Raw genomic sequence first — 130,518 nt, 5'->3', positions numbered from 1 at the left:
ATTGGTCACACTAGTAAATTACTATTCTCTCTTTTAAGACTATTAAAAGTAAGCGGTAGTTTATTAAGGTTTTGGGTCTGTATGTTCTAGTAAAGACACTTAAATGGGTTTAGCTAAGCAGGTCCTCCTAATTCTAAACCAGCCATCTGTACAGGCCTTTTATAGGAAGTTCAGCTGCCCCTGGCCACTTCCTTCCTTCTACCTCTCTGTCTCTGTCTCTGCCTCCTTTCCTCCTTCACCCTGTCTCTGTCCCCATTCCCTCCTTTCCCCCATCTCTGTCCCCTTCCCTCCTTCACCTCTCTGTCTCTGCCTCCTTTCCTCCTTCACCCTGTCTCTGTCCCCATTCCCTCCTTTACCTCTCTGTCTCTGCCTCCTTCCCCCCTCACCCTGTCTCTGTCCCCATTCCCTCCTTTACCCCATCTCTGTCCGCTTCCCTCCTTCACCTCTCTGTCCCTTTCCCTCCTTAATGTCTCTATCCCCTTCCCTCCTTTACCCCTCTGTCTCTGTCGTCTTTCCTCCTTCACCTCTGGCCCTTTCGTTCTCTGCTACTCCATCCTATCCATCTCCTTCCTGCTCCTGTCCGCTTCACTTGTTTTATTCTGTCCCCTCATCCTTCCCCTCTGTACCCCTTCTCTCATTCCTCTCCTCCACCTTGTCTCCTTCCCTTCCGTCCCCTCTCTGTCACTTCCACCTTGTCCCCTTCCCATTTTTGTCCCCTCTCTGTCTCCACCTTGTCTCTTTCTCTCCATCCTGCACATGCTTTTCCAGGAAGCTCAGCTCCTAGATGTTTATCCTCTCTCTGGCTTGTCTCTCATCATGCCTTTGTTTTGTCTCTACAGTAAGTGTAAACATACACTACCAGTCAAAGGTTTGGTCACCACTACTCATTCAAGGGTTTTTCTTTATTGTTAATATTTCCTACATTGTAGAATAATAGTGAAGACATCAAAACTATGAAATAACGCATATGGAATCATGTAATAACCAAAAAAGTGTTAAACATATCAAAATATATCTTAGATTTTAGATTCTTCGAAGTAGCCACACTTTCCATTCTCTCAACCAGCTACACCTGAAATGCTTTTCCAACAGTATTGAAGGAGTTCCCACATATGCTGAGCACTTGTTGGCTGCTTTTCCTTCACTCTGCGGTCCAACTCATCCCAAACCATCTCAATTGGGTTGAGGTCGGGTGATTGTGGCAGCCAGGTCATCTGATGTAGGACCCCATGACTCTCCTTATTGGTCAAATATCCCTTACACAGCCTGGAGGTGTGTTGGATCATTGTCCTTTGAAAAACAAATGATAGTCCCACTAAGCGCAAACCAGATGTAAATGCATATCGCTGAAGAATGCTGTGGTAGCCATGCTGGTTAAGTATGCCTTGAATTCTAAATAAATCACTGGCAGTGTCACCAGCAAAGCACCCCCACACCATCACACCTCCTCCTCCATGCTTCACGGTGGGAATCACACATGCAGAGATCATCCTTTCAACTACTCTGCGTCTCACATAGACACGGCAGTTGGAACCAAAAATCACAAATTTGGACTCATCAGACCAAAGGACAGATTTCCATCGGTCTAATGTCCATTAGTTGTGGCTTCTTTGCAGCAATTTGACCATGAAGGCCTGATTCACGCAGTCTCCTCTGAACAGTTCATGTTGAGATGTGTCTGTCACTTGAACTCTGTGAAGCATTTATTTGGGCTGCAATTTCTGAGGCTGGTAAATCTAATGAACTTATCCTCTGCAGCAGAGGTAACTCTGGGTCTTCCTTTCCTGTGGCGGTCCTCATGAGAGCCAGTTTCATCATAGCGCTTGATGTTTTTTTCGACTGCACCTGAAATTTTCCGGATTGACTGACATTCATGTCTTAAAGTAATGATAGACTGTCATTTCTCTTTGCTTATTTGAGCTGTTCTTGAGATAATATGGACTTGGTCTTTTATCTTCTGTATACCACCCCTACCTTGTCACAACACAACTGATTGGCTCCAACGCATTAAGAAGGAAAGAAATTCCACAAATTAACTTTCAACAAGGCACACCTGTTAATTGAAATGCATTCCAGGTGACTACTTCATGAAGCTGGTTCAGAGAATGCCAAGAGTGTGCAAAGCTGTCATCAAGGCAAAGGGTGGCTACTTTGAATAATCTCAAATATAAAATATATTTTAATTTGTTTACCACTTTTTTTGGTTACTACATTATTCGATATGTGTTATTTCATAGTTTTTGATGTCTTCACTATTATTCTAGAAAACTATTATTAAAGAAAAACCCTGGAATAAGTAGGTATGTCCAAACGTTTGACTGCTACTGTAAATCTCTTAAAATGCCCTTCCCTTCTCCCTCTTTAAGTGTTTGTTTTGACAGAAGTATTGCTGTAACACCCTGTAAGTCCCTTATGGTGCTTTTCCATTGAGACTTACCCTCACACCAGTGGACCATCAGTGTTTTATGTTAATGTCAGCTCTAGTGTTGTTGTGTTTCCATCAGAGCCCTATACTACAAATCAGGTTTGAGGAGTTATCGAGGTAACTTTGGTCAACTCTGAGTTCAACTCGGGATAACCGGTACCACGAAAGTGGCTCACCTTTTAGCCAGTTATATTTCTATGGCAACAAATCCTTCAAAACGAACCTGCTCAGGGACAGGTTAACTCCATTTCTCCTGAATGATGTGTCTGAGCTGCGAGTTGAGGACCAATTAAATCAGATTCCCTCCCACTCCCAAAGATTGCGTCATCCTCCCCTTCATTTGAGGAAGATGACTGATTAATAAAATATTTAATCCAAAGTTTTTTGTGCAAAAAAATTGTAATGTTAAAATACCTATCAAATTACACATTTAATAATGAGAGAATGCATTTGAAACTTCATGCACAGTAAAGCTTTGGTATGACAATAAAATTATTTAATCGATAGGAGTGGGGAAAAAGGTTATTGTGCATTGATGAGCACACCAAAGATGGCATTAACGATAAAATAAAGACGGCACTTCAACACGTCCATTTCACACCATAGCCTGCTGAGGTGTGGCTAAAGATAGTGGCAAGGGGACAAGACATATTCACCGTCGTAGTACGGATAAAGCCTGAGCTGGAATGTGAAGCTAACTGAGGCTGGCTAGCTTTAGAAAACCCTAGATCTACCTTGCTTCGTAGGATACCACTCAGGAGTGTGACACTTAAGACTATAATTAACAAACCCTGCATCATTCAAGACAGTTGCTTTGTGAGAAGGTGTTAAAGTTCACAGTTAGCCATTGTTATGTAAATGCAGCCAAATTTAAAGTACCCAAGGCCTTGCCTCCAAATTAGAGCAAATCCGCTGGAGCCATGGCCACAGGTGTCCCGAGCTGTGTAAGTGGAAAAATCTCAGCCTTTTAAGTAAAACACTGGGGGAAATCCTTGTTTGAAATGCGCCATTACTGTCTCTTTTCCCACTCTGGCTGTCTTTGTTTTGTCTGTGATAGGAACATGTATCCCTCTTTACTACCTCCTACCCACCTGGACCCCCCATCTACGTCTCTAAGTCTCAATTTTTCTTGTGGTAGTGTAGTTTGTCCTTCTCCTACCCCCTTTCCTCCTCACACATGTATTTGTGCCTGTACTATAAGTAATAAGGTAAGGAATTGTCAAAAAAAAATTCAAATGAACCCACACAGCCACTATGTAACAAATAGGTAATAACACAAGTCCAAATGTAGTGTTGCAAACATCATGCTCCTTCTAACCATATTCTATGCAACTTCGCCATTGGTTTACATGTCCTACCCTGACGCTTTCACAGGGTTGACAGTTTTTTTCTTAAAACAGCCATAACTCCGCTTGTGACGGGGGAATGAAAGCTTGTTTTGTGCAATAGTGAGGGGCAATTGAATGCAAGCTTCACCAAAAAAATCTATCTTATCTATGGGTAAGAGGGTTCATGTGTTATGCTCGACTCGCTTAGTTTTCCACCACAAAACACCAGAAAATGGCCAAACAGAGTAGAACCAGCTCACCTGCTTTTACACGATTTTACTATATCATGCTCAATGATTCTTTGAATAAAAAAGGAATAGTTTCACCATATTAAAACAAGTGTTACTCATTAATCACATTAAATAGATAATAATCTTCAGAAATTACTTTGTCAAATAATCAAAATAACCAGGACTTTACAACGATGGTGAAAACTTGGGGAAATGTTGGGGTTAATTGGGTTAAACTCTTCCTAGAAGTCAGGTGGGACATGCCAAAATTGGGATTTTCATTACTATTGAAATTTTTACCATAGTTTAGTTTAGTTTCAGCAGTATGTAACCCAACTGTTGAGTGTTTTATCAAAATGTACACACAATGTCACAAGAACATAAAATGCATTTGTAGAACAACCTTTTACATATTTGGGTCGGGACGACCCCGAACTGCTTCAATAATCACAAAGGTTGGTAAAATAACAGGAGATAACTTTTGTTATTTTGAGGTGGATGTGTGAGTTGACAGTGTTTGTTCCTCCTATGCCTATACTGTAGGCCATCTATAACCATCCCTCTTTCTCCTGTCCTAATTAACCCTTACATCTGATTCTTACCTGTTCCTATCTAACTCTGTCAAAAGAGGATTTTCTCTTCCCTATAAATATACCCAGTGAGCTTGTTTATTGGATTACCGTTGCCCCGCCCTGTTCCAGTCTGAGCCAATTACCATCACCCCCATCACTCAGAGAATTACTACCCCTCCCCTCCTCACAAAAACAATCCCTGGCCTCTGAGCTGTATTCTCCGAGCTTCTCCAGATAGAAGTTGCCCACAGGCCCAGTGTTAGATTCCTGACCTGGACATACCCACAGGCCCAGTGTTAGATTCCTGACCTGGACATACCCACAGGCCCAGTGTTAGATTCCTGACCTGGACATACCCACAGGCCCAGTGTTAGATTCCTGACCTGGACATACCCACAGGCCCAGTGTTAGATTCCTGACCTGGACATACCCACAGGCCCAGTGTTAGATTCCTGACCTGGACATAACCACAGGCCTAGTATTAGATTCCTGACCTGGACATACCCACAGGCCCAGTGTTAGATTCCTGACCTGGACATACCCACAGGCCCAGTGTTAGATTCCTGACCTGGACATACCCACAGGCCCAGTGTTAGATTCCTGACCTGGACATACCCACAGGCCCAGTGTTAGATTCCTGACCTGGACATACCCACAGGCCCAGTGTTAGATTCCTGACCTGGACATACCCACAGGCCCAGTGTTAGATTCCTGACCTGGACATACCCACAGGCCCAGTGTTAGATTCCTGACCTGGACATACCCACAGGCCCAGTGTTAGATTCCTGACCTGGACATACCCACAGGCCCAGTGTTAGATTCCTGACCTGGACATACCCACAGGCCCAGTGTTAGATTCCTGACCTGGACATACCCACAGGCCCAGTGTTAGATTCCTGACCTGGACATACCCACAGGCCCAGTGTTAGATTCCTGACCTGGACATACCCACAGGCCCAGTGTTAGATTCCTGACCTGGACATACCCACAGGCCCAGTGTTAGATTCCTGACCTGGACATAACCACAGGCCTAGTATTAGATTCCTGACCTGGACATACCCACAGGCCCAGTGTTAGATTCCTGACCTGGACATACCCACAGGCCCAGTGTTAGATTCCTGACCTGGACATACCCACAGGCCCAGTGTTAGATTCCTGACCTGGACATACCCACAGGCCCAGTGTTAGATTCCTGACCTGGACATACCCACAGGCCCAGTGTTAGATTCCTGACCTGGACATACCCCCAGGCCCAGTGTTAGATTCCTGACCTGGACATACCCACAGGCCCAGTGTTAGATTCCTGACCTGGACATACCCACAGGCCCAGTGTTAGATTCCTGACCTGGACATACCCACAGGCCCAGTGTGAGATTCCTGACCTGGACATACCCACAGGCCTAGTGTTAGATTCCTGACCTGGACATACCCACAGGCCCAGTGTTAGATTCCTGACCTGGACATACCCACAGGCCTAGTGTTAGATTCCTGACCTGGACATACCCACAGGCCCAGTGTTAGATTCCTGACCTGGACATACCCACAGGCCCAGTGTTAGATTCCTGACCTGGACATACCCACAGGCCCAGTGTTAGATTCCTGACCTGGACATACCCACAGGCCCAGTGTTAGATTCCTGACCTGGACATACCCACAGGCCCAGTGTTAGATTCCTGACCTGGACATACCCACAGGCCCAGTGTTAGATTCCTGACAATAACTCCAAGTTGTTCCATGTTGTTAGGCTCCTCAAAATGTAGGGCGGGGGGGGGGAAAGTCACGACGAAAAGTAAAAAAAAAAAATCTATTTACGTTCGTTCAAACATGTCAAATGTTGTTTAGCATCAATCTTTAGGGCCATTTTTAACGTGAAACATCAGTAATATTTCAACCCGACCTCTCCTGTGTCTTGAAAACCGTTTTTGAAAAATGTCTCGCCTCACATGCACGCGCAGGTGTGCACAATAATGAAGTGACGACATCCCAGGGACGTCAACTTCCCTGCATTCTAATTCGGTCTCTGTTCATCATAGACGCTTCAAACAACTTTATAAAGATCGTTGACATCTAGTGGAAGCCGTAGGAAGTGCAAAATGAATCCTTTGTCACTGTGTGATCTATTAGCAATGACTCGAAAATAGTACAGCCACAAAATTCTCATTTCCTGGTTGTATTTTTCTCAGGTTTTTGCCTGCCATATGAGTTTTGTTATACTTACAGACACCATTCAAACTGTTTTAGAAAATTCAGAGTGTTTTCTATCCAAATCTGTTAATAATATGCATATCCTAGCTTCTGAGTTGGTGTAGGAGGCAGTTAAAAATGGGCACATATTTTTTTCAAAATTCTCAATACTGCCCCCTAGCCCGTAGAGGTTAAGGCTGAAAAGTATCAGTGGCCAGGCCTTGGCCCCAACTCAGAGCAGGACCGTCGATGCCATGGACCAGTGAGACACAGGTGCCGGTCCGTGGAGATAGAATCATACAAGTCTGAGCCCTTTGGGTAAAACACTGGGGGAAATCTCAGGTGGAAACATGGCATTATTATATGTGCTTCATGGCTTCAGATCAACATTGGCACATTTCTGGGAATGTCAGAGTTTGTTCGTAAACAGTCGTACTAGCTACCGTGCCAGGAAACCCCTCTGTTACACAAGCAGTTAACTGAGTCAACGTGTGAGTACGTCTGTCTGTCTGTGGTAGGGATGTCTTCTGGTCTTCAGACAGACGGGAGCCTCATTCTGTGGCCTGGCAAGAGGATCATCCTGGGTTCTTACTGACACATATATAGGTAATACGGCTGAACCTCCGTGACCTCTCCATCTGTGTCACAGGTCTGCATTGGCCAATAATAACATTCAGGCCATTTATTTTTCCTGACCGTAGCAAACCGCAAGAAGCAGTACACTGAAAAGCATATTCCATACAGTTAAAAACAGTACTACTGTACTTATAAAGTCTCATTGACTCAGGGTCAAAATAAGCAGCTATAAACCTAAAAATATGGTGGAAAAAAGGGGTGGAAAAAAGAGTTCTGAGGCTTTTTATGAACATACTGAAATTCACCGTTGCTAATGTGATTTCTTTTCACTAGTGTAGTGCAGACAACCCCCCCCTACCAGGAGGGGTTGTCTCCGTGGCAGGCATCACCATGATAACCGGGGGCGCTGAACGTTCTTGTGGCTCCTGCATGCTAGCCTTTGGTGTTTGGGGCACTCTGATTCGCCTAAGTGTGGTTGCCGTGGGAATCTGGGACCAATCAATGCAGATCGGGGGCCAGACCTCGCACCTCCTGGGGCTGGGATTGGTGGTTCTGGCTATCAGTTTTGGGGTTGTGGGCAGTGTTGTGGGCTTTCGCTTCCTGACGAAGAGGAGGAGAGAGATAACGAGGGAGGAGAGGGAGGATGGGAAGGTGGTGCTCATAGGGGAGAGAGGGAGGAGTGTTATAAAAACTGTGACTGTGTAAAAATGAAAAAAAGAGATAGGAATATGTTTTCAAGCCATGATTATTGCACAAAGTTACACTTTAGTATTTAGTGGAAGAACAGTCATGTTTTATATGTATGTTATGAATTTGTTCCACACCATAAAAATTTACTTTGGTTGAGTAATTTTAAGATAAAATATTTGACAATCTCTGGCTCCATGTGTAAACGCCAATTCTTTCCCCTCTTGTCACATAAATAGACCTTTATCTCTCTCTCTCTTTTCCCTCTTCATCTTTCTCAATCTCTCTCTTCAGTCTGGGTGGAATGCAAGAGGAAAGGGTGACGATGAGAGATTTCCTGTGGAAAACAAAACACCATTTTCTATGTGATGCAAGTAGTTTAGAAGATTAATTTTCACATGGTCATTGCATGTCACTCTTCACTCTTTCTTGAGTCAGACAGGCCCACTGTTTGTAAAACATTGCATAACATTTCCATTATCAAATAAAATCAAAGTTTATTGGTCGCTGACACAGATTTGCAGATGTTATCGCATGTGCAGCAAAATGCTTGTGTTTCTAATTCCAACAGTGTAGTAATACCTAGCAATAATAATCCAGAATAAAAATATATATACTCTACATGATTAGAATACAGTATATACAGTACCAGTCAAAGGTTTGGACACACCTACTCATTCCAGAGTTTTACTTTATTTTTACATTGTAGACTAATAGTGAAGACATCAAAACTATGAAATAACACATATGGACTCATGTAGTAACCAAACAAGTGTTAAACAAATCAAAATATATTTTATATTTCATATTCTTCAAAGTTGCCATCTTTTGCCTTGATGACAGCTTTGCACACGATTGGCATTCTCTCAACCAGCTTCACCTGGAATGCTTTTCCAACAGTCTTGAAGAAGTTCCCACATATGCTGAGCACTTGTTAGCTGCATTTCCTTTAATCTGAGGTCCAACTCATCCCAAACAATCTCAATTGGGATGTGGTTGGGTGATTGTGGAGGCCAGGTCATCTGATGCAGCACTCCATCACTCTCCTTCTTGGTCAAATAGCCCTTACACAGCCTGGAGGTGTGTTGGGTCATTGTCCTGTTGAAAATGAAATGATAGTCCCTCTAAGCGCAAACCAGATGTGATGGCGTATCGCTGCAGAATGCTGTGGTAGCCATGCTGGTTAATTGTTCTTTGAATTCTAAATAAATCATTGACAGTGTCACCAGCAACGCACCCCCACACCATCACACCTCTATGCTTCACGGTGGGAACCACACATGCGGAGATCATCCGTTCACCTACTCTGCGTCTCACAATGACACAGCGTTTGGAACCAAAAATCTCTCATTTCCACCGGTCTAATATCCATTGCTTGTGTTTCAAGCAAGTCTCTTCTTCTTATTGGTATCCTTTACTAGTGGTTTCTTTGCAGGAATTCAACCATGAAGGCCTGATTCATGCAGTCTCCTCTGAACAGTTGTTGTTGAGATGTGTCAGTTACCTGAACTCTGTGAAGCATTTACTTGGGCTACAATATCTGAGTCTGGTAACTCTAATGAACTTATCCTCCGCAGCAGAGGTAACTCTGTGTCTTCCTTTCCTGTGGTGGTCCTCGTGAGAGCCACTTTCATCATAGCGCTTGAAGGTTTTTGCAACTGCACTTGAAGAAGTTCTCGAAATTTTCCGGATTGACCTTCATGTCTTAAAAGTAATGATTGACTGTCATTTCCCTTTGCTTATTTTAACTGTTGTTGCCATGATATGGACTTGGTATTTTACCAAATAGGGCTATCTTCTGTATACCGCCCCTACCTTGTCACAACACAACTGATTGGCTCAAACGCATTAAGGTAAGAAATTCCACAAATTAACTTTTAACAATGCACACGTTAATTGAAATGCCTTCCAGGTGACTACTTCATCAAGCTGGTTGAGAAAATGCCAATAGTGTGCAAAGCTATCATCATGGCAAAGGGTGGCAACTTTGAAGAATCTGAAATATAAAAATAATTCTCACACTTCTTTGGTTACTACATGATTCCATATGTGTTATTTCATAGTTTTGATGTCTTCCCTATTATTCTAGAATGTAGAAAACAGTAAAAATAAAGAAAAACCCTTGAATGAGTAGGTGTGTCCAAACCTTTGGCTGGTACTATATATATAAAGTGGGTAAAAGAGTATGTTAACATTATTAAAGTGACTACTGTCCAATGACTCTATGTACATAGGGCAGCAGCCTCTAAGGTGCAGGGTAGAGTACCGGGTGGTAGCCGGCTAGAACAGTGACTAAGGTTCAGGGCAGGGTGCTTGGCGGAGGCCGGCTAGTGGAGGCCGGCTAGATTATTTAACAGTGATGGCCTGGAGATAGAAGCAGTTTCTCAGTCTCTCGGTCCCAGCTTTGTGGACGGTGCAATTGCAGTACCAGGCGGTGATACAGCATGCTCCGACAGCATGCTCTCAATGGTGCATCTGTAGTTCGTGAGGGTCTAATAGGCCAAGACAAATTTCTTCAGCCTCCTGACGTTGAAGAGGCGTTGTTGCGCCTTCTTCATTACGTTGTCTGTCTGAAGGAACCATTTCAGGTTGTCTGTGATGTGCACGCCGAGGAACTTTTGACCCTATCTACTGCGGCCCCGTCGATGTGAATGGGGGCGTGCTTTCGCTGCTGTCTCCTGTAGTCTACGATCAGCTCCTTCGTTTTGTTGACGTTGAGGTTATTTTCCTGGCATAACTCCGCCAGGGCTCTCACGTCCTCCCTGTAGGCTGTCTCACTGTTGGTGGTAGTCAGGCCTACCACTGTTGTGTCATCAGAAAAATGGATGATTCATTTGGAGACGTGCGTGGCCATGCAGTCATGGGTGAACAGGCAGTACAGGTGTGGGCTGAGCACAATTTTTTTTGGTCACATACACGTGTTTAGCAGATGTTATTGCGGGTGTAGCGAAATGCTTGTGTTTCTAACTCCGAAAGCACAGTAATATCTAACAAGAATTATCTAAACATTTCACAACATATTTCCAACACACACAAATCTAAGTGAAGGAATGGGATTAAGAATATATAAATATATTGATGAGTAATGTCAGAGTGGCATTGACTAAGATACAGTAGAATAATATAGAATACAGTATATACACATGAGATGAGTAATGCAAAATCTGTAAACATTATTAAAGTGACTAGTGTTACATTTATTAAAGTGGAAAGTGATTTCAAGTCTATATATATAGGCAGCAGCCTCTAATGTGCTAGTGATGGCTATTTAACAGTCTGATGGCCTTGAGATAGAAGTTGTTTTTCAGTATCTCGGTCCCAGCTTTGATGCACCTGTACTGACCTCGCCTTCTGGATGATTGCGGGTGAACAGTTAGTGGCTCGGGTGGTTGTTGTCCTTGAAGATCTTTTTGGCCTTCCTGTGACATCAGGTGCTGTAGGTGTCCTGGAGGGCAGGTAGTTTGCCCTGGGTGATGCGTTGGGCACAACGCACCACCCTCTGGAGAGCCCTGCGGTTGCAGGCAGTGCAGTTGCCGTACCAGGTGTCACACCCTGATCTATTTCACCTGTCCTTGTGATTGTCTCCACCCCTTCCAGGTGTCGCTTATTTACCCTGTGTTCCCTGTCTCTCTGTGCCAGTTCGTCTTGTATGTTTCCAAGTCAAACAGCGTTTAACCCGTTCTCCTGCTTTTTGCATTTCTCCTTTTTCTAGTCCTTCCGGTTTTGACCTTTGCCTGTTTCTGGACTTTGTACCCACCTGCCTGACCATTCTGCCTGCCTTGACCACGAGCCTGTCTGCCACTCTGTATCTCGTGGACTCCGATCTGGTTTTGAACTTTTGTCTGTCCACGACCATTCTCTTGCCTACTCCTTTTGGATTAATAAACATTGTAAGACTCCAACCATCTGCCTACTGTGTCTGCATCTGTGTCTCGCCTTGTGGCATGATACCAGGCGGCGATACAGCCCGACAGGATGCTCTCAATTGTGCATCTGTAAAAGTTTGTGAGGGTTTTAGGTGCCAAGCCAAAAAAGGTTAAAGAGGTGCTGTTGCGCCTTCTTCACCACACTGTCTGTGTGGGTGGACCATTTCAGTTTGTCAGTGATGTGTAGGAACTTGAAGCTTTCCACCTTCTCCACTGCGGTCACGTCGATGTGGATAGAGGGGTGCTCCTTCTGCTGTTTCCTGAAGTCCACGATCATCTCCTTTGTTTTGTTGACATTGAGTGAGAGGTTATTTCTCTCCGGGAAGAAGGGCAGAGGTGTATGTTTCATGATTAACGACTCATGGTGTGATTGTGATAATATACAGGAACTCAAGTCCTTTTGTTCACCCAACCTAGTATACCTCACAATCAAATGCCGACCGTATTGTCTCCTTAGAGAATTCTCTTCGGTTATAGTCACAGCCATCTATATCCCCCCTCAAGCCGATACCACGACGGCCCTCAAAGAACTTCACTGGACTTTATGCAAACAACATATCCTGAGATAGGGCAGTGTGCAGTGCAATGGTGATTGCATCGTCCGTGGATTTGTTTGGGCGATATGCAAATTGTAGTGGGTCTAAGGTGTCAGGTAAGGTGGAGGTGATATGGTCCTTAACTAGACTATCAAAGAGCAAGAACAAGTATGTGAACCCTTTGGAATTACCTGGATTTCTACATAAATTGGTCCAAAAATGTGATCTGATCTTCCTCTAAGTCACAACAATATACAAACACAGTGTGCTTAAACTAATAACACACAAATGATTGTGTTTTTCTTGTCTATATTGAACACATCATTTAAACATTCACAGTGTAGGTTGGAAAAAGTATGCGAACCTCTAGGCTAGACTTCTCCAAAAGCTAATTGGAGTCAGGACTCAGCTAACCTGGAGTCCAATCAATGAGACGAGATTGGAGATGTTGGTTAGAGCAACCCTGCAATATAAAAAACAATCACAAGATGTGAGTTTGCTATTCACATGAAGCATTGCCTGATGTGAACAATGCCTTGAACAAAAGAGATCTCAGATTAAGAATCTTTGACTTGCATAAATCTGGAAAGGGTTACAAAAGTATCTCTAAAAGCCTTGATCTTCATCTGTCCACGGTAAGACAAATTGTCTATAAATGGAGAAAGCTCAGCACTGTTGCTACTCTCCCTAGTAGTGGCCATCCTGCAAATACGACTGCAAGAGCACAGCGCAGAATGCTCAATGAGGTTAAGAAGAATCCTAGAGAGTCAGCTAAAGACTTACAGAAATCTCTGGAACATGCTAACATCTCTTTTGACAAGTCTACGATACGTAAAACACTAAACAAGAATGGTGTTCATGGGAGGATACCACGGAAGAAGTCACTCATGTCCAAAAACATTGCTGCACGTCTGAAATTCGCAAAAGAGCACCTGGATGTTCCACAGCACTACTGGCAAAATATTCTGTGGAGAGATGAAACTAAAGTTGAGTTGTTTGGAAGGAACACACAACACTATGTGTGGAGAAAAAAAGGCACAGCACACCAACATCAAAACCTCATCCCAACTGTAAAATATGGTAGAGGGAGCATCATGGTTTGGGGCTGCTTTGCTGGCTCAGGGCCTGGACAGCTTGCTATCATCGACAGAAAAATGAATTCCCATGTTTATCAAGACATTTTGCAGGAGAATGTAAGGCTATCTGTCCGCCAATTAAAGCTCAACAGAAGTTGGGTGATACAACAGGACAATGACCCAAAACACAGAAGTAAATCAACAACAGAATGGCTTCAACAGAAGAAAATACACCTTCTGGAGTGGCCCAGTCAGAGTCCTGACCTCAACCCGATTGAGATGCTGTGGCATGACCTCGAGCGGTTCACACCAGACATCCCGAGAATATTGCTGAACTGAAACAGTTTTGTAAAGAGGAATGGTCCAAAATTCCTCCTGACCATTGTGCAGGTCTGATACACAACTACAGAAAACGTTTGGTTGAGGTTATTGCTGCCAAAGAAGGGTCAACCAGTTATCAATTCACATACATTCACATAGTTCACATACTTTTCCACCCTGCTTGTGTATTGTTGTGACTTAGATGAAGATCAGATCAAATTCTATGACCAATTTATACAGAAATCCAGGTAATTCCAAAGGGTTCACATACTTTTTCTTGCCACTGAGTGTACAAAACACTGAGTGTGCTCTTTCAGGACATAGACTGACCAGGTGAATCCAGGTGAAACCTATGACCCCTTATTGATATCACCTGTTAAATCCATTTAATGTCTCAATTGTCTCAAGGCTTAAAAATCCTTCTATAACCTGTCTCCTCCCCTTCATCTAGACTGACTGGATTGTGCATGTGTGCCATTCAGAGGGTAAACGGGCAAGACAAAAGATTGAAGTGCCTTTGAATGGGGTATGGTAGTAGGTGACACGCGCACCGGTTTAAGTGTGTCAAGAATTGCAATGCTCAACCGTTTCCTGTGTGTATCAAGAATGGTCCACCACCCAAGGGACATCCAGCCAATTTAACACAAATGTGGGAAGCATTGGAGTCAACATGGGCCAGCATCCCTGTGGAATGCTTTCAACACTTTAGAGTCCATGCCCTGATGAATTGAGGCTGTTCTGAGGGCAAAAGGGGGGCAACTCAATAGTAGGAAGATGTTCCTAATGTTTTGTACAGTCAGTGTACATACAGATAGACAGACAGGAGACAAAGACAGATGTGTTTGCCTCCATCTGCTGGAGAATGTACTGTACTCATTCTTCATGCCCTTGCTAGCAATACTCAAAACTAGTTTCATTTTCTATAGTTCATGCGAAGGCTTATGAATTGCCTAAGACTAAGACTACTGTTTCACTGACACATTTCCTTCACTTCCCCAAACCATTTGTTATTACAGTAGTCACTCATGTTATGCAAAAAGGAAAATTTTCCTGCAATTTCAGCGCATAGTCAGCAGGATTTTCTGTAAAAAACACAACTGGATCTGGTTAATATACAGAAGCCTATGGAATGACTGCGTAGAGGAAATTGGATACCTGGCCACGTTTTTGCAAACATCTGCTGGTATTCTGCATTGTTCAATTGTTCACATAGTTATACTGTACTTGATTAACCGCAGGGAAAAACAGTAAGTGAAAAAAGGGTGAAAGGTCATATTATGTGAAACGTTTAGACAGGTATTAAAGCAGGTCACCTGACAACCCTTCAACGTTCCCCTCATCACGTGTCATTGTTCAAGTTAGGAACTTTTTTTACTCACAAGACCAGCCATGTCCCGCCTCTTTTACACGGCGGTTGGACACTGAGAACAGCCTATCACTCCGATAGGCCAGAACTGGAATTCTGTCAACTGGGTCAAAATTAAACCACACCCCCTTCTTCAAACTCGCTGTAGGAGTAATTGATATCTTCTTCAAAGTAAACGACTGGAATATTACCCGTTTCAACAAATTATATACAAGTTTTGGGAACTAAAGAGACTCAAAGGTGAGTTAACATATAAAAAGACATAGTGAACGTTTTGGTTCAGTTCTCCGAACTACAGTAGGCTAAACAGTTGGTGAAATGAAATGAAGGTGATCTCGTAAAATCTATAAGGTGACTGTTGTCAGTCAATGCTTTATTTATACCGCAGACGTCATCATGTCATTGCACTTCAGGCCGGCTAGATCGAGTTGGTGTTTATTGCTTAGGCTGCATCGTCGATTATTCTTTGAACGTCCGTGTGTTCCTGTCAGTCAATATCGTGTGTGTGTGTGTGTGTGTGTGTGCGCGCGAGCGCGCGTATTTGTAGTACTACAGTACCCAGCAATACGAACGACCTATTCAGCAACAGGTGGTAAATGTTTGTACAGTCTGAATCGTTTTGGAGGACAGACTGCCTAATAATCTGACAGTTACTTTATTTTTGTTTTTATTTTATTTCACCTTTATTTAACCAGGTAGGTTAGTTGAGAACAAGTTCTAATTTACAACTGCGACCTGGCCAAGATGAAGCAAAGCAGTGCGACACAAACAACAACACAGGAGTTACACATGGAATAAACAAACATACAGTCAATAATAACAATAGAAAAAGTATATATACAATGTGTGCAAATGAGGTAGGATAAGGGAGGTAAGGCAATAAATAGACCATAGTGGCTAAATAATTACAATACAACAATTAAACACTGGAGTGATAGATGTGCACAAGATGAGTGTGCAAGTAGAGATAATAGGTTGCAAAAATAAATAACAGTATGGGTAGTTGGATGGGCTATTTACAGATGAGCTATGTACAGGTGCAGTGATCTGTGAGCTGCTCTGACAGCTGGTGCTTAAAGCTAGTGAGGGAGATATGAGACTCCAGCTTCAGTGATTTTTGCAGTTCGTTCCAGTCATTGGCAGCAGAGAACTGGAAGGAAAGGTGGCCAAATGAGGAATTCGCTTTGGGGGTGACCAGTGAAATATACCTGCTGGAGCGCATGCTACGAGTGGGTGCTGCTATGGTGACCAGTGAGCTGAGATAAGGCGGGGCTTTACCTAGCAATGACTTATAGATGACCTGGAGTCAGTGGGTTTGGCGACGAATATGAAGCGAGGGCAAGCCAACGAGAGCATACAGGTCGCAGTGGTGGGTAGTATATGGGGCTTTGGTGACAAAACGGATGGCACTGTGATAGACTGCATACAATTTGCTGAGTAGAGTGTTGGAGGCTATTTTGTTAATGACATCACCGAAGTTGAGGATCGGTAGGATAGTCAGTTTTACGAGGATATGTTTGGCAGCATGAGTAAAGGAGGCTTTGTGCCGAAATAGGAAGCCGATTCTAGATTTAATTTTGGATTGGAGATGCTTAATGTGAGTCTGGAAGGAGAGTTTACAGTCTAACCAGACACCTAGGTATTTGTAGTTGTCCACATATTCTAAGTCAGAACCGTCCAGAGTAGTGATGCTAGACAGGCGGGCAGGTGTGGGCAGCGATCGGTTGAAGAGCATGCATTTAGTTTTACTTGCATTTAAGAGCAGTTGGAGGCCACGGAAGGAGAGTTGTATGGCATTGAAGCTCATCTGAAGGTTAGTTAACACAGTGTCCAAAGAAGGGCCAGAAGTATACAGAATGGTGTCGTCTGCGTAGAGGTGGATCAGAGAATCACCACTTTAAAATAACAATGAACAAGAAATAAACCTCATCAATGATCTACATATCCAGGGACAAGGCTTGCCAGACATTGGTCTAGGTTACTTGGGATCCACTGCCTGTAGGTGTGAGGCCTAGACCAGGGTAGTGGGTACTCTCATGTGTTTTGATCCCCAGTTAAGAGCCTGGTGGTGGCAGGAGGAGGGATCTGTGAGGAGGACAGGTACGCCTGCTAGGGCAAATCAGGTTGGGAAACACGCAAAGTCGTGTGTGAGAATTAAAGGCAGTAGGCTTACTAACCGTGCATGGAGTCATTTTGCTTAGTAATGCTAAATGTTAAGTCATTCCAATTCTGTATACTGCCAGGTCACTTGTCTAAAGGCATAACCTGTTATTGGAGAGAGCAACAGACATATGTAAAAGTAGACAAGACTCGTAGTGTGAATAAAGTAACTAACTCGATACACACTGTAGCACTTCTATGTTTAGAGTTCACATTCTAGACCTCACAGTGAGAGACAGGAAACAGAACAGAAAGAGAAACAGATGATGGTGGTTTGATTGTTGTGAAGGGGTTTTTACTTCTAAAAATAGTCATGTAGTATGTACCTGCAAGCCTATATTTCCTCAAATGAAGAAAAAAACAACCTAACATTTCCACTGACATTGTAGAAATTATTCTGTTTTTTTCTCTCTCTTTCAGAATGGGCACCAACCCCCCCCCCTGCTATCAGCTACATCTACGGCTAGAGCAGAGGAAGAGGCATTAAGGGGAATAGGGGGTAATTTACTGTAGAAATGGAGGAAGGACCATGTACAGTAGAGAGCTGGAGGAAATTGGAGTAGACATGAGTGTGAGAGGTCTAGATAAACTAGGTGGGTAGGTATTTATATATGAGGTAGAAGTGTATTGACAGACACACAGTTCACATACTCATATCAGCTGAGACCCATTCGCTTATAGACAGAGAGAGAGAGAGAGATAGAGAGGGATGGAGTGTGGAGAGAGTATCCTGTGTGGGTCTGGGGAGCTGGATCTGGACCCTGACATTGTGAGTGAAGAGGCCGGGAAACTGTACTCAGAACTACAGGTAAACACACATCACATCCACCACTCAACTGCTTTCTGTTCTATCGCCCCTTTCCTGCCTCTCTTTCTCCTAGCTGGCTTTTCATTCCTCTGTCTCTTCTCCATCACCACCCACACTCATCTGATGCTACCCCCCATCCCTCCTTCCCTGCTACAGACAGTGATTGAGACCCATGGCGTAGGGGTTGTGGAGTCCCTGGTGCCCATCCTTGTATGGGTCCTGGAGGGCCTGGCCAGCTGCAGAGCCCAGCTCCGAGAGAGGGAGGAGGAGGCTGAGAGAGAGAAAGGAGAGAGAGATGAGCTGTTGGAGAGATACCAGAGTGAGAAACTACTGAGGAGAGAGAGCCAGGAGGTGAGAGGGGATGGAAGTGTTTATGGTTTATCATTTTTTTATGCTAATGTGATATGGAGTCAGGGTTTGGGGTCGATTTCTTTTCAACTCAGTCAATTCAGGATGTTGATTAAAAAGTTTCATATAGTTTAATTCATTTTAATAAATGTTTGTTTTTTGCCTTTAGCGGTATCTGGAGTTGGATGACCAGATTGAGCAGGAGCGGAGGACGATGAGGGGAAGAGAGAAAGAGAGAGAGAGGAGGGAAAAAGAACTGGAGAAAAAGGCCAGAGAGCAGGCTGACCAATGTGAGTGTCTGACTGGGTCTAGGTGTCCATTGCTTCCTCCCTCTCTCTCAATTTCAATTCAAAGGGCTTTATTGACATGGGAAACATATGTTTACATTGCCAAAGCAAGTGAAATAAATAATAAACAAAAGTGAAGTAAACAATCAGAAATGAACAGTAAACAGTACACTCACAGAAGTTTCAAAAGAATAAAGACATTTCAAATGTTCTATTATCACTGTGTACAGTGTTGTAACAATCTATCTATTTCTCTCTCTCTCTCTTTATGCTTACCCTCTTCATGTCTGTGTAGATGATTTTATATTCACTTCCTTCATTCACATCCTTTGTGTTACAAACTGAGGATGTTTGGTAAGACCATGGCAAGTAGGCTACGGCAGAATCAGACTGGGACCCTGGTCATTGAGACGTACTGTATGTGATGCTAATTGCTACTGTGTGTTGTTTCTGTGACAGTGGTGGCCTTGGAGGAACAGAGGGCTGGACTGGGCAGAGAGTTGAACACACTGAAGCACACTCACAACAAGGTCAGACGACAGCATGTTTAGACTGACGAGGTTGTTTGGGACTCAACGTCTGTGTACTCTTCTATCAGTAACAGCTGCTGTCCATCATTGGAAATGTATTTTATTATCCCCGCTGTCCTTCCCTTTTGTCCCTCTTTTTCTCTCCATTTTCACATTCTCTCACTCTCTCTCAGTTGGTGCTCAGTTATAAGGATTTGCTGGAGAGGAAAAGGGATCTAGAGAGAGAGGGATCTCCACTAAGGTTAGCCACCACTCAATTCAGTTAGTATGACTACAACAACATGGAACTGTATGCAGTCTTTACATTCTAAAGAAATCTTTCACTGTGGTACATTCATTTGATGGTTTCTGATTTTCACTGCATTATGATGTCACAACGGGCCCTGTCTGTCTTTAGTAACCATGTGCGCTCCAAGAATTCACAATCTACCCAGGGCCAGTCAGAATCCTGTGTTAGCGGGCAGGAGGTACGTTCTCTAGATTTGATAACCTCTGTTCTGTCTTGTAGCAGTAGTATTTTTCTACGGAAGTTGTCCTTACTGACTCCTCCCCTTTTCCAGCTAACTGATCAAAGGCCAGAAACACCTCCTAATTCTGTCCTGTTGGAAGAACCGGTAACCAAGGACGATAGAGGGATTGACATTGTTGTAAAGCCAGACAGAGATGCGTCCTTCATCAATGACATCATAAGCTCCACCCCTGAGCTGACAAAGTTTCATGGCCTTATGAAGGCCAGGTATGTACATTTACATTTACGTCATTTAGCAGACGCTCTTATCCAGAGCGACTTACAAATTCCTGTATGTGTGCGATTACAGTGCAAGATGAACTGCACTGACTTTATTGCATTACCATGAAAGCTTCTCTTTTACACATTCATAACCATAAACCAACTCAGCCACAACTAGTTAACTGTAAATCAGACTACTTCCCTTCACAGGACTGTCATGGTTCAGAAAGACTCTTGATGGGACATCTCCCCAACACACACTTTACAAACTGACACTCACTGCCCCCTCCCGACCTTTTCTCTATTACCCATGTTCCCTAGCACCCCGGTCCGAGCAGACGCCAAAGAGCCAATCAGAGACGAGACCAAGACCAGCATGGGGGAAGAAATTAAGGAGGTGGAGGAGAAGGAAGGAGAGGAGGAGGAGGAGAAAAAAGAGGAAGGAGCAAAGCAGGAGAAGGAGGATGATGAGGAGGAGGATATGGATAGTCTGGAATGGGAGCTAAGGAACACGGAGTCTGTGTTCTCAGAGCTGTCAGAGCTGAGTCGGGAATACATAGAGAGTGTGGACCAGGGGGCCAGTGTCAGAGGTACGGCCATTATGCAAGGGCACACCTACGCCCCCTGATTGCAGTGAAACACTGCACTGGTTGTTCACATAAGATGAAACGTATGCCCTTTGCTCTCTTAACACATACAACCTCATTTTACAGCCAGAGGAAGGCTAGGGGGAAAGAGCTGAGGCAGATGGAGGGGGTATCATAGGCAGTGCTGGGCAGTAGGCACTAGTTAGACTGGACTGAAGTGTCAATGTCATGAGAACTGGCGTGAGCAATTACAAGCTAGTTGTTCTGAAAAGGGTTGACTTAGGGTTAAGGTATGGGTTAATGCTATTTGTGGTGAGATCTGTTTGTTTTTTCTTGTCTGTGCAGGCAGCACCGACCAGTTTGAGGAGATTCTTTCTCAGTATGAGGAACTGAAACACACCCAGTAAGTCCCCGCGTTTATCCCACCGTTATTATTACCCTACTATGACTAGTCCTGTGTGACTAACTCTGTGTGTAGGGGGCTTACCATTCACTATGCCTCTGTTTCATTTAGATACGTTGACAGACTGCACATTGGGCCTGAAGTAAAACTGGGCACAATGGATCCTTTGTTTACTGTATTTACTCACTTTTCTCTCTCACTCACTCTTACATCATCTCCCTCTACCTCTTCCAGTGAGTTAGTGAATGCGGCCCGGAAAGCACTGATCTCTCGTGTGGAGGAGCTGACCAATGAGAGGTCAGCTCTTAAAGTGGAGGTGACTTCCTGCCTGGAGACTGTCACCCGATTGGAGGGAAGGATGAAGGAGATGGAGGAGGAAACCAAGAGGTACACAACTCTAGTGTCAGGTCGTTGATGGTTGGCAGAATGAGACAACAAAGGTATACAAACAATATTTGTTAATGTGGTGTGATTCATTGATGGCGTGTGTTTCTGCTTTTATGTAGACTTCGGAAAGAACTGGAAGCAAATCAATCAGATGATGATGTAAGAGGGCTTTCTTTGTGTTGTCTCTTTTATATTCTGCTAATAGATGTGTTGTAACTTTTTTTTGTTTCTCTAATGGACTTGATGTACTCTAACTAGAATGTTAATCTGTTACCCATAGTCCTCCCTGCCCATATCGCTGCGTCGGTTCTCTCGTTCGGAGATGTCCCGTGTTGTCATGGAGAAGAACCAGTATAAGGAGCGTTTGTTTGAGCTGCAGGAGGCTGTAAGACGCAGTCAGGCCATTCGGTAACCATACCTGCCTGTCTCCCCCATGGAAGTAGACTGACAGGAGGTTTCATAGTCCTGTGGAGAAGGGAATAACTCATTTCTCTCCATCTCACATCAGTCATCCCTTCTTTTCAGGGCCACCCAAGAAGAGAGGATCACGGAGAGAGAGAGGACTAGTGTGTGGAGAAGGTGAGAGCGAGGGAGTGAAGAATCAGGAAGGAAAAGACAACTTTTTAATTTGGCAATTATTCCAGTAAAGTAGTCCACAGATGCTGTTAACCACTTTCTCCACTTTAAACCTTGAACTGCTAACAGGCACACAACCACACATATTTGTCCTGGGCCTGGCTCTGACCCCTGACTTCACAACATTTAACTCAATAGCTGTTCATATTTACCTGTGGCTACACAGTCTATAGCCCAAGCACATGACCAGAGTGCCTATGGGAAAGTTATGTGTAAGAGTTATTGTATTCCTGTGAGGTGGGCAGAGTTTTTGGTCCATTGCAGTCAAATTAACCATTAACTGTCTCTCTGTCCGTTCAAGATTCAACCGTTTGTTTGGCCTGAACAAGAACCCCTTGGTTCCGTCTGCTGCTCTAGCGCTGGCCCTGCCGACGTCCCCGTCCCTCACTCACTCACCAATGGGGTCTCCACGGCAACTGGCTGTCAGTACGACTCAGACAGAGTACGTTGATATGATGATAATGGGATTACATGTCTTTGGAGCTCTTTCCAACTGCTCAGAGTGCTTTACATTGTAAGGTTTGAAGTGAACTCACCTCATCTACTACCATAGGTTACATTAGTAACTATCATAAAACAGTACATCTTTTTAAACCACTCTCTCACCCACTGACCCCTCTTCCCCTCTGTTCTTCCTCTTCCCACTTCCTTCCAGTGGTGCCTCCCCTGTTACAGCCCTGTCTCCGCGGGTCAGGAGGAGGGAGCTGTACAGAGACATCCGCTCCCATGTCTGGGGAACCCTGGGAAAACGCCAGGTTCACGGCTGGAGCATGCCGCTGTCACACACACAGGTGAACATGCATACACACACATACAGTGCCTTCAGAAAGTATTCACACCCCTTTTCCACATTTTGTTGAGTTACAAAGTGAGATTAAAATAGATTTAACTGTCATTTTTTGTCAACAATCTACAAACAATAATCTGTAATGTCAAAGTGGGAGAAAAATTATAAATAAAACACTAATCTATCTTGATTACGTAAGTATTCAACCCCTGAGTCAATAGATGTTAGAATTACCTTGGGCAGCGATTGCAGCGAGATTATAAATAGTATTTTTGGCTAAGTCTAAGAGCTTTGCACACCTGGATTGTACAATATTTGCCCATTTATTATTCTTTTAAAACTTCTTCAAGCTCTGTCAAGTTGGTTGTTGATCATTCCTAGACAGACATTTTAAAGCTTTGGCTTATTTAAGTCAAATCTGTAACTAGGCCACCCAGGAACATTCAATGTCATCTTGGTAAGCAACTCCAGTGTATATTTGGCCTTGTGTTTTAGGTTATTGTCCTGCTGAAAGGTTAATTTGTCTCCCAATGTCTGTTGGAAAGCAGACTGAACCAGGTTTTCCTCTAGGATTTTGCCTGTGCTTAGCTCTATTACATAAATGTTTTTATCCTAAAAAACTCCCTCGTCCTTGCAGATGACAATCATACCCATAACATGATGCAGCCACCACCATGCTTGAAAATATGAAGAGTGGTACTCAGTTATGTGTTGTTTTGGATTTGCCCCAAAACATAATGCTTCGTATTCAGAACAAAAAATGAATTTCTTTGCCGCATGTTTTCCAGTATTACTTTAGTGCCTTATAGCAAACAGGATGTATGTTTTACAATATTAGTTTAGTGCCTTAAAGCAAATGGGATGCATGTTTTACAGTATTACTTTAGTGCCTTATAGCAAACAGGATGCATGTTTTGGATCATTTTTATTCTGTACAGGCTTCCTCATTTCTCTCTGTCATTTAGGTTAGTATTGTGGAGTAACTACAATGTTGTTAATCCATCCTCAGTTTTCTCCTATCACAGCCAGTAAAATCACCATTGGCCTCGTGGTGAAATCCCTGAGTGGTTTCCTTCTTCTCCGGCGACTGTGTTAGGAAGGACACCTGTATCTTTGTAGTTACTGGGTGTATTGATTCACCATCCAAAGTGTAATTAATAACTTCTCCATGCTCAGAGGGATGCTCAATGCCCGCTTTTTTGTTGTTGTTGCTCCCTGGTCTTTGTGGTTGAATCGGTGCTTAAAATTCACTACTCTACTGAGGGACCTTACAGATAACTGTATGTGTGGGGTATAGAGATGGAGTAGTCATTCAAAACAGAATGCACACAGAGGGAATCCATGCAAGTTATGTGACTTGTTAAGCAACACTTTTACTCCTTAACTTATTTAGGCTTGCCATACCAAAGGGCTTGAATACATATTAACTCAAGACATTTCAGCTTTAAATGTTTTTATTTATTTGTATAATTCCACTGTGACATGGGAAATTATGTGTAGATCAGTGACACACAATCTCAACTGAATCCATTTTAAATTCAGGCAGTAACACAACTAAATGTGGAAAAAGTCAAGGGGTGTGAATACTTTCTGAAGACACTATAAGTAAACACAATATTTACTTCACAGGTGAAAATACTCACACAGACTGTGGAAGTAGACACAACCCTTAATCTGGTACATACAGTATATTGTGTGGGATTATTGCAGGATTCCTCAGATCGGACCCCTGAGCCCAAAGATGTGCCTGTCCTAGTGCAGCTCAGACTGCTGGACCAGAGAGATTCTACAGCCAAGGTAGGACATACTATTCACAAACATGTCTATACAATCAGTGCTATGGTTTTTAACCCAGACAGTCTTTTCCCAGAAGACAGTCCCTAACTTGTGTTTTCTCTCTGTAGCTAAACTGTGCTGTTGCTGTCACACCTGAGATCTCAGGCGAGACAACGGTAAGGTGGTCGTTACCGTCAAATTACTAGTTCTAGTCACAGTAACTACCACTTGCAGTACCATCTAACCACCATTTTCAGACCATGTCATGCCAATGGTTTTCTCAATGCCAAATCAACCCCTAGCTCTTACCGGCACTTCTTGTAGATCTGAGAGGTTTGATAGGTAGAATCAATATGGTAGTAGCTCCATGTCCACTGACAGGCTAGATGGAACCATGTTGTTTAGAATACTGTTTACACCCATCCTTTTAGGTCTACACAGAAATGCCTAGTGGGTAGGGGCTAGGGCAGTGTTTCCCCAGTTCGGTCCTGGGGACCCCAAGGGGTTTTGGTTTTTGCCCTAGCACCACACAGCTGATTCAAATGATCAACTCATCACTAAGCTATGATTATATGAATCCGCTGTGCAGTGCTAGGGCAAAAACCAAAACGTGCACCCCTTGGAGTCTCCAAGACCGAGTTTGGGAAACACTGGGCTAGGGGTTGAGCTGTCATTTTTCAGTAGTAGGCATCACTCCTCTCTCTTCCATCCACTCTGTCAGTGTGCTGTGTGGGTGGTCTCTGGTCCCGCCTCCAGTAGTGATGTCACAGTGATCAACCCTGCACGGTCCAATACGGTGCTGGATCAGTTCAGCCTCCCGCCCACCTCGCCCGCCCTATGCATTTGTGCTGTGCCCCCTACTGGTCAGTGCTATCTATTACTCTCTGGGTAAAAGTTACCCTTGGGCACAGATCTAGGATCAGCTTACCAATTTTAGATTTCTGTAGACTTGTTAACCATAGCCACCATCATTTCCAAATCATCACTCAACTAGTTAGTTCCATTAACAATGCTTTAAACACTGGCAATGCTATCAGCTTACCGTCTCTGTTCTGTTTCTGTGTCATCAGGTGAGACCTCAGGAACTGTGTGGATTGGAACTCAGGAAGGAAGGTGAGGTGTGGAAATCAGAACCATGCTGTTCCATGATATGTTAAACAATTGACAGTTGCTCATTCTCCCTCTCCTCTCTTTTTCTCTTTCTTCCTCCATTCCCAGTGTATTGGTCCACTCCGCGTCCACAGCTAGGAGGCGCTGTCTGCAGTCTATCTCTCTGTCTGAGGGTGTGCACTCTCTCACGTGAGTACATCTGTACCCAGTCCGATATAGACCGCGAGCCCCTACAGTTGGACACTTGGATGACTGGATCTGAAAGGATAATTGTGTACCAGTTTGAATATTGCATGTTTTGTCTTTGTTTACTTTCAACTCTAAACCTTTCAGGTATTCACAGGGTCAAGTCATTGCTGGATTTGCCAATGGGACGCTTGCATTCTTCTCACACAACCCAGGTAATTCCCCCTCTCAGGTTACTGTCAGGATCAGGTCAGGTTACTGTCAGGATCAGGTCAGGTTACTGTCAGGATCAGGTCAGGCTACTGTCAGGATCAGGTCAGGCTACTGTCAGGATCAGGTCAGGCTACTGTCAGGATCAGGTCAGGCTACTGTCAGGATCAGGTCAGGATCAGGTCAGGCTACTGTCAGGATCAGGTCAGGTTACTGTCAGGATCAGGTCAGGCTACTGTCAGGATCAGGTCAGGCTACTGTCAGGATCAGGTCAGGCTACTGTCAGGATCAGGTCAGGATCAGGTCAGGCTACTGTCAGGATCAGGTCAGGTTACTGTCAGGATCAGATTCCTGTCAGGCTACTGTCAGGATCAGGTCAGGCTACTGTCAGGATCAGGTCAGGCTACTGTCAGGATCAGGCCAGGATCAGGTCAGGTTACTGTCAGGATCAGGTCAGGTTACTGTCAGGGTCAGGTTACTGTCAGGGTCAGGTTACTGTCAGGGTCAGGTTACTGTCAGGATCAGGTCAGGTTACTGTCAGGATCAGGTCAGGTTACTGTCAGGATCAGGTCAGGTTACTGTCAGGATCAGGTCAGGTTACTGTCAGGATCAGGTCAGGTTACTGTCAGGATCAGGTTACTGTCAGGATCAGGTCAGGCTACTGTCAGGATCAGGTCAGGATCAGGTCAGGCTACTGTCAGGATCAGGTCAGGCTACTGTCAGGATCAGGTCAGGCTACTGTCAGGATCAGGTCAGGATCAGGTCAGGATCAGGTCAGGCTACTGTCAGGATCAGGTCAGGTTACTGTCAGGATCAGATTCCTGTCAGGCTACTGTCAGGATCAGGTCAGGCTACTGTCATGATCAGGCCAGGATCAGGTCAGGTTACTGTCAGGATCAGGTCAGGTTACTGTCAGGTCAGGCTACTGTCAGGATCAGGTCAGGTTACTGTCAGGTCAGGTTACTGTCAGGATCAGGTCAGGTTACTGTCAGGATCAGGTCAGGTTACTGTCAGGATCAGGTCAGGTTACTGTCAGGTCAGGTTACTGTTAGGATCAGGTCAGGTTCTTGTCAGGATCAGGTCAGGTTCTTGTCAGGATCAGGTCAGATTCTTGTCAGGATCAGGTCAGATTCTTGTCAGGCTCCTGTCAGGATCAGGTCAGGCTTCTGTCAGGATCAGGTCAGGCTACTGTCAGGCTACTGTCAGGTTCAGGTCAGGCTACTGTCAGGATCAGGTCAGGCTCCTGTCAGGATCAGGTCAGGTTCCTGTCAGGATCAGGTCAGGTTACTGTCAGGTTCCTGTCAGGATCAGGTCAGGCTACTGTCAGGATCAGGTCAGGTTACTGTCAGGTTCCTGTCAGGATCAGGTCAGGCTACTGTCAGGATCAGATCAGGATCAGATCAGGCTACTGTCAGGATCAGATCAGGTTCCTGTCCGGATCAGATCACTTTACTGTCAGGATCAGGTTACTGTCAGGATGAGGTCAGGATCAGATCAGGCTACTCTCAGGATCAGGCTACTCTCAGGATCAGGCTACTGTCAGGATCAGGTCAGGCTACTGTCAGGATCAGGTCAGGTTCCTGTCCGGATCAGATCACTTTACTGTCAGGATCAGGTTACTGTCAGGATGAGGTCAGGATCAGATCAGGCTACTCTCAGGATCAGGCTACTCTCAGGATCAGGTCAGGCTACTGTCAGGATCAGGTCAGGCTACTGTCAGGATCAGGTCAGGTTCCTGTCAGGTCAGGTTACTGTCAGGTTCAGGTCAGGTTCCTGTCAGGTCAGGCTACTGTCAGGATCAGATCGTGTTACTGTCAGGCTACTGTCAGGATCAGGCTACTCTCAGGATCAGGTCAGGCTACTGTCAGGATCAGGTCAGGCTACTGTCAGGGTCAGGTCAGGTTCCTGTCAGGTCAGGTTACTGTCAGGTTCAGGTCAGGTTCCTGTCAGGTCAGGTTACTGTCAGGATCAGGTCAGGTTACTGTCAGGATCAGGTCAGGTTCCTGTCAGGTCAGGTTACTGTCAGGTTCAGGTCAGGTTCCTGTCAGGTCAGGTTACTGTCAGGTTCAGGTCAGGTTCCTGTCAGGTCAGGTTACTGTCAGGATCAGGTCAGGTTCCTGTCAGGTCAGGTTACTGTCAGGATCAGGTCAGGTTCCTGTCAGGTCAGGTTACTGTCAGGTTCAAGTCAGGTTCCTGTCAGGTCAGGTTACTGTCAGGATCAGGTCAGGTTCAGGTCAGGTTCAGGCCAGGTTCCTGTCAGGTCAGGTTACTGTCAGGATCAGGTCAGGTTACTGTCAGGCTACTGTCAGGATCAGGTCAGGTTCCTGTCAGGTCAGGTTACTGTCAGGATCAGGTCAGGTTGCTGTCAGGTCAGGTTACTGTCAGGATCAGGTCAGGTTACTGTCAGGTTCAGGTCAGGTTCCTGTCAGGTCAGGTTACTGTCAGGTTCAGGTCAGGTTACTGTCAGGTTCAGGTCAGGTTCCTGTCAGGTCAGGTTACTGTCAGGTTCAGGTCAGGTTACTGTCAGGTTCAGGTCAGGTTCCTGTCAGGTCAGGTTACTGTCAGGTTCAGGTCAGGTTCCTGTCAGGTCAGGTTACTGTCAGGTTCAGGTCAGGTTCCTGTCAGGTTCAGGTCAGGTTCCTGTCAGGTCAGGTTACTGTCAGGTTCAGGTCAGGTTACTGTCAGGTTCAGGTCAGGTCAGGTTACTGTCAGGTTCAGGTCAGGTTCCTGTCAGGTCAGGTTACTGTCAGGTTCAGGTCAGGTTCCTGTCAGGTTCAGGTCAGGTTCCTGTCAGGTCAGGTTCCTGTCAGGTTCAGGCCAGGTTCCTGTCAGGTCAGGTTACTCTCAGGATCAGATCGTGTTACTGTCAGGCTACTGTCAGGATCAGATCAGTGCATATGAAGGAAAGGAGGGAAGAAGTGGTACCATTTAAGTTTGAGATAAACTGTATCCCTTCTAGCCAGAACCATTGTATGTCAGAATTGACTTTTCGTAGCCGGTTAGGAGAACTTACGCAGCAGGTTAAGAGAATTAGCGTTAGGATAATTAAGTTCAGTTTAAGAATAGGGTTAGCAGAATTGCAAAGAAATGACGTTAATTTGACATAAACTGTATTCCATCTATCCATGACCACATACAACCTGTGGCTCAGTTGGTAGAGCATGGTGTGTGCAACGCCAGGGTTGTGGGTTCGATTCCCACGGGGGGCCAGTACAAAAAAATAAATAATGCATGAAATGAAATGTATGCACTCACTACTCTGTCGCTCTGGATAAGAGCGTCTGCTAAATGACTAAAATGTAATTGTAAGAGACTGACGATGACTAATCACCACTATATTTGACAGGTGGATGGGATCTCCAATCACATGAGGTTTTGCCTCTGGGATCAACTCCACTGCAGCCCATTCGCTGTTGCCTAGCGAAGGGGGCGTGCTTATGGGTAGGATATTGGAATCGGGTTCATGTGGTCGATGTCGAGAATAGAAAAGTGGAGGTAAGAGTTTGACGAACCTGAAAATATTGTGTGTGAATTCAGAATGGTTTGTACTTTGTATTATTTTGTCCATATTTCCCACCTCTCTCTTTCAGCAAACTTTAACCGTCTCGGAGCGCAGTGAGCAGCAGGTGCGTTTCCTGTGTGCGGCAGGAAGTGGTGTGTGGACGTCCTGCCGGCTCGACCCTACACTCAGGCTTTTCGATTGGTCCACTGGCCGGCTCCTGCAGGATGTGGATCTGACCCCTCTGGTCACCAAAACACTGGGTAGGAGCAGGAACAGGATTCTCAGTTCATGAATCTGTTCATGTTTATATTGCTGATGTGAGCATGTAATGGCCCACATAGAAGTTAATGTTCAACTTTGAATACATTTTCTTCAATTTTGCTTCAATCCTTACCTCCTCAACCCAAAAACTGAACCTACTCTGCTTGAATGGATAAGCTCCTGACTGTTGGTCTCTCTTCTCCAGGCCCTGCCTTCTTGTCTCTCTCCCCGCTGCAGATCTCCTCCCTCACCGTCATCTCTGGCCGGCTGTGGGTGGGAACAGGAAGTGGCGCCATCTTCTCCATCCCTGTGTCTCTCAGTGAGTACTAACCTCTGGCCCCCAGAGGTCAACAACAGAATCACCTGAGAGATAATGCCCTTACACTGGTCATATGTCAGCTGTCTTCTTCTCTGCGTTCCATAGGTTCAGAGTCTGCCTCTATACCATACTGCTCTTTGGCGGCAGCACAACTGTGTTATCATGGACACCGCCAGGCTGTCAAGTTCATCATTGCTGCACCTGGTGAAAATCTTCTATCGTTGTTCATTCATTCACTGTTGTGTAACAATGCAGTTATTCTACAGCAGGGCTATTCAACTGGCGGCCCCTGGTTCTTTGATCAATTCTGAACATTAATCAAAGATCTATAAAAAAATCCCCTCCAAAATCCGACGTTCAACGTCAAAATGACAAGCACTATGGTGGTTGTCTATAATGTGGTTTCTAGTGGTTTTTTTGTGGTTTCTAGCGCCTATGTGGCATGTTGATAATTTTTTCTTCATATGAATTTGGCTCTAGTGTTTCAACAGTTTAAGCTACATGTTATGACCCCATTCGTGAAAGCTACGACTCTCAGGAACACTACATGCCTTCTGTTTCCCTCTCTGATGCGCACAAGGACTTGTTAGAAGGGAGTGGGACAAATAAATGCTCCTAATGACTGTGGGAAATTAATTCAAAGCTTCCGTCCCTCAGACTGGAATTTGGCATCACCTGATTTTACATATCTTTGTGTTCTTTATTAAGATGCTTAGTTTTCAGATTTTAAAATTACCTAATTACGTGTAAGAAGCTTTTACTAGTTAAAATGATGAGCGAGTGTTGTGACTTCCTTTTCAATGATGAGCATTTTTGGGCTGCACCTCGACTCACGTTGGTTGAGCGCCCTCCACTTCTTTCCTAATTACTTTTAGCAACATTTACTTTGAAGAAAATTGCTTTATTGGTGATGTGCGTTGCTTTTTTTATACAGTTCTTCCGAAGATTAATTGCATGTGGAAAATGTCCGTCCCCCCTAAAATTAACCAGTAGGAATGTAGTTGAATAGCCCTGTTCTACAGTATTAAATACTATGTAGTTATTACATAATTAATAGACATTGTGCTACTATGCAGTTATTGCATAGTTATTCGACAGTATTATATTGTGATACTATGCAGTTTTTACATGGTTATTAGTATTCTATATCTGTGTTCCCCAGCCTGTGGGACCAGCTCCTCTACAATAGGAGGCGGTGCTGTGACTCTAGTCTCTACCTCTCAGCTCATCCTCAGTGGAGGAGAGGGCTACATCAACTTCCGCATCGGTGAGTTGAGGATATCACGTGGTTGTCATTAGAGTGGTTGTCTGACTGACTCTGTCTCCCTCTTACCTTTCCCAGGCGACGACGCGAATGACGGCGCACCCGAAGCTGCCCCGCTGCGATCAGACCGCAGTCACATGATCATCTGGCAGAGCCCCACCCCCTCCCTGCCCAGCTCCGCCCTTTGACCACATGCAGTCTAGAATTAGACAAGGAAGGATTAGACAGAGATGTCATACAAGAGACCAGGAAGTACAAATGGGAGCCATGTTTTAATGGGCTTCATTCACTAGGAGTTCCATTTGGATATTTGTTCTAGAATCTTGGGATTAAATTAAGACATCACAGCTTAATCCTTCTTGTCTCACTCTGTTATCCAGTTGCTACCCTCATCCCCTTGACTAAACCTTTCACCTGGTTAACCCAGTCTCCTCTATGTGTGCCTTAATGTGATTTGACAATCGTTGCTGTGAGATTGGTCATTGTACAATGTTTTTTGTGAAACATGTTTCCTCATCATGGTAATCATATATGGGCAGCAGGTAGCCTAGCGGTTAAGAGCGTTGGGCCAGTAACCCAAAGATCGCTGGTTTGAAAACCTGAGCCGACTAGGTCAAAAATTGGTCTGTGCACATGAGCAAGGCGCTTAACCCTAATTGCTCCTGTAAATCGCTCTGGATAAGAGCGTGTGCTAAATGACTCAAATGTAAATATCATCATCACTGTAGCAAAGTATTTTACAGTAAGAGTCATCATCTCTGACTTTTGGTTGGTCAGTTAAGAATGGTTTGGGTTTGTTTTAACCACAAAACATGCACACTCAGTAGCATATCATTCCATGACGTTGGCACAAGGTCATTATAACCTTGTTCAAACTCGTTTACATTGATACTGAGATGTAGTGTGGAAGCTGCTGGGTTCCTAATAACTATTCTTGCATAAGACCCTGGCCTTCAGTTCCCATTGCATGCTGGGTAAATCTGCAGTGTAATTGCACTTTATTATCGTGTGTGTGTGTGTGTCTCTTTAATCTTTTGAAATTAATGGATTAATCCTATTAAAGATCCCAGAGAAATTATCTTATGTCTGCTCGTCATGACTTTGTGAAACACACATGGTTTGTTAAAACAAAAAAATTTAAGTTTTCATTTGCAGAGCGATAAGGGAGTGGAAGTCTCAAAAGATACTCAAAGTATTTTATGCAGTATTTGAAAGTGTGTTTATGTGTGTGATTCATGTCTGAAAATGTTAATCATAACTGGACTCTATGCAAGAATCTATGTATCTACTTAAATCTATGAAAAATAAACTTTGGGAAATACTTTCATAAAAGATCTGTTTTCAAATCAATATAATGTAATACTTTACACCCCAAATTTTCACAAATGCCCTATGGTAGGTTATTTTATAGTTTTAATACAATTTTATAATTTAATACAAAAACCCTATTACGATTCAAAGAAAACCACAACACATGGATTATTATGAATATAAAGACCAATTCTGTACAGATTCAAGCCTAAACAAACCAACCAAGTGAACTATGAATAGCCTCCATGCTTGATCGTTTAAAATCCTATTCAGACAGTCTGTACAATTCTGTTATCTACCAGAGGTGTTTCAGCAAAGGTCAAGTCACAATAAAAAGCAATGACCAACCGTTTTTCCATCTTGCATTTGACACTAGTGAACTAGCAGTATGTAAGTCTCTTCCACCGTGGAGGCGGTGGAACTTGGGTTAAAGAATGAGGGAGTTCTATAAAAAATGTCTCTTAAAAACTGAATCTTATTCCTGCCCCAGGTGAAGCGGGTTAGCGTTGATTACATTCGTTTTGGAATCGGGCTCCCTCCCGGTCGTGAGCCCAGTGCCCCGTTTTGGCCGACGGCGAAGTCCGCTCCAAAAAAAAGTGACAGGTTAATCACGTGGAGCAATGAGTAGGATTCTGGATTTTTACATACAAAAATGATTGCTTTTGATAAAAAGGCTTTACCTAATGAAAACTAGTTTGAAAATGTGAACATATGCTGCCTTGATGACAACATGGCCGAGCGGCGCAGATTACTGTGATTTGAGAAGGGCGCTCCTCTCAACCCCGCTTTTCCCCATTCACATCACGGGCCCTAGCCTGGTTCATTTAATAGCACTCCCCCAATGCCAACAATACCACTCCCAGACCCCCAGGCAGTTTGACTGCCAATAGTCTAATGGAGACAGTGAGGACCCTCCCTTACAACCACACCCTTCTACGCCTGACCATGAAGCATCATGAGGGGCTGCTGTGGCTCCTGGGGAGTCGTATCCTGCGGCTGAGGGAGCGGGCTAGCCGGTCCATGGCACCCATGGTTCCCCCTAGCTCCTTCCTGGAGGTCAGGCCCTCAAGGTTCCCACTGTACCACATGACCCATCCTCCCAGGGACATGAGCATTAGTAGAGCCCCAGAGTACACCAGCAGGTCCCCAAAGTCCTGTCCCTTAATCTCTAATGGGGCGAAAACCCCCACCAGCAGAGCAGACACGCCTAGCAGGTCCATTAATATGGCAAATGCCAGGGCCAGCTTACAGTGGGACAGACCATCATAGTGGTGCGCCATGGTCACTCACCTGGGGGACAGAGAGGTGGGGGAGGTGAGGTGTGTGGCACATTGACAGACATAAATCTTGTGCATTGACATTGCTCAGAGTAAAATCACAATAGAGTCACCTCTGGCAATGTTAGGGGGTTCCCTCTAGGCCTACTGGTCGAGTGGGAGGATATTGTATGAACATAAACATGACGTGTATGTTCTGTAGCTATTAAAGTACAGGTATGTATGAAATAATGTAACCATGGTCAAATAACTACAGTATGTTATTTAAATATTTACTGTGTCTGTGTATTTAGGCCTACACTTTTTTTTTTAACCTTTTCATGTAACATTGTAGGTTACTACAATACTCTTCAATGTATCTTTATTCATAGGAAAAACAGGTGCCACACCTGAGCGCTATGATTCTCCCAGCACAACCGAGACACTTTTGTGTTTCAATGCCGGTTAAAAAACAGATTTAAACACAGAAAAACATAACAGATTAATACTCACCTCATCACAGGTGCAAATGTGTTTTGATTAGTATATTTCCAATTTTTATCTCTTAAAAATGTAAGTAGAATCCACTCAAACTGTATCCTTCCGGTTCTTCACTGGCAGGTAAAAACAGTGACTCATGAGTGAATAATGTTACCTGACACCTCTCCACTCCCCCCTCACCTGAGCTTTTCTGCACTGAAGAATATCATTGGTCCCGTATCCTTTGGTCAGAGCAGCACTAAACGAAAGCAAGAAAAACCTGTCAAACAATATTTTACTTTTCAATTCTTTTCACACTGACATTTATTTTGGAACATGAAATATAATGTATATACTAAACAAAAATACAAATACAACATTCACAAATGTCAACGATTTTACTGAGTTACAGTTCATATAAGGAAATCAGTCAATTGAAATAATTGAATTAGGCTCTAATCATCTGAGACCAGCCACCCACTGGGGAGCCAGGCCCAGCCGATCAGAAATCGTTTCCCCCACATCAGCTGTCCGGGTGGCTGGTCTCAGATGATCCTGCAGGTGAAGAAGCCAGATGTGGAGTTCCTGGGCTGGCGTGGTTACATGTGGTGTGCGGTTGTGAAGAAAGTTGGACGTACTGCCAAATTCTCTAAATACGAAGTTGGAGTCAGATTATGGTAGAGATGACAATTCAATTCTCTGGCAACATCTCTGGTGGACATTCATGCAGTCAGCATGCCAATTGCACGCTTGCTCAAAACGTGAAACATCTGTTGCATTGTGTTACATGACAAAACTGCACATTTAGAGTGGCCTGCACCTGTGTAATGATCATGCTGTTTAATCAGTTTCCTGATATGCCACACCTGTCAAGTATATGGATTATCTTGGCAAAGGAGACATGCTCACCAACAGGGATGTAAACAAATTTGTCCACAACATTTTTGAGAAATAAGATTTTTGTGCTTATGGAACATTTCTGGGATGTTTTATTTCAGCTCATGAAACATGGGAGCAAAACTTTACATGTTATATTTTTGTTCAGTATATAATGTGTATTTTTATTTAATAATTAACAATTAATACAATACACAAGCGCTTTCCATTGATAAAGATATGTACTTACAGTGCGACAGGTGGGACGGGATCCTGACTACAGCAGCGCCTTTTCCTTACAAACTACATTTCGGTAAATTATAGACTCTCCCTTAGGTAACCGGAAATGACGGCAAAGGACGTAAACAAGACTTGTAAAATAAACGCTAAATTGTTATTGTTCTAGCTAGGTACGAAAGTGGACAGAATGAACGGGATTTACATATGAAATACGGTGTTATAACGACTGAATAACGGTTCGTATATCATTGATTTGTAGAGAACTCCACCAGAAAATAGTTTGTGCGTAAAAGAAGCAGCTAGCTTGCTACTAGTAAAATAGCTAGCTTCTGATTATCTAGCTAGCCTGTGTAAGATTAGCAGAGTCCTTATGGCAATGTGATGTGTAGCTAGCTAACGTGTCCATTTTTTATTATAACGCTACATTTTGCAAACTAGCATATGTCAGCGACGAACATCGTGTATAATGTGCTAATATAACTTGCTAGTACGCTGGCAAGTTTAACGTTAGACAAAGGGGAATAAAGCGATCTGTGCGAAATAAGTATGTAACTTATTCTGCATCTCAGCTGAGAACTGCCATACAGTAACTACTAGTAATTACATTTCTAGTGGCATAATTGCATCCACGAATGCTTAGTTAGCAAGCTGAAGGCAACACTTCGAAGTTATTACTAAACTGACTGCATACTGTTACATTTGCAACGAAACATCGTCAATGGGAGTTGTTTTCCGTCATTGGATGTTGTGTGCCAAATGTAATAAATGAATAAACCTGTATTGTTTCTGTACAATGAAGGGTGCACGAGATGCAGGAGGGAAATATTAATGACGCTTTGCCTACCTCCAAGAGCCACACAGGCTCCCACCCCATGCAGAGTAAGATTGTTAAACCTTCTAAAATCTGCATCATTGATATAGCTGTGTATTAACCTCTTCATGACAAAGTGATAACAGTTATTTATCCATAATAATGCCTACTGTATATTTCTCCCTCTGTAGCTCCGAAGAACGAGGATGCCTATGAAATCTCCATTCCCTTTGAGGAGAACAACTTTGAGCAGCAAGGCTTCTTCAACCAGAATGAACAGAGTTTTGACGGTTCATATCAAAGCTTTTATTTTCTACTAGATCAGAACCCATACCATAGATTAATGTAGTTGAATGACCATCTGGAAGGACAGTCCAGTGAGTCCACTCACCTGGTTTCTTCGGTGTGAATCGGTTAGGGATTAAGATTAATCCTAATATTCATTCCCTGACCCTTAACTTCCTGTGTGTGTTTCTCAGAGTCGCCCCTTCCCTCGGGCGCCCCCCCCACCAGGCAGCTCGTACCTGCTGATCACCAACCTGCGGACGCAGCTGCAGATCTCCCTGGAGAAGAACTCGTGGCTGCACAAACGCATCGAGGACCTAGAGGAGGAGAGGGACTTCCTACGTTGCCAGCTGGACCGCTTCATCTTCTCTACCAAGACCCAAGGCCATCAGAACCAGGGCCCCAGCGAGAGCCAGTACAGCAACGGTGAGCGAGGGGCATGGAGAGGTTTTGGGAAGGAGGATGGACACAACCATGATGGAGAAAGATGTTTTGTGATTAGAGAAGTTCTACCATGCTAACCACACCAGCCAGGTTGCGTGCACGAGCGTTGCTAAATAAATGTACACACGTTATTCAATAATTTCATCCCAACTGCTTGTGCACCTCAACCAGCGTCTGCTTAGCCAGGCGCTAAAATAGAACTTGGTTCTATTTTAGACGCTTGATTTGCTGCAAAACCCGCCTCTCCCATCTCATCATTGGTTTTTAGGAGCATATACCCACGTGGGTGATTGAAAGATGGAGGTCCACACCACCATTTGGTGGTGGTAATGTACCTTAAATATGGTTGCCAACCGCCATATAAAACTCCACAAAAGAAGAAGAATGAACAAACGTCCCCTTTTTGTCTGTGGATTAATTATCAGAGTAGAGAACACACGATTTTGTTTGACTCAACATGGGTAAAAAAAATTATAAAAAGAACCAGCAAAAAAAGGACCATATGCATTTCAGGTAAAATAACAACCCAATGTTTATTTTCTAGGACAAATTAGCTAGCAACAGCAAGCTAGCTAAATGTCCATGAAAGTTTCATGTGTGTTTCGACCTGTCCCCAAATTAATATAGTTGGTCCACAGTTGGTTTTGGTATTTTAACCTGCATGTCAAGACAACATACTTTTTACAGGCATAGATTTATTCTCGGGAACCGTTGTTATTCCTCCTGCAGGCTATGACTCTAGACGTTTTGAATGGAAGCCGAGGAGAGAGGGGGAGCGGCCAGCTGGTAAGGACTGCTTTATGACCTCACTAGTCCCTTGTTGTTCATGATACATGTATCTAGATCCAGAGCATATTCTATACATTCTCATCACCTCTCAGCACTACTGGCCTCAGTTCACTGATTACCCTCATTGATCTTCTCCTTTTCCGTTCGTTAACCCTTTCAGAGCAGAAGTCTGAGCCACAGCGTTTCACATCTCGTCAGATATTACAGCGAAGACCATCCCCCACTGCCATGGCCCCACCCAAAAACCACACTTCCAGCACGATAGCCAATCAGATGGCCGCGATGAGCTCCATGTTCAGCTCCGGGGCCTCCCAGACCCTCTTGCAGGGGCACAGCAGTGGCAGTAGCGGCACTAACAGAGCCACCATGAGTGACATGAATGCACACGGGAGCGTAGGGCCAGGTAATGCGATCCAGACTAGAGGTTGACATATGAACAGGACTCTTGCAGGTGCCAAAGGATTCTGGCAGGAATGGGAGAGCCCTCCCGAGTAGTGCAGTGGTCTAAGGCCCTGCATCGCTGTGCCACTAGAGATTCTGGGTTCGAGTCCAGGCTCTGGCGCAGCCGGCCGCGACCGAGAGACCCATGGTTTGGCGCACAATTGGCCCAGCGTTGTCCGGGTTAGGGGAGGGTTTCGCCAGCAGGGATGTCCTTGCTTATGTATATTTGAGCAATTCCATTTACTTTTGATTCTTAAGTATATTTAAACCAAATACTTTTAGACTTTTACTCAAGTAGTATTTTACTGGGTGACTTTTACTTGAGTCATTTTCTAATAAGGTATCTTTACTTTTACACAAGTATGACAATTGGGTACTTTTTCCACCACTAATAGTCTAGCACCTCTAGTCTATCACCTCTATCAGCTCTAGTCTATCACCTCTATCACCTCTAGTTTAGCACCTCTATCACCTCTAGTCTATCACCTCTAGTCTAGCACTTCTATCACCTCTAGTCTAGCACCTCTAGTCTAGCACCTCTATCACCTCTAGTCTATCAGCTCTAGTCTATCACCTCTATCACCTCTAGTTTAGCACCTCTATCACCTCTAGTCTAGCACTTCTATCACCTCTAGTCTAGCACCTCTTGTCTAGCACCTCTAGCACCTCTAGTCTAGCACCTCTTATCACCTCTAGTCTATCAGCTCTAGTCTATCACCTCTATCACCTCTAGTTTAGCACCTCTATCACCTCTAGTCTATCACCTCTAGTCTAGCACCTCTAGTCTAGCACCTCTAACACCTCTAGTCTAGCACCTCTAGCACCTCTAGTCTAGCACCTATAACACCTCTAGTCTAGCACCTGTAGCACCTCTAGTCTAGCACCTCTAGCACCTTTAGTCTAGCACGTCTATCACCTCTAGTCTATCACCTCTATCACCTCTAGTCTATCACCTCTAGTCTATCACCTCTAGTCTAGCACCTCCAGTTTAGCACCTCTATCACCTCTAGTCTAGCACGTCTATCACCTCTAGTCTATCACCTCTATCACCTCTAGTCTAGCACCTCTAGTCTAACACCTCTAGTCTAGCACCTATAGCACCTCTAGTCTAGCACCTCTAGTCTAGCACGTCTATCACCTCTAGTCTATCACCTCTATCACCTCTAGTCTATCACCTCTAGTCTAGCACCTCTAGCACCTCTAGTTTAGCACCTCTATCACCTCTAGTCTATCACCTCTAGTCTAGCACCTCTATCACCTCTAGTTTAGCACCTCTATCACCTCTAGTCTATCACCTCTAGTCTAACACCTCTAGTCTAGCACCTCTAGCACCTCTAGTCTAGCACCTATAACACCTCTAGTCTAGCACCTGTAGCACCTCTAGTCTAGCACCTCTAGCACCTCTAGTCTAGCACGTCTATCACCTCTAGTCTATCACCTCTATCACCTCTAGTCTATCACCTCTAGTCTATCACCTCTAGTCTAGCACCTCCAGTTTAGCACCTCTATCACCTCTAGTCTATCACCTCTAGTCTAGCACCTCTAGTCTAACACCTCTAGTCTAGCACCTCTAGCACCTCTAGTCTAGCACCTCTAGTCTAGCACGTCTATCACCTCTAGTCTATCACCTCTATCACCTCTAGTCTATCACCTCTAGTCTAGCACCTCTAGCACCTCTAGTTTAGCACCTCTATCACCTCTAGTCTATCACCTCTAGTCTAGCACCTCTAGTCTAACACCTCTAGTCTATCACCTCTAGCACCTCTAGTCTAGCACCTCTAGCACCTCTAGTCTAGCACCTCTAGCACCTCTAGTCTAGCACGTCTATCACCTCTAGTCTATCACCTCTATCACCTCTAGTCTATCAGCTCTAGTCTATCACCTCTAGTCTAGCACTTCTATCACCTGTAGTCTAGCACCTCTTGTCTAGCACCTCTAGCACCTCTAGTCTAGCACCTCTATCACCTTTAGTCTATCAGCTCTAGTCTATCAACTCTATCACCTCTATTTTAGCACCTCTATCACCTCTAGTCTATCACTTCTAGTCTAGCACCTCTAACACTCTAGTCTAGCACCTCTATCACCTCTAGTCTATCACCTCTATCACCTCTAGTCTATCACCTCTATCATCTCTAGTCTAGCACCTCTAGTCTAGCACCTCTATCACCTCTAGTCTATCACCTCTAGTCTATCACCTCTATCACCTCTATCACCTCTAGTCTATCACCTCTAGTCTAGCACCTCTAGTCTAGCACCTCTATCACCTCTAGTCTATCACCTCTATCATCTCTAGTCTAGCACCTCTAGTCTAGCACCTCTAGTCTATCAGCTCTAGTCTAGTACCTCTATCACCTCTAGTCTAGCACCTCTATCACCTCTAGTCTAGCACCTCTAGTCTAGCACCTCTAGTCTAGCAGCTCTAGTCTAGCACCTCTAGTCTAGCATCTCTATCACCTCTAGTCTAGCACCTATATCACCTCTAGTCTAGCACCCCTATCAGCTCTAGTCTAGCACCTCAAGTCTAGCACCTCTAGTCTAGCACCCCTATCAGCTCTAGTCTAGCATCTCTATCAGCTCTAGTCTAGCACCTCTATCACCTCTAGTCTATCACCTCTAGTCTAGCACCTCTAGTCTAGCACCTCTAACACCTCTAGTCTAGCACCTCTAGCACCTCTAGTCTAGCACCTATAACACCTCTAGTCTAGCACCTGTAGCACCTCTAGTCTAGCACCTCTAGCATCTCTAGTCTAGCACGTCTATCACCTCTAGTCTATCACCTCTATCACCTGTAGTCTATCACCTCTAGTCTAGCACCTCTAGTCTAGCACCTCTAACACCTCTAGTCTAGCACCTCTAGCACCTCAAGTCTAGCACCTCTAACACCTCTAGTCTAGCACCTCTAGTTTAGCACCTCTATCACCTCTAGTCTATCATCTCTAGTCTAGCACCTCTAGTCTAGCACCTCTAACAGCTTTAGTCTAGCACCTCTTGCACCTCTAGTCTAGCACCTCTAGCACCACTAGTCTAGCACGTCTATCGCCTCTAGTCTATCACCTCTATCACCTCTAGTCTATTAGCTCTAGTCTATCACCTCAAGTCTAGCACTTCTATCACCTGTAGGCACCTCTTGTCTAGCACCTCTAGTCTAGCACCTCTATCACCTTTAGTCTATCAGCTCTAGTCTATCACCTCTATCACCTCTAGTTTGCACCTCTATCACCTCTAGTCTATCACCTCTAGTCTAGCACCTCTAGTCTAGCACCTCTAACACTCTAGTCTAGCACATCTAGCACCTCTAGTCTAGCACGTCTATCATCTCTAGTCTATCACCTCTATCACCTCTAGTCTATCACCTCTATCATCTCTAGTCTACCACCTCTAACACCTCTAGTCTAGCACCTCTAGTCTAGCACCTCTATCACCTCTAGTCTATCACCTCTATCATCTCTAGTCTAGCACCTCTAGTCTAGCACCTCTATCACCTCTAGTCTATCACCTCTATCATCTCTAGTCTAGCACCTCTAGTCTAGCACCTCTAGTCTATCAGCTCTAGTCTAGTACCTCTATCACCTCTAGTCTAGCACCTCTATCACCTCTAGTCTAGCACCTCTAGTCTAGCACCTCTAGTCTAGCAGCTCTAGTCTAGCACCTCTAGTCTAGCATCTCTATCACCTCTAGTCTAGCACCTATATCACCTCTAGTCTAGCACCCCTATCAGCTCTAGTCTAGCACCTCAAGTCTAGCACCTCTAGTCTAGCACCCCTATCAGCTCTAGTCTAGCATCTCTATCACCTCTAGTCTAGCACCTCTATCATCTCTAGTCTAGCACCTCTATCATCTCTAGTCTAGCATCTCTATCAGCTCTAGTCTAGCACCTCTATCACCTCTAGTCTATCACCTCTAGTCTAGCACCTCTAGTCTAGCACCTCTAGCACCTCTAGTCTAGCACCCTATAACACCTCTAGTCTAGCACCTGTAGCACCTCTAGTCTAGCACCTCTAGCACCTCTAGCACCTCTAGTCTAGCACGTCTATCACCTCTAGTCTATCACCTCTATCACCTCTAGTCTAGCACCTCTAGTCTAGCACCTCTAACACCTCTAGTCTAGCACCTCTAGCACCTCTAGTCTAGCACCTCTAGTTTAGCACCTCTATCACCTCTAGTCTATCACCTCTAGTCTAGCACCTCTAGTCTAACACCTCTAGTCTAGCACCTCTAGCACCTCTAGTCTAGCACCTCTAGTCTAGCACGTCTATCACCTCTAGTCTATCACCTCTAGTTTAGCACCTCTATCACCTCTAGTCTATCACCTCTAGTCTAGCACCTCTAGTCTAGCACCTCTAACACTCTAGTCTAGCACCTCTATCACCTCTAGTCTAGCACGTCTATCACCTCTAGTCTATCACCTCTATCACCTCTAGTCTATCACCTCTATCATCTCTAGTCTAGCACCTCTAACACCTCTAGTCTAGCACCTCTATCACCTCTAGTCTATCACCTCTATCACCTCTAGTCTAGCACCTCTAGTCTAGCACCTCTATCACCTCTAGTCTAGCACCTCTAGTCTATCACCTCTATCATCTCTAGTCTAGCACCTCTAGTCTAGCACCTCTAGTCTAGCACCTCTCGTCTATCAGCTCTAGTCTAGCACCTCTATCACCTCTAGTCTAGCACCTCTAGTCTAGCACCTCTAGTCTAGCAGCTCTAGTCTAGCACCTCTAGTCTAGCACCTATATCACCTCTAGTCTAGCACCCCTATCAGCTCTAGTCTAGCACCTCAAGTCTAGCACCTCTAGTCTAGCACCCCTATCAGCTCTAGTCTAGCATCTCTATCACCTCTAGTCTAGCACCTCTATCACCTCTAGTCTAGCATCTATATCAGCTCTAGTCTAGCACCTCTATCACCTCTAGTCTATCACCCCTATCAGCTCTAGTCTAGCACCTCTATCAGTTCTAGTCTAGCACCTCTATCACCTCTAGTCTAGCACCTCTATCATCTCTAGTCTAGCACCTCTAGTCTAGCACCTCTATCACCTCTAGTCTATCACCTCTATCATCTCTAGTCTACCACCTCTAACACCTCTAGTCTAGCATCTCTAGTCTAGCACCTCTATCACCTCTAGTCTATCACCTCTATCATCTCTAGTCTAGCACCTCTAGTCTAGCACCTCTATCACCTCTAGTCTATCACCTCTATCATCTCTAGTCTAGCACCTCTAGTCTAGCACCTCTAGTCTATCAGCTCTAGTCTAGTACCTCTATCACCTCTAGTCTAGCACCTCTATCACCTCTAGTCTAGCACCTCTAGTCTAGCACCTCTAGTCTAGCAGCTCTAGTCTAGCACCTCTAGTCTAGCATCTCTATCACCTCTAGTCTAGCACCTATATCACCTCTAGTCTAGCACCCCTATCAGCTCTAGTCTAGCACCTCAAGTCTAGCACCTCTAGTCTAGCACCCCTATCAGCTCTAGTCTAGCATCTCTATCACCTCTAGTCTAGCACCTCTATCATCTCTAGTCTAGCATCTCTATCAGCTCTAGTCTAGCACCTCTATCACCTCTAGTCTATCACCTCTAGTCTATCACCTCTAGTCTATCACCTCTAGTCTAGCACCTCTAACACCTCTAGTCTAGCACCTCTAGCACCTCTAGTCTAGCACCCTATAACACCTCTAGTCTAGCACCTGTAGCACCTCTAGTCTAGCACCTCTAGTCTAGCACGTCTATCACCTCTAGTCTATCACCTCTATCACCTCTAGTCTAGCACCTCTAGTCTAGCACCTCTAACACCTCTAGTCTAGCACCTCTAGCACCTCTAGTCTAGCAACTCTAACACCTCTAGTCTTGCACCTCTAGTTTAGCACCTCTATCACCTCTAGTCTATCACCTCTAGTCTAGCACCTCTAGTCTAACACCTCTAGTCTAGCACCTCTAGTCTAGCACCTCTAGTCTAGCACGTCTATCACCTCTAGTCTATCACCTCTAGTCTATCACCTCTAGTCTAGCACCTCTAGTCTAACACCTCTAGTCTAGCACCTCTAGCACCTCTAGTCTAGCACCTCTAGTCTAGCACGTCTATCACCTCTAGTCTATCACCTCTAGTTTAGCACCTCTATCACCTCTAGTCTATCACCTCTAGTCTAGCACCTCTAGTCTAGCACCTCTAACACTCTAGTCTAGCACCTCTATCACCTCTAGTCTAGCACGTCTATCACCTCTAGTCTATCACCTCTATCACCTCTAGTCTATCACCTCTATCATCTCTAGTCTAGCACCTCTAACACCTCTAGTTTAGCACCTCTAGTCTAGCACCTCTATCACCTCTAGTCTATCACCTCTATCACCTCTAGTCTAGCACCTCTAGTCTAGCACCTCTATCACCTCTAGTCTAGCACCTCTAGTCTATCACCTCTATCATCTCTAGTCTAGCACCTCTAGTCTAGCACCTCTAGTCTAGCACCTCTCGTCTATCAGCTCTAGTCTAGCACCTCTATCACCTCTAGTCTAGCACCTCTAGTCTAGCACCTCTAGTCTAGCAGCTCTAGTCTAGCACCTCTAGTCTAGCACCTATATCACCTCTAGTCTAGCACCCCTATCAGCTCTAGTCTAGCACCTCAAGTCTAGCACCTCTAGTCTAGCACCCCTATCAGCTCTAGTCTAGCATCTCTATCACCTCTAGTCTAGCACCTCTATCACCTCTAGTCTAGCATCTCTATCAGCTCTAGTCTAGCACCTCTATCACCTCTAGTCTATCACCCCTATCAGCTCTAGTCTAGCACCTCTATCAGTTCTAGTCTAGCACCTCTATCACCTCTAGTCTATCACCTCTATCATCTCTAGTCTAGCACCTCTAGTCTAGCACCTCTATCACCTCTAGTCTATCACCTCTATCATCTCTAGTCTACCACCTCTAACACCTCTAGTCTAGCACCTCTAGTCTAGCACCTCTATCACCTCTAGTCTATCACCTCTATCATCTCTAGTCTAGCACCTCTAGTCTAGCACCTCTATCACCTCTAGTCTATCACCTCTATCATCTCTAGTCTAGCACCTCTAGTCTAGCACCTCTAGTCTATCAGCTCTAGTCTAGTACCTCTATCACCTCTAGTCTAGTACCTCTATCACCTCTAGTCTAGCACCTCTAGTCTAGCACCTCTAGTCTAGCAGCTCTAGTCTAGCACCTCTAGTCTAGCATCTCTATCACCTCTAGTCTAGCACCTATATCACCTCTAGTCTAGCACCCCTATCAGCTCTAGTCTAGCACCTCAAGTCTAGCACCTCTAGTCTAGCACCCCTATCAGCTCTAGTCTAGCATCTCTATCACCTCTAGTCTAGCACCTCTATCATCTCTAGTCTAGCATCTCTATCAGCTCTAGTCTAGCACCTCTATCACCTCTAGTCTATCACCTCTAGTCTATCACCTCTAGTCTAGCACCTCTAGTCTAGCACCTCTAACACCTCTAGTCTAGCACCTCTAGCACCTCTAGTCTAGCACCCTATAACACCTCTAGTCTAGCACCTGTAGCACCTCTAGTCTAGCACCTCTAGCACCTCTAGTCTAGCACGTCTATCACCTCTAGTCTATCACCTCTATCACCTCTAGTCTAGCACCTCTAGTCTAGCACCTCTAACACCTCTAGTCTAGCACCTCTAGCACCTCTAGTCTAGCAACTCTAACACCTCTAGTCTAGCACCTCTAGTCTAGCAGCTCTAGTCTAGCACCTCTAGTCTAGCACCTATATCACCTCTAGTCTAGCACCCCTATCAGCTCTAGTCTAGCACCTCAAGTCTAGCACCTCTAGTCTAGCACCCCTATCAGCTCTAGTCTAGCATCTCTATCACCTCTAGTCTAGCACCTCTATCACCTCTAGTCTAGCATCTATATCAGCTCTAGTCTAGCACCTCTATCACCTCTAGTCTATCACCCCTATCAGCTCTAGTCTAGCACCTCTATCAGTTCTAGTCTAGCACCTCTATCACCTCTAGTCTATCACCTCTATCATCTCTAGTCTAGCACCTCTAGTCTAGCACCTCTATCACCTCTAGTCTATCACCTCTATCATCTCTAGTCTACCACCTCTAACACCTCTAGTCTAGCATCTCTAGTCTAGCACCTCTATCACCTCTAGTCTATCACCTCTATCATCTCTAGTCTAGCACCTCTAGTCTAGCACCTCTATCACCTCTAGTCTATCACCTCTATCATCTCTAGTCTAGCACCTCTAGTCTAGCACCTCTAGTCTATCAGCTCTAGTCTAGTACCTCTATCACCTCTAGTCTAGCACCTCTATCACCTCTAGTCTAGCACCTCTAGTCTAGCACCTCTAGTCTAGCAGCTCTAGTCTAGCACCTCTAGTCTAGCATCTCTATCACCTCTAGTCTAGCACCTCTATCACCTCTAGTCTAGCACCCCTATCAGCTCTAGTCTAGCACCTCAAGTCTAGCACCTCTAGTCTAGCACCCCTATCAGCTCTAGTCTAGCATCTCTATCACCTCTAGTCTAGCACCTCTATCATCTCTAGTCTAGCATCTCTATCAGCTCTAGTCTAGCACCTCTATCACCTCTAGTCTATCACCTCTAGTCTATCACCTCTAGTCTAGCACCTCTAGTCTAGCACCTCTAACACCTCTAGTCTAGCACCTCTAGCACCTCTAGTCTAGCACCCTATAACACCTCTAGTCTAGCACCTGTAGCACCTCTAGTCTAGCACCTCTAGTCTAGCACGTCTATCACCTCTAGTCTATCACCTCTATCACCTCTAGTCTAGCACCTCTAGTCTAGCACCTCTAACACCTCTAGTCTAGCACCTCTAGCACCTCTAGTCTAGCAACTCTAACACCTCTAGTCTTGCACCTCTAGTTTAGCACCTCTATCACCTCTAGTCTATCACCTCTAGTCTAGCACCTCTAGTCTAACACCTCTAGTCTAGCACCTCTAGTCTAGCACCTCTAGTCTAGCACGTCTATCACCTCTAGTCTATCACCTCTAGTCTATCACCTCTAGTCTAGCACCTCTAGTCTAACACCTCTAGTCTAGCACCTCTAGCACCTCTAGTCTAGCACCTCTAGTCTAGCACGTCTATCACCTCTAGTCTATCACCTCTAGTTTAGCACCTCTATCACCTCTAGTCTATCACCTCTAGTCTAGCACCTCTAGTCTAGCACCTCTAACACTCTAGTCTAGCACCTCTATCACCTCTAGTCTAGCACGTCTATCACCTCTAGTCTATCACCTCTATCACCTCTAGTCTATCACCTCTATCATCTCTAGTCTAGCACCTCTAACACCTCTAGTTTAGCACCTCTAGTCTAGCACCTCTATCACCTCTAGTCTATCACCTCTATCACCTCTAGTCTAGCACCTCTAGTCTAGCACCTCTATCACCTCTAGTCTAGCACCTCTAGTCTATCACCTCTATCATCTCTAGTCTAGCACCTCTAGTCTAGCACCTCTAGTCTAGCACCTCTCGTCTATCAGCTCTAGTCTAGCACCTCTATCACCTCTAGTCTAGCACCTCTAGTCTAGCACCTCTAGTCTAGCAGCTCTAGTCTAGCACCTCTAGTCTAGCACCTATATCACCTCTAGTCTAGCACCCCTATCAGCTCTAGTCTAGCACCTCAAGTCTAGCACCTCTAGTCTAGCACCCCTATCAGCTCTAGTCTAGCATCTCTATCACCTCTAGTCTAGCACCTCTATCACCTCTAGTCTAGCATCTATATCAGCTCTAGTCTAGCACCTCTATCACCTCTAGTCTATCACCCCTATCAGCTCTAGTCTAGCACCTCTATCAGTTCTAGTCTAGCACCTCTATCACCTCTAGTCTATCACCTCTATCATCTCTAGTCTAGCACCTCTAGTCTAGCACCTCTATCACCTCTAGTCTATCACCTCTATCATCTCTAGTCTACCACCTCTAACACCTCTAGTCTAGCACCTCTAGTCTAGCACCTCTATCACCTCTAGTCTATCACCTCTATCATCTCTAGTCTAGCACCTCTAGTCTAGCACCTCTATCACCTCTAGTCTATCACCTCTATCATCTCTAGTCTAGCACCTCTAGTCTAGCACCTCTAGTCTATCAGCTCTAGTCTAGTACCTCTATCACCTCTAGTCTAGCACCTCTATCACCTCTAGTCTAGCACCTCTAGTCTAGCACCTCTAGTCTAGCAGCTCTAGTCTAGCACCTCTAGTCTAGCATCTCTATCACCTCTAGTCTAGCACCTATATCACCTCTAGTCTAGCACCCCTATCAGCTCTAGTCTAGCACCTCAAGTCTAGCACCTCTAGTCTAGCACCCCTATCAGCTCTAGTCTAGCATCTCTATCACCTCTAGTCTAGCACCTCTATCATCTCTAGTCTAGCATCTCTATCAGCTCTAGTCTAGCACCTCTATCACCTCTAGTCTATCACCTCTAGTCTATCACCTCTAGTCTAGCACCTCTAGTCTAGCACCTCTAACACCTCTAGTCTAGCACCTCTAGCACCTCTAGTCTAGCACCCTATAACACCTCTAGTCTAGCACCTGTAGCACCTCTAGTCTAGCACCTCTAGCACCTCTAGTCTAGCACGTCTATCACCTCTAGTCTATCACCTCTATCACCTCTAGTCTAGCACCTCTAGTCTAGCACCTCTAACACCTCTAGTCTAGCACCTCTAGCACCTCTAGTCTAGCAACTCTAACACCTCTAGTCTAGCACCTCTAGTTTAGCACCTCTATCACCTCTAGTCTATCACCTCTAGTCTAGCACCTCTAGTCTAACACCTCTAGTCTAGCACCTCTAGTCTAGCACCTCTAGTCTAGCACGTCTATCACCTCTAGTCTATCACCTCTAGTTTAGCACCTCTATCACCTCTAGTCTATCACCTCTAGTCTAGCACCTCTAGTCTAGCACATCTAACACTCTAGTCTAGCACCTCTATCACCTCTAGTCTAGCACGTCTATCACCTCTAGTCTATCACCTCTATCACCTCTAGTCTATCACCTCTATCATCTCTAGTCTAGCACCTCTAACACCTCTAGTTTAGCACCTCTAGTCTAGCACCTCTATCACCTCTAGTCTATCACCTCTATCACCTCTAGTCTAGCACCTCTAGTCTAGCACCTCTATCACCTCTAGTCTAGCACCTCTAGTCTATCACCTCTATCATCTCTAGTCTAGCACCTCTAGTCTAGCACCTCTAGTCTAGCACCTCTCGTCTATCAGCTCTAGTCTAGCACCTCTATCACCTCTAGTCTAGCACCTCTAGTCTAGCACCTCTAGTCTAGCAGCTCTAGTCTAGCACCTCTAGTCTAGCACCTATATCACCTCTAGTCTAGCACCCCTATCAGCTCTAGTCTAGCACCTCAAGTCTAGCACCTCTAGTCTAGCACCCCTATCAGCTCTAGTCTAGCATCTCTATCACCTCTAGTCTAGCACCTCTATCACCTCTAGTCTAGCATCTATATCAGCTCTAGTCTAGCACCTCTATCACCTCTAGTCTATCACCCCTATCAGCTCTAGTCTAGCACCTCTATCAGTTCTAGTCTAGCACCTCTATCACCTCTAGTCTATCACCTCTATCATCTCTAGTCTAGCACCTCTAGTCTAGCACCTCTATCACCTCTAGTCTATCACCTCTATCATCTCTAGTCTAGCACCTCTAGTCTAGCACCTCTAGTCTATCAGCTCTAGTCTAGTACCTCTATCACCTCTAGTCTAGCACCTCTATCACCTCTAGTCTATCACCTCTATCATCTCTAGTCTAGCACCTCTAGTCTAGCACCTCTAGTCTAGCAGCTCTAGTCTAGCACCTCTAGTCTAGCATCTCTATCACCTCTAGTCTAGCACCTATATCACCTCTAGTCTAGCACCCCTATCAGCTCTAGTCTAGCACCTCAAGTCTAGCACCTCTAGTCTAGCACCCCTATCAGCTCTAGTCTAGCATCTCTATCACCTCTAGTCTAGCACCTCTATCATCTCTAGTCTAGCATCTCTATCAGCTCTAGTCTAGCACCTCTATCACCTCTAGTCTATCACCTCTAGTCTAGCACCTCTAGTCTAGCACCTCTAACACCTCTAGTCTAGCACCTCTAGCACCTCTAGTCTAGCACCCTATAACACCTCTAGTCTAGCACCTGTAGCACCTCTAGTCTAGCACCTCTAGCACCTCTAGTCTAGCACGTCTATCACCTCTAGTCTATCACCTCTATCACCTCTAGTCTAGCACCTCTATCACCTCTAGTCTAGCACCTCTAGCACCTCTAGTCTAGCACCCTATAACACCTCTAGTCTAGCACCTGTAGCACCTCTAGTCTAGCACCTCTAGCACCTCTAGTCTAGCACGTCTATCACCTCTAGTCTATCACCTCTATCACCTCTAGTCTAGCACCTCTAGTCTAGCACCTCTAACACCTCTAGTCTAGCACCTCTAGCACCTCTAGTCTAGCAACTCTAACACCTCTAGTCTAGCACCTCTAGTTTAGCACCTCTATCACCTCTAGTCTATCACCTCTAGTCTAGCACCTCTAGTCTAACACCTCTAGTCTAGCACCTCTAGCACCTCTAGTCTAGCACCTCTAGTCTTGCACGTCTATAAACTCTAGTCTATCACCTCTAGTTTAGGCTCTCTATCACCTCTAGTCTATCACCTCTAGTCTAGCACCTCTAGTCTAGCACCTCTATCACCTCTAGTCTAGCACGTCTATCACCTCTAGTCTATCACCTCTATCACCTCTAGTCTATCACCTCTATCATCTCTAGTCTAGCACCTCTAACACCTCTAGTTTAGCACCTCTAGTCTAGCACCTCTATCACCTCTAGTCTATCACCTCTATCACCTCTAGTCTAGCACCTCTAGTCTAGCACCTCTATCACCTCTAGTCTAGCACCTCTAGTCTATCACCTCTATCATCTCTAGTCTAGCACCTCTAGTCTAGCACCTCTAGTCTAGCACCTCTCGTCTATCACCTCTAGTCTAGCACCTCTAGTCTAGCAGCTCTAGTCTAGCAGCTCTAGTCTAGCACCTCTAGTCTAGCACCTATATCACCTCTAGTCTAGCACCCCTATCAGCTCTAGTCTAGCACCTCAAGTCTAGCACCTCTAGTCTAGCACCCCTATCAGCTCTAGTCTAGCATCTCTATCACCTCTAGTCTAGCACCTCTATCACCTCTAGTCTAGCATCTATATCAGCTCTAGTCTAGCACCTCTATCACCTCTAGTCTATCACCCCTATCAGCTCTAGTCTAGCACCTCTATCAGTTCTAGTCTAGCACCTCTATCACCTCTAGTCTATCACCTCTATCATCTCTAGTCTAGTACCTCTAGTCTAGCACCTCTATCACCTCTAGTCTATCACCTCTATCATCTCTAGTCTAGCACCTCTAGTCTAGCACCTCTAGTCTATCAGCTCTAGTCTAGTACCTCTATCACCTCTAGTCTAGCACCTCTATCACCTCTAGTCTATCACCTCTATCATCTCTAGTCTAGCATCTCTAGTCTAGCACCTCTAGTCTAGCACCTCTAGTCTATCAGCTCTAGTCTAGTACCTCTATCACCTCTAGTCTAGCACCTCTATCACCTCTAGTCTATCACCTCTATCATCTCTAGGCTAGCACCTCTAGTCTAGCACCTCTAGTTTAGCAGCTCTAGTCTAGCACCTCTAGTCTAGCATCTCTATCACCTCTAGTCTAGCACCTATATCACCTCTAGTCTAGCACCCCTATCAGCTCTAGTCTAGCACCTCAAGTCTAGCACCTCTAGTCTAGCACCCCTATCAGCTCTAGTCTAGCACCTCTATCATCTCTAGTCTAGCATCTCTATCAGCTCTAGTCTAGCACCTCTATCACCTCTAGTCTATCACCTCTAGTCTAGCACCTCTAGTCTAGCACCTCTAACACCTCTAGTCTAGCACCTCTAGCACCTCTAGTCTAGCACCCTATAACACCTCTAGTCTAGCACCTGTAGCACCTCTAGTCTAGCACCTCTAGCACCTCTAGTCTAGCACGTCTATCACCTCTAGTCTATCACCTCTATCACCTCTAGTCTAGCACCTCTAGTCTAGCACCTCTAACACCTCTAGTCTAGCACCTCTAGCACCTCTAGTCTAGCACCTCTAACACCTCTAGTCTAGCACCTCTAGTTTAGCACCTCTATCACCTCTAGTCTATCACCTCTAGTCTAGCACTTCTAGTCTAACACCTCTAGTCTAGCACCTCTAGCACCTCTAGTCTAGCACCTCTAGTCTAGCACGTCTATCACCTCTAGTCTATCACCTCTATCACCTCTAGTCTATCAGCTCTAGTCTATCACCTCTAGTCTAGCACTTCTATCACCTGTAGTCTAGCACCTCTTGTCTAGCACCTCTATCACCTTTAGTCTATCAGCTCTAGTCTATCACCTCTATCACCTCTAGTTTAGCACCTCTATCACCTCTAGTCTATCACCTCTAGTCTAGCACCTTTAGTCTAGCACCTCTAACACTCTAGTCTAGCACCTCTATCACCTCTAGTCTAGCACGTCTATCACCTCTAGTCTATCACCTCTATCACCTCTAGTCTATCACCTCTATCATCTCTAGTCTAGCACCTCTAACACCTCTAGTTTAGAACCTCTAGTCTAGCACCTCTATCACCTCTAGTCTATCACCCCTATCAACTCTAGTCTAGCACCTCTATCAGTTCTAGTCTAGCACCTCTATCAGCTCTAGTCTATCACCTCTAGTCCATCACCTCTATCAGCTCTAGTCTAGCACCTCTATCAGCTCTAGTCTAGCATCTCTATCAGCTCTAGTCTAGCACCTCTATCACCTCTAGTCTAGCACCTCTATCAGCTCTAGTTTAGCACCTCTGGTCTAACACCTCTGTCATCTCTAGTCTATCACCTCTAGTCTAGCACCTCTAGTCTAGCACCTCTAGTCTAGCACCTCTGTCATCTCTAGTCTATCACCTCTATCACCTCTAGTCTAGCACCTCTAGTCTAGCACCTCTAGCACCTCTCATCTCTATTCTATCACCTCTATCACCTCTAGTCTAGCACCTCTAGTCTAGCACCTATAGTCTAGCACTTCTAGTCTAGTACCTCTATCATCTCTAGTTTATCACCTCTAGTCTATTACCTCTAGTCTAGCACCTTTAGCACCTCTAGTCTAGCACGTCTAGTCTAGCACCTCTATCACCTGTAGTCTATCACCTCTATCATCTCTAGTCTAGCACCTCTAGTCTAGCATCTCTAGCACCCCTATCAGCTCTAGTCTAGCACCTCAAGTCTAGCACCTCTAGTCTAGCACCTCTTTCAGCTCTAGTGTAGCACCTTTATCACCTCTAGTCTATCACCCCTATCAGCTCTAGTCTAGCACCTCTATCACCTCTAGTCTAGCACCTCTATAACCTCTAGTCTAGCATCTCTATCAGCTCTAGTCTAGCACCTCTATCAGCTCTAGTCTATCACCCCTATCAGCTCTAGTCTAGCACCTCTATCACCTCTAGTCTAGCACCTCTATCACCTCTAGTCCATCACCTCTATCAGCTCTAGTCTAGCACCTCTATCAGCTCTAGTCTAGCACCTCTATCACCTGTAGTCTATCACCTGTAGTCTATCACCTCTAGTTTAGCACCTCTATCAGCTCTAGTTTAGCACCTCTGGTCTAGCACCTCTGTCATCTCTAGTCTATCACCTCTAGTCTAGCACCTCTATCACCTCTAGTCTAGCATCTCTAGTCTAGCACCTCTATCAGCTCTAGTCTAGCACCTCTATCACCTCTAGTCTAGCACCTGTAGTCTAGCACCTCTATCACCTGTAGTCTATCACCTGTAGTCTATTACCTCTAGTCTAGCACCTCTATCAGCTCTAGTTTAGCACCTCTGGTCTAGCATCTCTGTCATCTCTAGTCTATCACCTCTAGTCTAGCACCTATAGTCTAGCACCTATAGTCTAGCACTTCTAGTCTAGTACCTCTATCACCTCTAGTCTATCACCTCTAGCACCTCTAGTCTAGCACCTCTATCACCTGTAGTCTATCACCTCTATCACCTCTAGTCTTGCACCTATAGTCTAGTACCTCTAGTTTATCACCTCTAGTCTAGCACCTCTAGTCTAGCACCTCTATCACCTCTAGTCTATCACCTCTAGTCTATCACCTCTAGTCTAGCACCTCTAGTCTAGCACCTCAAGTCTAGCATCTCTAGTCTATCACCTCTATCACCTCTAGTCTATCACCTCTAGTCTAGCACCTCTATCATCTCTAGTCTATCACCTCTAGTCTATCACCTCTAGTCTAGCACCTCTAGTCTATCATCTCTAGTCTAGCATCTCTAGTTTATCACCTCTAGTCTAGCACCTCTAGTCTAGCACCTCTAGTCTATCACCTCTAGTCTATCACCTCTAGTCTAGCACCTCTAGTCTAGCACCTCAAGTCTAGCATCTCTAGTCTATCACCTCTATCACCTCTAGTCTATCACCTCTAGTCTAGCACCTCTATCATCTCTAGTCTATCACCTCTAGTCTATCACCTCTAGTCTAGCACCTCTAGTCTATCATCTCTAGTCTAGCATCTCTAGTTTATCACCTCTAGTCTAGCACCTCTAGTCTAGCACCTCTAGTCTATCACCTCTAGTCTATCACCTCTAGTCTAGCACCTCTAGTCTAGCACCTCAAGTCTAGCATCTCTAGTCTATCACCTCTAGTCTATCACCTCTAGTCTATCACCTCTATCACCTCTAGTCTATCACCTCTAGTCTAGCACCTCTAGTCTATCATCTCTAGTCTAGCATCTCTAGTTTATCACCTCTATCACCTCTAGTCTAGCATCTCTAGTCTAGCACCTCTAGTCTATCACCTCTAGCACCTCTAGTCTAGCACCTCTAGTCTAGCACCTCTATCACCTCTAGTCTATCACCTCTAGTCTTATCACCTGTAGTCTAGCACATCAGTCTAGCACCTCTAGTCTAAAGTAGTTTTTTATGAGGTCTTGTTTGTCTGTTTAGATTCCCTTTCCCTCCTGGGGGAGTCTGAGGAGTTCCTGGAGCAGGATGGCTACATGAACGAGGAGGAAATGATTTCAGGAGAGGACGGGATGTCAGAGGGCATGAGCAGCGGTGGGCACCCAGGGATGAAGAGGAGGCGGGTCTTCCGATTCACCAGGGAGAGGCAGAGAGGTGAGGGACAATGGCAGCCATGTTACTCATGCCATGTTCCAATGCTTTGGAAATGCTTCTTTCCTTCCTTCCTCGATGTAGGCCTAATCAATCCCCACCTCCCTCCATCTGCTCCCCCTCTAGTCAAAGACGCTGCAGGGGTTCTGTTTCGCTACAAGAAGATCCTGCTGACCTACCAGCGGCTGAAGAACATGTCTAAGGCCTTCCAGATCCACGGTGTAGACCGCAACACGGTGGCCTCCACCACGCCCATCGCTGAGATGCTGCTGGTGGCCCCGGAGAAGGTGGCGGAGGTGGGCGAGTTTGACCCGTCCAAGGAGAAGCTGCTGGATTACGCACGGCGCTGCTACGTCGCCCTGGACGAGGAGACGCTCAGCAGGGTGCAGGCCCTGAAGAAGAACAACCTGCTACTACCCATCTCCTACAGGTTCAGACACTGAAGGGGGGAGGGACGCTGGGGCCAAGGGGATGGGGGGGTGCTCTGGGGGGAGGAGGGCTTCATTTAGTCATGAAGAAGAGCAGGGTGGGACTTTTGGGGAAGGTCATCACTCAACCATCTCCCTAAGATTCAGACATTTATGGAAAGTTAAGATTTGTGTATGGGAGTGCTGGATATGTAGGGGAGGTTGTTGCCCATCCCATACACAGAATCTGTTTTCTATTCTTAACTATTTGTTCAGAATCCTTTTGAAGACGAGGTAATGAACTATAGCATTCCTTATTTCTGACCAGAGTACTATTGAACTTTGTAGTACTTTATTTCAGTGCAATTTTGACACGTAGGGCCCCATTTTGCTAATGCCAAAAGTGGTGCTATTGTCTGAAGAGGCCGTGCTACTCCCAAATACTTACAGTAGCAGCATGAAGGTACAGTGACCAAATCGTAGATTTGTAGCATTCCAAACTGGGTCTTTATTTTCATCATACTTGAAATAAGTGCCATGCTGACTATTTGAGGTAATACGGTCTTTTTTGACGATCATCTATTTTGCGCTGTCAGAATTTCACCTTTTAGTGTCTTCATGTAAAAGTGGTGTCATATTCTGCACACTCACAAAATAAATGCCAATACTATACATCTTTATTTACAGATAAATGTTTGTTGTTTGGATAACATTCCCTCGTTTTTTTCCTAGCACTTCAAAAACAAATGTATTATTTGTGCACTTAAATTATGACCTTATTTAGATATTAAAAAAGCCCACACCTAGTGATTTTGGATCTGTCTCTCATTTCTCCAGGTTGAAAGGAGGAGAGGATTCTCTTAAAGAGAAGGAAACTCACGCGACCACAAACTGAACAAAGCAAAGAGTAGTTGCACACTCTATTGCTCAGATTCAATCCTTTAGTAGAATCATTCCAGTGTTCTGTCAGAAAGCTTCCAGGTTCTGAAACAAAGGAAGTTAGCTAGCTGACTGACCACTGGTGTTGTGTCTGCACCAGAACAACAGAATAAGCAAATACTCTTTGCTTTGGAAGGAGGATGGGGCCAGTTTTGGGAACAGTGCTACTGTGAGGCTAAGCTGTTGTACCACAAATACATCACTTTTTTTGTTGCACCAGAATATATTCTGTCACTGTAAAGTGCCGCTGTAGCATACAGTTGTGAGATGTGTAATTTGACTGAAGTGTGGTGTAGTGTAACATCACGTACCCTTTGTACTGTGCTACGAAGATTTATTTTTTGCTATAATAGTCGTATGATTTACTGTGCTATTTCACCATCAGTTGAGCTTTGTGCTTTATTTTTTCAGTCCTCTACTGCAATACTTTGTTTGCTTGGGAATAATGTATTACAATTAGATTGCATACTATTAGGTTTCTCTTTCTTTGTGTTCCAATAAGCTCAGTGATTTCCACAAAAGGGACAAAATACAAAATGTTGATTTTTATTTGAACATGTCTATGTAAATCAATATCAATCACCAGGTCCCCATTACAATTGCATGTGAAATGAACTCATGTTGGTCAGTTGTTTAGACAGAGCTGTTGTTGAACCTAATAATGATGTTAAAAAAAACAATAGCAGTAGTATTGGCGATGGTGTAATATAGTGGTATATTGTGTGTTTAGTATACTGAAACTGGTACAAGGAATTGCTGAGACCCCAGGTTGTCTGAGTGTGTGAAAGGGTACTCACTTTAAACTTCATGTCTTACTTATTCACAACACAAACTCTCCCAGGGACAGGTATCAGTGTGTACAACTGCTGAAATCATGTTATGTTCCAACACCTTTTATACGGGTCAGAGATGTCATTTTCACTTTAATAAGGAACCAATCATTTACTGAAAGGTACAGTACAATCTGTATCATTTAAGATACTGGTATCTGTGTGCAGCATTTCAAAAATGTTTAATATTATATTTCTCTTCAAGAATAATGAGGAGTAGCCTGTAATTCAAAAACTGATAATGTTTGGTTGATTATACAAATTGTATGGACTGTAAAAATAGAAATGCCATTAAAGCATTTGATTTCTTAAAAAATGTGACTTATGCTTCTCTCTGAGTGTGTAGAAAGGGAGATGCTAGAGGAAAAACATACGCATCGACCCTGGGTCAAACTCCTTTCTGTTGTAATCACATATTTGAGAGGTTGTTTCTGAAATCAATAAAGGGAAATCGAGCTTTCACGTATCCAATGCATAATATAATGTCCAATGGAATAATTTGTTTGGTGCTAGGGCAAAGAGAATATACTGTATTTACATTTTTTGCAGGTTGAATAACAGGCCCAAAGGGGGCGCTAAAAGTAAAAGGTGTATATCAACTTCCGGTGTCACTGGGTGCCTGGGAGACGAAACGCAAAAAGCGGGCATACCGAACATATCCCGTATTTTCTCCTTGTATACATTTCATTGCAAAACATATATATTGGGACGATTTCAAATACCGTTACAACATCAACAGGACAGACGGCATAACATTGGATGTGCAATTGTACCAGCATATCCGTATTCACTCGATTTGCTAACTAATTAGCATTAGCTCGCTACCACGACTCCTTCAAGAACAGGCCCCAGCCTGGACTTTGCTTTAGCTATCTAACTAGCTAGCACAATATAACGCGTTTTCTTCGTCAATGTTATTGTCTGTTCTTAGTGTAAACTAGAACCACATCTTTATAAATCACTTGGAGTTGTTCATGTTGATGTGTGGTTGATTTTGATATTTCTAAACCGTTGTATTGGTGTTGTGTAGCTAGTTAGCATTTACTAAGTGTGTTGTGCACTTTTTTCGCAAGCTAGCGACCGCGCCGCATTCCCGTCCATTTTACAGTCACAACTAACTAGCTAGCTAGGGCTAGCAAATAAGAAACGGCGATGTCGGATTTCGACGAATTCGAGAGACAGCTGTCTGAAAACAAACAAGGTAAGCTAGCTAGTTAATCACTTATGTTTTATAACCAGGTTCTAAACTAGCTAATTAACAATCACTTATCATCACAACACAAGATCGCGAGCTGGATAACTAGCTGGTAGTAACGTTGTCTGCTAGAGTCCACACTGTCGCAGCTGTAGTCCCAGGCACATTCGTGTGGCTATAACTAGCTAACCCATTGTTTAAAAGTAACGTTTTTTTAATGTCACTAACCGGCCCTGTTTTGAACCAGCTGACGTGTTCCAGCTCTGTATATGTTGAAGTTTCCAGTTAAAATATTAAACCATGAAAAGTTAACATCTCTTGGCCATATAGTAGCTATATCCTATGAAAGTAAACACGTAACGGTGTCCATCCTCTTGCCCCCTGTACCATCTTCTCTCCTCCCCATCTCTATGGTCCTCTGTAGCTCAGTTGGTAGAGCATGGCGCTTGCAACGCCAGGATAGTGCGCTCGATTCCCGGGAACACCCGTACGTAAAATGTATGCAAGCATGACTGTAAGTCGCTTTGGATAAAAGCGTCTGCTTAATGCCATAACTATATTATTTTAACTCAACCGTTTTCTCTCCTCCCCTCTGTTTTCTTTCCTCCCTCTTCCTATTGTTTCACCGTTCCTTCCCTTTTCTTTCCCTTCCTCCAGCGGAGAAGGACAAGGAGAACCGCCACCACCGTCGCTCCCCCTCTCGCAGCCGCAGCAGAGAGAGGAAGAGGAGGAGCAGAGACAAGGACAGACGCAGCAGGGATCGCCGTGGAGACAGCAAGGAGCGCAGACCGAGACGCAGGTAACTATAGCATTGTTTTACTGCACGCTCTCAGGTGTGTAAGAGACCTAGTTAAGTGCAGGTACTACGTACTGGTTAGAGTAGGGCTATCTGCACACCTGATGAGTGAACAGTATCAGGACACTTGGAAAATAAGCAACCCAGGCAAAACTGACTTTACCTGAAATAGAAAGTTCTCACAGTCATATTGATGCACAACATTATTCCTCTGTCTGAGGTAGCCCACCTATTGTCCTGACAGTGAGATGCAAGTTTGTGGAGGAAGACTCACATCTAACAGTGTTCACACACACGTTGAACATTCTACACCTGGTCCCTTAAGTTGTTTTAGGATGCATTTGTTTTAGTGGAAAGAGCCATAGCGTACACTTACTAGACCTCAGTTTTCTGTAGAAGATTCCAAATCGGTCCCTATCCCTAGGCCCTACTAGTAGATCTGAAAGGACTGGAGTTGGTGAGCACTCCAGCAGAAGACCATATTGCTTATGCCTATCCAATCCTTTAGGATCTATGTGACGTTCATACAAACAGTGGCTTGGGGCTAATTTCCAATTGCCCTGTAGTTCCACTTCCTGCATTGGAACTACCTGTGACCAGGGTTGGAGTGAAATGAAATGTGAACTCCTTCCAATGTCATTTCAGCTCACCATCCCAACAACAACCCCAAGAGATTGCTGTAAGGTAATACAGCAAACTAACACAGAGCTTGTTTCTGCATTATTACAATATCACTCCAGTCACTCTAGCAAGTGATCTTTCCTCTGATTGTGTACTATCCACTCATGTTTATGACAGCGTATTATATCCTGTGTATACCATTGTGTGGGAAGGTTTCGGTTTCTATGGAGGGTCAACTCTGTAATAATGGGCTAGATTTGTAGGGCTCTGTGACATCATCCACTGGAAATGTCATTTAAGAGTAGTATGTCATTTGAAATCACTTGTATTTGTAAAAGGTATAATAATTTATAACATGGATTCAGACGTGTAAACCTGGTGTTTGTCATAGATGGGTTGAAGAGAAGCTGTAGGTTTCTCTAAAGGTCTGTTTCTCTAAAGGCCTGAAGGACTTTAGGGCTTGACTCACAGGACATCACAAGTAATGACTTCTATTTGTCTTTTTACTTCGTCTGTTTCCCCCTGCGCTCCTCTGTTGGTCTTTCTGTCCTCACCTCTCCTGTCCTATTTTCTCTCCATCAGTCGTTCCCCACACCGTGAAACGAAGAAGAAGAACAAAGTGAAGAAGTACTGGGACGTCCCTCCTCCTGGCTTTGAACACATCAGTGTGATGCAGTACAAAGCCATGCAGGGTAAGAGAGGAGGCCTCACTTCATCATCCTCTTCCTCCCTTGTTCTCTCTCCTCTCTATTTTCATCTACTCTATTCAACTCTTTGACCTTCGTTTGGCCTCATATTTAACAGTTCTTTCTAATACGGTCTTGTTCTGGAAGCTGAATGAATGTTGTGTTTAAAAACATGTGACTTCTCCTCAAGCTGCGGGTCAGATCCCAGCCACGGCCCTGCTGCCCACCATGACCCCAGATGGCCTGGCTGTGACCCCCACTCCTGTCCCTGTGGTGGGAAGCCAGATGACCAGACAGGCCCGTCGGCTTTATGTGGGGAACATCCCCTTCGGCATCACAGAGGTCAGTTAGCTCCTGGATGAATGTAGGGACAGAGATCAGAGAGATGTAGTAGGTAAAAGTTGATACAGGTTAAGAGGGTTCTACAGTGCTGCCATTTTACTTGTGTATGTGCCTGAATATGTAGCTGTGCGACCTGGAATTTTTATTTAGGAGGACCAGTGTGCCTAGAAAAATTAAGGATTCTAGCTTTTATTTCCTCAAATATTTTTCATTGTGCTCCTAAATTTCTTTGTTTCCGCCTACATTTGACGTGCTCCTCATAAAACAAGTTCAGCGTAGAGCCTTGACAGGTTAAGGATAGAGGCTGGGCCACCTGATTCTGTCAACTAGTATTTCAAGCTCAGGGGGATCAGAGAGTGCATAATAAATACTGTTGTTGTTGGAGTGAGTCTTTTCCAGAGTATTGCCTCAATGTCTCTCCCTGTGTAGGAGTCCATGATGGATTTCTTCAATGCTCAGATGCGTCTGGGCGGTCTCACTCAGGCTCCAGGAAATCCCGTCCTTGCTGTTCAGATCAACCAGGACAAGAACTTTGCCTTCCTCGAGGTGGGTCTCAACACCCACTTGACAATACTCAATACTGGAGAAGAAATGTGACCTTCCTCAATAGTTTTAAAGGACCTCTTCCTTTTATCTGAGTTTTATGAAATAGTCTGACGGGGGAAAGTTAACCGTCTACCTTTCTAAAACCTGGTCTGTGTTTGTTGTCCCATAGTTCCGCTCAGTGGATGAGACAACCCAGGCCATGGCGTTCGATGGCATCATCTTCCAGGGACAGAGTCTGAAGATCCGCCGTCCCCATGACTACCAGCCCCTGCCCGGCATGAGCGAGAACCCCAGCGTCTACGTGCCTGGTCTGTCCGCTTGTCTGTCTGAACGTCTCTGGCTGCTTCACTCTCTATTTAGTCCATCTTTAAACCCTTCTTAGTCTGGCCTACTAGATCTATCTACCCGTCTCTATTAGAGGTTGACCGATCATGATTTTAACGCCGATGCCGATTTATTGGAGGACCAAAAAAAGTCGATGCCGATTTTTGTGTGTGTATATATATATATACACAAAAATCGGCATCGACTTTTTTTGGTCCTCCAATAAATCGGCATCGGCGTTAAAATCATGATCGGTCAACCTCTAATAGAGACGGGTAGATAGATCTAGTAGGCCAGACTAAGAAGGGTTTAAAGATGGACTAAATAGAGAGTGAAGCAGCCAGAGACGTGTGTATATATATATATACACACATATATATATATACACACACACACACACACACACACACACACACACACACACACACACACACACACACACACACACACAAACATACATATGTGTAATGACAATTACAACACTACTGAATTAAAACTTTTTATTTTAACTTAATATAATGCATAAATATAATCCATTTAGTCTCAAATAAATAATGAAACATGCTCAATTTGGTATAAATAATGCAAAAACAGTTTTGGAGAAGAAAGTAAAAGTGCAATATGTGCCATGTAAAAAAGATAACGTTTAAGTTCCTTGCTCAGAACATATGAAAGCTGGTGTTCTTCAATATTTCCAGGTAAGAAGTTTTAGGTTGTACTTATTATAGGAATTATGACGCGTTGACTATTTCTCTATACCATTTTGTATATCATATACCTTTGACCATTGGATGTTCTAATAGGCACTTTAGTATTGCCAGCCTAATCTCAGGAGTTGATAGGCTTGAAGTCATAAACAGCGCTGTGCTTCAAGCATTGTTAAGAGCTGCTGGCAAACGCAGTAAAGTTTGAATGAATGCTTACGAGACTGCTGCTGCCTACCACCACCCAGTCAGAATGCTTTATCAAATATCAAATCATAGGCTTAATTATAATATAATAAACTCAGAAATATGAGCCTTTGGTCATTAATATGGTCAAATCTGGAAACTATCATTTCGAAAACAAAACGTTTATTCTTTCAGTGAAATACGGAACCGTTCTGTATTTTATCGAACAGGTGGCAACCCTAAATCTAAATATTGCTGTTATATTGCACAACCTTCAATTTTATGTAATAATTATGTACAATTCTGGCAAATTAGTTCCCAACGAGCCAAACTGTTGCATATACCCTTACTCTGCATGCACTGAACGCAAGAGAAGTGACAGAATTTCTCTAGTTAATATTGCCTGCTGACATGAATTTCTTTTAACTAAATATGCAGGTTTAAAAATATATACTTCTGTGTATTGATTTTTAAGAAAGACATTGATGTTTGCGGTTAGGTACATTCGTGCAACGATTGTGCTTTTTTTGCAAATGCTCTTTTGTTAAATAATCACTGTTTGGCGAAGTAGGCTGTGATTCTATGATAAATTCACAGGCACCGCATTGATTATATGTAACGCAGAAGCTAGTTAACATAGTAATATCATCAACCATGTGTAGTTAACTAGTGATTATTTGAAGATTGTTTTTTATAAGATAAGTTTAATGCTAGCTAGCAACTTACCTTGGCTCCTTGTTGCACTCATGTAACAGGTGGTCAGCCTGCCACGCAGTCTGCTCGTGGATTGTAATGGAATTGGTGTCCAAAAATACCGATTGTTATGAAAACTTGAAATCGGCCCTAATTAATCGGCCATGCCGATTGAATAACTTCTCTCTCCTTCTGTCTGTGTAGGCGTGGTGTCCACAGTGGTGCCTGATTCGGCCCACAAGCTGTTCATCGGGGGCCTGCCCAACTACCTGAATGATGACCAGGTCAGTGAGCTAACCTTAACCAGCTTAGCCTTCTAACCAGGTCACCTGGAGCCGCATACTGGGGTGTGCTGGCTGCTCACCTCCCGTGACGTCTCAGTCTGGCCCAGTGAAAACCTCCTGTTTCCTCACATGCCTAGTCAATGCTGGACGCCGTTAGCAGTGTACTGGAGTAACACTGATGGAAGCCAGACAGCTTGAAAGACCTCCAATAGTCTGAGATGTTAAGTGTCCAACAATGTCTCCTCGTCTGACTGTTCTCCCCTGTCCCTCCCATCTTTTCCCCTCTGATCTCTATGGTAATCTCACCCCTTCTCTCTGTGTTCTCCAGGTGAAGGAGCTCCTGACATCGTTTGGGCCTCTCAAGGCCTTTAACTTGGTCAAGGATAGTGCCACAGGTTTGTCTAAGGGTTATGCGTTCTGTGAGTATGTAGATGTCAACCTGAACGACCAGATCACCATGGAGAATCAGGTAGCTAACCAACCCCTTCACTTTACTTCTTCACACACCATGTCATGGTTTTGGATTTGTTCCAATTTTAATTTTTTTTTAAATTTTTTTTTTATATATATAAATATCTCCACATTTTTGCAATATCGCTTCACATTTTTAATTACTTGCATATCAATAAAAATGTAAATTAATGTTATAAAAGGGGAACTATATTGCTCTTGAGATATTAAAATGTATTATGTGTTTGATATAATTACTTTAGCCCCCACAGCAAGATACATAACTCTTGACAAAATGATTTCATGTGGTTACACTCCAATCATAACAGATTACCCTGAAATATTGGAACTGAATTGCAGTAAAAATGTTGTAAAACCTTTGAAAATGACCATCTGTAGAAAGGGAAAAATACTAAATTCTTCTTTTGGTTGGGTTCTTGAAAGGGGGAATTTCAATATACACTGGTCAAAAAAATAAAGGGAACACTAAAATAACACATCCTAGATCTGAATGAATTAAATAATCTTATTAAATACTTTTTTCTTTACATAGTTGAATGTGCTGACAACAAAATCACACAAAAATAATCAATGGAAATCCAATTTATCAACCCATGGAGGTCTGGATTTGGAGTCACACTCAATTAAAGTGGAAAACCACACTTCAGGCTGATCCAACTTTGATGTAATGTCCTTAAAACAAGTCAAAATGAGGCTCAGTAGTGTGTGTGGCCTCCACGTGCCTGTATGACCTCCCTACAACGCCTGGGCATGCTCCTGATGAGGTGGCGGATGGTCTCATGAGGGATCTCCTCCCAGACCTGGACTAAAGCATCCGCCAACTCCTGGACAGTCTGTGGTGCAACGTGGCGTTGGTGGATGGAGCGAGACATGATGTCCCAGATGTGCTCAATTGGATTCAGGTCTGGGGAACGGGCGGGCCAGTCCATAGCATCAATGCCTTCCTCTTGCAGGAACTGCTGACACACTCCAGCCACATGGGGTCTAGCATTGTCTTGCATTAGGAGGAACCCAGGGCCAACCGCACCAGCATATGGTCTCACAAGGGGTCTGAGGATCTCATCTCGGTACCTAATGGCAGTCAGGCTACCTCTGGCGAGCACATGGAGGGCTGTGCGGCCCCCCAAAGAAATGCCACCCCACACCATGACTGACCCACCGCCAAACCGGTCATGCTGGAGGATGTTGCAGGCAGCAGAACGTTCTCCACAGCGTCTCCAGACTCTGTCACGTCTGTCACGTGCTCAGTGTGAACCTGCTTTCATCTGTGAAGAGCACAGGGCGCCAGTGGCGAATTTGCCAATCTTGGTGTTCTCTGGCAAATGCCAAACGTCCTGCACGGTGTTGGGCTGTAAGCACAACCCCCACCTGTGGACGTCGGGCCCTCATACCACCCTCATGGAGTCTGTTTCTGACCGTTTGAGCAGACACATGCACATTTGTGGCCTGCTGGAGGTCATTTTGCAGGGCTCTGGCAGTGCTCCTCCTGCTCCTCCTTGCACAATGGCGGAGGTAGCGGTCCTGCTGCTGGGTTGTTGCCCTCCTACGGCCTCCTCCACGTCTCCTGATGTACTGGCCTGTCTCCTGGTAGCGCCTCCATGCTCTGGACACTACGCTGACAGACACAGCAAACCTTCTTGCCACAGCTCGCATTGATGTGCCATCCTGGATGAGCTGCACTACCTGAGCCACTTGTGTGGGGTTGTAGACTCCGTCTCATGCTACCACTAGAGTGAAAGCACCGCCAGCATTCAAAAGTGACCAAAACATCAGCCAGGAAGCATAGGAACTGAGAAGTGGTCTGTGGTCACCACCTGCAGAACCACTCCTTTATTGGGGGTGTCTTGCTAATTGCCTATAATTTCCACCTGTTGTCTATTCCATTTACACAACAGCATGTGACATTTATTGTCAATCAGTGTTGCTTCCTAAGTGGACAGTTTGATTTCACAGAAGTGTGATTGACTTGGAGTTACATTGTGTTTAAGTGTTCCCTTTAATTTTTTGAGCAGTGTATAATGTGTAGAATTGCTTAGACCCTGGGGGTTTGTCCCTGCTGATGATTGACAGCTGTATTAACCACTTGGAGATGCCCTGTTCCCACAGGCCATAGCAGGACTCAACGGCATGCAGCTGGGAGATAAAAAACTCCTGGTGCAGAGAGCCAGCGTGGGATCCAAGAACGCCACTCTGGTGAGACTGAGATCTGGGCAGGCTGGGAATAGAGTGCTACTGTAGAGAGGGAAGTAGAAGGTAGAGTGAAGCTCTTGGTCCAGGGAGCCATCAGGACATCTGAGAAAGATACACTTGGATAGAGGATCTTGTGCAGAGGGGGTAGAGGATCTTAGATAGAGTAGAAGAGACGAGGGGGAGCATATGCTGTGCCCTTGGGGGCGGCCCGTGCTGTGTCTGTTCTACTTTTCCAATCCCTCACGGCATGTTCTGTATCCGACACTCCTTCTCCAACCCTCCTCTCTCCCCTCCAGACAAGTATAAACCAGACCCCGGTGACACTGCAGGTGCCGGGCCTGATGAACAGCTCAATGACCCAGATGGCCGGCCTGCCCACTGAGGTGCTGTGTCTGATGAATATGGTGGCTGTGGAGGAGCTGGTGGATGAAGAGGAATACGAGGAGATCGTGGAGGATGTGAGGGACGAGTGCAGCAAGTACGGCCAGGTCAAGAGCATCGAGATCCCCAGACCTGTGGATGGGCTGGAGGTCCCTGGCACTGGCAAGGTGAGAGAGAGAAGCTTCTGTCTGTCTTCAGCTTCATGGCTTTGCCTTTTTGAATGATCTCATTGAACCTCCTTACATTTCCTCTCTCTATCCCCCTCTGTCCTATAGATCTTTGTGGAGTTCATGTCAGTGTTTGACTCCCAGAAGGCCATGCAGGGTCTGACGGGCAGGAAGTTTGCTAACCGGGTGGTGGTGACCAAATACTGCGACCCTGATGCCTACCACCGCCGAGACTTCTGGTAGAGGATGGCGACAGATGAAGATAGTGAGGGGGGTGGATTGCCATATTTCAAATCGACCCCTAACCCCCCACCACCTAGGCACTCGTTTTGACATGAAAAGGTGTGAGCGACATAATGTTTCACCTAGTCCATCAGAAGGCCAGGTAGAGTTCAGAGAAGTACCCAGGGGTAGGGGCTGGGGATCCATTTGGTATTGGGCAAAAGAGAAGGGAGAGATAAAGGGTTTGTATTCTGATGAAAACCAAGAGGGGGGTGGGGGTTCAAAGATTTTTGTGAATTGTGTGTAGTAACAGGTAAGGGGTAAATGATTTTTATACTTTGTGAGAAAGGGATGGGTCATTCTGGGGGGGGGGGGGGTCTTGCCACACCTTATGGTTTGTATTTAAATGCAGGGAGCCTGTTTTAAATACTTTAGGAAGGTGAGGAGAGTGGGAAGTCCACTATAAGAGTGGTGGATAGATGGATGGACAGGCGTATTCATCATTTCATATGGGGAGAGGGAGGTGGTGACATTTTTTATTTGACCCAACAATGTAGATAACATGATCAGATTCTTGTTGTGAAAAGGGGGAAGGAAAGCTCGAAAGCTATTGACAGGATAGCATGGAAACTATTGACAGGATAGCATTGACAGGATAGGATGGAAAGCTATTGACAGGAATGGCCTCGTTTTGTGATTTTTTTTTTCTCAGATTTGGACATTTTAGATTTCCTTGTTTTTCTTCCATGTACATCAGACTAAGCCCCTCTTCCTCACCCTGTGTGTAGCGAGAGCGGGAGAGGCTGTAACTATACATAACCCACTCCAATGTCATATTGGACTAATTTATCTGAATGTCAGCTGTTGTGGTTTATACTGTCACACCTTGCATTGTCACCAGGACCAGAGTTTGAGTACCATACATTTTTATTACTGCCTGTGTCTCTTTGAAGGTTTTGTTTCTTTTTTTGAATTGAAACCTTTTATCTAGTGTGAATTTATCCATCCCCATTTTTAGCAGGCAAAATAATTATATCCCTACACCCTTACCCATAAAAGAGGCTGCGAAAGGCAGGCTTTTGAAGTTCTGAATTGTTATTTTTGAATTGTGAGTGAAGAATATTGGATTGGTGTTGAGTTGGGCTCGATCTGATTCTGATTAAAAGCCTTGCTATTTTTCATGTCACATTCAAGATAAAAAATATATGGGGTACTCATTCATGTCTGCTTAGCAAGTTTGTCAATACATGGAGTCATTTCATTCTTTGGTCTTTTCAGGTAACAATGATTTGAGATTGTAGTCAGTATTCAAGTTGTATTGCTTTGTCTGGAATTAGTTTATTTTGTTTTTGTTTTGCTTCCTGTTTCAAACCTACCTATAGAATATTGGACCGCTCATACAGAAATCTCTTTGTCCCAGGTAGTGTTTGTGTAACTTCTCACCGCAGCAGACAAAATAAAGGTATAAAGACTAATACCAATGTTTCCTGTTCTACTGCCCACAAATAAAATGCACTATTTACTTTGACCAAGTTATCAGGCTTTTAGTAACTATAAAAGTCAGGTAGTATTGTGTGATTGTACACCTTTTCTGTTAAGTAATGGGTTTGTTGTCACAAAGGGTGAGATGGAGATATTAAACAGATGATTTTTTTAACTGAAAGGGAGTGCAGTCTTTTGGACAGGTTCTCAAGTGTTCTATTGGAATGGTCAACAAAATGTTCATACTCATCAAAAGGTTGTCCCCTCAACTGTATATATGGTCTCACTTCTTCCTCATCTCCCTCAACCTTTGTCATTACGACTTCAAGGACCACTGGTTACACTATGGGGTTGGGAGGGAGTTCCCATGAAGCTTTGTGTTCACACCTAGAGTTGGGCAGTACCAGTAAAATGTGACTTTCTCCCCTTCTAAAATTTGCTTTTTAAATGTTACCATGTCATTTAATTTGAGCTTTTCTGGGGGGGAAATGTGATTTCTTAAGTGAATTAATGGAATAAAAAATGGTTAAAACCACATGTAGTTTATAACAGAAGTGTGGATCTTTTATTTAACTAGGCGAGTCAGTTAAGAACAAATTCTTATTTACAATGACGGCCAAACCCTAACGACACTGGGCCAATTGTGCACCGCCCTATGGGACTCCCAATCACAGCTGATTGTGATACAGCCTGGAATTGAACCAAGGTCTGTAGTGATGTCTCTAGCACTGAGATGTAGCCTTAGACCACTGCACCACTTAATTTCTCATTTTCAAAAGTTGCTCAAACAGGATTTCTGATTATACACACTGAAAAGCAGGAGTTGACTAAAAGTGCAAGTAGACTTGGCTTGTATGTTTACATTTTCTCTTAGCCACGACTTCCAGTAGTGAGCGCATACATTTTCATACTGGTCCCCCATGGGAATCAAACCCACAACCCTGGCATTGTAAGCGCCATGCTCTACCAACTGAGCCACACGGGACTGATTTTGACTGTTTCTCCATTGAAATGTCAAGGTGACAGGTTCAGAACCACAGTACACATAAACCTGAGCTGACTGGTCAGCAGTATTCATGGGTAGAGGCTTGCCTAAGTGGCATGAAAACAGGTTGACACTGCAGCCTTCAGTACTCCCTCTATACTCACCTGGGGCTTATTCAGGAGGGAACGGCTACTGAAATGCATAATGCAGCACAGACATGACACTGGCATATGAATAATGAACCATGTCTCTATACATCCCATCTTTGTCTGTGCCGTTGCACGCCACTGAGGAAGGCCAGCAATATGGTGCAATCCCTCCAGACCAGGCTATATGTTGCCAGAAAGTACAGAATCTAAGATCAGTTTACCCACCCCAATCCAATCCCAAGAGGGAAAACAAGACTGTCCTTAGATCAGTGTAAAGGAATAACTTCATCCTACTCCAGTGGGAATCAGTATAGAGACTCAGGGAAGATCTCAATTGCATACTCCTCATGTCCTCTCTCCTCGTCTCCTTCTTAAAACCCATTGGATGAGAAAGCCAGAAGTCCTGCCCCTCGGACCTTCTCCTCCAATGGGTTTTGAGAAAGAGACGAGAGAGGACGCGAGGAGTATGCAATTGAGATCTTTCCTCAGTAGCCCACCATAGGAGCCCAGCCCAGGCAGGTCTGATGCTGCAGTAGTATATCCATGCACTGCTGCCCTCTAGTGGGAAGTCTACACCACACCTCCCCACTGATCTTCATTCAGAAAGATGGAACGCTGCAGTAGCAGAGGGAGAGAGCAACACTAAACACTACGTCAAGGGATGGAGGCTGTGTGCATGTGTGTGCCTGTGCATGTGTGTGTGAAAGCAGAGCACAATTTGTAAATGCATAGGTTTAAGGTTCAGATTTCTCTTGTCATGACATCACAGAGCAGTAGATCAAACAAACATTTAGTGTTTTTTCTCTTCTATGCGGTCCTTAGTTCAACTATAGAATATCTTACAGATGACATCATGCAGTGTGTGTGTGTTCCGTTGTGTGTGCACGCGCTCTCGTGTGCGTTTTGGTGTGCGTGCTTACATGAGTGTGTATGTGTGTGCATGAGTGAGTGTGAGCATACATCACTTCGGTGGTGACAGGACTTGGAGTGATGTGTATATGAGAGTCTGAGGATGTTCACATCAGCACACCTTGTATTATAAAAGACCTGAGATTACCACTGTCTTCCTATCAGACCATATGAGGGAGGAGAGGTAAAGCCATACAGCCAGGACAGAGGCACAGTGCCAGAGTCCACTCTACAGCAACTAGAAAAAAGTTAAGAAATAAAGCACACAAGTATAATTATATTTTGACAGGAAAGCTAATTTGCACAGGCAAAGATTAAATACTGTAGGCCACCTTTAATGATTGATACCACATTAATTCAATGCATTTCTATGTCAAATCTGACAGCCACCCTTCCCCCATGCCTTGCGTGTTTCTGGACCCTTGCCCACCCACCCCGGGTGCTAGGAAAATGAATCCAGTTGAATGGATGTTTGGCTCTTCATCAAGCCGATATGCCCACCATATTGTCCACTTTCTGAAAAGAATCATCACCTACAGAACAAGCGTGTTGTTATGCTGCAATCCCAGGAAGTGGTGAGGAACTGAGATGACTGGTGACTGGGGGGAGGGGTATTCCTGTCAGCCCCGTACCTCATTCGCCAAGTTCCCCGTGACTCTGCCACTCGATCTCTCTCTCCCTCTACCTCAATTAGCTTTCTCTCTCAGTGTCGCTACTCTCCCTCACTCTTTCTCTCTCTCCCTCTCCCTACCTTCCTCCCTCTCTCTATGTTTATATCTCTTTCTCTGTCTCTCTCCATCTCCTCTCTTTCTCTACATCTCTCTCTCTCTCTTCATCTCCTCTCTTTCTCTATGTCGCTCTCTCTTCATCTCCTCTCTTTCTCTACGTCTCTCTCTCTCTCTTCATCTCCTCTCTTTCTCTACATCTGTCTGTCTCTCTCTCTTTCTCTTTCTCTACGTTTCTCACTCTATGTTTATATCTCTTTCTCTACGTCTCTCTTCATCTCCTCTCTTTCTCTACGTCTGTCTCTCTCTCTCTCTCTCTCTCTCTCTCTCTCTCTCTCTCTCTCTCTCTCTCTCTCTCTCTCTGTGCCACGTGTCATGTGTAACCCAAACTGTGAGCAGTACAGCAGAGCAGGAGCTGGATCATGTGGAGAGCTTCCATGAGACCAGGCTGTACCTCTCTCTACACTCTGCTTCCTTAAAGGGAGGTTCTGTACTATAGACCACTGACTGGGCTTCTGATTGTGCTTTAGAATAGTGATTACAGTTCTAATTTTCTTTAGAACGTTGAATGGGGTTCTACTCTGCTTTAGAACAACGACTATGGTTCTGCTGCTCTACAGGAAAGCAAAGTGTATGAAATGTAGTTGTACCTTGACTGTTCTTGTTGTCTATTTCTCCAACACACTCTCTTTTTCTACAACCAACTTCTTTTCCCATAACTTTCCACCTCTTCTTTTCCTCTGTAGTGCTCTTTTTCCAGTGTGTTTCTGTCTGTCATTCTGTCAGTTGCAGTTTGTCTCTGTCTTTCCTTCTGTCTTTCTCCCCTAATCCCTCTCTGTCTGCTCTGGCTCTCTCTCTCTCTCTCTCTCTGTCTGCTCTGTCTGCTCTGACTCTCGTTCTCTTCCTCTCCTCTCTCTCCCTCTCCTCTCTCTCTTCCTCTCCCTCTTTCTTTCTCCCTCCCTCTCTCTTCCTCGCCTCTCTTTTTTCTCTCTCTCTCTCTCTCTCTCTCTCTCTCTCTCTCTCTCTCTCTCTGATTAACAGTGTGTTATGGGTTGCTGTGAAGTGCTACCCTGGCCTCCACTCATATAAACAGTACAGAGGCCCCTCCCTTGCCACCACTTAATGTCATTAACAGCTGGCTTTCTTAAATAGACACAGACAGAGACACACACAATGTTTTTACCCACACAAACGTTGCCTGACATCATGGCAGAAGACAAAACCATAAAGATTTCAAACAAATGTAGTGTTGAGTTTGAACATGCACCCAGATACACACAAACACACATTCTGAGGGGCAGAGGCCTGTAGACATAGTTAATCAACTACAGAACCAACCTACCCAGCACTCCCTCTCCTCTTACTCTCTCTTTCCATATCCTTTACTTACCCCACCCCCTTAACACACACTGACTATCTCTCTCTTCTGCCTCTCTCTCTCTTTAGCCCCATTTATACCTGCTTTTAACAACATGCATACTCTGTCCTGATCTTGTCCACATTCTGATTGTGCCCACATTTTTAGACAGGTGTAGACGATTAAAAGACGGATTGTGATCAGATCTTTCTGACCACCCCCGAAGGTAGTCAAGCATGCATTGTGTCTGGATGTCTTGTGTGGACAGATCTGGACAGAGAAACAATTCAAATCATAATTACCCACCTTCTAAAATCATTGACAGGTGGCACCATTGAATTATGACATCAATATGTGTGTCTTAAAATAAATAAATAAATATTATTGTAAAAGAATAGCACTCAGTTAATTTGCATACAGGGAGGTACCAGGAAATCTGGAAATGTGGGCACAATCAGAATGTAAACAATCAGGACAAAGGACCGATGTTAGCACCAGGTATAAACATGTCTCTCTCTCTCGCTCTCTCTTCCTTTCTCTCTCTCTCTCACCCCCCCACTCTCTCCCTCTCCAACACTCCCAACTTTCTCCCCTCTATTAAGTTCCAAGCTTCTTTCAATCTGAAGTGAACAACATATTCCAAACAGGTCAGACTTACTTTTCTCCTTGTTGTTATTGCTTTAGATCATGCTTATAGCTGCATGTTGTGCTGTTTGCAGTAGTGGTGGTTAAGTAGGAGAGAGTGTTGCTGATTTTCACAAACAGATGTCTTTTTTCCTAACATGTGTGAGCAGTTAGAGCCTGCCGTTTTAGTTCTACTGCTCAACGAGTAATGGACAGATTCTTTTGAAATGAAACATTTCTGCAGTCGATCTTAGTTTTGACGGATGTGTACACACGATTAGGTTTGATCTGATTTGTGGAACAGTTTGCTGTGTTATTTTGACTACATTGACCGTGATTAGGAAATCATGGACATTGCACAGCAAAAGTGACATCTAAGCAACTTAAATATGTTATCCAGAGTGATAATTCACTTCAAATGAGTGTTTCTTGTCTTACTAAGCTAACATGTCTAACCTCATTGGCAGATATTTGGCTTCTTTTAACCTAAAAAAGGCTAAATACAAGTAATTTATCTTATTTGAAGATATTTTTTCAAGATATTTAATCGTCTTATTAAAATAAGCAAAATGATCTGGCAATGACGTTAGATAATTTAGTTAAAAAAAAAATGTAAGTGAATTATCACTCAATATAACATATCTAGGCTTGCTTAGATTTCACTTTTTGCAGTGCGTGATGTAATGGGATATCCATCCATGTGCAGTGCGTGATGTAATGGGATATCCATCCATGTGCAGTGCGTGATGTAATGGGATATCCATCCATGTGCAGTGCGTGATGTAATGGGATATCCATCCATGTGCAGTGCGTGATGTAATGGGATATCCATCCATGTGCAGTGCGTGTAATTCTACAGCTCCTAATTCAACTGTCAGCAGCTGCTCTTGTTATTTTCCATTAGGTTCAGCGCTATGCCTTATGCTATAGATATAAGCTATAGGTTACTTAATGTGCAAGAGAAGTTTTGGCCTAGCCATTGGATATACATATCTCTGATAGTGTATGCCATGAAATAGTCTTTATTTTGGTTCTGTGAGACATTCCATAGGGAGCGCATGATGCTCTTTGACAGACAGAAAGTGATCCCTTCCACTGTGGTTGCCAGCTCTGTCAGAAGGACGTCCCAGTGCAACATTTTAAAAAGGGCAGACAGTTCTCAGCCGTTTGACTTTGGCTTGGAGCTATAGACTGATAGCAGAGTACACACCTCATAGATTACTACACAGCAGTGGGGGCTGGTGGGAGGAGCTATAGACTGATAGCAGAGTACACACCTCATAGATTACTACACAGCAGTGGGGGCTGGTGGGAGGAGCTATAGACTGATAGCAGAGTACACACCTCATGGATTACTACACAGCAGTGGGGGCTGGTGGGAGGAGCTATAGACTGATAGCAGAGTACACACCTCATGGATTACTACACAGCAGTGGGGGCTGGTGGGAGGAGCTATAGACTGATAGCAGAGTACACACCTCATGGATTACTACACAGCAGTGGAGGCTGGTGGGAGGAGCTATAGACTGATAGCAGAGTACACACCTCATGGATTACTACACAGCAGTGGGGGCTGGTGGGAGGAGCTATAGACTGATAGCAGAGTACACACCTCATGGATTACTACACAGCAGTGGGGGCTGGTGGGAGGAGCTATAGACTGATAGCAGAGTACACATCTCATGGATTACTACACAGCAGTGGGGGCTGGTGGGAGGAGCTATAGACTGATAGCAGAGTACACATCTCATGGATTACTACACAGCAGTGGGGGCTGGTGGGAGGAGCTATAGAGGGACGGGCTCATTGTAATGGCTGGAATGGAATTAATGGAACGGTATCAAATATATGGAAATCACGCTTGACTCCGGTCCTTTTATTCCATTCCAGCCATCCTATAGCTCCTCCCACCAGCCTCCACTGCCACACAGCCTTTCACCACTCCTTCCCCACATTTCTATCACATTTAGATGGTCACTCAATGGACGCTTTCATCCAAAGCAACTCACAAACTCCCACGTTTAAACTGAACTGCTGTCTCCTATCCTATCCTATTGCCCCAACTCAACCCTTGTCCCTAACACCTCAGGCACTTGTGTAGATGTTAGTGGATTATATTTATAAACAAAATATACCAACTTACCCTCCTATAGGCTGGAGGACTTTCCATCAGTTTTACTGTGTGCCTAAAGAGTAGGGTCAATGGGTTGATTAAGGATTGCAGTTTGATAGTAGAGAACCTACTTAATGGATCAAGTATTTCTCTTTTCTTTTCCCCTGCTGTCTGTCTGGCTGTGCCCCAACCTGGGACCTGTCCCTGGGACTCCACCACTCTGTCCCCTGATGTGGGACCAATCCCTGGGACACTCACTCACTCCACTGCCCTGTCCCCTGATGTGGGACCTATCCCTGGGACATTCGCTCACTCCACTGCCCTGTCCCCTGATGTGGGACCTATCCCTGGGACACTCACTCACTCCACCGCCCTGTCCCCTGATGTGGGACCTATCCCTGGGACACTCACTCACTCCACCGCCCTGTCCCCTGATGTGGGACCTATCCCTGGGACACTCATTCACTCCACCGCCCTGTCCCTGATGTGGGACCTATCCCTGGGACACTCAATCTGTCTACCACCACTGTCAGCGCTTGGTGTTAATTGCCACCCAGAGCTGAATTATCACCACACACACACACACACACACACACACACACACACACACACACACACACACACACACACACACCACGCACAAAACATTAATGGTATCTGCGTGTATACATGATACATATACACTGAGTGTACAAAACATTAAGAACACCTGCTCTTTCCATGACATAGACTGACCAGGTGAATCCAGGTGAAAGCTATGATCCCTTATTGATGCCACTTGTTAAATCCACTTCAACCAGTGTAGATGAAGGGGAGGAGACAGGTTAAGGAATTTTTAGCCTTGAGACAATTGAGACATGGACTGTGTATGTGCACCTTTGAACGGGGGATGGTAGTAGGTGCCAGGTGCACCGGTTTGTGTCAAGAACTGCATGCTCCTGGGTTTTTCACACACAACAGTTTCCTGTGTGTATCAAGAATGGTCCACCACCCAAAGGACATCCAGCCAACTTGACACAACTGTGGGAAGCATTGGAGTCAACATGGCCCAGCATCCCTGTGGAACCCTTTTGACACCTTGTAGAGTCCTTGCCCCAACGAATTGAGGCTGTTCAGAGGGCAAAAGAAAGTGTTCCTAATGTTTTGTACACTCAGTGTAACACAGAATATTACTTTCAGAGAGGGTACTAATTGCAACCTGCGAGGAGGATCTGTAGGGACTGACCCAGGGATATCTGGCTGGGATATTGGTAGGCGTCTGGGGGAAAACAATAGCCTTTCTCTTATGGCTGGCTGGTCCAGAGCAAGCACAGTTCCTAGTAGAGGATTTGACACTCACCTTGACCCTGACAGCAGTCTGCTCTAATAGCTTGTATCTGGCTCATACTCTCTCTGGTGTATAGGACAGCAACAAAGAATTTCCAATCCAGGCAGTTCTTTAACCACTAGGCTACCTGCTGTATCTGGCTTGTACTCTGCTGCATAGGGCAGCAACAAAGGATCTCTACTCCTGGCAGACTGGCCGTTTTATCCACAGAGAGATCAGTGTAGGCCCAGTCAAGTGTTTTTTCCCACCTGAACTTGATCCCCCTTTTTAGAGAATCATCATCTCTCTTGTTATGCATGGGGACAAAGTGGGTGTTGTCGTTGTTAACTGTTTTCTTTTCTTCTTTCCTTGTTTATATTCAGGGGGTGTTCCAGAAAAAATAGATGCCATCCTTCCTCGTCACCCAGTCCTCTCCTCCATCTATCTCTCCATCACTCCCTTTCTCCCATCTTTTCTACTCCCATACTGAACCGTCCATCTCTCTCTCCCCTTTCCTCCTCCCGTTCTCTCCGTTCTCCATTCTTCATCCCCACATCCACCTCTGAACTGCTGTTATCTGTGTCTCTACCTTCCTCCTGTCTTCAACCTTCCTTTCTTCTTTTTGGGGTTCACTTCCCTTCAATTATTTCCCTGCTTCTCTCTCTTCACCCTCTTTCCCATCCTCTTCCCTCTTTCCCCTCCCTTCCTCTCTCCATCCGGCCTCTCTCGGCCTCTGGTAGAGGTCACCATGTGGGCCAACTACATTGTCCAGCCAGAGGAGGATGGCCGTATGGGGGCGGTAGGAGCTGGGGCCCATGGGGGCCTGGCCGGCCTGGCAGGGGTGAAGGGAGGGGGGCGTGCTACAAGGCGGACCCCTAGGATGAGTGACAGCCAGGAGGGCAAGATCAAGCTGGCGTTCTTTGTGGCCATTGTGGGCGTGACCCTGACAGTGCTGGGGGTGGGCACAGAGTTCTGGGTGGAGCTGGCCACGCCCAAGACCTGGAGTAACAACCAGACGTGTCAGACAGCCCACTACGGCCTGTGGAAGGGGTGTACCCGCACCCTGTGGGTGGACGACATCGACCCCGAGAGAGAGAGCTGCGGCCCCGCCGACCTGCCCGGAGGTAAGGAACCTGTGTCTGTCTGTCTGTCTGTCTGTCTGTCTGTCTGTCTGTCTGTCTGTCTGTCTGTCTGTCTGTCTGTCTGTCTGTCTGTCTGTCTGTCTGTTGCATTAAGGCAGGCCATGAGTTGATTTTGGGGAAAGGCTTGGTAATATCCTTTGGTTCTCATTTTGATGACAACACTGTAAAAATGGGTTTTGACTAGAGGGAGTAAAGCTACGACCGGAAGGGATTTTTTCGGAGCAGGTTAGGAGAATTTGCGCAGCAGTTTAGGATAATTAATGTGGCAGGTTAGGAGACTTAGGTTAAGGTTAGGAAAAGGGTTAGGGTTAGCTAAAATGCTCTCCTAACCTGTAACGAAAAGCCTCTTCCGGTCGTAGCTGGACTCCCTGAAATCACAACCGCAGAGATGGAGGTAACGATGGAGGTAACTGGGGCACTGATTTCATGACCAACCCCTGATTGCACTGCAGTGCTGTGTGTGTTAGTTAGGGCTTCCTCCCCTTCCTCTGCAATGATCTGTAATCATAGGATAGGTGGAAGCAGTGTGTTGGATGTCTTCCAGGAATTTACATCAATTCCGTGTCAATATGTGGGTGTGTGTATGCATGTATACATTGTATGTATGCGTGCCCTTTGTGTGTGTGTGTGTGTGTGTGTGTGTGCGCGAGCGTGCTTATGCAAATGTGTGTGAATAGGAGGCGTGTATGCCAGCTTTGCTGCGTGTGTATCTGGGTCATCCTACAGATAATGTGCAAATTGAGTCCTTAAAGGAATACTGCTTTGAAATGGAGCCAGTCTGAATTTGACAAATCTGAATGTGGCTACTGGTCTGTCTGTTAGTTATCTAGCTATAGGCATCAGATTTTTATAATCGTTGGTGAGTCAGAAAAGGATGTTTCCAGTATCCTTGTAAACATCCAACCTTTCAGTGTGTTTATATAAGACAGACGCTTCCCTTTTACTGCATGATGGAGCTTCGTCTTTTGGAATATTTCAATGGATTATTATTATTATTATTATTTAATTTCAATTTCTTTCAGTTTTAGAATTTATTTATTGAATGATCAGTCAAAAATATATTTTGATTGCAGGAATTCTTCATTATAGTGTTTTTTCATAAAATCTTCTCCAAAAAAGATATAAATAAATACGATTTTCAGCCACTTCCTCCATCCTGTACTGTTACGTTCCCCCATGTAAGTCTCTTATCTGTGGAATGACCCGTTTCTGTCTGTAGGGATCGTCCAGTGGTGGATGAATGCAGGTATTAAAGCACTTGTCCCACAGAGGGGGCCAGACAGGGCCTACGGTAGGATGAGGTAGCCATCTCCTGTATTCGTGCTTTATCTGCCAGAATAGTCTGATATTCAGCCAGGCTAGCAGTGGTTGGCTTTGATACACTAGCAATGATGTATGCATTGTTTTGAATAGGATGTATATATATTTCACATTGTATAAATATAAAATGGCTTTATTTCATTTTGTAGTCTTGATTTAGCTTGTTTTATTAGGATGGATGAATCCTATAAATGTTCATATCTATTACAATGTAGATTATACTCTATATCCACCTGGTGCATTGTTTATCAACCTCCGGTATTTTAGAGGGCTGATTCACCTTGGATGTCTAGTCGATAAACATCTATGCCTGACTCACCTTGTGTGTCTTGTCTAGCAGATAAACATCTGTGTTTACGATGACGGTCTGTGTGTTGGAGTAGAGTCCGTATCTATTCTGACACTTCCTCGTCTCCTTGCGTCAAAACACTGTTGGCCCACAGCGCCTGACAGACAGGCTCTGCTGTGTGTGTGTGGACTTCTCACGTTTGGAGAAAAACAACTGTTTCTCCATCTGTGCATCTCTATTTCACATTCATGTTTACATGCCCCTGGCGCCTGTCCCTGGGAAACAACATCACAGTCATTCTCTGTCACTGTCTGTCAGTGCCAGACCAACTAATACATCATACATCACTCACTGCTACTGTACATTACCATAACCTCTGACTAACTGACTCAGAGGTGGAGAGGTCGGCAGGTAGACAGGTAGACAGGTGGACAGGTAGACAGGTGGAGAGCTTGAGAGGTAGATCTCACTATAAATCTGTGGTCATAATATACAGGTTTCCTGTAATGCACCAGTGTTGCAGACAGAATAGCATTAAGGTTGATAGGAGAGTCTGCTGTATATGTTTGTACTTGTGTGTTTGGTTTTACTATCCTTGTGGTGACCAGAAGTCAAACAAGGAAAAAGGTTATTTTAGGCTAAGGTTTAGGGGTAGGGTTTGGGGTTAAGGTTTGGGGTTAGGGAAAATAGGATTTTGAATGGGAATCAGTTGTTTGGTCCCCACATGGATAGTAAAACAAACATCTGTGTGTTTGTGGGTCCCTCTGTGTCTCTGACCACACAGAGTATGCAAGGGTGACTATCAGACAGGGATCGAGGAAGAACAGCAGAGGACGATAGAAATATATATATAGAGAGAGAGGAAGCGCAGCAGAGGACGAGAGAATATATAAAGAGCAGCAAAGGATGAGAGAATATACAGTTGAAGTCAGAAGTTTACATACACTTAGGTTGGAATCATTAAAACTCGTTTTTCAACCACTCCACAAATTTCTTGTTAATCAACTATAGTTTTGGCAAGTCAGTTAGGACATCTACTTTGTGCATGACATAAGTAATTTTCCCAACAATTGTTTAGACAGATTATTTCACTTATAATTCACTGTATCACAATTCCAGTGGGTCAGAAGTGTACATACACTAAGTTGACTGTGTCTTTAAACAGCTTGGAAAATTCCAGAAAATGATGTCATGGCTTTAGAAGCTTCTGATAGGCGAATTGACATCATTTGAGTCAATTGGAGGTGTACCTGTGGATGTATTTCAAGGCCTACCTTCAAACTCAGTGCCTCTTTGCTTGACATCATGGGAAAATCAAAATAAAACAATTGTACACCTCCACACGTCTGGTTCATCCTTGGGAGCAATTTCCAAATGCCTGAAGGTACCACGTTCATCTGTACAAACAAACGTACGCAAGTATAAACAACATAGGACCACGCAGCCGTCATACCACTCAGGAAGGAGACGCGTTCTGTCTCCTAGAGATGAACGTACTTTGGTGCGAAAAGTGCAAATCAATCCCAGAACAACAGCAAAGGACCTTGTGAAGATGCTGGAGGAAACAGGTACGAAAGTATCTTTATCCTCAGTAAGACGAGTCCTATGTCTACAAAAACGAGTCCTATATCGACATAACCTGAATGGCCGCTCAGCAAGGAAGAAACCACTGCAAGGAAGAAACCGACATAAAAAAGCAAGACTACGGTTTGCAACTGCACATAGGGACAAAGATCGTACTTTTTGGAGAAATGTCCTCTGGTCTGATGAAACAAAAATAGAACTGTTTGGCCATAATGACCATCGTTATGTTTGGAGGAAAAAGGGGGATGCTCGCAAGCCGAAGAACACCATCCCAACCGTGAAGCACGGGGGTGGCAGCATCATGTTGTGGGGTGCTTTGCTGCAGGAGGGACTGGTGCACTTCGCAAAATAGATGGTACATGAGGATGGAAAATTACGTGGATATATTGAAGCAACATCTCAAGACATCAGTCAGGAAGTTAATGCTTGGTCGCAAATGGGTCTTCCAAATGGACAAGCATACTTCCAAAGTTGTGTCAAACTGGCTTAAGGACAACAAAGTAAAGGTATTGGCGTGGCCATCACAAAGCCCTGACCTCAATCCTATAGAAAATTTGAGGGCAGAACTGAAAAAGCGTGTGCGAGCAAGGAGGCCTACAAACCTGACTCAGTTACATCAGCTCTGTCAGGAGGAATGGGCCAAAATTCACCCAACTTATTGTGGGGAGCTTGTGGAAGGCTACCCGAAACGTTTGACCCAAGTTAAACAAATTAAAGGCAATGCTCCCAAATAATAGAGTGAATGTAAACTTCTCACCCACTGAGAATGTGATGAAAGAAATGAAAGCTGAAATTAACCATTCTCTCTTCTATTATTCTGACATTTCACATTCTTAAAATAAAGTGGTGATCCTAACTGACCTTAGACAGGGAATTTTTACTAGGATTAAATGTTAGGAATTGTGAAACTGAGTTTAAATGTATTTGACTAAGGTGTATGTTAACTTCCGACTTCAACAGTATATAAAGACAGAGAGAGAGCAGCAGAGGAGAGAATAGCAGCAGAGGAGAGAATAAATATATATATATATACTGCTCAAAAAAATAAAGGGAACACTTAAACAACACATCCTTGATCTGAATGAAAGAAATAATCTTATTAAATACTTTTTTCTTTACATAGTTGAATGTGCTGACAACAAAATCACACAAAAATAATCAATGGAAATCCAATTTATCAACCCATGGAGGTCTGGATTTGGAGTCACACTCAAAATTAAAGTGGAAAACCACACTACAGGCTGATCCAACTTTGATATAATGTCCTTAAAACAAGTCAAAATGAGGCTCAGTAGTGTGTGTGGCCTCCACGTGCCTGTATGAACTCCCTACAACGCCTGGGCATGCTCCTGATGAGGTGACGGATGGTCTCCTGAGGGATCTCCTCCCAGACCTGGACTAAAGCATCCGCCAACTCCTGGACAGTCTGTGGTGCAACGTGGCGTTGGTGGATGGAGCGAGACATGATGTCCCAGATGTGCTCAATTGGATTCAGGTCTGGGGAACGGGCGGGCCAGTCCATAGCATCACTGCCTTCCTCTTACAGGAACTGCTGACACACTCCAGCCACATGAGGTCTAGCATTGTCTTGCATTAGGAGGAACCCAGGGCCAACCGCACCAGCATATGGTCTCACAAGGGGTCTGAGGATCTCATCTCGGTACCTAATGGCAGTCAGGCTACCTCTGGCGAGCACATGGAGGGCTGTGCGGCCCCTCAAAGAAATGCCACCCCACACCATGACTGACCCACCGCCAAACCGGTCATGCTGGAGGATGTTGCAGGCAGCAGAACATTCTCCACGGCGTCTCCAGACTCTGTCACGTCTGTCACGTGCTCAGTGTGAACCTGCTTTCATCTGTGAAGAGCACAGGGCGCCAGTGGCGAATTTTCCAATCTTGGTGTTCTCTGGCAAATGCCAAATGTCCTGCACGGTGTTGGGCTGTAAGCACAACCCCCACCTGTGGATGTCGGGCCCTCATACCACCCTCATGGAGTCTGTTTCTGACCGTTTGAGCAGACACATGCACATTTGTGGCCTGCTGGAGGTCATTTTGCAGGGCTCTGGCAGTGCTTCTCCTGCTCCTCCTTGCACAAAGGCGGAGGTAGCGGTCCTGCTGCTGGGTTGTTGCCCTCCTACGGCCTCCTCCACGTCTCCTGATGTACTGGCCTGTCTCCTGGGTGCGCCTCCATGCTCTGGACACTACTCTGACAGACACAGCAAACCTTCTTGCCACAGCTCGCATTGATGTGCCATCCTGGATGAGCTGCACTACCTGAGCCACTTGTGTGGGTTGTAGACTCCGTCTCATGCTACCACTAGAGTGAAAGCACCGCCAGCATTCAAAAGTGACCAAAACATCAGCCAGGAAGCATAGGAACTGAGAAGTGGTCTGTGGTCCCCACCTGCAGAACCACTCCTTTATTGGGGGTGTCTTGCTAATTGCCTATAATTTCCACCTGTTGTCTATTCCATTTGCACAACAGCATGTGAAATGTATTGTCAATCAGTGTTGCTTCCTAACTGGACAGTTTGATTTCACAGAAGTGTGATTGACTTGGAGTTACATTGTGTTGTTTAAGTGTTCCCTTTATTTTTTTGAGCAGTGTATATATATATATATATATAAAGAGAGAGAGGAAGATCAGCAGAGGATGAGAGAATATATTGACAGAGAGAGAGAGGAAGAGCAGCAGAAGATGAGAGAATATACAGTTAAAGTCAGAAGTCAGAAGTTTCACAATTCATGACATTTAATCCTAGTAGAAATTCCCTGTCTTAGGTCAGTTAGGATCACCACTTTATTTTAAGAATGTATATATATATATATATATATAAGACAGAGAGAAGAAGAGTGTCTGTCTAATGCAGTATTAACCAAGCCCCGTAATCTTCTCTCTTTTCCTTCCTTCATCTCGTTCACCTCCCTCTCATCTGTCTCCCTCTTTCTCTTTGTTCTCACCCCTCCCTCCATCTGCCCACTCTATCACTCCTTCCCCCTCTTTCTCATGCTCTCTGCGTTCTCTCTCTCTCCTCTGTGTCTTCCTCCTTACAAATGTCTTGCTTTCTCTCCTCCCCCTCCACCTGCCCCCTCTTTCTATCTCTCCTTCTCCCTCTCTTCCATCACCCTTCTCTCTCGTGGCACCATATGTGCTGTGGATGTGCTGTGGATGTGCTGTGGATGTGCTGTGGATGTGCTGTGGATGTGCTGCGGATGTGCGGCGGATGTGCGGCGGATGTGCGGCGGATGTGCGGCGGATGTGCTGTGGATGTGCTGCGGATGTGCTGCGGATGTGCGGCGGTTGTGCGGCGGATGTGCGGTGGATGTGCGGTGGATGTGCTGTGGATGTGCTGTGGATGTGGGACTGTGTAGAGCAGTGAGCAGTGTTTTTCATGGTGCTGCCGCTACACAACAGATAAAATAGGTCTTCATTCCTAGGAGGACAGAGGGGATGGATGCATAGGGACCAGCAATATACTGTGTGTGTGTGATGTTCCCTCTCTGTTTCTCTTCTCAGAATCCAACTGCACTTACTTCAAATTCTTCACCAATGGAGACAACGCTGTCATATTTAAGAAGACGACCCACAAGAGTAAGTCGGCATCTTAAGTCTCGCTTCCGCCTCCTCCTCCTTCTCTTCCTCTCTCTCTTTCTCTCCCCCTCTCTCTCTTTCTCTCTCTTTCTCTCCCTCTCCCCCTCTCTCTCTTTCTCTCTCTTTCTCTCCCTCTCCCCCTCTCTCTCTTTCTCACTGTGCTGTATTTATCCCCTGTGGCGTCACTCTCAGATGCACAATACTCACTGAGGTGTAACTCTGCCCTCCCTCATTCTCCCCTGTCTACCTCTCCAACACCTCTTCACTCTTTCTCTAACCACTTCTCCCTCTATTCACTTCCTCTCCATCCCTCTCTCCTCCTCCTCTCATTCTGTCTCCCCCCCCTCTCTCTCCCAGACCTGAACATAGCGGCTGCTATCCTAGCAATGATAGCTCTGTCTATGATGGTGATGGGAGCTATCTGTATCACCATGTCCCTCAGTAAAGGAGTGCCCTTCTTCCTCAAGCCCGCCTCCTTCTGCTTCATCCTATCAGGTAAGGGGAAGTAGACTACAAAGAGAGCAGCCACTATTCTGTGTGTAGACTTAGACCCCCCTGTAGGGAAATAAACAATCAAAAATGTACACTAAACTCTCAAAAGTTCCAAAAGAAGAAAGATATTTCAAATGTCATATTATGTCTATATACAGTGTTGTAATTATGTGCAAAGTACAAAATGGAAAATGAATACACATAAATATGGGTTGTATTTACAATGGTGTTTGTTCTTCACTGGTTGCCCTTTGCTTGTGGCAACAGGTCACAAATAGTGCTGCTGTGATGGCACACTGTGGTATTTCACCCAATAGATATGGGAGTTAATCAAAATTGGATTTGTTTTTCGAATTCTTTGTGGGTCTGTGTAATCTGAGGGAAATATGTGTCTCTATTGTCATACATTTGGCAGGAGGTTAGGAAGTGCAGCTCAGTTTCCACCTCATTTTGTGGGCAGTGTGCACATAGCCTGTCTTCTCTTCAGAGCCAGGTCTGCCTATGGCGCCCTCTCTCAATAGCAAGGCTATGCTCACTGAGTCTGTACACAGTCAAAGATTTCCTTAATTTGGGTCAGTCACAGTGGTCAGGTATTCTGCCACTGTGTACTCTCTGTTTAGGGCCAAATAGCATTCTAGTTTGCTCAGTTTTTTTGTTAATTCTTTCCAATGTGTCAAGTAATTATCTTTTTGTTTTCTCATGATTTGTTTGGGGACAGAAGCACCAGATCATCAGCAAACAATAGACATTTGACTTCAGATTCTAGTAGGGTGAGGCCGGGTGCTGCAGACTGTTCTAGTGCCCTCGCCAATTCATTGATATATATGTTGAAGAGGGTGGAGCTTAAGCTGCATCCCTGTCTCACCCCACGGCCCTGTGGAAAGAAATGTGTGTTTTCTGCCAATTTTAACCGCATACTTGTTTGTGTACATGGATTTTATAACTTTGTATGCTTTCCCCTCAACACCACTTTCCATCAATTTGTATAGCTCTCTCTCCCCTCATACCTCCTCTCCGTTTTACCTTCCTACTCCTTCTCTCCCTCCCTCCACATCCATTCCCCATCCCCACTTCCTCCCTCCCTCAGGTCTCCTGGTCCTGCTGTCTATACTGGTGTTTCACCAGTCAGTGCTGGCTCTGTTGTCATCTGACCACTCCATACCGCTCCACCACGAGCTCTCCTGGTCCGTGGCCTGTGTGGGCTTCGCTGGGGCCATCCTCATCGTGGGGGGGATCCTTTTCCTGATCCTCTCCCTCCCCTACAGCTCCTGGGAGAAATGTCTGCCTCAATGCAACAGCAGCACTACCTAGCACATGGGAGGCCCAAAAGCACATTACTGGGGGGGAAAAAATTGAGTTTTATATCAGGATCGTAATCAAACTCCAGTCCTCGGGGGATTTGGTTGCTGGCTTTAGTTGTCAGGTATAAATCAGACACTGATTAGAACAACTACAGCCAGTAGACACTGATGCCATCCAGGAGTTGAGTTGGAGACCCCTGTTTATATTGTCAGTTATATTGTCAAACTAGACTGAAAGACTGACTAACTTGTAGGTCTACACAGTGTTTACTTAATGCAATAACAATGATGCTCACTAACTGCCTAGAACTCTACAAGCCTGCCCTAAAGCCTGCGACCTTACCAGGAAACACTACGTAGACCACAACTTCCCCACTTTTTGGCATCATGACCAACCTATAGCTTTTAGAAGTTTCTGATGACCTACCAAAGATGTTTCTAAGCAGAACCCAGTCTTTACCAGGGGGGTAATGCTGGGTTAAACAAAACCAAAGCATGGATTGCTGTCTTAACTTGTCCATTGACTGCTAACAGGGTAAGGAAACCAATATGTCATTTAGTTATTGAACTAGTTCTTTAAACACAACGTCAACCACAATGTAGTTGTAGATAAAGACCCAGCAGTGGGGTGCAGCATTCTGTCTGTACTATGTACTATGTACTAACCATTACTTATTGACAGTGTTACTTAGCCTATTAAATCACACATGGGGGGGGGGGGCTCTATGGGTAGGTCACTACCGTTGCTAAGGGAGGAGATACTTTATATTTTTCTTGAAGTGGCACAGCCATCCCTGCTACATGAAACGCCTTGCAGGTTGTCACTATTAATCTATTATGAATGATTATGATGCCTTACACTTAATACCTAGAAATAATATATTATCTAAGCAATTTACTAAATATTTATTATCTACACATTGTCCACATAAATGAATGCTGTTTTTACATAAGAATGTGTGAATGATTTAATGTATGTATGGAAGATGCAGATTTATATTTCACAGTGTATTGTATAGACTCACTTTACAAGCACAGCTCTGTATATAAAATATGTGTTTATATTTTATTTATACCTGCACACTGTAGCTTGGAGGGTGTTCAAGCTGTTCAAACCCTTTTTTCATCACGTGTTTTATTTGTCATAATAAAGCCCACCTTGTCTTTCTCTACCTACATGTTTGTTTGGGGAAATGCATATTGTGCCTAAATGGTTCTATCATCATAAGTATGTCTCACTGGGTTTGCTTTTGAAATAAATAGATTTCTCCTACTTTGTCTTGTCTACAAGTCCTTTTCTCCCTTCTAACTTAAATGCAACCCATTTTTTAACCCTTACCAACAGACGTACCAACCCCCCAACTCCCTCTCTCTCTCTCTCTCTCTAAAATTAGTACATTGCTCATCCCAGTTGCACTGCAGAGGTTGAGAAACCTTATCCATGAATGTAAACTATGTACCTCACCCCCACCCTACCCTCACCCTTACCCCCACGTGCACCTGCACCCCCACCTCTCCCAACCCCACTTTCTCTCCTGTCTCTCGGGGGAGCTCCCCTTCCCAAACCCCCCACCTCTGTTGCCCTCACCCCATTGGCCCAGAGGTGGTGTACTAGGTCAGAAGGGTCCTAGAACCTCCTTCCATGTCGGTTCCATTTCTTTTGGAGACCCTCTACCCTAATTGTCCATGGGGGGTACAGAGACCGCCAACACACACACTCTAGCCCTCCAGTGAGCAGAAACTGAAACCAGTGCTGACACATTACACGGTGTTCAGAAAGTATATATAGCTGTTTAATGGTTCTGCACAGCCTCTTTGACGAGAGCAATAGAAGCACTGCTGGCTTGTACCAGGTGTAAGTGAACCTCAGAGTGTGAAATTGGAGATTTGGCGGTGAAAAATTGGCCCAGCGTCGTCCGGGTTTGGCCGGTGTAGGCCGTCATTGTAAATAAGAATTTGTTCTTAACTGACTTGCCTAGTTAAATAAAAAAGAATAATAATACAAAAATTCCTGTTTAAATAAAGTAAATAAATAAAATATTGTGGTCACATTCACATTTACATTACATTTACGTCATTTATTAGACGCTCTTATCATTAACAGGATAGTGCACTGTATAGTGCAAATAAATGTTTTCATACCTTGGGTCTAAAGTTGTGTCAAGTCTCTCTGTCATTCCCGCCAACTCTCACTTTTTCTATTTTTTCTCTCGCTGTCATTCCCTTCATCTCTCTCTCTCTCCATCCCGCTATGCAATCTGGTTTCTGAGCTGTTCATGGGTGCACCTCAGCCACGCTCAAGGTCCTAAACGATATCATAACCTCCATCGATAAGAGACAATAATGTGCAGCCGTATTCATCGACCTGGCCAAGGCTTTCGACTCAGTCAATCACCACATTCTTATCAGCAGACTCAACAGCCTTGGTTTCTCAAATGACTGCCTCTCCTGGTTCACCAACTACTTCTCAGATAGAGTTCAGTGTGTCAAATCAGAGGGCCTGTTGTCCGGACCTCTGGCAGTCTCTATGGGGGTGCCACAGGGTTCAATTCTCGGGCTGACTCTTTTCTCTGTATACATCAATGATGTTGCTCTTGCTGCTGGTGATTCTCTGATCCACCTCTACCCAGACGACACCATTCTGTATACTTCTGGCCCTTCTTTGCACACTGTGTTAACTAACCTCCAGACGAGCTTCAATGCCATACAACTCTCCTTCCGTGGCCTCCAACTGCTCTTAAACGCAAGTAAAACTAAATGCATGCTATTCAATCGATCACTGCCCGCACCTGCCCACCCGTCCAGCATCACTACTCTAGACGGTTCTGACTTAGAATATGTGGACATCTACAAATACCTAGGTGTCTGGTTAGACTGTAAACTCTCCTTCCAGACTCACATTAAGCATCTCCAGTCCAAAATTACATCTAGAATTGGCTTCCTATTTCGCAACAAAGCATCCTTCACTCATGCTGCCAAACATACCCTTGTAAAACTGACTATCCTACCGATCCTTGACTTCGGCAATGTCATTTACAAAATAGCCTCCAATACTCTACTCAGCAAATTGGATGCAGTCTATCTGTTTTGTCACCAAAGCCCCATATACTACCCACCACTGCGACCTGTATGCTCTCGTTGGCTGGCCCTCACTTCATATTCATCATCAAACCCACTGGCTCCAGGTCATCTATAAGTCTTTGCTAGATAAAGCCCCCCCTTATCGCAGCTCACTGGTCACCATAGCAGCACCCACTCGTAGCACGTGCTCCAGCAGGTATATTTCACTGGTCACCCCCAAAGCCAATTCCTCTTTGGCCGCCTTTCCTTCCAGTTCTCTGCTGCCAATGACTGGAACGAATTGCAAAAATCACTGAAGCTGGAGAGTCATATCTCCCTCACTAACTTTAAGCACCAGCTGTCAGAGCAGCTCACAGATCACTGCACCTGTACATAGCCCATCTGTAAATAGTCCATCCAACTACCTCATCCCCATACTGTTATTTCATTTTGTTGCTCCTTTACATCCCAGTATCTCTACTTGCACATTCATCTTCTGCACATCTATCACTCCAGTGTTTAATTGCTAAATTGTAATTATTTCGCCACTATGGCCTATTTATTGCCTTACCTCCCTAATCTTACCTCATTTGCACACACTGTATATATACTTTTTTTCTATTGTGCTATTGACTGTATGTTTGTTTATTCCATGTGTAACTCTGTGTTGTTGTTTGTGTCGCACTGCTTTGCTTTATCTTGGCCAGGTCGCATATGTAAATGAGAACTTGTTCTCAACTAGCTTACCTGGTTAATTAAAGGTGAAATAAAAAATTAAAATAAAATAAAATCCCATCTCATAATGTCATTCCTTTAAAGAAAAAAATAATCAGTCTGTAAATCGGTCTGTTATTGTTTTTTTATAAACTTCGTGCAATACAGTGTTTGAGTTTATCACACATTTAGATAAACCATAATCATTTTGTCTAGATATATCTATTCTCAACTACATAGTATTCATATTGCCCACATAAATGCTATCTGTGTGCAGTTTTGTCACATTATTATTTTTTCTCTCAAATGAAATAAAAAAGAAGAAACTCAAATGAAAAAGTATGTGGAAGCGTCAGGTGGTTTCATTTCCTTTCCCCGGTCTGTAATGTAGCGGGGTGTCCAATAGTGTCCATCCCAGTTCTGCCATCACTCCAGACAATAAATGAGGTGCAGGAGAGTGTTTACACGTGTATACATTCTCTTCAACATAAACAGAAGGGGTCAAAAGGTCAAAGTTCAAGGGTCACGTGGGAAGCACAGTGAGAGTTTTTCTTTGGGGGTGGGTTCGGATGTTCGTCTCCATGGTAATTCTGTCATGGGTCATGTGACAGAGGAGAAGACATGCCCAAAACGGCTAGGGCAGAGCAGGGCAGGGCAGAGCAGGGTGGGGGGGAGAGGCAGCGCACCCCATGAGAACTGGGGGGTAGCCTGTACCCATACAGAGGATCAAAAACGCATCACCCTCCCCTCCCCTTCCCAAAATACACACCCTGTTTTCATACCAGAGGTCCTAACGAAAGTATCTATAGAGTTTGCAAATATAGGTATGCGTTAATTACAATGTACATGTTTAATTTCAAAAGTTTTCTCTATAGTGTATTTTAACCCCCCCACCTCCGTCCCCACATTTATTTAATTGACATTTTTCATTGTCAATTTCATTTTAATAATGGATGGATAGCATGTCTGTTGTGTCTGTTCTAAATAATAATTTTGGGTCTCTTGCTTGTAGAAAATAATGAATAAATGTTTCTCTTCTTCTCTCTAGGTGACAAGCGTCATCTGTTTTCTCTGTACAAATATATCAGTTTCTCTTCAAGACAGAGGTTTCTGTTAATGCCCAGAAAACAAACATCTTCAACATGACTACAGCTACGACTACTGCTAACATTGATTGGAATGGAACTCAGACTAACATAGGCCCATAGAAAACAGACTCAGAATAACACTGAAGTTGCTCAGTTGCCTCAGTCACTCACTTATTGTAGCCTTCAGTTACAATATTGGAAGACAATGTACAGTATTCACACAACTTAACTGTGTGTTAGAACCAAGGGGTAGAAAATCAAAAAAGACGTACAAATAAATTAACTGAACTCCACCAAAGAACAAGTTGTAATAATAGTAATAATAATACATTATATATTATTATTATTATATCATTAAATCATATAAATCATAATACACACTCATCTTCTCATACGTTGTATACACTCATGCTTGACACCAATGACACAGTTACACAGCCCACTGATCATACCAGCGTGTCTGTGTTTAAGAAATTCACAGTAAACGTCGTCAGGATCCAAAATCAGAGTGAAAATGATACAAATCATATCATCATTCTAAAACGATAGCATTGTGAACAGAGCTAGCTCGTAATAACGCTAATAATAATCACAACAACAATTGACGTCAAATATGATCTTGTTAAATCAGCGTTAGTATTGCACTAAAGAAAGTGGATTGTTTAAAATAGTAGCCCAAGATTAATCGCGTTGGATCATTAACAAAATAAATCATTTCTAGTGCGTTAAAATAGTAAAATAGTTTTGTTGTTAAAGTTCATTATTGTTGTAATTATCACGTTCTGTTATTACTTGTTTTCTTTTGTTTCTCAGTGAGATACTGTAGACTAATAACAGTGAAAAAGATTTTCTCTCTCTCTCCTCTCCATTCCTTTATCTCAATACCCTTTAATACTCCTTCATCCCTTCCCCCTCTCTATATATCTCTCTCTCTTCCTTCCCTGTGTACCCTCCCTCCCTCTCTCCCCCTCCCCTCCTCTCTACACGGGTGTTGTCTTCCTGTTGAGCGTATTGGAGTTGCTCTCTCTATCTCCCTTTAGCCTGTCCAGTGTTCCCATCCCTCGTTCTCTCTCCACCGTGGACGAGGAGAAAGGTGGGGGCCCCGAGCCCACCGAGTTGCCCATGGGTGCGTTGGAGTTGGAGGAATTCTGGGATAGCGAGGGGTTGTGGGACTTCAGAGAGGGCAGCGTGCCGCTCATCATCACACCCCCTCCTCCCCCTCCTCCCCCGTCCTTGGGGAAGCAGTTGTGGAGCTGGTAGAGGGTGGCGCGGTCCACGGTGCCGTACATGGGGGGCAGGCCAGCCAGCTTGGGGTCGCGGGACAGAGTGTAGAGGGAGATGTCACCCCCCGCCAGGGTGGTGTGGGAGCGAGAGTGAGGGTTGGGCAGCGTGGCCACAGACATGGGCCCCTGGGAGAGCATGGCCGAGGGGGGCAGGCCAAAATTCTTCCCCCCGCCTCCCCCCACCGGCGAGGGGTCTCGGGAGCGTGAGGGGTCAGTAGAGCGGGATGAGGAGCGGGAGCGACGGCGGAAGCGGTAGCTGGGTAGGCGGAGCATGGCGTGCGTGGTCCCCTTGAAGATGTCAGTGCGCGAACGGCAGCGAAGCTCCTTGTTCTTTTCGATGTAAATGTTGACGGCCAGAACGCCCACCATCTCAGCCATGATGAAGGACAGGCCTCCGAAGTAGAAGGACCAGCCGTAGCTGTACTGCCACTTCTTGTCTTCGTCCTTCTTAGGGGAGATGTCTCCCAGCGCTGCAGAGATGTACACGATCACACCGATGATGTTGCTCAGACCTGGGGGAGACAGGGGACAAATGAGGATATACAAACACACGCACACGCACAGACAAAAACACACAAGGATATATATACACACATACACACACAGATGAGGATATACACACACATACACACACATACACACACACACGCACTCTCTCTCTCTCTCTGTCATGTTATCCAGAGCAGGAGAGCAGGAGGAAAGACATGACTTTACATCAAAAGAACATAAACATATGTATACATACTAAGAGACTTAGATAGACACATAAAGACACAGAAATAATCACAGACACACACACAGACACACAGACAGGTCTGACAGGAGTTAGTTAGTGCACCTGCAGCCACAAAGAGAATGCCTGCTCCCAGGACGATGTTCCTCTTGTGCTTATAGAAGCGACTGAGACCGATACACACCCCTCCCATCAACAGCAGGATAGCACTGAGGATAGGGAAGATGTTGGAAGCCCTGACCATACCTACAGAGAGAGAGGGACAGGACAGTGACGGGACAGTGACGGGGAGAGCGAGGGGAGGTGAGAGAGAACAAGTGAGAGAGAAGAAGAGAGAGAGAGGAAGTGGGTGATGAAGAGAGAAGGAGGGGAAGTGAGAGAGAACAAGTGAGAGAGAAGAAGAGAGAGAGAAGAAGAGAGAAGTAGAGAGAGAGAGGAAGTGGGTGATAAAAGAGAGAGAAGAGGGAGAGAGAGAATAAGAGAGAGAGGAAGTTGGTGATAAAAAGAGAGGGAGGGGAAAGAGAAAGGGTCAAAGTAGCAGATAGAATCAGAGGGAGAGGATGAGAAATAAACAGCTGTTTTCTGCTGTGAGCAAATGAATTACCATGTGGCCAAGCTAGTGAGTGTTTAATTGTATCAGCTCTTTCCCAAGAGGCATCAACTCTGATACCCCCCAGGACAGACACACACACACACACTTCACCACTCCTCTCCCATCTAGGACATAGGCCAGAGGACAGAAATGCCAAAGTAAATGCCAGCCAAATGCCGTGGCTACATAGTGAACAGTACACAGTCTTCTCCTGCTGCATTGTGGGACGGGCACACATAGTGCGGCACGGAACACCCACACAGGTGTGGCCTGGAGGAACACCCGTGAACTAGGGCAGCACATTATCCCTCGACTTCATACAAACACTAACATGTTTTATTCAAACACAGCTTATTTTCTCCTGGTCTTCAGGAGTGAGATCTAACTACTCTATGTGGTCTAAGGCTTCTGTAAAAAGTGGTTTACAGTTGTGGATGAGTTAGGCTGTGTATCAGTTATGGGGAACTCCCGTCCTGGGGGTGGCAACAGTGTGTGCAGGGTTTTGTTCCAGCCCTGCCCAACACACCTGATTCAAATTATTTTCATTTTAGACCACAAAAAATAGTCAAAGACTCCAGCCACCCAAATTATAGACTGTTCTCTTGCTACCGCACAGAAAGCGGTACCGGAGCACCAAGTCTAGGTCCAAAAGGCTCCATAACAGCTTCTACCCCCAAGCTATAAGACTGCTGAACAATTAATCAAATGGCCACCCGGACTATTTACATTGACCCCCCTTTGTTTTTACACTGCTGCTACTAGCAGTCTATTATCTACGCATTGTCACTTTACCCCAACCTACATGTATAAACTACCTCGACTAACCTGTACCCCCGCACATTGACTCGGTACTGGTACCCCCTGTATATAGCCTCGTTATTGTTATTTTATTGTGTTACTTTTTATCATTTTTTACTTTAGTTTATTAAGGTAAATATTTTCTTAACTCTTTCTTGAACTGCATTGTTGGTTAAGGGCTTGTAAAGTAAGCATTTCACGGTAAGGTCTACACCTGTTGTATTCGGCTCATGTGACTAATAACACCTCCACCTCCTCAGGTACATCAGATGTTGACTTACGTAGAACATACTCAGGCCCATCATGGTCAAAGTCAGCATCCTCAGGGAAGTGGTTGATCTGAGAACATACTCCCCTCTTCACCCCTGAGAGAGAGAGAGAGAGAGAGAGAGAGAGAGAGAGAGAGAGAGAGAGAGAGAGAGAGGGAGGGGTGGGTGTTAGAACAGAATACCCACACACTCTATCTCACACACACACACACACACACACACACACACACACACACACACACACACACACACACACACACACACACACACACACACACACACACACACACACACACACACACACACACACACACGTACACACACACTTTATACATCAGCACATGCATCAGCTCCACTCCACAGAGTTTCATCAGAAAAAGAAACAGCAGTTTATATTAGCATATAAAAAGAGAGCAAGAGAGAAAGAGGAAGAGAAAAAGGCATGAGAGAGAGAAACTGCAGACTGGTTGTGCCTCAGGTTCTGTCCTGTCATTGTTCACCCTTCCCAGGTAGGTCTGAGGACAGAACAGTACGCATCCCCAACACAAAACATCCACACTCTCTGCCCTTAGGAACTGATTCTAGATCAGATGTCCTTGCCCCGTTAAGGTCATGCAGTATCTCATTAGTATCACACTCACATACATACATTATTTGTCATCAGGTGCTGGGTAGAAAAACACTAATTTAATGTAGAAAGGGTACCAGCATATATGTATGTATAGTTCTAATAAGAAATGTTTTATTTAGAGTGATCCACAGTGAATACCAATATTCACTTAAAAATAGTAATTTCACTGTGGTCCTTTCTGAATAAGAGCATGCAGTAACTGAATGAACACACTAACTCACCCCCACACACACCCCAACACAGAGAGCCATCCATACAGGCAGACAGGCAGACAGATAGCTACCCGCTGGGGTCTTGTGGCTCTACTGCAGACAGACAGATGGACGGACGGACGCACGGTGATGACAGCACACGACTGGTGCTGGCTGATGGATGGATTGTGAGAGAGTTGGAGTGATGGAATGATGAGACACATACGGAGGAGGGAGAGAAGGACAGATGTGGGGTGAGCTTGTCTCTTTCTCATTGTTCTTTTATTTCCATGGTTGTCGTCTGTAAAGAAAGAGATGGCACAGAGGGGGGTGTCAGCTAAACCCCCTGACAGACACCATTTTGGCTCTAAACCAGGAAGTAGTTCCCCATTGGTACAGATCTAGGATCAGTTAACCCTCTCTCCCAATGTTAACCATAACCATTAGGTGGGAAAACCAGTGTCTAGGGAGCAACTACTCCACAGCTGTTCTTGCTACACTTGAAACAGAGAAACAGCTGGATAGAGCCAAAATGACCTGAGTTTCACTCACTTCCATTCACTTACCTTTTAACTCTGTAAGAAACGTACTGGAGGGTGAAACTGACCTACATGGGCAGTAGAGGCTGCCTCTAAGTAATGCCCCAAAGATCAGTGTTCTCTATTTGAACCATCACCACAACAGCATTCAATCTAAAGAATCAACACTCATATCACTGCTGTTGAATATTGAATATTTGCTGCCCACAATGTGATGTTAGGGGGCTTTGACTAAAAGCTAAGGGAAAGACTGTACTGACCTACTAGTATTTTGCCTAGTTAAAGAAAGGTACAAATAAATACAAATGAAAATCTGGAATCCTCTCAACCTGCCGAATCAGAGAATACCCCATCCACTCACTCCTTTGGCCCCTAACACAGCAATGTGTGACATCCACCCGCGGGCTTAAATCTTTTAGAGCCAATATGTCCTCTGTTTCCATTGCACCTACACTTCACTGCATCATTGCACGGCTTCTGAGCACCCATCTTGACTCAATACTCTACGGACATCAAGGATACTTGACCTCTAAGCCATACCAAAGCACTGAAGGCTCCACTGCACCACAGAGAGAAAGAGAGAAGAGAGAGAAAGAGAGGAGAGAGAGAAAGAGAGGAGAGAGCGAAAGAGAGAGAGAGGGAAAGAGAGGGAGAAAGAGAGAAAGAGAGGAGAGAGCGAGAGAGAGAAATAGCGGGGAGGGAAGAGAGAGTGTAAAGGGAGAGATAGCAGACAGAGGCAGAGGGAGTATGAGAGAGGCAGAGAGAGACGACAGAGGGAGAGAGGGAGAAGAGCGAGAGAGCAGAGAGATAGACAACAGAGGGAGAGAGTGAGAAGAGCGAGAAAGAGAGAACAGAGAGAGAGAGGGAGAGAAAGAGGGCGGAGAGAGAGTAAAGAGAGAGGGAGAGAGAGATAGAGAGAGCAGAGAGAGAGGGAGGGAGAGAGAGAGGGTAAAGAGAGGCAGAGAGAGACAGAGGGAGTTAGTGAGAAGAGCGAGAGAGAGCAGAGAGAGTAAAGAGAGAGAGCAGAGAGAGAGAGAGCAGAGAGGGAGGGAGAGAGGGCAGAGAGAGAGTAAAGAGAGAGCAGAGAGAGAGTAAAGAGAGAGCAGAGAGAGAGGCAGAGACAGAGGGAGTTAGTGAGAAGAGCGAGAGAGAGAGAGAGAGAGAGCGAGAGAGAGGAGCACTGCAGCAATGCTGTGAGGGCTGGGGCTTATCTCTAATTGGCTGCTTTGTTATCAGGAAGCTTAGAGATGAGGACAAATGTGCTTTGCACAATGACCAGGCCAAGGATGGGACTTACCCGACATGCCTTATAGAGGAGTAGTGATGGGACTACAAACATACGGCAGCTAGCTAACACCATTCATTCAGCTTCAACTACTGTCCTATTCTGTTCTATTCTGTCCTATCCAGCCCTGTCCTGTCTTCCCCCTTCTAAAGCCTGTATGTCAGAGCAGTTAAATGTATTATAAATGCGCTGCTTGTGCCGCAGTGACTGAGTGGAGATGGCGTGATGGCTACTGTCATTTTCAGAGACCCCATCAGTTAAATCACTGGGCTGGTGCAGGGTTGGGCAACAGGGTCTGCAGTGAGTTTGTAGGGCCAGCTGTAATATACCTGATTCAGCTTATCAAAGGCTCGATGGATCTAGTTGAATCAGGTTTCCAACACATGGTTGGTGAGCACAGTGCTAGAGGGTGATGAGTGTAAGGTAGGTTATAAATTAAAGACAGTGATGGAAGGAATGGGCTGAGATGAGAGGGGTTCTTTTCAGGTGATTTCAACTTCCTGATCTGCTGACACCATGGAACATGAGGAATACAACCACTGTATACTGTACATCTAGACCATCAGCTCCTGTTACCTACTTCACCACTGGAGTCATCCTTAGTTCAGGGATGAAGTGGTATCCTTATGACAAATTCATTTGAAGGGTAGAAATTACAATCTCCACAAACATCCAGTATTGATAGATAAAGTGCCTGTACTGTACTAGCTCTCTGAACAGATACAGTTCAGAACTCTTCCCTTTAACTTCATGTGAACCCACTCTAAAGCTGTGTTGTTCTTATTGCACAACGCATCACCGGGCGCAAACTACATGACCTCCAGGACACCTACAGCACCCGATGTCACAAGAAGGCCAAAAAGATCATCAAGGACAACAACCACCCAAGCCACTGCCTGTTCACCCCGCTATCGTCCAGAAGGTGGGATTAGTACAGGTGCGTCAATGCTGGGACTGAGAAACTGAAAAACAGCTTCTATCTCAAGGCAATCAGACTGTTAAACAGCCATCACTAACACAGAGAGGCTGCTGCCTATATACACATTTTTTAAATATCATTTTAATTTCACCTTTATTTAACCAGGTTGGTCAGTTGAGAACAAGTTCTCATTTACAACTGCGACCTGGCCAAGATAAAGCAAAGCAGTGCGACACAGAGTTACACATGGGATAAACAAACGTACAGTCAGTAACACAATAGAAAAGTCTATATAGAGTGTGTGCAAATGAAGTACGATTAGGGAGGTAAGGCAATAAATAGGCCATATTGGTGAAATAATTTCAATTTAGCAATTAAACACTGGAGTGATAGATGTTTAGAAGATGAATGTGCAAGTAGAGATACTGCGGTGCAAAGAAGCAACAAAATAAATAACAATATGGGGATGAGGTAGTTGGGTCGGCTATTTACAGATGAGCTATGTACAGGTGCAATGATCGGTAAGCTGCTCTGACAGCTGATGCTTAAACTTAGTGGGGGAGATATAAGTCTCCAGCTTCAGTGATTTTTGCAATTCATTCCAGTCATTGGCAGCAGAGAACTGGAAGGAAAGGCGGCCAAAGGGGGAGTTGGCTTTGGGGGTGACCAGTGAAATATACCTGCTGGAGCACGTGCTACGGGTGGGTGCTGCTATGGTGACCAGTGAGCTGAAATAAGGCGGGGCTTTACCTAGCAAAGACTTAAAGATGACCTGGAGCCAGTGGGTTTGGCGACGAATATGAAGCAAGGGACAGCCAACGAGAGCATACAGGTTGCAGTGGTGGGTAATATATGGGGCTTTGGTGACAAAACGGATGGCACTGTGATAGACTGCATCCGATTTGCTGAGTAGAGTGCTGGAGGCTATTTTGTAAATGACATTGCCGAAGTCAAGGATCGGTAGGACAGTCAGTTTTACGAGGGCAGTAAGAACCGTCCAGAGTAGTGATGCAAGATGGGCGGACGGGTGCGGGCAGCAATCGGTTGAAGAGCATGCATTTAGTTTTACTTGCATTTAAGAGCAGTTGGAAGCCACGGAAGGAGAGTTGTATGGCATTGAAGCTCGTCCGGAGTTTTGTTAACACAGTGTCCAAAGAAGGGCCAGAGGTATACAGAATGGTGTCGTCTGTGTAGATGTGGATCAGAGAATCACCAGCAGCAAGAGCGACATCATTGATGTATACAGAGAAAAGAGTCGGCCCGAGAATTGAACCCTGTGGCACCCCCATAGAGACTGCCAGAGGTCCGGAAAACAGCAGAGGTGTATTTAGAGGGCAGGTTGGTTAGGATGATATCTATGAGGGTGCCCGTGTTTACAGATTTAGGGTTGTACCTGGTAGGTTCCATGATCATTTGTGTGAGATTGAGGGCATCGAGCTTAGATTGTAAGACGGCCAGGGTGTTAAGCATATCCCAGTTTAGGTCACCTAACAGTACAAACTCTGAAGATAAATGGAGGGCAATTAATTCACATATGGTGTCCATGGAACAGCTGGGGGCTGAGGGGGGTCTATAACAAGCAGCAACTGTGAGAGACTTATTTCTGGGAAGGTGGATTTTTAAAAGTAGAAGCTCGAACTGTTTGGTCACAGACCTGGGTAGCATGACAGAACTCTGCAGGCTATCTCTGCAGTAGATTGCAACTCCACCCCCTTTGGCAGTTCTATCTTGGCAGAAAATGTTGTAGTTAGGGATGGAAATTTCAGAATTTATGGTGGCCTTCCTAAGCCAGGATTCAGACACAGCTAGGGCATTAGGAATGGCGGAGTGTGCTAAAGCAGTGAATAAAACAAACTTAGGGAGGAGGCTTCTGATGCTAACATGCATGAAACCAAGGCTTTTACGGTTACAATAGTCAACAAATGATAACGCCTGGGGAATAGGAGTGGAACTGGGGCCTACAGGGCCTGGGTTAACCTCTACATCAGCAGGGGAACAGAGGAGTAGGATAAGGGTACGGCTAAAGGCTATAAGAACTGGTCGTCTAGTGCGTTGGGGACAGAGAATAAAAGGAGCAGATTTCTGGGCGTGGTATAAAAGATTCAAGGCATAATGTACAGACAAGGGTATGGTAGGATGTGAGTACAGTGGAGGTAAACTTAGGCGTTGAGTGATGAGGAGAGAGGTTTTGTCTCTGGAGGCACCAGTTAACCTAGGTGAGGTCTCCGCATGTGTGTGGGCTGAGACGAAAGAGCTATCTAAGGCCTTTTGAGCTGGGACTGAGGTCTCTATGGTGAAATAAAACAATAAAAACTAGCCAAGACAGCAGCATATTGACATTAGAGAGAGGCATAAAGCAATCACAGGTGTTGATCAGGAGAGCTAAGACAACAACGGGTAAATGGTGATGAATGGGCAGAGCGGGTCAGTTAGGTACATACAGGACCTGAGTTCGAGTCTGGGGCCGACAGGTAAACAAAATGAGGTACCGTGTTATTGAAACAGTCCAGGGGGCATCAGCTGTGTAGCCGAGTGATCATAGGGTCAAAAGAGCAGCAATAGGTGAGTCAGGGTGCTGTTCGGTAGTCACTACTATGCTAGGTGAGCAGGGGACACAGCGTTCAGAAAAGCTAGCAAGCGGGGGCTAGTAGATGGTTCTTCGCCGACATCATAACAGAATAGCCTGTTGAGACCACATTGGGCGATCACGTCGGCAGCCCAGTCGTGATGGATCGGTGGGGCTCCGTGTCGACAATAAAGGGCAAAGTAGGTATTGTAGCCCTAGAATTAGCTGGTATATGGGCCTAGCCCGAAGCTAGCTCAAGGCTAGCTGGTGCTTGCTTCGGGACAGAGGTATTAACTAACAGTAGCCACTCGTTTGCTGCTAGATAGCTGCGATGATCCGGGGTAATGATCCGGTGTAATAATCCAGAGTGGCAGGAATCTGATGCTGGCCTTCTAGGCAGAGTTTCTCTGTCCAGTGTCTGTGTTCTTTTTCCCACCTTAATCTTTTCTTTTTATTGGCCAGACTGAGATATGGCTTTTTCTTTGCAACTCTGTCTAGAAGTCCAGCATTTCGGAGTCGCCTCTTCACTGTTGACGTTGAGACTGGTGTTTTGCGGGTACTAATTAATGAAGCTGCCAGTTGAGGACTAGACACTCTAATGTACTTGTCCTCTTGCTCAGTTGTGCACCAGGGCCTCCCACTACTCTTTCTATTCTGGTTAGAGCCAGTTTGGGCTGTTCTGTGAAGGGAGTAGTACACAACGTTGTATGAGATCTTCAGTTTCTTGACAATTTCTCGCATGGAATAGCCTTGTTTTCTCAGAACAAGAATAGACTGACGAGTTTCAGAAGAAAGGTCTTTGTTTCTGGCCATTTTGAGCCTGTAATCGAACCCACAAATGCTGATGCTCCAGATACTCAACTAGTCTAAAGAAGGCCAGTTTTATTGCTTCTTTAATCAGAACAACAGTTTTCAGCCGTGTTAACATAATTGCAAAAGGGTTTTCTAATGATCAATTAGCCTTTTAAAATGCTAAACTTGGATTAGCTAACACAACGGGTAATTATCAGATGGTTGCTGATAATGGGTCTATGTACGCCTATGTAGAACCAAGTATTGAGTTTATTTGTTATAATTAATTGGTATTAGATTTAAAAGGTGATTGAATTGCTCCCGAATTGTAATGTTGTTAATGCATTTCTTTTGAAGAAGTATTTCATTCATGTATAAGTGAATAGGTTGTTTTACTTTTAAGTTTAAGTTTTGACCAATAAGGTCGCTTGTTAAGCTGTGGCCAATGGGAGAGTTGACCTGGATAACGGGAGGCCTGCGGAAAAAAAGAGGGAGAGAGACGTTGAGAAAAGGATGGACATTACATTATGACCGTTGGTGAAGAAGAATTATAACAGAAGACGATAAAAATAGAACAAAACCCATACCTACCGAGTTTTGAAGGGAAATACCGATTTTATTTTATAAGAGAGTTGTTATAATTATGTTTAGACTTAGTAAAGACTGAAGCTACCATCTCATCGTGGAGGTATTTGACAGCCTTGAGGTTAGCCTAGCATCGTGTGAAAGATGATTAAGATTAACGAGTTCATGTTCCCATGGGCTATCGGTTACTGCTAAAGAGTACTGTCTGCATTGATAGCTGTGCTTGCTGTGGATCTTGTGAGGAAACCTGCACAGAACTGCTATACTTCGCTGAGGGAATATCTACGAGTAGTGAGTAACCACAACAGTGGGGTGCTTCTGGACTTTAAGTGTGTCGGCATTTTTTTTTTTGAGCTGCAACGCGCGCCAACGGGTTAAGCAAGCTTGAAATAATTTGGACATGGGTTGTGCACGACTCATTGGGGATTATTATTTTTATTTATTTTGATGTGGTGCATTGAAAATGTAATAATACACACCTTGAACCTTATGTATGTTGCCTTGGTGGAGTCATTTACTGTTTCAATTTAATTTAATGCATGGGAAAGTATATCCTTATACAATAACAAAAATCTATAATCATTCCATCTGAAGTTAATACCCTATTTGTCATCACCCTAGATAGTTTATAATAGGGATTCTTATTGGAGATGTCCTTCTCACCTAACATCCCATGCAGTTGATATATTCTATGTAAGGTAATATCGTGAGAGTCAAATTCGAGCCTGGTGAGAGGGTTACAGGTATATGTTGTGAAATTATTAGATATGACTTGTTAGATAAGTATTTCACTACACCCGCAATAACATCTGCTAAACACGTGTATGTGACCAATAACAATTGATTTGATCCTCCTTGGAAATCATTAAACAGAAACATCAGTCCACTGGGAAAGCCTAGGAAAGAGTTTCCTCTTCCAGTATTTCCACGTTCCAGATTTTCCAAGGAGCTCATAAACTCAGCATGTGCATTGCTTCACATTATAATGACCTTTACGGCAGCACTGCTGACTACATAATTCCACTGAAACATATGGTAACCATACCATCCATTCATCTCATCTGACACGAAACAACTGCACAACATCAACTCTGAGCGTCCTTGTAATGGACCCTCCATTCCATTCAGTCCTTATGCATATCACAAGACAGCAACACTGCAGGTAGTGCATTAGGACACAGACATGAGGTCTGCACTGGTATTGCATCAGATCCAAAATAGCCACAGTCCTTACTTTGATCATACCAGCTATTGCCAACTATTACCAGCTATTACCAACTATTACCACCTATTACCAGCTATTACCAGCTATTACCAGCTATTACCAACTATTACCACCTATTACCAATTATTACCAGCTATTACCAACTATTACCAACTATTACCAATATAACCAACTATTATACATAGTATTTATAGTATCTAATCTCTTAAAAACTGCAATATGTCACTTTTTGGGTGACCCAACCAAATTCACATAGAAATGTGAGTTATAGATCTGTCATTCTCATTGAAAGCAAGTCTAAAATAATTTTAGACCCAAGCCACACCTGTACCCAGACTTTTTACCACTCCCCTCTGGCGCAGGTATAGGGCACCCCTCGGCAGGAAAAACAGAACTAGACAATAATTTGTGCCAGGTGTGATATCCCTCCTAAATAGCTCAGGCTAATGTTCCTATCGACCCAGTAAGGCCAGCAGGCTAGTCTCTTTTTATTGGTATGTAACTGTTATGAAAGTTGTATTGTCAATTTGTTTTGTATTTTAACGCCACTTTAAACATGTACATGACACTGCAACAAAATTTCCCCATGGGGGCAATAAAGTCAGTAAAGTAAGAAGTGGTAGATCTGTTCTATATCTGCTATTTCTATGCTCCCCATTCTTAAGTTTTGTTTTTGCGTCTTTTACTTTTGGTTTTGTACACCAGCTTCAAACAGATGAAAATACAATATTTTTGTATTTTTTAAAATATATTTCACAGTGGTTTAGATGGTACAATGATTCTCTACACTACACCGCCTTGTTTTGTCACATAAACTGAAATTAGGCGAACTATTAGAATTTTAGCAACCAGGAAATGGCAGAGTGATTTCTGCATAGTGTACCTTTAAATCTAGAATGGACATTAGGACAAAAGGCTCAAATGGAACCAGTCCTAACTCATCCCCTCCAACGTCATACACACACACACACACACACACACACACACACACACACACACACACACACACACACACACACACACACACACAAGATCCACACATGCTTCCGTCTACCCTCTATCCATCCTCTCCCACTCCACCCACATATCCAAGATGGTGTGTTAGTAGCATTTAAGTAGCCTACCTTCCAGGCAGCAGATCCTCCAGAGGCCAGAGTGGGTGAGGGCTCCGGGGTCCTTCTTGTCCTTGTTGTGGGGGTCGTCCGAGTGGTTGCGGGTGCTGTTGCAGATGGAGGCACGGGAGTACAGCCAGTAGTCCGTCCCTATAGAAACCGTCATCAGGCAGAAGGCTGCAAAGGCCCCCACGGTGGTGAGGAGGATCTGGATCCCCTTCTCACAAACCATCCCTAGAGAGGAGGGACAAGGAGGAAGAAAAGTGAGAAGTGCAGTAGAGACAAGAGATCAACAGATGAGATAGAAAGAGGGAGAAAGGGGAGAGATGAGGGAGGAGAGAGAGACAGAGAGAGAGAGAGAGAGAAAGAAAAGAGAGAGATGCAGAGAGAGGGAGAAAGAGAAGAGAGAGATGCAGAGAGAGAGAAAGAGGGAGCGAGAGATGCAGAGAGAGAGAAAGAGGCAGAGAGAGATGCAGAGAGAAGAGAGAGAAAGAGAAGAGAGAGATGCAGAGAGAGAGAAAGAGGCAGAGAGAGGGAGAGGCAGAGAGAGATGCAGAGACAGAGAGGCAGAGAGAGAGAGAAAGAGGCAGAGAGAGATGCAGAAAGAGAGAGATATGCAGAGAGAGAGAGATGCAGAGAGAGAGAGAGAGATGCAGAGAGATGAGGTGTATAAGTGGTTATATGAGGTGTCCTTGGAAGGGGAGTTGGACGATACTGCTGACTCGTCTTAACAGGAAGGAATTGATGGTGAACACAACAAATTACACTCTGAGAATCTCAATGTGCTCCATATTCATGACCATGACACCACTCTCTCCCCCACATAATCAGCATAGACAGGGCTAGAGCAGAATACACAACACACTTGATGAGACAGAACACACACACACACGCACACACACACACACACTCACACACTCACACACACACACACACACACACACACACACACACACACACACACACACACACACACACACACACACACACACACACACACACAGACACACACACACCTCAATATACATAATCACAGCGCAAGAACACAGCAGCAACAACAGCACATACAGGAACAACGCTCAACAATTACATGTTGTGTTCATTGTCGAAAATCAATCAATCAATCAATCAATCAATCAATCAATCAATCAATCAATCAATCATTTAGGCTTATACAATCAATCCTTTACAGTATCAGTGTTCATATCCTCTTCTTACCTCCAACATCACCATAGTATACCCCTCTGGTCCCCTTGTACATGAAGTGGTGCTAAAACCTGTGCATTTACATGATGGTTACATAAGCCTCTGCCCAGCACCCTGCCCTGAACTTTAGTCACTGTTACTAGCCGGCTACCCCCCGGTACTCTACCCTGCACCTTAGAGACTGTTACTAACCTGCTACCCCCCGGTACTCTACCCTGCACCTTAGAGACTGTTACTAACCTGCTACCCCCCGGTACTCTACCCTGCACCTTAGAGACTGTTACTAACCTGCTACCCCCCGGTACTCTACTCTGCACCTTAGAGACTGTTACTAACCTGCTACCCCCCGGTACTCTACCCTGCACCTTTGAGACTGTTACTAACCTGCTACCCCCCGGTACTCTACCCTGCACCTTAGAGACTGTTACTAACCTGCTACCCCCCCGGTACTCTACCCTGCACCTTAGAGACTGTTACTAACCTGCTACCCCCCCGGTACTCTACCCTGCACCTTAGAGACTGTTACTAACCTGCTACCCCCCGGTACTCTACCCTGCACCTTAGAGACTGTTACTAACCTGCTACCCCCCGGTACTCTACCCTGCACCTTAGAGACTGTTACTAACCTGCTACCCCCCGGTACTCTACCCTGCACCTTTGAGACTGTTACTAGCCGGGTACCCCCCGGTACTCTACCCTGCACCTTAGAGACTGTTACTAACCTGCTACCCCCGGTACTCTACCCTGCACCTTAGAGACTGTTACTAACCTGCTACCCCCCGGTACTCTACCCTGCACCTTAGAGACTGTTACTAACCTGCTACCCCCGGTACTCTACCCTGCACCTTAGAGACTGTTACTAACCTGCTACCCCCCGGTACTCTACCCTGCACCTTAGAGACTGTTACTAACCTGCTACCCCCCGGTACTCTACCCTGCACCTTTGAGACTGTTACTAGCCGGCTACCCCCCGGTACTCTACCCTGCACATTAGAGACTGTTACTAACCTGCTACCCCCCGGTACTCTACCCTGCACCTTAGAGACTGTTACTAGCCGGGTACCCCCCGGTACTCTACCCTGCACCTTAGAGACTGTTACTAGCCGGCTACCCCCCGGTACTCTATCCTGCACCTTAGAGACTGTTACTAACCTGCTACCCCCCGGTACTCTACCCTGCACCTTAGAGACTGTTACTAACCTGCTACCCCCCGGTACTCTACCCTGCACCTTAGAGACTGTTACTAGCCAGCTACCCCCCGGTACTCTACCCTGCACCTTAGAGACTGTTACTAGCCGGCTACCCCCCGGTACTCTATCCTGCACCTTAGAGACTGTTACTAGCCGGCTACCCCCCGGTACTCTACCCTGCACCTTAGAGGCTGCTGCCCTATGTACATAGTCATGGAACACTGGTCACGTTAATAATGCTTACATACTGTTTTAGCCACTTCATATGTATATTCTGTATTCTAGTCAAGGCTGATCCTATACAACTACTGCTGTACACACCTTTTCTATTCATATACTGTCTATAATGTCTATACACACCATCATATACATATAGATTTATATTCCGGACTCTGACATTGCTCGTTCTAATATTCCCATATTTCTTCATTCCTTTCTTTACATTTATGGGATTTGCCTGTATAGTTTTGTATTGTTAGGTATTACTGCACTGGTGGAGCTAGGAACATAAGCCTTTCGCTACACCTGTGATAACATCTGAACATTTGTATTTTATTTGGCTTCATCTCACCCCAGGCACATTTACCTCCATTGTGACTTCATTTGCAAATCTTTGAAATTGTGCAAAGCACACTCGGGTATAAGAGTTGTGGGTTATTAACAATGTGTACCTGCAATGTAATTACACTGTACCTGCCTATGTAATAACCACGTAAATACATTGATTATAGTGCCACTTGATGTAAACTGGGACCCCATTGCGTTACCAAGGTATACATTTACATCAGCTGAGGTAAGACTTACCTGCCGCCGAGTTTCTATCCTTCGACTCCATTTTGAAATCTTTCTTTTCCTCGTTAATGAAGAATGCGCTGTCCCCTCAATCCGGACAGCATCCATCGACTGTTCTCACTCTCTCCCCCTCTCCTTCCTGCACTCGTTTTCTCTCTCTCTCTCTTTGGCCTCTATCTCTTTCTCTCTCTCTCACTGGAAAGATGTGCTGGTGGAGGCTCTTGATTGTGATTGGACGCTCTCGCTCTGGTCCTCTTATTCACAGGAAGCAGTCACTGAGGAGGACATGGTAGTTGGGCTACTGCCAAAGAAAGACAAGAAGAAGAAGGAGAATGATAACATTAGTTGTTTATAGCTGTGCAGTTATGAGGCCTGTTTATCTAAAAACTGTGATCATCTCAGAAAGTTCAGACTATTGATTACTCACATTATAAAGTCACGTTGTAAAAACACAAATAACAGAAAACTAAAACACAAAAAAACTATCAAGTCGACTCTCATACCAGTATAACATAGAATAGAATACAAATGGTGCATCTGAATATAGAGCTAGAAATAACAGATCTGGTCTGAATAAGACGAGCGAGAAAGGGGGAGAGTAGAGAGGGTGCACTCAGCGTTGTTGCCATGGCGACATTGAATTCCAAAGTCTGGATAGCATAGAGTGAGGGACTGAGAGAGAGAGAGAGAGAGGGACTGAGAGACTGAGATAGGAGGACTGAGAGAGAGAGAGAGAGAGAGAAAGAGAGAGAGGGACAGAGAGAGAGATGAACAGAGAGAGGGACTGAGAGAGGGAATGAGAGAGAGGGGGAATGAGAGAGAGAGAGAGAGAGAGAGAGCGCGAGAGAGAGAGAGAGAGAGGGACTGAGAGAGAGGGACAGAGAGAGTGAGGGACAGAGAGAGAGAGAGGGAGAGAGAGATGAATGGAGAGAGGGACAGAGAGAGAGGGACAGAGAGAGAGAGGGACTGAGAGAGATGAACGGAGAGAGGGACAGAGAGAGAGAGGGACAGAGAGAGAGAGAGGGACTGAGAGAGAGAGAGAGAGAGAGAGGGACTGAGCTAGAGAGAGAAGCAGAGAGAGAGAGAAAGACTGAGCGAGAGAGAGAGGGGGACAGAGAGAGAGAGGGATTGATGAAAGAGAGAGAGGGACTGAGAGAGAGAGAGATGAACAGAGAGAGGGACAGCGAGAGAGAGGGACTGAGAGAGAGATAGAGACTGAGCAAGAGAGAGAGACAGACAGACAGAGAGAGGAACTGAGAGAGGGATGAGAGAGAGAGGGACTGAGAGAGAGCGAGAGAGCTTTATTACAGGCCATACTGTTTCTAACTGCCTTAATAATCTCCCCCATAGAAACAACAGTGACAGCACCATCAACAGAAACGGAAGGGATCTGTTGCAGCTCTGTAGAAGCCTGGGTCTGTACTTTGTCAATGGTAGGTTATGGGGGGACTCTTTGGGGAGATTCACCTACTGCTCACCTCTTTGCCACAGTACAGTAGACTTTATGATTACAAACATTGACCCTTTCCCTCTCAGCTCATTCACTGTCAAGCCACTAACACCTCTGTCTGATCACAGCCAAATTACGTTGTTCCTCAAAAGAACAGACATGGAAACAACTACACATTCACAGCCCAGTAAGGTGTACAACATCAGAAATTCATACAGATGGGCCCAAAACAGCACAGAAGATTACCAGAAAGCAACCAGTAACCAAAATATCCAAACCCTCTTAGATAACTTTCTGGATACCACATTCACTCACAGTAAAGAAGGCATCAATCTAGCAGTACAAAACATCAACTATATATTCAGGCAAATGGCAAAAGAAGCACAATTTAAATTGATAAAAAACAAAACAAAAAAGATCACAGATGACACCTGGTTTGATGCAGATTGCAAAATTATAAGGAAAAAGCTTAGAACACTATCCAACCAAAATCACAGAGACACAAATAATGGTGAATTACTGTGTCTCATTACTGTGAGACTTTAAAACTCTATAAACGTACACTCAGAACCAAAAAGCACAGTACAACAGCAAGCAGCTGACACTAATTGAGGAGTCCAAAACACAAACAACTTCTGGCAAAAATGGAGAAAAAAAATAAAACAATCGAAACAAGAGAAATTAGCGATACAAAATGGTGACATATGGACAACCCATTTTAAAACACTCTACAACACCATTCAAATTGACACAAATGCAGAACAACGCCAAATTCATGACAAGTTGAATGGATTAGAAAAAGCTATAAAGGACAATAAAAATCCATTGGACTCCCCAATTACTGACCAGGAGCTCTATAAGAAACTTCAGGCTCTCAAATTTAAAAAAGCATGCGGACCTGATGACATCCTAAATGAGATGCTCAAACTTACTAGTGCAAAATTTCAATTGGCTATATTAAAACTGTTTAATTTGATCCTGAGTGTAGGTTATTTCCCTGACATCTGGAATCAAGGACTCATAACCCCAATCTTTAAGAACGGAGACAAATTTGACCCTAACAATTACAGAGGCATTTGTGTGAACAGTAACCTGGGGAAGGTTTTCTGTAGTATTATAAATGTAAGAGTTCTAAACTTCCTTAATAAGCACAATGTCTTGAGTAAAAGCCAAATTGGATTTATACCAAAACATTGCATGATTGATCATATTTACACCCTACACATCCTGATAGATAAACATGTCCACCAAAATAATACCAAAATATACGCTTGCTTTATCGACTTCCAAAAAGTATTTGATTCTATTTGGCATACAGGACTGTTCTACAAAGTTATTGAAAGTGGTGTAGGGGGTAAAACATATGACATAATTAAATCAATGTATACTGGCAATACATGCAGCATTAAAATTGGCAAGAAAAGAACAGAATTCTTTAACCAGGGGCGGAGCCTTTGCCAGGGTTGCAATCTGAGCCCTGCACTCTTCAATATTTACATCAACGAATTGGCCACTATTCTAGAAAAATCTCCACAATTCAGAGGTTAAATACCTACTCTTCGCAGATGAACTATGCCTGCTGTCACCCACAGCACATAGCCTACAGCAGAGCCTGGACCTGCTATTTTTAAAAATGTATTTTACCTTTATTTAATTAGGCATGTCAATTAAGAACAAATTCTGGGGCTAACAGCCTTGTTCAGGGGCAGAATGACAGATTTGTACTTTGTCAGCTCGGGGATTCGAACTTGCAACCTTTCGGTTACTAACCCAACGCTCTAACCACTAGGCTACCCTGCCACCTGGGCCCTGGCAGTAAACCCCAAAAATACAAAAAAAAAGATTTTCCAGAGAAGATCCAGATCTCAGGGAATTAGACCAAAGTTCTCAATTGGTAGAAAATATATAGAGTACTGCACACACTACAATTACTTAGGTTTAAAAATAAGCTCAACCTGACACCTTAATGATGCAGTGAATGAACTGAGAGACAAAGCACGCAGGGCATTCTACGCCATTAAAAAGCAAATTCAAATTGAAATACATATTAAAATTTGGCTAAAACTAATTGAATGTGTCATTGAACCAATCACACTTTATGCCAGCAAGGTGCAAAACAAGATTTCATCAAATGGGACAAACACCCCATTGAAACCCTGCATGCAGAGTTCTGTAAGATTCTCCTACATGTCCAGAGGAAAACTACAAACAATGCATGCAGGGCAGAATTAGGCCAATATCCACTAATAATAAAAACTCAAAAAAGAGCAATTAAGTTTTGGAAACATCTAAAATACAGTGACCCCCTCTCATATCATTACCAAGCCCTGCAATGCCAAGAGCTGAGCAAAGAAAATAGTCCCCTCATCCAGCTGGTCCTGGGGCTGAGTTCACAAACCTGTTCAACTAACACACTGAAGCCTCAGGACCAGAACATCCAATCAATCAGAATAAAACAAATTACAACACAGTCAAAACAAAACTACATTGCTTATTGGGAAACACAAGCACAAACACAAAGCAAAATGCAGTGCTATCTGGCCCTAAATCGACAGTACACAGTGGCTAACTATTTGACCATGGTTACTGATCAAAACCTTAGAAAAACCTTGACAAAGTACAGGCTCAGTGAGCACAGCCTTGCCATTGAGAAGGGTAGACACAGGAAAACCTGGCTCCCTGTAGAGGAAAGGCTGTGCAACCACTGCACCACAGCAGAACCTGATACAGAGCTGCATTTCCTGACAAAATGTAAAAAATATAAAACAATTAGAGAGTGTCATTTCCCCAAATTTGAAACCCTTATTCAAGGTTTTAAAGACCTCTCTGATGAGGATAGGCTACCCATCCTGTTGGGGAAGGACGTAGAGAGCTGTGTGTTGGCAGCGCACTACATTGCTGCCTGCCATAAGATGAGGGACAGTGTCTGACAGACCAATAAACCTGCACATGTCCTCTACTGTATGCTTATTGTTCAATGTATAGTTTTGACCCTTGGTTATTGTTGTTACTGTTGTCCCGTTGACAATTTTTTGATTCTTATTATCTTAATATTGTAAATATCCAAAGTAAGCTTTGGCAATATGTACATTGTTACATCATGCCAATAGAGCAAATTTAATTTAATTTAATTAAAAGGAACTGAGAGAAGGACTGAGAGAGAGAGAGAGAGAGAGAGACAGAGAGAGAGGGACGGAGAGAGAGGAACTGAGAGAGAGAGGGGGACAGAGAGAGAGAGAGGGACCGATAGAGGGACTGAGAGAGAGAGTGACAAAGAGAGAGAGAGGGATAGAGAGAGAGAAAGAGAGAGGGATAGAGAGAGAGAGAAAGAGAGAGAGATAGAGAGAGAGGGACAGATAGAGAGAGGGACTGAGAGAGAGAGAGAGAGAGAGAGGAACAGAGAGAGGAACAGAGAGCGAGAGAGAGAGTGACAGAGAGAGAGAGAGGGACAGAGAGAGAGCGGGACAGAGAGAGAGGGACTGAGAGAGAGAGAGTGACAGAGAGAGAGAGAGGGACAGAGAGAGAGAGAGGGACAGATAGAGAGAGGGACTGAGAGAGAGAGAGAGAGTGACAGAGAGAGAGAGAGGGACAGAGAGAGAGAGAGGGACAGAGAGAGAGAGAGGGACAGATAGAGAAAGAGGGACAGATAGAGAGCGGGACAGAGAGAGAGAGTGACAGAGAGAGAGAGAGGGACAGATAGAGAGAGGGACTGAGAGAGAGTGACAGAGAGAGAGAGAGGGACAGATAGAGAAAGAGGGACAGATAGAGAGCGGGACAGATAGAGAGAGGGACAGAGAGAGAGAGTGACAGAGAGAGAGAGAGGGACAGATAGAGAGAGGGACTGAGAGACAGATAGAGGGACAGAGAGAGAGAGAGAGAGGGACAGATAGAGAGAGGGACTGAGAGAGAGAGAGGGACAGATAGAGAGAGGGACTGAGAGAGAGAGAGTGACAGAGAGAGAGAGGGACAGATAGAGAGAGGGACTGAGAGAGAGAGAGTGACAGAGAGAGAGAGGGACAGAGAGAGAGAGAGGGACAGATAGAGAGAGGGACTGAAAGAGAGAGAGTGACAGAGAGAGAGAGTGACAGAGAGAGAGAGGGACAGAGAGAGAGAGGGACAGATAGAGAGAGGGACTGAGAGAGAGAGAGAGTGACAGAGAGAGAGAGGGACAGAGAGAGAGAGGGACAGATAGAGAGAGGGACTGAGAGAGAGAGTGACAGAGAGAGAGGGACAGAGAGAGAGAGGGACAGAGAGATTGTGAGAAAAATTGAATATTTGAAGTAGGTATACACGTTGCACTTCAAGCAGTAAAATGTATAAGCGCTGTATCAACAGCCATAATGTGTACGACCACAGCGACAGTCTGCCACACACACACACACACACACACACACACACACACACACACGCACACACACGCACACACACACACACGCACACACACTCAGCAGAGGACAAGATGTAATCCCAGTGTGTAGTGCTTAAAAACGATAAAGAAATCTAAACAGAAAAATGTGAAGAACAATAAAGGGGCACGCATAATTTAGCAAACATAATTTAGCCAATATAATGCAGCGCGGTCTAGAGGCATTCATATTTGATGATGCAATATGGCACCCTGATCAAAATAGGTTACATCCTGTTTGGATTGTGAGACCTAAAACAGAGAACTGCCTCAAAAGAGAGAGTAAGACAGATAGAGAAAGAGAGTACGAGAGAGAGAGAGGAAGAAAGAGGGAGAGGAAGAGAGGGAGAGAGAGGGAAAGAGAGGGAGAGAGAGAGAGATAGGAAGAAAGAGGGAGAGAGAGAGAGAGAGAGAGAGGGAGAGAGAGAGGGGGAGAGAAAGAGAGAGAGAGGTAGTGTCTCTGAACACACTTAGGTTGTACCTTCTAATGTTAGTGGTACAATATCATTCTCTCTTTGTCTCCATCTTGTCCCTCCTTCACTGTGAGCTGTCCCTCTTTCTCATAAAGTGATCTGTCCCTCTCTCTCATAAAGTGAGCTGGCCCTCTCTCTCATAAAGTGATCTGTCCCTCTCTCACATAAAGTGAGCTGGCCCTCTCTCTCATAAAGTGATCTGTCCCTCTCTCTCATAAAGTGATCTGTCCCTCTCTCTCATAAAGTGAGCTGGCCCTCTCTCTCATAAAGTGATCTGTCCCTCTCTCTCATAAAGTGAGCTGGCCCTCTCTCTCATAAAGTGATCTGTCCCTCTCTCTCATAAAGTGAGCTGGCCCTCTCTCTCATAAAGTGATCTGTCCCTCTCTCTCATAAAGTGAGCTGGCCCTCTCTCTCATAAAGTGATCTGTCCCTCTCTCTCATAAAGTGAGCTGGCCCTCTCTCTCATAAAGTGATCTGTCCCTCTCTCTCATAAAGTGAGCTGGCCCTCTCTCTCATAAAGTGATCTGTCCCTCTCTCTCATAAAGTGATCTGTCCCTCTCTCTCATAAAGTGAGCTGTCCCTCTCTCTCATAAAGTGATCTGTCCCTCTCTCTCATAAAGTGAGCTGGCCCTCTCTCTCATAAAGTGATCTGTCCCTCTCTCTCATAAAGTGAGCTGGCCCTCTCTCTCATAAAGTGATCTGTCCCTCTCTCTCATAAGTGAGCTGGCCCTCTCTCTCATAAAGTGATCTGTCCCTCTCTCTCATAAAGTGATCTGTCCCTCTCTCTCATTAAGTGAGCTGTCCCTCTCTCTCATAAAGTGAGCTGTCCCTCTCTCTCATAAAGTGATCTGTCCCACTCTACCATAAAGTGAGCTGTCCCTCTCTGACATTTTTTTAAACTTTTAATCTAATAAAACCAAAACTAAATTACTGACTGCATCTATTTGCATACGTGTGTGAATACAGACAAGTTTATGCATCTGTATGTATGTTCTTCCGTCTCTTTCATTGTGCTACAGATGACCCCCTCCCCTCTTTCATTGTGCTACAGATGACCCCCTCCCCTCTTTCATTGTGCTACAGATGACCCCCTCCTCTCTTTCACTGTGCTACAGATGACCCCCTCCTCTCTTTCACTGTGCTACAGATGACCCCCTCCCCTCTTTCATTGTGCTACAGATGACCCCCTCCTCTCTTTCATTGTGCTACAGATGACTCCTCCTCTCTTTCATTGTGCTACAGATGACTCCTCCTCTCTTTCATTGTGCTACAGATGACTCCTCCTCTCTTTCATTGTGCTACAGATGACCACCCTCTCTTTCATTGTGCTCTAGATGACCCCCTCCTCTTTTTCATTGTGCTACAGATGACTCCTCCTCTCTTTCATTGTGCTACAGATGACCCCCTCCCCTCTTTCATTGTGCTACAGATGACTCCTCCTCTCTTTCATTGTGCTACAGATGACTCCCTCCCCTCTTTCATTGTGGTACAGATGACCCCCTCCCCTCTTTCATTGTGCCAAAGATGACCCCCTCCCCTCTTTCATTGTGCTACAGATGACCCCCTCCTCTCTTTCATTGTGCACAGATGACTCCTCCCCTCTTTCATTGTGGTACAGATGACCCCCTCCCCTCTTTCATTGTGCCAAAGATGACCCCCTCCCCTCTTTCATTGTGCTAGAGATGACCCCCTCCTCTCTTTCATTGTGCACAGATGACTCCTCCCCTCTTTCATTGTCCTACAGATGACCCCCTCCCCTCTTTCATTGTGCTACAGATGACCCCCTCCTCTCTTTCATTGTGCACAGATGACTCCTCCCCTCTTTCATTGTGGTACAGATGACCCCCTCCCCTCTTTCATTGTGCCAAAGATGACCCCCTCCCCTCTTTCATTGTGCTACAGATGACCCCCTCCTCTCTTTCATTGTGCACAGATGACTCCTCCTCTCTTTCATTGTGCTACAGATGACCCCCTCTCCTCTCTTTCATTGTGCTACAGATGACCCCCTCCCCTCTTTCATTGTGCTACAGATGACCCCCTCCCCTCTTTCATTGTGCTTAAGATGACCCCCTCCTCTCTTTCACTGTGCTACAGATGACCCCCTCCTCTCTTTCACTGTGCTACAGATGACCCCCTCCCCTCTTTCATTGTGCTACAGATGACTCCTCCTCTCTTTCATTGTGCTACAGATGACTCCTCCTCTCTTTCATTGTGCTACAGATGACTCCTCCTCTCTTTCATTGTGCTACAGATGACTCCTCCTCTCTTTCATTGTGCTACAGATGACCACCCTCTCTTTCATTGTGCTCTAGATGACCCCCTCCTCTTTTTCATTGTGCTACAGATGACTCCTCCTCTCTTTCATTGTGCTACAGATGACCCCCTCCCCTCTTTAATTGTGCTACAGATGACTCCTCCTCTCTTTCATTGTGCTACAGATGACTCCCTCCCCTCTTTCATTGTGGTACAGATGACCCCCTCCCCTCTTTCATTGTGCCAAAGATGACCCCCTCCCCTCTTTCATTGTGCTACAGATGACCCCCTCCTCTCTTTCATTGTGCACAGATGACTCCTCCCCTCTTTCATTGTGGTACAGATGACCCCCTCCCCTCTTTCATTGTGCCAAAGATGACCCCCTCCCCTCTTTCATTGTGCTAGAGATGACCCCCTCCTCTCTTTCATTGTGCACAGATGACTCCTCCCCTCTTTCATTGTCCTACAGATGACCCCCTCCCCTCTTTCATTGTGCTACAGATGACCCCCTCCTCTCTTTCATTGTGCACAGATGACTCCTCCCCTCTTTCATTGTGGTACAGATGACCCCCTCCCCTCTTTCATTGTGCCAAAGATGACCCCCTCCCCTCTTTCATTGTGCTACAGATGACCCCCTCCTCTCTTTCATTGTGCACAGATGACTCCTCCCCTCTTTCATTGTCCTACAGATGACCCCTTCCCCTCTTTCATTGTGCTACAGATGACTCCTCCTCTCTTTCATTGTGCACAGATGACTCCTCCCCTCTTTCATTGTGCTACAGATGACCCCCTCCCCTCTTTCATTGTGCTACAGATGACTCCTCCTCTCTTTCATTGTGCTACAGATGACCCCCTCCTCTCTTTCATTGTGCTACAGATGACCCCCTCCTCTCTTTCATTGTGCTACAGATGACCCCCTCCCCTCTTTCATTGTGCTACAGATGACTCCTCCTCTCTTTCGTTGTGCTACAGATAACCCCCTCCTCTCTTTCATTGTGCTACAGATGACTCCTCCTCTCTTTCATTGTGCTACAGATAACCCCCTCCCCTCTTTCATTGTGCTACAGATGACTCCTCCTCTCTTTCGTTGTGCTACAGATAACCCCCTCCTCTCTTTCGTTGTGCTACAGATAACCCCCTCCTCTCTTTCATTGTGCTACAGATAACCCCCTCCTCTCTTTCATTGTGCTACAGATAACCCCCTCCTCTCTTTCATTGTGCTACAGATAACCCCCTCCTCTCTTTCATTGTGCTAAAGATGACCCCCTCCCCTCTTTCATTGTGCTACAGATGACTCCCTCCTCTCTATCATTGTGCTACAGATGACCCCCTCCTCTCTTTCATTGTGCTACAGATGACCCCCTCCCCTCTTTCATTGTGCTAGAGATGACCCCCTCCTCTCTTTCATTGTGCACAGATGACTCCTCCCCTCTTTCATTGTCCTACAGATGACCCCCTCCCCTCTTTCATTGTGCTACAGATGACCCCCTCCTCTTTTTCATTGTGCACAGATGACTCCTCCCCTCTTTCATTGTGGTACAGATGACCCCCTCCCCTCTTTCATTGTGCCAAAGATGACCCCCTCCCCTCTTTCATTGTGCTACAGATGACCCCCTCCTCTCTTTCATTGTGCACAGATGACTCCTCCTCTCTTTCATTGTGCTACAGATGACCCCCTCTCCTCTCTTTCATTGTGCTACAGATGACCCCCTCCCCTCTTTCATTGTGCTACAGATGACCCCCCTCCCCTCTTTCATTGTGCTTAAGATGACCCCCTCCTCTCTTTCACTGTGCTACAGATGACCCCCTCCTCTCTTTCACTGTGCTACAGATGACCCCCTCCCCTCTTTCATTGTGCTACAGATGACCCCTCCTCTCTTTCATTGTGCTACAGATGACTCCTCCTCTCTTTCATTGTGCTACAGATGACTCCTCCTCTCTTTCATTGTGCTACAGATGACTCCTCCTCTCTTTCATTGTGCTACAGATGACTCCTCCTCTCTTTCATTGTGCTACAGATGACCACCCTCTCTTTCATTGTGCTCTAGATGACCCCCTCCTCTTTTTCATTGTGCTACAGATGACTCCTCCTCTCTTTCATTGTGCTACAGATGACCCCCCTCCCCTCTTTCATTGTGCTACAGATGACTCCTCCTCTCTTTCATTGTGCTACAGATGACTCCCTCCCCTCTTTCATTGTGGTACAGATGACCCCCTCCCCTCTTTCATTGTGCCAAAGATGACCCCCTCCCCTCTTTCATTGTGCTACAGATGACCCCCTCCTCTCTTTCATTGTGCACAGATGACTCCTCCCCTCTTTCATTGTCCTACAGATGACCCCCCTCCCCTCTTTCATTGTGCTACAGATGACCCCCTCCTCTCTTTCATTGTGCACAGATGACTCCTCCCCTCTTTCATTGTGGTACAGTTGACCCCCTCCCCTCTTTCATTGTGCCAAAGATGACCCCCTCCCCTCTTTCTTTGTGCTACAGATGACCCCCTCCTCTCTTTCATTGTGCACAGATGACTCCTCCCCTCTTTCATTGTCCTACAGATGACCCCTTCCCCTCTTTCATTGTGCTACAGATGACTCCTCCTCTCTTTCATTGTGCACAGATGACTCCTCCCCTCTTTCATTGTGCTACAGATGACCCCCTCCCCTCTTTCATTGTGCTACAGATGACTCCTCCTCTCTTTCATTGTGCTACAGATGACCCCCTCCTCTCTTTCATTGTGCTACAGATGACCCCCCTCCTCTCTTTCATTGTGCTACAGATGACCCCCTCCCCTCTTTCATTGTGCTACAGATGACTCCTCCTCTCTTTCGTTGTGCTACAGATAACCCCCTCCCCTCTTTCATTGTGCTACAGATGACTCCTCCTCTCTTTCATTGTGCTACAGATAACCCCCTCCCCTCTTTCATTGTGCTACAGATGACTCCTCCTCTCTTTCGTTGTGCTACAGATAACCCCCTCCTCTCTTTCGTTGTGCTACAGATAACCCCCTCCTCTCTTTCATTGTGCTACAGATAACCCCCTCCTCTCTTTCATTGTGCTACAGATAACCCCCTCCTCTCTTTCATTGTGCTAAAGATGACCCCCTCCCCTCTTTCATTGTGCTACAGATGACTCCTCCTCTCTATCATTGTGCTACAGATGACCCCCTCCTCTCTTTCATTGTGCTACAGATGACTCCTCCTCTCTTTCATTGTGCTACAGATGACCCCCTCTCCTCTTTCATTGTGCTACAGATGACCCCCTCCCCTCTTTCATTGTGCTACAGATAACCCCCTCCTCTCTTTCATTGTGCTACAGATGACTCCTCCTCTCTTTCATTGTGCTACAGATGACTCCTCCTCTCTTTCGTTGTGCTACAGATGACCCCCTCCTCTCTTTCATTGTGCTACAGATGACTCCTCCTCTCTTTCATTGTGCTACAGATAACCCCCTCCCCTCTTTCATTGTGCTACAGATAACCCCCTCCCCTCTTTCATTGTGCTACAGATGACCCCCTCCCCTCTTTCATTGTGCTACAGATGACCCCCCTCCCCTCTTTCATTGTGCTACAGATAACCCCCCTCCTCTCTTTCATTGTGCTACAGATGACTCCTCCTCTCTTTCATTGTGCTACAGATGACTCCTCCTCTCTTTCGTTGTGCTACAGATGACCCCCTCCTCTCTTTCATTGTGCTACAGATGACTCCTCCTCTCTTTCATTGTGCTACAGATAACCCCCTCCCCTCTTTCATTGTGCTACAGATAACCCCCTCCTCTCTTTCATTGTGCTACAGATGACCCCCTCCCCTCTTTCATTGTGCTACAGATGACCCCCTCCCCTCTTTCATTGTGCTACAGATGACCCCCTCCCCTCTTTCATTGTGCTACAGATGACTCCTCCTCTCTTTCACTGTGCTACAGATGACCCCCTCCCCTCTTTCATTGTGCTACAGATGACCCCCCCTCTTTCATTGTGCTACAGATGACTTCTCCTCTCTTTCATTGTGCTACAGATGACTCCTCCTCTCTTTCACTGTGCTACAGATGACCCCCTCCCCTCTTTCATTGTGCTACAGGTAACCCCCTCCTCTCTTTCATTGTGCTACAGGTAACCCCCTCCCCTCTTTCATTGTGCTACAGATGACTCCTCCTCTCTTTCACTGTGCTACAGATGATCCCCTCCCCTCTTTCATTGTGCTACAGATGACTTCTCCTCTCTTTCATTGTGCTACAGATGACCCCCTCCCCTCTTTCATTCTGCTACAGATAACCCCCTCCTCTCTTTCATTGTGCTACAGATGACCCCCTCCTCTCTTTTGTTGTGCTACAGATAACCCCCTCCTCTCTTTCATTGTGCTACAGATGACTCCTCCTCTCTTTCATTGTGCTACAGGTAACCCCCTCCTCTCTATCATTGTGCTACAGATGACCCCCTCCCCTCTTTCATTGTGCTACAGATGACCCCCTCCCCTCTTTCATTGTGCTACAGATGACCCCCTCCCCTCGTTCATTGTGCTACAGATGACTCCTCCTCCTCTCTTTCATTGTGCTACAGATGACTCCTCCCCTCTTTCATTGTGCTACAGATGACCCCCTCCCCTCTTTCACTGTGCTACAGATGACCCCCTCCCCTCTTTCATTGTGCAACAGATGACTCCTCCTCTCTTTCATTGTGCTACAGATGACTCCTCCCCTCTTTCATTGTGCTACAGATGACCCCCATCCCCTCTTTCAATGTGCTAAAGATGACCCCATCCCCTCTTTCATTGTGCTACAGATGACCCCCTCCTCTCTTTCATTGTGCTACAGATGACCCCCTCCTCTCTTTCATTGTGCTACAGATGACTCCTCCCCTCTTTCATTGTGCTACAGATGACCCCCTCCCCTCTTTCATTGTGCTACAGGTAATCCCCTCCCCTCTTTCATTGTGCTACAGATAACCCCCTCCCCTCTTTCATTGTGCTACAGATAACCCCCTCCCCTCTTTCATTGTGCTACAGGTAACCCCCTCCCCTCTTTCATTGTGCTACAGATAACCCCCTCCCCTCTTTCATTGTGCTACAGATAACCCCCTTCCCTCTTTCATTTTGCTACAGATGACTCCTCCCCTCTTTCATTGTGCTACAGGTAACCCCCTCCCTTCTTTCATTGTGCTACAGATAACCCCCTCCCCTCTTTCATTGTGCTACAGATGACCCCCTCCTCTCTTTCATTGTGCTACAGATGACTCCTCCTCTCTTTCATTGTGCTACAGATAACCCCCTCCCCTCTTTCATTGTGCTACAGATGACTCCTCCTCTCTTTCATTGTGCTACAGATAACCCCCTCCTCTCTTTCATTGTGCTACAGATGAGTCCTCCTCTCTTTCATTGTGCTACAGATGACCCCCTCCCCTCGTTCATTGTGCTACAGATGACTCCTCCTCTCTTTCATTGTGCTACAGATGACCCCCTCCCCTCTTTCATTGTGCTACAGATGACTCCTCCTCTCTTTCATTGTGCTACAGAAAACCCCCTCCTCTCTTTCATTGTGCTACAGATGACCCCCTCCCCTCTTTCATTGTGCTACATATGACCCCCTCCCCTCTTTCATTGTGCTACAGATGACTCCTCCTCTCTTTCATTGTGCTACAGATAACCCCCTCCTCTCTTTCATTGTGCTACAGATAACCCACTCCTCTCTTTCATTGTGCTACAGATGACTCCCTCTTCTCATTGTGCTACAGATGACCCCCTCCTCTCTTTCATTGTGCTACAGATGACCCCCTCCTCTCTTTCATTGTGCTACAGATGACTCCTCCCCTCTTTCATTGTGCTACAGATGACCCCCTCCCCTCTTTCATTGTGCTACAGGTAACCCCCTCCCCTCTTTCATTGTGCTACAGATAACCCCCTCCCCTCTTTCATTGTGCTACAGATAACCCCCTCCCCTCTTTCATTGTGCTACAGGTAACCCCCTCCCCTCTTTCATTGTGCTACAGATAACCCCCTCCCCTCTTTCATTGTGCTACAGATAACCCCCTTCCCTCTTTCATTTTGCTACAGATGACTCCTCCCCTCTTTCATTGTGCTACAGGTAACCCCCTCCCTTCTTTCATTGTGCTACAGATAACCCCCTCCCCTCTTTCATTGTGCTACAGATGACCCCCTCCTCTCTTTCATTGTGCTACAGATGACTCCTCCTCTCTTTCATTGTGCTACAGATAACCCCCTCCCCTCTTTCATTGTGCTACAGATGACTCCTCCTCTCTTTCATTGTGCTACAGATAACCCCCTCCTCTCTTTCATTGTGCTACAGATGAGTCCTCCTCTCTTTCATTGTGCTACAGATGACCCCCTCCCCCTCGTTCATTGTGCTACAGATGACTCCTCCTCTCTTTCATTGTGCTACAGATGACCCCCTCCCCCTCTTTCATTGTGCTACAGATGACTCCTCCTCTCTTTCATTGTGCTACAGAAAACCCCCTCCTCTCTTTCATTGTGCTACAGATGACCCCCTCCCCTCTTTCATTGTGCTACATATGACCCCCTCCCCTCTTTCATTGTGCTACAGATGACTCCTCCTCTCTTTCATTGTGCTACAGATAACCCCCTCCTCTCTTTCATTGTGCTACAGATAACCCACTCCTCTCTTTCATTGTGCTACAGATGACTCCCTCTTCTCATTGTGCTACAGATGACCCCCTCCTCTCTTTCATTGTGCTACAGATGACCCCCTCCTCTCTTTCATTGTGCTACAGATAACCCCCTCCCCTCTTTCATTGTGCTACAGATGACTCCTCCTCTCTTTCATTGTGCTACAGATAACCCCCTCCTCTCTTTCATTGTGCTACAGATGAGTCCTCCTCTCTTTCATTGTGCTACAGATGACCCCCTCCCCTCGTTCATTGTGCTACAGATGACTCCTCCTCTCTTTCATTGTGCTACAGATGACCCCCTCCCCTCTTTCATTGTGCTACAGATGACTCCTCCTCTCTTTCATTGTGCTACAGAAAACCCCCTCCTCTCTTTCATTGTGCTACAGATGACCCCCTCCCCTCTTTCATTGTGCTACATATGACCCCCTCCCCTCTTTCATTGTGCTACAGATGACTCCTCCTCTCTTTCATTGTGCTACAGATAACCCCCTCCTCTCTTTCATTGTGCTACAGATAACCCACTCCTCTCTTTCATTGTGCTACAGATGACTCCCTCTTCTCATTGTGCTACAGATGACCCCCTCCTCTCTTTCATTGTGCTACAGATGACCCCCTCCTCTCTTTCATTGTGCTACAGATGACCCCATCCCCTCTTTCATTGTGCTACAGATGACCCCCTCCCCTCTTTCATTGTGCTACAGATGACCCCCTGCCCTCTTTCATTGTGCTACAGATGACCCCCTCCCCTTTTTCATTGTGCTACAGATGACTCCTCCTCTCTTTCATTGTGCTACAGATGACCCCCTCCTCTCTTTCATTGCGCTACAGATGACTCCCTCCTCTCTTTCATTGTGCTACAGATGACCCCCTCCTCTCTTTCATTGTGCTATAGATGACCCCCTCCCCTCTTTCATTGTGCTACAGATGACTCCTCCTCTCTTTCATTGTGCTACAGATGACCCCCTCCTCTCTTTCATTGTGCTACAGATGACCCCCTCCTCTCTTTCATTGTGCTACAGATGACTCCTCCTCTCTTTCATTTTGCTACAGATGACTCCTCCCCTCTTTCATTGTGCTACAGGTAACCCCCTCCCTTCTTTCATTGTGCTACAGATAACCCCCTCCCCTCTTTCATTGTGCTACAGATGACCCCCTCCTCTCTTTCATTGTGCTACAGATGACTCCTCCTCTCTTTCATTGTGCTACAGATAACCCCCTCCCCTCTTTCATTGTGCTACAGATGACTCCTCCTCTCTTTCATTGTGCTACAGATAACCCCCTCCTCTCTTTCATTGTGCTACAGATGAGTCCTCCTCTCTTTCATTGTGCTACAGATGACCCCCTCCCCTCGTTCATTGTGCTACAGATGACTCCTCCTCTCTTTCATTGTGCTACAGATGACCCCCTCCCCTCTTTCATTGTGCTACAGATGACTCCTCCTCTCTTTCATTGTGCTACAGAAAACCCCCTCCTCTCTTTCATTGTGCTACAGATGACCCCCTCCCCTCTTTCATTGTGCTACATATGACCCCCTCCCCTCTTTCATTGTGCTACAGATGACTCCTCCTCTCTTTCATTGTGCTACAGATAACCCCCTCCTCTCTTTCATTGTGCTACAGATAACCCACTCCTCTCTTTCATTGTGCTACAGATGACTCCCTCTTCTCATTGTGCTACAGATGACCCCCTCCTCTCTTTCATTGTGCTACAGATGACCCCCTCCTCTCTTTCATTGTGCTACAGATGACCCCATCCCCTCTTTCATTGTGCTACAGATGACCCCCTCCCCTCTTTCATTGTGCTACAGATGACCCCCTGCCCTCTTTCATTGTGCTACAGATGACCCCCTCCCCTTTTTCATTGTGCTACAGATGACTCCTCCTCTCTTTCATTGTGCTACAGATGACCCCCTCCTCTCTTTCATTGCGCTACAGATGACCCCCTCCTCTCTTTCATTGTGCTACAGATGACCCCCTCCTCTCTTTCATTGTGCTATAGATGACCCCCTCCCCTCTTTCATTGTGCTACATATGACTCCTCCTCTCTTTCATTGTGCTACAGATGACCCCCTCCTCTCTTTCATTGTGCTACAGATGACCCCCTCCTCTCTTTCATTGTGCTACAGATGACTCCTCCTCTCTTTCATTTTGCTACAGATGACCCCCTCCCCTCTTTCATTGTGCTACAGATGACCCCCTCCTCTCTTTCATTGCGCTACAGATGACCCCCTCCTCTCTTTCATTGTGCTACAGATGACCCCCTCCTCTCTTTCATTGTGCTACAGATGACTCCTCCTCTCTTTCATTGTGCTACAGATGACCCCCTCCCCTCTTTCATTGTGCTACAGATCACTTCTCCTCTCTTTCATTGTGCTACAGATGACCCCCTCCCCTATTTCATTGTGCTACAGATGACCCCCTCCCCTCTTTCATTGTGCTACAGGTAACTCCCTCCCCTCTTTCAATGTGCTACAGATGACCCCCTCCCCTCTTTCATTGTGCTACAGGTAACCCCCTCCCCTCTTTCATTGTGCTACAGATGACTCCTCCTCTCTTTCATTGTGCTACAGATGACCCCCTCCCCTCTTTCATTGTGCTACAGATCACTTCTCCTCTCTTTCATTGTGCTACAGATGACCCCCTCCCCTATTTCATTGTGCTACAGATGACTCCTCCTCTCTTTCATTGTGCCAAAGATGACCCCCTCCCCTCTTTCATTGTTTTACAGGTAACCCCCTCCCCTCTTTCATTGTGCTACAGATGACTCCTCCTCTCTTTCATTCTGCTACAGATGACCCCCTCCCCTTTTTCATTGTGCTACAGATGACTCCTCCTCTCTTTCATTGTGCTACAGATGACCCCCTCCTCTCTTTCATTGCGCTTCAGATTACCCCCTCCTCTCTTTCATTGTGCTACAGATGACCCCCTCCTCTCTTTCATTGTGCTATAGATGACCCCCTCCTCTCTTTCATTGTGCTACAGATGACCCCCTCCCCTATTTCATTGTGCTACAGATGACTCCTCCTCTCTTTCATTGTGCCAAAGATGACCCCCTCCCCTCTTTCATTGTTTTACAGGTAACCCCCTCCCCTCTTTCATTGTGCTACAGATGACTCCTCCTCTCTTTCATTGTGCTACAGATGACCCCCCTCCCCTTTTTCATTGTGCTACAGATGACTCCTCCTCTCTTTCATTGTGCTACAGATGACCCCCTCCTCTCTTTCATTGCGCTACAGATGACCCCCTCCTCTCTTTCATTGTGCTACAGATGACCCCCTCCTCTCTTTCATTGTGCTATAGATGACCCCCTCCCCTCTTTCATTGTGCTACAGATGACTCCTCCTCTCTTTCATTGTGCTACAGATGACCCCCTCCTCTCTTTCATTGTGCTACAGATGACCCCCTCCTCTCTTTCATTGTGCTACAGATGACTCCTCCTCTCTTTCATTTTGCTACAGATGACCCCCTCCCCTCTTTCATTGTGCTACAGATGACCCCCTCCTCTCTTTCATTGCGCTACAGATGACCCCCTCCTCTCTTTCATTGTGCTACAGATGACCCCCTCCTCTCTTTCATTGTGCTACAGATGACTCCTCCTCTCTTTCATTGTGCTACAGATGACCCCCTCCCCTCTTTCATTGTGCTACAGATCACTTCTCCTCTCTTTCATTGTGGTACAGATGACCCCCTCCCCTATTTCATTGTGCTACAGATGACCCCCTCCCCTCTTTCATTGTGCTACAGGTAACTCCCTCCCCTCTTTCAATGTGCTACAGATGACCCCCTCCCCTCTTTCATTGTGCTACAGGTAACCCCCTCCCCTCTTTCATTGTGCTACAGATGACTCCTCCTCTCTTTCATTGTGCTACAGATGACCCCCTCCCCTCTTTCATTGTGCTACAGATCACTTCTCCTCTCTTTCATTGTGCTACAGATGAGCCCCTCCCCTATTTCATTGTGCTACAGATGACTCCTCCTCTCTTTCATTGTGCCAAAGATGACCCCCTCCCCTCTTTCATTGTGCTACAGATGACCCCCTCCTCTCTTTCATTGTGCTACAGATGACCCCCTCCCCTCTTTCATTGTGCTACAGATGACCCCCTCCCCTCTTTCATTGTGCTACAGATGACCCCCTCCTCTCTTTCATTTTGCTACAGATGACCCCCTCCCCTCTTTCATTGTGCTACAGATAACCCCCTCCTCTCTTTCATTTTGCTACAGATAACCCCCTCCTCTCTTTCAATGTGCTACAGATGACCCCCTCCCCTCTTTCATTGTGCTACAGATAACCCCCTCCTCTCTTTCATTTTGCTACAGATGACCCCCTCCCCTCTTTCATTGTGCTACAGATAACCCCCTCCTCTCTTTCATTGTGCTACAGATAACCCCCTCCCCTCTTTCATTGTGCTACAGATGACCCCCTCCTCTATTTCATTGTGCTACAGATGACTCCTCCTCTCTTTCATTGTGCTACAGATGACTCCTCCTCTCTTTCATTGTGCTACAGATGACCCCCTCCCCTCTTTCATTGTGCTACAGATAACCCCCTCCTCTCTTTCATTGTGCTACAGATGACTCCTCCTCTCTTTCATTTTGCTACAGATGACCCCCTCCCCTATTTCATTGTGCTACAGATGACCCCCTCCTCTCTTTCATTGTGCTACAGATGACCCCCTCCTCTCTTTCATTGTGCTACAGATAACCCCCTCCCCTCTTTCATTGTGCTAAAGATGACCCCCTCCTCTCTTTCATTGTGCTAGAGATGACCCCCTCCTCTCTTTCATTGTGCTAAAGATGACCCCCTCCCCTCTTTCATTGTGCTACAGATGACTCCTCCTCTCTTTCATTGTGCTACAGATGACCCCCTCCCCTCTTTCATTGTGCTACAGATGACTTCTCCTCTCTTTCATTGTGCTACAGATGACCCCCTCCTCTCTTTCATTGTGCTACAGATGACCCCCTCCCCTCTTTCATTGTGCTACAGATGACTTCTCCTCTCTTTCATTGTGCTACAGATGACCCCCTCCTCTCTTTCATTGTGCTTCAGATGACCCCCTCCTCTCTTTCATTGTGCTACAGATGACTCCTCCTCTCTTTCATTGTGCTACAGATGACCCCCTCCCCTCTTTCATTGTGCTACAGATGACTTCTCCTCTCTTTCATTGTGCTACAGATGACCCCCTCCTCTCTTTCATTGTGCTACAGGTAAGTCCCTCCCCTCTTTCATTGTGCTACAGATGACTCCCTCCCCTCTTTCATTGTGCTACAGGTAACCCCCTCCTCTCTTTCATTGTGCTACAGGTAACCCCCTCCTCTCTTTCATTTTGCTACAGATCACCCCCTCCCCTCTTTCATTGTGCTACAGATGACTCCTCCTCTCTTTCATTGTGCTACAGATGACCCCCTCCTCTCTTTCATTGTGCTACAGATGACCCCCTCCTCTCTTTCATTGTGCTACAGATGACTCCTCCTCTCTTTCATTTTGCTACAGATGACCCCCTCCCCTCTTTCATTGTGCTACAGATGACCCCCTCCCCTCTTTCATTGTGCTACAGATAACCCCCTCCTCTCTTTCATTGTACTACAGATGACCCCCTCCTCTCTTTCATTGTGCTACAGATGACTCCTCCTCTCTTTCATTTTGCTACAGATGACCCCCTCCCCTCTTTCATTGTGCTACAGATGACCCCCTCCCCTCTTTCATTGTGCTACAGATAACCCCCTCCTCTCTTTCATTGTACTACAGATGACCCCCTCCTCTCTTTCATTGTGCTACAGATAACCCCCTCCCCTCTTTCATTGTGCTACAGATGACCCCCTCCCCTCTTTCATTGTGCTACAGATAACCCCCTCCTCTCTTTCATTGTACTACAGATGACCCCCTCCTCTCTTTCATTGTGCTACAGATGACCCCCTCCTCTCTTTCATTGTGCTACAGATGACTCCTCCTCTCTTTCATTTTGCTACAGATGACCCCCTCCCCTCTTTCATTGTGCTACAGATGACTCCTCCCCTCTTTCATTGTACTACAGATGACCCCCTCCTCTCTTTCATTGTGCTACAGATGACCCCCTCCTCTCTTTCATTGTGCTACAGATGACCCCCTCCTCTCTTTCATTGTGCTACAGATAACCCCCTCCCCTCTTTCATTGTACTACAGATGACCCCCTCCTCTCTTTCATTGTGCTACAGATGACCCCCTCCTCTCTTTCATTTTGCTACAGATGACCCCCTCCTCTCTTTCATTGTGCTACAGATGACCCCCTCCTCTCTTTCATTGTGCTACAGGTAACCCCCTCCCCTCTTTCATTGTGCTACAGATGACCCCCTCCCCTCTTTCATTGTGCTACAGATGACCTCCTCCCCTCTTTCATTTTGCTACAGATGACCCCCTCCTCTCTTTCATTGTGCTACAGATAACCCCCTCCCCTCTTTCATTGTGCTACATATAACCCCCTCCCCTCTTTCATTGTGCTACATATAACCCCCTCCACTAGTGGGTCTGTCTCTCACTAGGTGGATAATGCCTCTCAAAAACACTCTCTTCCTAACCATTGTGACTGTGTCCAATTGTGTGTGTGTGTGTGTGTGTGTGTGTGTGTGTGTGTGTGTGTGTGTGTGTGTGTGTGTGTGTGTGTGTGTGTGTGTGTGTGTGTGTGTATGTGTGTGAGAGAGAGAGAGAGAGAGAGAGGGAGAGAGAGAGAGTGGTTGTGTGTGAACTTAAACACAAACCAAATGATTTTATTGAAGAGATTCCCTCTGTATCCCATGCCTCTGAGCATGTAGTGAATGACCTTACT

At 45.2% G+C, this 130,518-nt stretch overlaps 6 protein-coding genes across 12 annotated transcripts in view; 4 read left to right on the top strand and 2 right to left on the bottom strand.

The window, feature by feature from the left end:
* The first annotated feature begins 15,345 nt into the window (after positions 1 to 15,345).
* LOC115177488 (C-Jun-amino-terminal kinase-interacting protein 4) lies at positions 15,346 to 32,845 on the top strand. Of its 2 annotated transcripts, none has more exons than XM_029738302.1 (28): positions 15,346 to 15,467; positions 17,808 to 18,195; positions 18,352 to 18,546; positions 18,713 to 18,833; positions 19,290 to 19,360; positions 19,534 to 19,601; positions 19,758 to 19,827; positions 19,921 to 20,096; positions 20,412 to 20,680; positions 21,023 to 21,080; positions 21,315 to 21,467; positions 21,587 to 21,626; positions 21,748 to 21,875; positions 21,993 to 22,046; positions 22,405 to 22,545; positions 22,759 to 22,894; positions 24,601 to 24,687; positions 24,795 to 24,842; positions 25,388 to 25,529; positions 25,737 to 25,779; positions 25,885 to 25,965; positions 26,110 to 26,177; positions 29,519 to 29,667; positions 29,763 to 29,934; positions 30,141 to 30,254; positions 30,360 to 30,458; positions 31,417 to 31,521; positions 31,597 to 32,845. In XM_029738302.1, the coding sequence occupies exons 2-28, from the start codon at positions 18,097 to 18,099 to the stop codon at positions 31,704 to 31,706; spliced, it is 2,997 nt and encodes a 998-aa protein (XP_029594162.1). In that variant the 5' UTR covers positions 15,346 to 15,467; positions 17,808 to 18,096; the 3' UTR covers positions 31,707 to 32,845. The 2 variants fall into 2 exon arrangements, with proteins under 2 accessions (XP_029594162.1, XP_029594161.1); XM_029738301.1 differs by having other exon boundaries at positions 22,405 to 22,617.
* A 68-nt stretch (positions 32,846 to 32,913) lies between these two features.
* LOC115177492 (transmembrane protein 238) lies at positions 32,914 to 34,759 on the bottom strand. Its single transcript, XM_029738309.1, has 2 exons — positions 34,599 to 34,759; positions 32,914 to 34,119 (listed from the first exon to the last, which is right to left on the bottom strand). The coding sequence occupies exon 2, from the start codon at positions 34,107 to 34,109 to the stop codon at positions 33,783 to 33,785; it is 327 nt and encodes a 108-aa protein (XP_029594169.1). The 5' UTR covers positions 34,110 to 34,119; positions 34,599 to 34,759; the 3' UTR covers positions 32,914 to 33,782.
* Positions 34,760 to 35,769: 1,010 nt separating this feature from the next.
* On the top strand, positions 35,770 to 56,022 carry LOC115177491 (coiled-coil domain-containing protein 106-like). The gene is given in 9 exon segments (XM_029738307.1): positions 35,770 to 35,917; positions 36,481 to 36,560; positions 36,684 to 36,782; positions 36,972 to 36,994; positions 36,996 to 37,203; positions 37,951 to 38,007; positions 38,171 to 38,413; positions 55,412 to 55,582; positions 55,706 to 56,022. Coding segments are annotated over 8 exon segments (1,188 nt in total). The 5' UTR covers positions 35,770 to 35,917; positions 36,481 to 36,490.
* Positions 56,023 to 58,347: 2,325 nt separating this feature from the next.
* Positions 58,348 to 69,591, top strand: LOC115177489 (splicing factor U2AF 65 kDa subunit). Of its 4 annotated transcripts, XM_029738303.1 has the most exons (13): positions 58,349 to 58,956; positions 59,375 to 59,437; positions 59,608 to 59,749; positions 60,392 to 60,430; positions 60,950 to 61,059; positions 61,244 to 61,395; positions 61,825 to 61,941; positions 62,111 to 62,249; positions 64,053 to 64,132; positions 64,461 to 64,601; positions 66,710 to 66,796; positions 67,090 to 67,341; positions 67,450 to 69,591. In XM_029738303.1, the coding sequence occupies exons 1-13, from the start codon at positions 58,908 to 58,910 to the stop codon at positions 67,582 to 67,584; spliced, it is 1,506 nt and encodes a 501-aa protein (XP_029594163.1). In that variant the 5' UTR covers positions 58,349 to 58,907; the 3' UTR covers positions 67,585 to 69,591. The 4 variants fall into 4 exon arrangements, with proteins under 4 accessions (XP_029594164.1, XP_029594163.1, XP_029594165.1 ...); XM_029738304.1 differs by lacking the exon at positions 60,392 to 60,430 and having other exon boundaries at positions 58,348 to 58,956; positions 67,450 to 67,741; XM_029738305.1 differs by lacking the exon at positions 59,375 to 59,437 and having other exon boundaries at positions 67,450 to 67,741.
* A 4,135-nt stretch (positions 69,592 to 73,726) lies between these two features.
* On the top strand, positions 73,727 to 88,208 carry LOC115176713 (voltage-dependent calcium channel gamma-6 subunit). The gene is made up of 5 exons (XM_029736923.1): positions 73,727 to 73,817; positions 77,597 to 78,337; positions 85,068 to 85,142; positions 85,500 to 85,637; positions 86,722 to 88,208. The coding sequence occupies exons 2-5, from the start codon at positions 77,962 to 77,964 to the stop codon at positions 86,943 to 86,945; spliced, it is 813 nt and encodes a 270-aa protein (XP_029592783.1). The 5' UTR covers positions 73,727 to 73,817; positions 77,597 to 77,961; the 3' UTR covers positions 86,946 to 88,208.
* Positions 88,209 to 92,767: 4,559 nt separating this feature from the next.
* LOC115176866 (voltage-dependent calcium channel gamma-4 subunit) overlaps positions 92,768 to 130,518 on the bottom strand; it is a 60,987-nt gene continuing 23,236 nt past the window's right edge. The window contains exons 2-6 of one of the 3 annotated variants that reach the window (XM_029737214.1): positions 108,518 to 108,806; positions 105,330 to 105,551; positions 95,485 to 95,568; positions 93,919 to 94,059; positions 92,768 to 93,592 (exon numbers count right to left, since the gene is read on the bottom strand). In XM_029737214.1, the coding sequence (XP_029593074.1) occupies positions 92,778 to 93,592; positions 93,919 to 94,059; positions 95,485 to 95,568; positions 105,330 to 105,551; positions 108,518 to 108,548 (1,293 nt within the window). In that variant the 5' untranslated portion in view covers positions 108,549 to 108,806 and the 3' untranslated portion in view covers positions 92,768 to 92,777. The remainder of the gene's footprint in view (positions 93,593 to 93,918; positions 94,060 to 95,484; positions 95,569 to 105,329; positions 105,552 to 108,517; positions 108,807 to 130,518) is intronic. The other 2 variants (XM_029737216.1, XM_029737217.1) reach the window with 2 other exon arrangements.

The sequence above is a fragment of the Salmo trutta genome, chromosome 37, assembly GCF_901001165.1.
Source record: "Salmo trutta chromosome 37, fSalTru1.1, whole genome shotgun sequence".
NCBI lineage: Eukaryota > Metazoa > Chordata > Actinopteri > Salmoniformes > Salmonidae > Salmo > Salmo trutta.
The sequence above is the reverse complement of the archived record's forward strand: the minus strand, read 5'-3'. Positions and strand labels throughout refer to the sequence as shown.

Bases quoted from the DNA above. Each gene is read 5' to 3' on its own strand.
- LOC115177488 (XM_029738301.1), top strand. From the start codon at position 18,097: ATGGAGTGTGGAGAGAGTATCCTGTGTGGGTCTGGGGAGCTGGATCTG. The intron at 18,834-19,289 runs GTGAGTGTCTGA...TTTCTGTGACAG, and splicing joins CAGAGAGCAGGCTGACCAAT to TGGTGGCCTTGGAGGAACAG. The intron at 20,097-20,411 runs GTATGTACATTT...CATGTTCCCTAG, and splicing joins CATGGCCTTATGAAGGCCAG to CACCCCGGTCCGAGCAGACG.
- LOC115177492 (XM_029738309.1), bottom strand. From the start codon at position 34,109: ATGGCGCACCACTATGATGGTCTGTCCCACTGTAAGCTGGCCCTGGCA.
- LOC115177489 (XM_029738303.1), top strand. From the start codon at position 58,908: ATGTCGGATTTCGACGAATTCGAGAGACAGCTGTCTGAAAACAAACAA. The intron at 61,060-61,243 runs GTAAGAGAGGAG...CTTCTCCTCAAG, and splicing joins GCAGTACAAAGCCATGCAGG to CTGCGGGTCAGATCCCAGCC. The intron at 64,133-64,460 runs GTCAGTGAGCTA...TGTGTTCTCCAG, and splicing joins ACTACCTGAATGATGACCAG to GTGAAGGAGCTCCTGACATC.
- LOC115176713 (XM_029736923.1), top strand. From the start codon at position 77,962: ATGTGGGCCAACTACATTGTCCAGCCAGAGGAGGATGGCCGTATGGGG. The intron at 78,338-85,067 runs GTAAGGAACCTG...TTCTCTTCTCAG, and splicing joins CCCCGCCGACCTGCCCGGAG to AATCCAACTGCACTTACTTC. The intron at 85,638-86,721 runs GTAAGGGGAAGT...TCCCTCCCTCAG, and splicing joins CTTCTGCTTCATCCTATCAG to GTCTCCTGGTCCTGCTGTCT.